Source organism: Lycorma delicatula, chromosome 7 (genome assembly GCF_047948215.1).
Source record: "Lycorma delicatula isolate Av1 chromosome 7, ASM4794821v1, whole genome shotgun sequence".
In the NCBI taxonomy this organism is placed as follows: domain Eukaryota; kingdom Metazoa; phylum Arthropoda; class Insecta; order Hemiptera; family Fulgoridae; genus Lycorma; species Lycorma delicatula.
Genome location: NC_134461.1, coordinates 65,811,507 through 65,950,715, shown reverse-complemented (window position 1 = coordinate 65,950,715; position 139,209 = coordinate 65,811,507). Strand labels below are relative to the sequence as shown.

Here is a 139,209-nt window from a genome sequence, read left to right as displayed (position 1 = left end):
GAAATCGTCTTTAAGGTATGTGACAAATTTGCTTTAATGTAATCAGTAGTCTAAAACGGCATCCTTTTATCACTGATTTTGATTTCAGAAGTAAAAAATTGCAAGGAGCCAGGTCTGTCGAGTAGGGTGGCTGAGGGAGGACAGTTATCTGATTTTTGGCACAAAGCTGTGTGCGCGGGCACATCATCATGGTGATGGAATCATGAGTTGTTTCGCTACAACTCTGGTCCCTTTTTGCGTATATTTTCATGTAACTATAGTAAAATGCCTTGATAGTACGCACAGTTCATTGTTTCACCTTGAGGCAAGAATTGAAAATGCACAATCCCATTAAAATAAAAAAAAAAAAAACAGAGAGCATCACTTTGACATTGGATCAAGACTGACGTGCTTTATTGAGGCATAGAGATCCTTTGCCAGTCCATTGTGATAATTGAATTTTCATCTCAATGTTGTAACCCTAAAACCCAGCTTTTGTCTCCAGTTATGTTCGTGTGCATGACTGTTACACTGTCATTGGCTTGTTCAAGAAGTTTCCAACAAACATCCACTTGATGTTCTTTCTGCTGTTCAGTCATCAAACAGGGAACAAACTTTGCCACATCTCGATCTACGTTAAGTTTTTCAGTTAAAATGTCATGGCATGATCCAGTCAAGATGCTAACCTATTCTGCAAATTACCTGACAGTCAATCAGCAGTTTGTTGACACCAGATCATTGCTTTTCTTAATGTGGATGTCATCAGTTAAAGTCGAAGAGTCTTCTTCAATTGACTGACAACCACTTTTAAATCGTGTAAACCATTCGTGTACATTGTGTACGACACAGCATCATCTTTGTAAGCTCGTTTCAAAATTTGAAACATTTCTGTTAAAGCTTCCCCAGTTTCACGCAAAATTTTATGTTTATTGTTGCTCTTAAAAATCGCTACTAATAGTTAAACTGGTTGCACTTAAATAACAATAACACGAAAACTAAATGAGATATCAACATTCCAAGAACATGTGGTTACAGAGGAGATTTTGTGGAACACATTGCTGCCAACCACATGTCACTACATATCTCCATTGGCATGTAATTAACCCTTCAATACTGAGTATGTTTTTAATTTTATGTCCTTAGTGGTTTTCAATTTACTTAATACATTTTGCAACATCCCATCATATGCTGCCTTTTCCCTCCCTTTCTGTTTAGCCTCCGGGAATCACCGTCGGGTATTACTTCAGAGGATGATTGAGAATGATATGTATGAGTATAAGTGAAGTGTGTAGTGTTGTTCAGTCTCAGGTCGACCACTCCTGGATGTATGGTTAATTGATAGCGGTATCCACGATCTAGTATTCAAATCCGTATAAAAGTAACTGCCTTTACTAGGATTTAAACATTGGAAATCTCGACTTCAAAATCAGTTGATTTGCGAAGACACATTCACCGCTAGACCAACCTTGTGGGTCATATATGCAGCCCTCTAGTTTAACATTCAGTTAAACTATTTGAAACTGTACTGTTTGTAGCTGCATAGGGAATTAAACAAAGAATATTTTACACCATTTTGTTTTTTTCCATGTGCCAGTTATTAAACCCGTAATATGTTCAGTATTTTCATATTCAGGTGGCGTGACAAGTGAATTGTCACACTGATTTTTACTTACTATAATATTGAAACGGCACTCTTCTAAATCAAATAAATCTAATAAAGTCCTCAATAGTATTATATTACAATACAAATTTTGAAGATTTGGACCTATGTGACTAAATGCCCCAGAGTTATCTAATAGAAAGAAAACACCAGACCAAATTGAATGTAATGTTTTTAAGAAGGTTAATAAACATAGCTGTAATTCATATATAATTTGGAAGCAAAGTTGACCATTTGTCATTTAGAATAACCCTGGTAAGTGAGCTAGTTCACAAGTTTAATACTCAGGGCAGCAAACTAGTTCATGGTCGCCCATCAACTGAGGCCTGGCCTGCAAGACTGGCTGAAACACATTTTTCACATTTAACACATTTTATTGAAAATATTCTGCCATCTAGCGAAAAGGCAAAGCCCCAAGAAAGTGTGTTGTGTGCTCCAAACAAGGTAAAAGGTGAGACAGTCTACTGGTGTCCAGATTACGAAGCTGCCCTATACCTGCAAGAATGTTTTGAAATTTACCACTCTGTTGTATTATGAAAACATTAGTAATAATTTTAGTAAGTTTCATTAACAGAATATTAGTAATAAATTATAAAAAAATTTACGAACAATAATACATACAAATAAACGAAACATTGTTTAAAAAGATAGGGGTATGAATTACGTAGAATATGTGACGCATTGAAGGGTTAAAAATGTTCAGTTATTTACTGAGCAGACCTCATATGTACATTGTTTTCCTATATGTTGATTAATATCTCTGTACTGGTTCAACATAAACTCTTCATAAATGGCTCAAAAAATTTCTATATCTGGGGCATTGATAGCATTAATTTTGAAAAAAATTTAAAAGGGGAAAGAGATAATTTTTTCATTAGCTTGAATTTTTTACTTTTTGTTTATTGATCATATTAAATTGAGGAAAGTACTTATTAAGTTACTTAAAATGTTTAAGTCAGGTAAGGGTTATTAACATTATTTCTAAAAGTGACAAATATTCCTGCAGTCTCAGTGAAGATATTAGTGCCATTTAAAATGAATATTTGTAATTTATACTTTCCTCCCAATTTCAATATCAGTGACTATGATCTATCCACTCTGTTTTCACAGATTCCTTTGTCCTGCTTAGTAATCGAAAATTTCTATACCCATCACTATTATTCATGGGGCTCATCATAATATTCTTGCCATGGCACTGTAGTTGATTGATTGAGGTAGAACTTAGATCTTCGCTTATTGAACGATTGTTCATACACATTTATGTCATCATAAGGTATACTTTCATGCATCGATATGACATTTTTAGCAACCCTACTCCCACTTTTACCTGACGCATTTCCAAAAACCTCTTTAGAAGCGGTCACAGACCGGTTATCTCTGTCAGTAATATTGCGATTTGCCTCGGAGTAAGCCATGTAGATAATAGGAAAATGGACTGGATTGGATACAAGAATTCCTTTGGCCAGTACAAGAGTGGTAGCACAGTCCAGCAACTTGTCCAGTTTACACACCTGATGCTCAGTCGCGCAAATGAATTTATCCCTTTAACATCTCTAAGTCAAGGCAGCCTGGTACCTTGGTAAGGTTAAGACTGCAGGATTGCACTAAGGGATTGGCGCAGGACTTTACCTAATCTCAATCGAAGACCTACAACTGAATTACTCTGCTCCTTTCGCAATGTGAGAGCTGTTCGCCATTGAGTATTTCAGTGTGCTAAATGGAAATTGTGGATGAATTATGTTGATACCGTTTCTCGAACAACTCCAGCACTGGCTGTTTGGAAAAAGGTTCAAGCCATGTGTGGATCAGTAGAGTCACCACAACCGATTGGACTGGGACTGGAAAGCAGCAGAACCCTCATCACCACGCCAGTTGATATGATGAATATGATTGTAAAATTGTTTAAGTCAGTTTGTCTTACATCATCATAGCTTTGTGAGGTGAAAGTTGCAGGTAGAAAATATTCTGTTTGCAACTGGAAACTCGCAAAATCAATTAAACATACCCTTTTCTTTTAGTGAGCGAAGATATGCCATGAATAATTCGTGTGACAAGACCGAAATTTAAGTAACCTGTCTAAATACAGATAAAGCTTTCGTATATGATTGCATCATAGAGGAAATCCATGTATTCAAATCAGTTGAAGGATGTTGACTAGGGTTATAAATAAAATGCTTTTTGAAGAATTTAATACTTCTCTTGTGCTCTGATGCACCTTAATTAAAAAGCTAAGCTTGTCATCAATATTAAATATTTATTATACATTATACATATATATATAAACACACAATACACAAGTACTAGTATAAAGTATAATATCTCTTTGAGCAAAGTCAGAACTAGTTTTTAAGATAATAAATGGGTTGTGAAATCTGATGCCTGTAAGTATAAATTGTGTAGATGTATATTTAGAAAATTAAATATGTAAACTTATACATGTTTATATTTATGAATGTTCTATCTTTGCTAAAAAGGTAGTTAAAAAATAATAATATTCACCTTCACCAAACCAGACTACAGAATTGTTTGCATATAATAAAACACAATACTTTGGCTTATGAGAAGAGCCTTATAATGCTTATGTTATTACCATTTGAAAAATTTTCCGATATATTTAAAAAACAATTTTAAAAAATTATTTAATTAAAACAATATAATTTTATTAATGAATTTTTAAACACTAGTAATTAAAAACAAAAAATTCACTTTATCTGCATCCTGTTCAACATGTATATAATTTTTTTTTTGTCTTCAATAATTGGACTGGTTTGATGCAACTGTTCAAGATTCCCTATCTAGTGCCAGTTGTTTCATTTCAGTGTACCCCCTACATCCTATAGCTCTAAGAATTTTATTAACATATTCCAAACAATGCCTGCCTTCACAATTTTTCCCATCTACCTGTCCCTCCAGTATCAAAGTGACTATTTAGGATGCCTTAATATGTGGCCTATAAGTCTGTCTCTTCTTTTAACTGTATCTTTCCAAATGCTTCATCTTCATCAATTTGCCACAACACTTCTTCATTTGTCACTTTATCAACCCCTCTGATTTTTAAACATTCTCCTGTAGCACCACATTTCAAAAGCTTCTAATCTTTTCTTCTGAGGTATTCTGATCATCTAAGTTTCACTTCCATATAAAGTTGCGCTCCAAACATATACGAGGTGCGACAATAAAGTAATGAGACTGATGTGAAAAAAAATGTTGCTTACCGTTTTAGTCATGTTTAATGTTGTCTCCTACAAAGTAGAGTAGTTCCCCTCTAATTGCACACACTTATTCCAGCGCTTCTGCCATTGATTGTAACATTTCTGTAATATCCTCTAAGACCCTCGTCACAGCCTTTTGGACATCTTGTGTTGTTTGAAAATGGTATCCCTTGACCGCCATTTTGACTCTTGGAAATAGAAAAAAGTCGCACAGAGCGATATCTGGTGAATAAGGTGGCTGTGGTAATACCGAAATTTATTTTGAGATTAAAAATTGCTGTACTGACAGAGCAGTATGGGATGGCGCATTATCGTGATGCAGAATGCAATTATCAGCAATGTTGGCACGGACACGAAGAACTCGTTTACGAAGTCTTTCTAAAATTTCTTTGTAGAAATATTGGTTAACTGTTTGTCCAGGAGGCACCCACTCTTTATGAGCAATTCCCTTGGAATCGAAGAAGCACACAAGCATGCATTTCACTTTTGACTTTGACATGCGAGATTTTTTTGGTCAGGGTGATCCCTTTGATCACCATTGCGAACTTTGGCGTTTTGTCTCTGGATCGTATTGAAAAAACCAACCTTCATCATCAGTGAAAACACGGCTCAACAAATCTGGATTGATTTCCGTTTGCTGTAACAGATCGGCTGCCACATGTTTCCTTGTTTCTCGCTCTTGTGTGAGATTTTTGGGGACCATTTTTGCACAAATCTTTCTCATACAAAGATCTTCAGTTAATATTAGACGAACCGTTTCTCTATTGATGTTGACTTCTGCAATCATTTTCACGGATAATCTTCGATCAGATCGTACGATTTCACGCACCCATCTATCCGTGAGGTTGATGGTCGTCCACTGCGGTCTTCATCTTCAACATTCGTTCTGCCTTCATTAAAAATTTTATGCCACAGAAAAACTTGAGCTCTTGACATAACCTCCTCTCCAAAAGCCTTCTGAAGCTTACCATAGTTGTCGCGTTTTCACCCAATTTAACGCAAAAAGAAATTGCATACCGTTGCGCAATATTTTGCGGTTTCATTTCTGTGATGAGAGACACAAACACGTGTTCAATTATTACAGCACAACTCACGACTGAGCAGTTGCATCAATGTGCCGCTTGGACTAAAAGTAGCTTATAGACCAAGGTCAAAGATGGTGTGCCTACGCAAGCTGCAGGGTTGCCACAGCTTGCAAAGAAAACTCAGTCTCATTACTTTATTGTCCCACCTCGTACTTACTTTCAAAAATGTTTTCATGACATTTAAATTAATTTTTGATATAAGAAAATTATATTTCTGACAGAAAGCTCATTTCAGTGTGCTACTAGACATTTTATATTGCTCCTGCTTCGTCCAACTTTAGTAATTCTACTTCCCAAATAACAGAAATCTTCTACCTCCGTAATCTTTTCTCTTCCTATTTTTATATTCAGTGGTCCATCTACATTATTTGTACTTCTAATTACGATTAATTTATTTATCATAATTTCATTACTTTTGTTTTGTTCTTGTTTATTTTCATGCGGTAGTTCTTGGATAGAACGTCATCCATGACATTCATTGTTTCTTCTAAATCTTTTTTTTACTATCAGCTAGAATTACTGTGTCATCAGCAAATAGTAGCATCTTTATTTTCTCCGAAGGGGAGTCTTATTCTTTAAGACTTTGGGGGTTGGCGTCCCCACGGGCCTAGCCTCTGCAGCTTTTCTTCTCACTACACTACACTAGCTGCAGAATACTTTTCACTATACACGTATGCTACACCAGGTACACTACATGAATTACAACATATACATTTACTCGACTACACAACAACATCCAACACAGTTTTCTCTTTCACTTACACTTGATGGTGTTGCGACATCGTACGAAATGCAACCGTAACCCAAGGTGGGAACTATTGCCGATGGGTGAATGGCTCTACGTAGTGAGTCTCGAACGATGTCCTCTGAGCACCAGAGCAAACCCAGTTGTATTTAGCTCTAGTTTCAGTACGCGTGCGGTCTGCTGGAGTGGTCTATTGTATCGCCGGTTCTCGTGGGACCAAAATTTCAGTTCCTACAGCCAATTCTATGATGGTTGGTGGTCCATCTGAAAAAATCACCACTAAGTCTGGTGAAAAGGCCTCGGTCAGCTTCGTCTGACGAGGATAATTTTTCTACAGCCAATGAAGATGGTGTTCGGTGCAAGAATGTCCGCTTTGTTGTTGTTAAGAGTAATCAGGAGGGTGGCTCCCTTCAAAAGGTCTCACCTTTCTTGATTAGTAAATGCAACACAGGATGTATCGGTTCTCCGAAGAACATTAAAAAATTACGTGATTGGACAATTCTGGTGGAGACATATAACGACGAGCAGAGTCGTTCTTTGTTGCGTCTGACCAATATGGGCGGCATAATCGTAAGTACGGCATGCCACAGGACCCTAAATACCAGCCGAGGAGTGATTTTTTGTCGTGACCTTCTAGAAATGAATTTGAGGAAAATTGCTGATGAACTTAGTACTCAGGGTGTTGTAGAAGTGAAACGTATGATGAGACGGCAGAACGGAACAGAAGAACCGACTCCATCCCTTATACTGACGTTCGGTCTTCCTGTTCCTCCAGAGAGGAGTAGAGTGGGTTACCTCTCCGTTCGGGTACGCCAGTTCGTTCCCAACCCACGGCGGTGTTTCAGGTGCCAAAGGTACGGTCACACTCCAACATCTTGCTCGTGGTCGGAGATCTGTGCTCGATGTGCTACCGAAGGCCACAGTGACGCTAAATGCGAGGAAAGGGAAAAATGTGCGAACTGCAATGGTTCGCATACAGCTCGCTCCCGGGATTGCCCAACCTTTAAGGAAGAGAAGGCGATTCTCAAGATCTGTACTGAGCAGAAACTATCTTTCCCGGTGGCACGCAGGGAGTATAGGAAGATAGTTAACTCACGTAATCTCGTTCAACCTGATGTGTCCTTCGCCACTGCTGCGTCAAAACAGACTGCTACACCTGTTCATGTTCCTCAGTGCGGATCCTGCACGAAACTTAAGAAGCTCGTTCAGATGCTTTCTGATCAGGTTACTTCGCTTACGGCCACTATTTCGGGGCTGACGAGGATGAGTGAAAAGTCCTGCGTCTCAATAACGGAATCCAGCAGTGTGGTCCGTACAAACGTTCCTACTCCCAAAGTGCTGCCGACAGCCACTATTTCCGGGCTGACAAGGGTGAGTGAAAAGTCCTGTGTCGCAGTAACTGAATCCAACAGTGTGGTTTATAAAACAGTTCCTGCTCCTAACATGCTACCGGTACGGGCAGAGGCTACCACAGACGGCGGTAAGCCGACTAACAAGGTCCCCACGAAAGTGACCCGCATGGTCACCCCTTCTGGGATGTCAGTAGCGACATCCCGTTCTCATAAATCTCCTCTGCCGTCACCCCATATACTGGAGGATATGGTCGAGAAACCTCCCGACCCAAAGGCGTCGGAGTTATCTAAGGTGAAGAACACAAAAAAGAAAAATAGAATCACGTACAACTGAATTCTATATGGTTTCCTGAGTATATTTATTATTATATTTATATTTTTTACTTTATTTTAATTTTATGAACATTATTCAGTGGAATGTTCGGGGTGTACGGTCCCGCATTGTAGATATTGGAGTACTGGCGCAGCTGCATGATGTGATTGTTATGTGTTTCCAGGAGACTCATCTTCTGCGACATGACTCAATCGCACTCAGGGGATACCTTTGTGAGAGATTCGACTGTGTAGTGGACGGTAGAGAGAGTGGTGGAGTGGCTATTTTCATGAGGGATGAGGTATCAGCTACAAGGATTCGACTGACCACTCTCGTTCCTGCTGTTGCAGTGAAGATCTCTGTCCCCTTCAAGTTGCATATCTGCAATCTATATCTCTCGCCGAACACTGAACTCAGTGCTCTGGATATCTCAGACCTCCTCGCACAAATACCATCTCCATCATTAATAGTGAGAGACTTCAATGCCCACCATGTTTCTTGGGGCTCGACTTTCTGCTCCACCCGGGGAAATATAGTACACGATGTGAGACAGGACTTGGACCTTTGTTTGCTGAATGATGGGTCTCATACATTCATGTCTTTATCATCTGGTACTGTGTCTAATATCGATCTCTTCATGTGCTCGCCGGCTTTACTCCCTCGTTTTGATTGGTCTGTTTGTGATGATTTTCATGGCAGCGACCATAAACCAATTGTTCTTCGTTTCGGTGTGGACCACGAGGTTCGGAGAAGGCCACGGAGGTGGATTGTCGGAAAGGCGAATTGGGATGGATATCGTATGGTCTTCCAATCGCAGTGTGACATCGGTGCGAACATCCTTGAGCAACTTTCCTCTTTTACGTCCAAAATACTTGAAACAGCCAGCAGATATGTCCCATAAACATCGGGTAATCCTAAACGTCCTTCCGTTCCGTGGTGGAATGATGATTGCAAGTGTGCTATTCGGAATCGACGGCGAGCACTACGCAAATTCAATAATAGACCTACAACTGAACATCTAGATATGTACCGCAGGGCTAGGGCAGTGTGCCGTCGGGTCTTCTTGACCGCTAAGAGGAATTCATGGACGAAGTATGTGAACTCCATCTCACGTACTACTCCCACGTCTACTGTGTGGAGAAAGATCCATGCAATTTTCAGGTCGCCAAGGCAATCTATTCTGGGTCTCGTCGATGAGGGGGAATTCCTTACGTCATCTTCGGCTGTAGCAAATACTTTAGCGAAATCTTTCTGTTCGGAATCTCTCTCCTCGTCATATAGTAACGACTTTCAGAGGTACAAAGCACGGATGGAAGTATTGGGGTTGAGTATTGGTTTCGGATGATGAATTGAACACTCCATTCTTACTTAAAGAATTGTTGCACGCACTTAGGAACTCACGTGACACTTCCCCTGGACCGGACAACGTTCGCCTTTGTATGCTTTCGCACCTTCCTGACTCAGCACTACAACATCTTTTGAATATTTACAATGGTTTATTCTCCGGACAAGTCTTTCCGCCCGACTGGTCGGAGGCATTTATTATACCAGTACTAAAGCCTGGCAAAGAGAAAACCGATCCCTTAAGCTACCGCCCTATTTCTTTAACAAGCGTGTTGTGTAAAGTAATGGAGAGAATGGTGAACCGCAGGCTTGCGTGGTAGTTAGAGAAACATTGCTTTCTTTCTTCGGAACAGTGTGGTTTCCGACATGAGAGATCTTCCATTGACCATTTGGTGTCGATGGAGACAGCCACACAAAACGCCTTCCTGAACCGCCAACACCTCGTTGCTATCTTTTTCGATATAAAAAAGGCGTACGACACGGCCTGGCGACATGGCATTCTTAACACCTTAAGGAGGTGGGGGATCACTGGCAACATGGTTGCTTTTATTCGGGGATTCTTGAATCACCGGACGTTTCGTGTTCGTGTAGACGATTCACTTTCAGACAGTGTCGTCTCAGAAAATAGGGTACCGCAAGGTAGTGTATTAAGTGCCACCTTGTTTTTTGTGGCCATAAACGGCATTACCAAATGTGTACAGGCTCCTGTCTCTTGTTGTCTGTCTTTTCGTTGATGATTTTGTTATTTACGTTGCGAGCCGCTCTACACCCACTGCGGAGCGACTGATGCAGAACACTATATTTCGCCTTGAGGCTTAGTCAGGGACTACTGGTTTCACATTTTCACTCGACAAGACGAAATGTGTAGTCTTTTCTCGGCTACGGAACCCTTCTAATCCGCGGGTTTTTCTGAACAGGGAGCTTACTGCTGTCTCTACTTACGTCAGGTTTCTGGGTTTGCTTTTTGATAGCCGTCTTGAGTCACACATATGAGGGATTTGAGGGCAAAGTGTTCCAAACTTATGAATATGATGCGGGTCCTAAGTAACACCAACTGGGGGGCCGATCGGTCGTGTATGTTACGTTTTTACTACTCCCTTGTTCGTTCCCGTTTGGATTATGGCTGTGTCGCCTATTCTTCAGCTCGTCAAACCGTACTTAAGATGCTGGACGGTGTGCATCATTCTTTTCTGCGGCTTGCCACGGGTGCGTTTAGATTGAGCCCTATCGCAAGCTTACTTGTAGACAGTGGCGAGCCATCAATTTGGGATAGATGAAACCAGCTTTTGTTATCTTATTTTGCCCGTTTCAGCGGACAGCCGAATCACCCAGCTTTTGACCCAGTTCTTAAGAATCCTAATTTGAGGAAGTATGAGGACCATCCACGTTGTACTGCGCCTGTGGGTGTCCGTACACGACGTCTGCTGCAGCGTATGAATGTTGGCACTCCCTCGTTCTTTCCGTTATGTCCGTGCTCGAATCCCCCGTGGAGAATAAACCATATAAATTTTACGTTTGACCTTACAACGTATGATAAACAATCAACGCCACCTATTGTTTACCAGCAGGTGTTCCAGTTTCTCCTCACCAAGTCGAACCCAGACGTGGTGGTATACACTGATGGGTCGAAGCATGACGGTAACGTTGGTTATGTTTTTGTTTTCAATGAACAGACTTATGTTTGGCCTACCCGGTGTTACGAGTGTGTTCACCGCGGAACTACTCGCTGTGGATTGAGCTCTAATAGCCCTAAATATAGGAACATTCTTATTTGCAGCGACTCGTACAGTGCTCTCCAGGCGTTGGAAAACCTTTATTCTGGACATCCTGTCGTCGTTAGCATTTATGATAAAATCGCTGAGTTAGAAAAACGAAGCAAGGGAGTAGGTTTTTGCTGGATCCTTAGCCACGTTGGGATTCTTGGTAATGAGAGGGCAGATTCTGCTGCGAAAGATGCGTGTATTCAGCCTCCTTTCACCACGCGAGTTACTACCTTTGATTTTATTAATCATATAAAACAATCATTGCGAGCAAGGTGGCAAAGTGGCTGGACGGCTGCCGTCGATAGTAAACTTCGACGGATTAAAGACTCAGTGTTGCCGTGGGGCTCCTCTTGCAGGAACTCTCGTCGTGAGGAAGTGGTCCTCTGCCGGTTACGGTTGGGGCATACGAGGATCACACACGAATATCTAATGTCAGGAGGAGACCCACCCCTATGCACACGATGCAACTGCCGCATGACTGTGCACCATATTCTCGTGGACTGCGTAAGTTATGCGGCGTTGCGTCGTCAGTTTAATATACCCAGCAGCATTCGTGATGTCTTGGGCAATGATGGCAGAGTTTTGGAGCGAATGTTTCTCTTTTTGCATAGTACTGGGTTACTGCAAAGTATTTATAATATACTTATATAAGTTTTCTGTAAGGAGAGTTTTTTAATAATTTTAACCTTTATTTTCGATTTGATTTTTTAGTTCTATGTGTTTAATTTTACTATCCAGGGTGGGGATTTTTGCACAACCCATCAGAGTTAGGTAAGTTTTTATACTGTCTTTATTCTATTATTTTATCTTTAATATTTTATCAACTTGGTCTGTGATATTAGTTTTGGGTTTTATTTTGCCTTCTTGGCTTGTTTTAGTAAATTTTTATTATATGATTAATATTACGTTTACACCTTATATAGTTTATTATTTTGGAGTTATATTACCCTTTTAATAATAACTACCCTTTTAATAAATTACTTAATAATAACTTTGTGGGCGATGATAACGCCCACAAACAACCAAACAAAAAAATTTTAATTTTTTTACCTTGCACTCCCACTCCGGATCTAATATCATTAACTGCTAGTTCAATGTAAGATTAAAAAGAAACAGGGATAGGAAACATATTTGTCAGATTTCCTTTTTACTACTTCCTTGTATGAAGTAAAGGAATTATTGTGATCATGAAAAATTTCGGTTATCAGATTTCAACAGAAATATCCATTTTGATGAGTTTTGGTATTACATCTGTACGTACGTATATATCTCGCATAACTTAAAAACGATTAGCTGTAGTATGTTGAAATTTTGGATTTAGAACTGTTTTACCATCTAGTTATGCACCGACCCTTTTGATAGCAATCAACTGAACGAAAAGTGTCCAAAAATCCAAAATAAAATTGGAATTTGAACCTTTTCATAACTGCAGTAATATACCCTCTTGCGAGCTTTTCCACGATATATATATCATAAGTGGTACTTATTTTCATTGGTTCCAGAGTTATAGCCAAATAAACTTTTAATTAATTAAATATTTGGCTTTTACAAGGGGAAGGCACATCGATATCTACTTTCTTTTTTTTTAACTTTTTTTTTTTAATTTAAATTTATTGATTTATTAATTACTAACCTCTGACTGTAAAAGGTTTTTTACAATAAAAAAAAATCTGTAAAAATATCAGAAGTTACTAATGAAATAAAATTTGATGTACTTTTAATTTACAGAAAAATGTGTATATCTAATTTAATAGGTGTACAAGGAATTCATGTGGTGTCCCAATCAGATTTTTCATTACGGCTTTTTTCTTATGTTCTTTGATTATTACTGTTGCAGTTTGGTTCCTGTAAATGTTAGCAATTGTTCTTCTATCTTTATACTTGAACCCAAAATTTTTTAAAATACTGAATATTTTATTCCAGTCTATGTTATTGTAGACACTGATTCTTCTGACAAATTTTTTTTAGTTTTTTAAAACCCAATTTACATTTCATTATCACTAAATTATGGTTGCTACAAATTTCTGCTTCAGGATCTGCTTTGCAATCGACGAGTTGATTTCTAAATATTTGTTTAACCGTGATATAATTTATCTGATACCTTGCAATATCACCAAGCTTTTTCCAGCGTATATTCTTCTATTATGATTTTTAAACTGGTGTTGGCAATTACTAAATTTACTTTGTGTAAAATTCAATAACTCGATCCCTTCTTTCATTCCTTTTGCCCAGCTGAATTCATCCACAATATTTCCTTCCTTGCCTGTTGTGATGCTTAATTACAATCTCCAAATATTATTAAATTTTCATCCTCTTTTATGTGTTCAATTACTTCATAAATTTCTTCGAAGAAATTGACACTACCTCGTCATCATCATGAGCACTCGTAGGCATAATATAGACGTTAACAATCGCTGTAGGTTTTGATTTTATCCTTATGACAATGATTCTATTGCTAAGCTTTTTGAAATACTTTACTCTTCCCTATCTTCTTATTCATTATGAAACCTAATCCTACTTGCCGTTTATTTAACGCCGAGTTGATTATTCTAAAATTACTGGACCAAATCGCACATTTATATATAAATATTGCACAAGTACATATATAATTATTGCTAGAATTAAACAAAACACAATATCGTTTAAAATGTATAGCTACTCTAAATATTAACATTTAATATATTTTTGGAAATTTTACAATTAGGTATACAGTTATTTATTGCCGGAATTAAACAGACAATTATTATTGTCGGAATTAGACAAACCACACTATTATTTTAAAATGTGTCAGTACTATATATTAACATCTACTAATAAATTAAACCGCTTCTAACAATAACTGTATCAACGTATTAATTCTGCAAATGTATATAACTATTACGTTTTTGGGCACATATTGTTTTAAATCGTACATATATATATTGTGCAACTACATATATAATTATTGCTGGAATTAAACAAACACAATATTATTTAAAATGCATAGCTACTCTAAATATTAACAATAAATACATTTTTTGGGAAATTTTAGAATTACGTATACAGTTATTTATTGCTGGAATTAAACAGACAAATTTTATTTAAGAACCATAATTATTATTGTCGGAATTAAACCAACCACACACTATTACTTTAAAATGTGTTAGTATAATAACGACGATGACGTCAGCGCTGACGGCTACGTTAACGGATGCGTTAGCGGATGTGCCGACGACAGCGACGAGGATGTCGTCAGCGCCGTCGGCCGCGTTAACTGCGCGCTAGCGGGTGTGTCGACGACGACGATGGCAGAAGCCCTGGCTTATATTCCGGCGCAGCCGCCCCCACCCATCGCACGAGCCCGGCCCTGTACTTTGGACTATACCTTGGACTTTAAACCTAACTATTTTTTATTATTTTTTTTTTTACTTTTTTTTATTTTTTTTTTCCCGCCACTGACGTCACAATCCATAATGGTCGACCACCGCCATCTTGGTGACGTCATCTAAGAAGGCGGGCATTGGCCTTGAACTTTGACCTCGGCCTTGACCCCCGGGGTCAAAAAGGTCAAGGTTGTCCCTGAACATACATCTCTTTACTGCTTACGAGCTCAAAATAAAATAAATAATACTAATTTTTATATTTAATTTATTTACCTTAACATTATTTCACGTGTTTGTATGTAATTAATTAATATGGACTTGAAGCATCTGTTTTTTTATCCGATTATTTGGTTTTATTTTATTATTTTATCTTATATTAACGCCATCTATGTAATGTATTTTTATGTACCAGTCAGAATAAAGATTTATTTCTCCACACATGGTGACATGATTCTTAGACGAGTTCTTCATACAGACCTCTAAAACTCTCTTGCCAACATATGAAAATTCTTTTAAAAAGATCTGTGCACATGTAAAAATGGAGAATAATTAATAGTTTAGTTGATGAATAATCAGTATGGTTTTTGCCCTGGCAAGAAGATAATATTCTTAAAGTTACGTATATTACCTCCTCTAGTATAAAAAATGGATTAGGAATCGTGGATTTTTCCTAGAACTATCAACTTAGAGATCTTGTCTAATTAGGATGCAGTAAAAAATAAAAAAGAATGAATTTTATATTGCAGCATAATATACTCGGATTAAAAAAAAGGATAGCAAATAAAGGAATATTATTAAATTCGATAATCACAGAAATTGAAGTTAACATAAATTGTTTACTGTTAAAAAATATAAACATTACACGTTTTTTACTACAATGTCGAAAATTTATCTACCAAAGATACATCTTAATTTCCAATTAGTTACTGAAAAAACGTAAACTCGATTGGCATACACGTACTTCTAGTCAAATTCATATATTAAAATTTCACGTACTAGGGAAACGAAAGTCTGAAATTATTTTCGAAATTTTATAAAGAAAATTCTCAAATTAGATAATTAGTTTTGTTATTTTACATTTGAATTGTTACAAACCGATAACCAAGTAAGACTTTATATTTAAAGCCTGATCCTTTTTTATAAACTTACTGACACTATTTATAATTCAATAGTACAGTGTTTGCGGTCTGAATGAAACATTTTCAAGGGTCGATTTCTTACCTCGCGGGATTTTTTTTTAGTAAAAACTAAATATCCCAACGTATCATTGAGTAAAAAAGGCAAAATTTATTTTTTGACATGATCTCGTGTATAGAACAGTTTCCCTTTCCACTGAATAATACAAATTAAACACCCCTATATACCGTTAGGATTTTCCGTCTTTTAAAAGAAATATATGAAATGTACTTACTATAAATTTGTAAGTTTAATGTTCAACTATAAATTTTCTACTCGAGTACTCGAGTTTTTCGTATCGAGTGCTAAAGATATCGCTGTTGTTTTTAAAACTGCATAAAAATACATTAATTTATCGCGTACCAACAGTTTCTTAATTTCAAAAAGTACAATATCAGGAGAGAAACATAAGTTTCACATACTAAACAGAAATTTTACAATATATGTATAAAGTGGAGTTGTATATACATGTACAAATATCGAATCATAAATTGATTTGGATTGGTTAAAAAATATTTTTGTTTTCCTTATCGGATATCATAATGGTGATGATAATTCTCCCTCTTTTGTTTGGTCAAAACTAATTGTTGTATGGATGATTATCAGTCATTGTGTTTGATAATATGTAAAGTTTTGTGATTGTATATGATATAGTGTTAACAGCATTCTGGGGCGGTACGTATTTTATCGGCTAAAATTAGTTGTATTCCAATTGGTAAATTTTATTCACACATTATGATTGGTTAAAAAAGGGATTATGATTGGTTGGAATTTACTGCCTAATAATTGGTCAGTTCCTTTTAGAGTTGTAATTGGTGAAAAGTGGTGATGTTTTATTGGTCAGCCATATTTGTACTTGTGATTGGTTAGGAAAATACTGTATTCTGATTAGTTAGTTATTGAAGTAATCTGTGGGAGCGGTGACACTTAAGTGTAATCTGCGATATTTTACAATGAATGTGTATTGTCATTGGTTTAATTAGAATCTTGTTTTGGTCATAATTTATTCATTTTACGCACGTTAGCTGACTGTTATGAAGGGGCTAAATTGAAAGTTCTTTGGTGGTATTCTGCTTTGTCGAGTTATCCAGAGAAGGTTTCACTAGTAGGGTCATCATCCTTTGTAATGCCAACATCAAAGTAGAAAACATCATGTTAAAAGGCTACCCTTAGAGTTATACATTGACATCTTTGTCTGGATTCTTAAATTCGATTCTTGGTTATTGCTTAGGTAAGTTACAAGTTGCTGTTGGTTGAAGGAAATTTAAATAGATTTTAGTTCAAAGAAACCCCCTTCTTTTACCTGTTTAGCCTCCGAAAATTACCGTTCAGGTATTATTTCAGAGGATGATGTGTATGAGTGTAAATGAAGTGTAGACTTGCAGTCTCAGTTTGACCATTCCTGAGATGTGTAGTTAATTGAAACCCAACCATCAAGGAACACCAATATCCCCGATCTACTATTCAAATCCGTATAAAAGTAATTACCTTTACTAGGACTTGAACGCTGGAACTCTCGACTTCCAAATCAGCTGATTTGGGAAGACGCATTCACCACTAGACCAACCCGTTGGGTTAGTTCAAAGGAAGCTAGACTTACAAAATGTTACAATTGTGTAGTCTTCATCCCAAGATTATCTTTATTCTTGAAAAGATCACCATAATGTTTCTATTCAATTAGCCAGTACTTGCCATATGTTTGATCGATGGCCTGACTTCCCATTAGAATATCTAGCTAATTTATCCTGATTTTGGTTTGAATATTTCAACCATGCATGCCAGTACAAATGTGAAGCAATCATGTTAAATAATGCACCTGTAAGGTTTCATCAAAAGCATTTTAAAAGTAATAGGGTCATTTGTTCACAGCCCAGAGTCTTTTTCTGTGTTTGGTCCTATATAGTTTCAGAATGTTTGCAAAAAGTAATAAATGTCATAGCAAGAATTGTCCTCATAAATATCATTGTCCCAGACCATCAGTAAGAGATATTCTTACCCAAGGGTGCAAGTGTGAAATCTAAGACCAGGTTTGGTGAGACAAAATTACTGACAAGTATTGCATACATGTCATCTTTTTTCATGTGGGAAATTTAATACCAGCCTGATTGATAAGCTCTAATCGATAGAGCATTTAAACTTGTAGTAGGACTTGATACTTATAGGGACAAATTAGATAGGTTTGGTTTAGTAGTTTTGGGTCTTTACCCAACAACCCACCATGTTGGTCTAGTGGTTAACGCGTCTTCCCAAATCAGCTGATTTGGAAAGTCAAGAGTTACAGCGTTCAAGTCCTAGTAAAGCCAGTTATTTTTACACAGATTTGAATACTAGATCGTGGATACCGATGTTCTTTGGTGGTTGGGTTTCAATTAACCACACATCTCAGGAATGGTCGAACTGAGAATGTACCAGACTAGCTAATTTACACTCATACATATCATATATATCATTTACACTCATACATATCATCCTCATTCATCCTCTGAAGAATTATCGAAATGGTAGTTACCGGAGGCTAAACAGGAAAAAGAGAGGGGTCTTTACCCAAGCTGTATGATGTGATGGACTGACCTGATGTGTATGTTTGCACCTGATATGAAGTTGAACACACAAAAATTGTTAGAGAATTTGAGATGGTGGAACCTGGGTCATCTGGAAGTTCCACAGTAGAAGGGTTTTTGAGGATTTTAGCTCTGCAGACAGGTTGAGATGAATTATTAACTTGATGCCCTGTTAGATCAAGTAGTTTAGTTTAGCTTAATTAGACTGTAATGAAAAAAAAAAATATAATGAATTAATAGTTATAGGTGTGTTATTTTTTAATGTTTAACTCAAGGGGACCTACCTTGGAATCCAGTGGACATTTATTGAAAGGTGCTCAACATACTCATAGTGTATAAAATATTGCATAGAAAATTATTGTTTGCTCATAGCAAGGATTGCTAGGTCAAAATCATTTTACTGTTTTGTGTAAATAATTTTTTTTATATTCTATTAATCTTGATTCTGAGTCATTTAATCTAGATCTTAAAAAATAAACTTGTCGTGTCTGATCATTTAAACTATAAGAGGAAGTTTACAAAATTAGATTTCTTTTGTGTTGAAGCCTTTAGAATTAAAAAAGGATATCTAATAGGTTCATAAGACTTGGCAAAAATTATAATTACGTGTTTAATATTTTTTTTTAAATGTTAACATATGCATTGTAACCCCTGTTATTTTAAGAGAGTGCAATCTTGAAGAACCTTTATCTTTTAAAAAGGAAAGTTGTGGTGATAAAACAAATTAAATGCTTCATTTATGAAAACAAAAATTTCTAGCCTAAGTTAGATTTCAGTAATTGAATTCAAACTAGTTATCTTAATTGATCCTATGTATATCAATATCAAATTAACAAGTACAGTCTTGGGAAAATGTGAATTACTCTAATCTCTTCAGGTGATAAAACAGTAATTTTTTATCACCCACCTTTTTTTCTTACCAATTTTTTCTTATCCTGTATCAGTTCTGTGAGTATAGATTTGACACTGGATTGGTTATTAATGCTGAGAATGCTGATACATTAAGAGTGAATGCATCTTTATTGTCTGTGAGAACGGCAGCCTATGAATTACCTGAAGAACTTCTTTTGCTATCTGCTGGCTGTACAATTGACCTAATGACTGAAATACCTGTCAGCTAAATTCAAATCATCTTGCAAAATGTTTAGTTGGTTCTTTAATTAATTAAAAAATTGAATTAAAGTAATTTTTTTAATTTAACACTAATATTCTTCAATTATCTATTTTATGAATTTTCACATTTATCCTCCCAATTTGATGTACATAAATTTTAGGATTCAAATCTAATAAATTTGTTATTTAGATTTCAACATTTCTATAAATTTATTGAAATTGCAAGAATTTAAAAATTACTACATTCTGTAAATATACTTTTCATGGTTCATGAATTTAAGCTTAAAATTTTGGGCTTTAATATTGTGCAACTTTATTAAATGTCAATGATTATAGATTCAGTAGCAGCATTATCAGTTTTTGTAGGAAATTATTCTTGCCTTCAATAAATAATATTACTCATGTATTTAACTTATTTAAATATTTATGAATATAAATTTTTTATGATGGTTATAAGAATAATCATTTTAATGTAAATCTAAAATTACATGAATTTTATATGAGCTATCTATCAGTTTTCTTGACAGAATATAATGTATGAAAAATGTATGTATATATTCCATCCATAAATCAAATTATTTTGTTACTTTAGTTGTATCATTTATTTTATCTTCATTTCTTTTATGTTAATCCTACTAGTTAGAATATTTTTTAATGCTTGTATTTGTATATATTACACGCTAATTATATTTTTAAGATTTTTGATCAATTTCAACTGATGAAATATCTTCGTATTTGTTTTCAGCAAATAAAATGCGGTTATGTTTTGGTTCTGATGATGATAATGATGATGACATATTACTTCGTATCATTAATTATTACTTTAGAGTCTGTCAGTTACTTGGTTTACTTCCATATGAATTAAGAGGAAAAAATTTTCACTTCAGTTACCTAAAGTTTTTATATTCAATAATTATTTTATTGTTTTTTACAATAATATTAATTTACATTATTTTTACCGAAGATTTTTTTAATTTTTCAGAAGATAATGTTGTAAAACATGTTATGACATTAAGTATAATTTGTGAAACTGTTATTTTTTTCAGTATTACCTTTAATAATATGATATTTGCTCTTTATAGATTCCCTTCAGAGAGTAAAATGATATTTAGTATCGATTTGTTATTAATTCATTTAGGTTGCTCTAAAGAGTTTAAAAAATATTACTTGTTAGGTAAATTTAAATTCTTTAAAACTTTAATTTCAGTTTTAATTGTTTATGTTATTGATTACGTAATAAATTTTATTTTAATTAATAATAATAAATTACGGCTAATTAAATGGTTTTATCTCATCACGATTATTATGTATAATAAAATTGTTTGTTTTGTATTTAATGATAATATAAAGATTTTCAAATTTAGATTTTTTGCCATTAATAATTTAATAGAATCATTAATTGAATCATCAGAAAAGAAGATAAAAAACAATGAAGGTATTATTAAAATAAATGTTAAACCAAAAAATTACACACCAACTGAGTTGGTAAAACTTATTATTAAATTGTATAATGACACTTACAATAAATGTAAAGATATTTCTTATTCTGTAGGATATTGTAATTTTTTTATAATATTATTTGATACTGTTGCATTAACATTGCATCTGTATATTGTAACTCAGATTTTAATTATTAATAATAAAACCTACAATGATTATTATACACTAATTAATTCATTCAGTTGGATTATTATGAGGATTTCCAATCTTATTGCACTTATAACAGCTTATGTGGCAACTAGTGTTGAGGTAAGAATTTTTTTAAGTAAAGATTAAATATTGAAAAATTTAACAAATATTTTTGTGAAGATTTCACAAAAAACTTGTAACAAATACTGATTTGATTGTTTATGGTAAAGTGAAAAGTTGAGAATAATGTCATCATTACATTCTGTAACCAGAATAACATAATATTTGTCATATCCAAAATTGGTGCAGGTGATTCAGGTAATACCATTTCCAGATGATATTAATTATGGCTAAACAGAAAATACATTAATTAAACCTTAAATACATTAAATTATACCTTAACAACATTATATTTTTGTAATCTTAATTTTTTATTCACTGCTTTAATTTCAAATTAATTGCTTTATTTTCATCATCATCAATGACATGATAAGTAAAAATCTTCATTTTTTTAAAAGAGCTTAAAACTCATGTAAGAGTTTTACCAGTGTAAGAGTTCAGCCATAGCCAAGATAAGATTCCTGACATCCCTCTATTCCCTTAACTCTTCAGCTTGCAGATCCAAATTTTAATCCCCAATATTTGTAAAAATTACATTCCAAATTTGAAGATTTTTAACCCACTAAATTCTAAGTTGTTTAATGGAATAGACATCAATCAACAGATATAAGAACAAGCAGAATTTACTGACCTTTTTTTAAATTCCTTGAAATTTTATATCTCCACTGAATTCAAAACCCAAACAAAAACAATGTGATGTTTGGCATGGTTACCATTTTTCCTTTTGTTTTAGTATATGCTGAAAGGTAAAATATTTTAAATGCATGGCCCCTCAGATGTTTTATGTGGGGTATTTTTAAGAACATTGGAAATGTTTGCACCAGTAATAAATTTTAATTCTGTATTTATTGTTTAATTTAATTTATTTATATTTTTTTACTGAATTTTTAATTTTCTTGTTTTTATATATTATTTTTATTGAACAATATTAAATGTTATTCACATTAAACAACTGAACTGATTTGAGAACATTTAGCCAATGGTGTTGTTTCCACCTGTTTTGTACGCAGAAGACTGACATGTCATTGCATGTGTTGTTCATTACTACTTGCAGAGGAACAGGATATTATTGCATCATTGTTCATGCACTTTTTCCTTGTGTTTTTATAAACAAACACAATCAGATATTGTATGTTATTATTAAAATATATATTTTTTCTGCTAAGATCGTCATAATTACTTATTTGTACAAAGTTAAGGAAGTATTGTAATTGTGAAAAATTTTGGTTTTCAAATTTCAACAGAAATATACATTTTGACCATCCCTGAATCTATTTTGACTAGTTTCGGCATGTCGTCTGTACATACATATGTATGTACGTATGTATGTACGTATGTATCTTGCATAACTCAAAAACAATTAGCCTTAGGATGTTGAAATTTTGGATTTATGACTGTTGTAACATTTAGTTGTGTACTTCCTCTTTTGACTGCAATCTACTGAACCAAAAGTGTCCAAAAAAGCCCAAAATTGGATTTTGGACTTTTACTTAATTGCAGTAATAAGCCTTACTTGGAGATTTTCAAAGATTTATCATAAGTGGTACTTATTTTTATTGGTTCCAGAGTTATAGCCAAATGAAATTTTAATTAATGAAATATTTGAATCTTATAAGGAATCTTATAACCATTTTTTTAAATATAAATATATTGATTTATTAATAATTTTTACCCTCTGATTGCAAAAAAACTTTACAACAAATAATAATTCAATAATAAAAAATAAAAAAAAAAAATATGAAAAATATCTGAAGTTATTAATGAAATAATATTTTATGTACTTTTCATTTTAAAAGAGTGTGTATATGTAATTTAATAGGCATACAAATAAGTCATGTGGTGTCCACAACAAATTTTTTTTTAATATTGAGAACATTATCTATCTTTCTTAGCTTCATCATAATTAAATCATAAACCGAGTTTTGAAATTGTAATGTATACAAAATATGTCAACATGTGATTTAATTATAATGAAGCTAAGGAAGATTGTACACAATATAAAAAAATATATTTTATATATTTATAGTAGAAAGATTTTATATCACAGAAAAATTTTACAGATAGTGAGGTTACAGATGACATTATAGATATAACTATTCAATTAAAATCATAATCTGCTGGCTCTTTCATTTGAGCTACACAAAATTTTAAGAATTTCTTCCATATTACTCATAAGATTCGGAAAAATAAACTCAAAAACTGTATATTTAGATTCCAGTGTTTCGTGTTCAATTAAAAAAGGATAATTTAATACTCATTTTTCATGAACCATTACATTATTCAGATAAAGCATAAAATGATTTGTTTATTTCTTTATAATTATACCCAATTTGTGCAAAGTAAATAAATAATAATTTTTACAAAAAAATTAATTAACAGCATCATAACCCATGCAGGATTATCACATGCGCATCCTAAATAATGGAAATTAGACACTTCTTTCAACATCATTCCACTTATAGAATACTCAGTGACACTGAAGGTAGAGCTTCAGTGTCACTGAGTATTTTCCACAGAAAGCCATTATCTCTTGTTTTCTGAGCAGATATCTTTAAGCTATACTCAATCCAGATATTTTTTTAATGAATATATTCCTTTTTGCAACTTGTCCATACGTTCTTGTGTATTGATGTTATCTGCATGTGCAAATATGTTGGGTTGTGTTTCAGGGTTTACCACAAAAATAAACTTCTCTCTACAAATAAAATTTACAATTTTAATTTAATATTGTCATTGTCCAAGTCGTTGAATGATAAAGCTTTATCATTAAACGAAGAAATGAGCTGTATAAATGAGATTCCTTAGGGACTACAGACAGTTGGACTTTGTGATAACTTTATTATCCAAAGACTTGGACAGTGCCAATATTAAATTAAAATTGTACATTTTATTTGTAGAGAGAGGTTCATTTTTTGTGCTAAACCCTGAAGCACAACTTAACATATTTGCATATGCAGATGACATCATTATACAAGAATGTAATATAAGGATAAGTTCCAGCAAGGGGTATATTCATTAAAAAATATCAGTATTGAGTAAAACATAAAGGTATTTGCTCATAAGACAAAGGTAAAGTGGATGAAGGAAAGTGGCAGAAAATACCCAGCAAGATTGAAAATAGAGATAAGTGGAATGATATTAGAAGTGTCTATTATCTAAAGTTTGCAGTATTTGTTTATGCATGACCAGGATGTGGCAAATAAACTTAATAAGTTTAAGCACATTTAGGATTCACAGAACCCTAAAATACAATACAAGGAGAGAAACTAGATTGAAATTCTATAATGTCATTGCAATACTGGTTTTGTTGTATGGAACTTGAAACACGAACATTTTATAAAAAAGAGAAAGATCAAGTAAGAGCTGCAGAAATTAGATTCCTTAGGGGCTGCTTCAGACATGATTTGAAGATTTTTAATTTGGAGAAAAATATTAAAGAAAACAAGTTAAGTTGGTGGACATCTGAGGTGTTGTAGACAGATTGATTATCTCACTTGACTTGAGAATATCTGCCAGAAGAAAACTAAGATATTTAATAAAACGATACTGCATTCACACAACTTATTGATTCTACAGTGGTAACATGGATCATCTGAGAAATCAAAGGATGTGAAATTAAAGATGAAATACCAGCAGCCGACTAGTTTGCTCAATAGTGTTAAACAACCCTGAATTAAAATTGAATGCTCTTAGGAGTTAATGGAATTTAAAATAAAAAAATATATTTTTAAATGTAGTGGCCTTTTTTTTAAGCAAGTGATCCTCGTTTTTAAAAACCGCTGGAAGTTTCTCCGCTTAAGGTTGGCGAACCTGTGTCATTCATGGCCACGTTAGTAATGCACACAGTGTACTGTTGTCTGTAAGTTGTTGCGTTGTAGTATCTTTGATTACGTGTGAGTTATTACTTTGTAAAATTAATAGGAAAATCGATGTTGACGCCGACAATGAGATACGTGATCATACGTTTTTTAAACCATCAAAATGTTAAGCCAGCTGAAATTAATAGGTAGTCGGTTGCTGTGTACGGTGATAATGTAATGAATGAAAGAAATGTGCGAAAATGATGTGAAAGGTTTAGAAATAACAGAATTAATGTGCATGATGAAGAACGTTTGGGGAGGCCCTCGATAATCACCGAGGACTTGTTGAAATGCGTCGATGATGAAATCAGAAAAGATCGTCGCTCAACGATTTCCGACCTGGCCCTTCTTTTTCCTGATCTTTCAAGAGCTGTTATTGGTCGCATTGTTCATGACCATTAGGCTTCGGAAAGGTTTGTACACGTTGGATGCCGCACGTCTTAACGGAGCGTCACAAAAAATCCGAATGGGATCTGTTTTGGAATTTTTTATGGACTAACAGAAAAAGGTGATGAATTCCTTAATTCGATTGTTACCGACGATGAAACATGGATTTCGTATTATACGCCAGAGAGAAAACGGCAATCAAGTGAATGGCGTCATCCTCAACCACCAATCAGACCAACAAAGGTCAAGCCACAGCCATTTGGACGCAAACCGATGGCCACAGTGTTTTGGGATCAGTTTGGCATACTGCTGATCGATTTCTTGCCGCGTAGAACGACTATAAATGTTGAAGCCTACTGTGAAACTCTACGTAAATTACGGCGCGCCATTCAAAATCGGCGTCGTGGGCCACTGACCGACGACGACGTCCTGCTGCACGATAATGCACGTCTACATGTTGTGGATCCGACACGTGATTTCTTAGAACAGATGGGAAATTTACGATCACCCAACATATGGTCCGGACTTAGCTCCTTCTGATTACCATTTGTTTGGGAAATTGAAAGAATTTTTGAGTGGTAAGCAATTCGCGGGTGGCAATGAACTTAAAAATGCTGTTAATCAGTGGCTAAATGGACTGGGGGCATAAGAATACGATGAGAGTATGTTGAAGCTGGTGTATCGCCACGATAAATGTCTTAATTCATGTGGCGATTACATAGAAAAGTAGTATAAGGTATGTAGTTGAAGAGAAATAAAAAATATTTATAAAGTTTTCAGAATAAATTTTTTTACAATGAAACTGTCTTTACTTTAGAGATAACCTCTCGTATTTTAAGGTTTTAGAGACTAAGTTACAAGTTAGTCATAAATCTCAACTGATGTGTGCTCTTCTCTGTCTTTTTCTAACATGTGATTGATGTAAAAAAAAAACTTAATAATTAGCCATTCTGAGAATTATTTTATCTATAAAATTTTTAACAACTAAATTAAATTTTTGAGTGTGACTATTACGAGATTGTACTGTTTTCAAATTGAAATTTCAGCTGAGGATGCACATGAAATTGTTCTTCAGAAGATAAATTGCCCTAATTTTAATAAAATTCATTACATCCTAAAACTTTTCAAGTTGCCAAAATGAAATTTTATTTAGACAATAATTTGCATAAAATAAATAAAATTATATAAATTTACTGAATTTTAAATTATTATTTTTTTTTGTAAACAAAAAGAGGGAGAAGTTAAATTTATCTTTTTATCTGTATTTGATATAATTATCATACTCATTTCAGGCCATGAGAAAATGTACTACTTACATAAGAATAATAAACTGTATTTTTCATAAATAAGCAAATCTAAACCAAGATTATAAACAACTTCTTGTTTGTAATGAAGTGGAAGTTCCTTTTATAACAGTATTTTAATTTAATTTAGAGTCACTGGGTCAAATACGTAATTTCTTAGTTTTATAGATCATATCATGTATTTAAAATTCATTAATTGGTTAATTAAATGAACTGTAATCCTGTTGTCAATTAGTAGCACATTTTTGTATTGTGTATTTGTTACCGTTAGGGTAGTATAATTTCTTTTAGGAGTCTGATCACCAAACGATAAGCTGAAACAAAGTATAAATACTTATTCATACATTAAAAAAAATTTTATCATAATTAATAATGAAATTCATACTGTTAAATCTACATAAATAAAGTCTGTGCTCTACTTTGGTGTACATTTGATATTTTTAACTGTAAATATTTTGTGATTGATTATTAACTAAATTGTGTTTATTATTCTGAAATTCAGTGATTCTATTCATACATTTTCAGGCTAATTATACTGGAGAAGTTGTCCACAAAGTTTTGAAATCAGGTCAAACATTTCACATTGCTAATGATGTAAGTATTAAAAACCTGCATAATTTACTTTTATTTACCAATAATATTAAGAGCTATTATTTTTTCAATATATTTTCTGTTTTGTATTAGTTATCAGTCAATTGATTTTCATAATCATTAAAATCTATCAATGTAAAACATAGCCTAACATGCTAACATATTGCATTTTAATTCACCCATTTTTAGGCTTACTATATAAAGTAAGAAAGATGTATTGTAATCTTAGGATTGGATAAAAAAATTTTTCTTGAAAATAGGAAAAAAGCAGTAGTTCAGGTGATCAGATTCCCTCTTGAATGCTAATTAATATGTATGTGCATATTTAACCACTTATATAGCTTGTTAATATTTATTTAATAATTATTTTTTGTAACAGATCTTTAAAATGGAAATTTAACTTCCACCAATTTGAAGACCCTCAAAATTTTAAGACAACAGTGCTAACCATATGAAGCACTTTAAACTGAAAAAATTTTCAATGTGAAGGCTAGCTGAATAATTTATTTATAGTTGAGTTGAATTGTTTCACACACCATGTAAACGTAGGTGTTTGTATGGTTTGTTAAGAATTTTGAGATTGTTAGGGATAATATTATGACCTGCAGAGTCAGTGAACCTTGATATGATCTGATGAGGATGGCTCCACATAGACCTTTCTGGAAACAGTTTCCTGTACGGAAACTTTACAATACTAGTAATTTGTCTGAAAATTCTACTGTATGAATCCTAGAATAAATTATAATACAAAATGAACTGAAAAAAGTAACTTTCCTTCAATGATTAAACAGGATTGCCCGCAAAAAGAATTGTTACATTGCATAGCAAAAAAAAAACATTTTTTCCTTGTTCTTTTCCTTTTCCAGTATTCTGTGTTGAACAATGGATCATGTATCGTCATTCCATTCTATTCCACTACCACTCCTCTATCACAGCCCTTCTACCTGTACACCCATATTTATAATATTCTCCTTAACTTTATCAAGTCATGTTTTTTTTGTTTCTTCCCATTTACCTTCCAATTCAATATTTTCAGTGCTGTACTGTCTTTGTAATTTTCTTAACAAACTCAAACAATCTTCCTACTCTGCTCAACACAATTTCAGTATTTGTGAGAGTTTTTATTTTTATACTCTTCACAAAAATCCTTTTATGTCCTGGCTATCATACTTCTACAAAAATTTAATTTGCTTAACTTGTATCTATATTTAATTCTGTACTTTTATGACCCAAGCCTCTGTTAACATATGTTGGAATTAACATAAATATATCTTGTGTAAGACTTATTAGCATTTCTTGTTTTTACTAATCCTTTTACATTCTGATAAAAAATGTCTTACACAGAGTACTTTGTTTCTTATTTCTTTACCAATCTTCCTATCCTCTGCCAGATTGTTACCAAAATATTTAATTATCTCTACAAGAACTTCATATGTAATTTCAGCTTTGCTCTTTGATTTCTCTCTCTTTCTGGTTACCACCAAAATCTAAAACTCTCTTCAGTACTTTTTTTCTTGTAAAATAAGCACCACACCTAGTTAATTGTCTTTGAGATGATTGGCTTTGAAATGTAAAATAGTATAGTAAAATGAATATATATAGCTACCATTTTGTAAAATGGTAGCTATAACTATCTTATAAAATTAATTACTTGGTTTTCAGGAATAATATTACTTACATTATATTTAATATCTAAAAAAAAATATTATAATAATAGTGTAAGTAATATTAAATAACAATTAAATATTTATCATTATCTCTTTGAATAAATTGCTTTAATACTTTATTATTCATGGGCTGAAGTTTAGAAATTTTATTTTTCTAATAATTATCCATTGTTTGATGCAAGTCATGTAAGAAGTAAATTTAACTTTCAGCTCCTTCTAAATAACAAGTTTAAAAAAATAAAAAAGTAAAAAAAAATAGTAAAATAAAATAGTTATTTTACTAAAATAACATTTCAAATATTAATATTTTTCTCTCACTTACAGTTGGAACATTTCTCTATACAGCTGTTACATAAGAAATTACTTTTCACAGCCCGTGATTTTTATGTAATTGACTGCAAATTGATTACATCAGTAAGTAAAATTTTATTTTAGATTTTATACAAATTTAATACATTATGATAGGAAAATTATTTTTAAAAAATCTACTTCTGGTCTCATACATGTGAATAGATCCTATAATATTTACCCTTTTTTTTATTTTACCCATTTTTTTTATCTAATGCTCTATGTTTTGTAACATTTTAATTACTAATAACTTGATTATGCTGATGAAGCTAGGATATGATTCATTATAAAAAACTGTTTCATGGTTAGAATAACTCTCTATAGCATACGCTACCAGGCTATTGGAAAAACATATAAATTCTTGTGTTGTTTATACCAACTTATAGTGGAAAATTTAAATATTTTTTTTTACTATTTTGTTTTAAAATGTTTTTAACATTTTTGTTTGAGATGTAAACTGATTGTTTATCATTTATCATTTCACTTATTTTTACTGTAGAGTGATTATGTCACTCACTGGCTTCAGCCATTAGTTCCCTATTCAAATACTGGTTAGGTTGTCATTTTCATGTGCTAAAATTTTCTGTATCAAAAATTACAGTAATTGTGATCAGGCATCAGCTTAATAGTTAATAATAATATAGTTCCCCTTTGGAGTATGGGATTGGTGGTCCTGAGCTGTCCAAGCTGGTTGTGGTTGTGCTTCTTCGGTTCGCTGTTTGCGGATGGGGCAAGATGCATGACTGTGACCTGTTTTGCCAACACTGGGTGGAACATGGACAGGGAGTGCTCATCCCTCTGATATGAGCTTAGCTAGCTCTATTGCGCCGTTCAATGTGGGTCAGTCACTTTGGCTCTTGGCAGGGATAGTCCCATGGGTAAGGGTATCGGAGTCCTTAATGCTACATGTGAGCCCTAGGATGTCGGCATAGTGGGTCAGGCAGTATGTGACTCCTCGACTTGGGTTAAATCTGTGGAAGGCGGCTGAATGGGGGAACCCAGGTAGGATGAATTATTTGGAGCACACCCAACCATCTTTCTGTCCACACACCTGGCGACATATTGACTGATGATTACTTTTTTATGAAACAAACAATTTCCACTCTTGTGTGGCAGAGGGTCCACATAAAAAAGCTCATCTTGGGTAAGCTTTAGCTTCAAACCTGAAGTGAAGGAAGAGTATAGAGTCCTAGTGATAAGGAAAAGTCAGACCAAACTAAGTTTCGACCGAACAGTCACACAGCGATACCAAAGTATTTGGTTGTAAGAAGAAGTGATGGAGATTTTTAAAAAATCGGTCCTTTCATGATATCGCATGGAATCATGGAAGCTGCAGGAGGGCCAGTTAAGGAAGTTGGAAAGATAGCTACTGGTTTGTTCATCAAAACTGTAATGATATACAATCTTTACGATTACTTAGTGCTAAGAAGATTGGCATTATGGATGTTGAGATTTTACCACATGGTACTTAAAAACCTCAAAAGGAGTATTTGTGTGCCAAGACCTATTAAACTGCACAGAAGAGAAAATAGTAGAAGAACGATTTGAAGAAGAAGTTGTAGTGTGTCAACAATTAAACATTCAATGCAACATAGAAGTTGTACCCTCTACATCACATGTCCTTACCTTACCAAAGTGTCCAGTAAAGATAAAGGTTGGTTTTCACAGACTGGAAGTACATCTGTTTTTTCCGACTCCACTGTGATGCTTCGAGAGTCAATGATTTGGACACAGTACGCTGTACAAGGCAACAGGTCTGAACTTGTGGATACCCACTGCATCCAGATGAACTGTGCAGCGATCCACCCATCTGTGTAAATTGTCATGGGCATCATTTAGCAAGATCACAAAATTGTCCAGTGAGAAGGTAGCCATCCATGAGGTGAAGACCATAAATAAAAGGTCAGCTACTTCGAATAATTGATCACCTAAGACATCTTATGCCCAGATTGCGCAGCAGTTCCTGAAACCTCTTTAAAATATTAAATGAATCTTTAAGTGATGGGAATCTTGTGGAAAATATAAAGCGTGTAGTTACACTTACACTTTTATCATACTTTTACACTTTTGTTATGATAAAAGAAAATACAGTTGACAATGTATTATGAAGAGTGATTATGTGTCTTTAAAAGGTTTCTAAAAAAGATCAGAAACGTAGTGTGAGAATTAAAACTGATAATGAGTTTTGTCATACATATGCAAAGAGAGATAGTGAAACAGGAAAATGTGTAGGTAATGGTCTATTGTTAGTCTTTTAACTATAAATACTGCAATATGCAATCGGTTTATTCATTAAATTATTACTTTTTAATAGTTAAATTATTCATTGATAAATGAATTTATTTTTAGTGAAAAATGTAGTAGAAAATTGATCAAATATTTTAAGATACATTTTATAATTTATTATCTGAAATGTATAATGTTAAAACTAATTAACTCGCTTATTAACACAGAATATTATAGAAGTTTAAGTACCAATATGAAAATTGATTTTGTAATTTAAGATTTTAATGGGATACGGTCCATTAAAATTACCAAGGGGGTTCTTGACCCTCAAGAATTCAAAGATGAGTACATTAAAGTAAGAAATTAAATTGGTGATTGTTAATCATATGAACTCAGAGTGGCTATTGTAAATTATGTGAATTCAAAGTGAGACATTGTATTAAGAGAGATTAAAAGTCAAAATTATTTTATGAGAATTACTTTAAAAGAATTCAAAGTCAAAAAATAAAAATTTTTCCAAATCATCACGCTTACTATTTGTGTGGTGTGTCTAATTTGACAAACATTGTTGTGATATTTAAAAGTTGAGATTTATACAAGCACAGAAAGAATAGCGACATTCATTTTCGAAGGTGACAGATTTCGCAGCAAGTGTCAGTTGGCTCGACCTATGGAAGAAACGCTACAGTATTTGTCAATTAGATATTTGTGATGAAAACTATCATCAAATTTTGAAGAAATGGAAGCATTGAAGAAAACATTTCAGGAATTAAGCGAAACTGAAAGCCTAACGGGTTATCAGATATATAATTGTGATGAGTCTGGCCTTAATTAAGAAAAATGTTACCTAGTAAGAATCTTTCAGCCAGAACTGAAGCGGCAGCCCCTAGCTGCAAGAATAGTAAGGAAAGACTGGCAATTTTAGCATGCAGTAATGCTACAGTAAAGCTTAAAATGGACCTTGTAATGATTGAAAACTCTCAAAATCCTAGAGCCTTTAAAACAGTTTAAAAAACGCTCTTCCTGTAAAATACTATAGTCAGAAAAGTGCATGAATAAGCAGTGAAAGTTTCAAAGACTGGTTCTTTCAGGAATTTATTACTTCAAGAGAGAAGTTTTTGAAAGAAAATAGTTTAGTCAGAAAAGCTGTTTTGTTGCTAGATAATGTTCCAATGCACCCTGCTGAAGAGCTTCAAGATGGTGACCTTAAGGCAATGTTTCTGCCCCCAGTGTAACCATCATATGCCAACCTATGGATCAGGGCATTTTGGAAATAATTGGAAATAATAAAAAAGAACCATCGCAGGAAGCTACTGTCCACAGTGATAGAAGAAACTGAAGGATAATATATGATTGAAAAATTGAAATGCATCAATGTAAAGGATGTTACTTATTGGATTGCACAGGCCTGGTCTTATGTAAGGGTTACAACAATTGCCAAATCATGGAAGAAGCTGCTACATGATGATGAAAATGTGAAAACATAAAACACAAGTGAAAGCGAAGAAACCATTCTACCTTTAGTCAAATGTATCCGTGGATGTGAGGATGCAACTTTGCAAAAAAATGGAAACTTGGATGAAGGATGTTAATCAGTATGAAATAACTGATGAAGAAATTGTCACTATTGTCAGTTGCAATGACAAAGAAATTGAAGATCAAGATCAAGTACCAACTGTGGAGCCTTGCAGAATTTCACATAACGATGGAGTTTAGGCTCTAGAAACTGCAGTTAAATACATTGATCAACAAGAAGAAGGGGATCTACAGGAATCGACATAATTATGATGCAAAGATTGCAAGACTTGGCAGCAAAGAAACTTTTCTTTTTCTGTTTAGCCTCCAGAACCACCGTAATGTATTACTTCAGAGGATGATGTATATGAATGTAAATGAAGTGTAGTCTTGTACAGTCTCAGATTGAACATACTTGAGATGTGTGGTTAATTGAAACTCAACAACCAAAAAACACCAGTATCCACGATCTAGTATTCAAATCTGTATAAAAGAAGAAGAAACTACACTCGTCAGGAAGGCAGACTACACACTAACATTTCTTTCATTACAACACTGAACCTTTGAGTACTGTATTAAACTTCAGAAAATTCTGAAACTGTAAGTTCATTTTTTCAGTTAATTTTTCCTGTTTTGTTGTAAAACATGATTATTATGTTCATAATGTGTAAAATTATAACGTAATTTAACCTTTAATAGACCTTTTCTTAATATCTCCCTATTGTCTGACATTTTCGCTTATCAATGTCCTGCCAGCTCATTTATGTCAAATAAGTGAGACTCTACTGTATATCATTTTTATGCAAATCACTTAAAATTCTCAAATTAATTTATGTTACAGATAGTTGGAACTGTGGCTACCTATCTTGTCATTTTAACTCAGCTAATTCACAGAAATGAATCATAGAAGATATAGTAATAATAAAAGTGTGTTTAAAAAACATACTTACAATTTTTTTAATTAATTAATTTTACTACCTTAAATTTGACTGCAACTAAGAAAGGTTAATAGTGTGAAGCAGTTGAGTTTATTTTAACAGGTTGATTGCCATGAGACATCAAATGATGTCTCAGCCAGTTATCCGTTATTGCTATGAAACATAATCTGATGTCTCGGTTTCAGAATCTAATGCTGCTATGAGACATCAAATGATGTCTAAATGCAAGTCATACTTAAGATGCAATATTATTGTTTATTTTTAATTTTTTTGTACCAGATCACATATTATTTTAAAGATAAAATGTATATTATTGTGTAGTATGTAGCACAGATGCTTTTCTTGAAAATTGAAATTAATTTTTTTTTTTTTTTGAAAATCACCAAATAAACATAATTGAAAAGTATTGTAATAAAATGTGAATTAATTGTAGTTGTTTACTGATAAAGTTTAGTTACATTCTAATACTAAGTACTCTTAAAAATATTAAATTCAAAGCATAATTATCAGTAAGATGTGAATTTATTACAGAAGAGAGTGATTTTTAGTAATTTATGTTAAAAAAAGTATAGCAGTTAATAAAAATAGTATTCAAACAATTCTGGAGTTGTAGAATTAAAAATAAATACCATCAGTTGTTAGCAAGTAAAAAATTATAATTCAGTTAAAATATATTTAATATTCTGAGACATCAATTGTTGTCTAGTTAGATACTGGATGCTATGATACACAAATTGATGTCTCAACTTTATTTTTGAATATTTCTAAAAGTAAAATTGCAAAGTGAAATTGGCATTAAAAATTATTAATAGAGTAACAGTACCTTTATTGAAATTAAAAAAAAAAAATGGCAGCACTGGTGGATATTTTTAGTAAAATAAGTGTAGCAGCCTTAGAAATGTTGCATTTTTCAGTGTGACAGTCAGCCTGTTAAGTACTGGTATGAAGATTACAATTACTAAAAATTGGCTTGCAAAAATATTAACCTTTTATGGAATAAGTAAGTGTTTTTCTGTTTACTACAAATGAAATGTAATCACTTGTAAATCAGAATAATTAATGCATTTGTTTATTAATTCATGATCTTATATTTACATCTTTTTAATAATTTTAATTAATACAGGTAGACACTGAATTAAGATAGTAAATGAAAACATATAATTTCTACTATTATGCACAGATTTAGGTGAACATTGAAAATATATTTAAAAAGAAAAGTTTTTCTATTGAAAATGGTAAAGACATTTTTTTTTTAATTTTCTGGAAATGTTTTGAATTAACTAGTTTTATATTTTATCATTTTCTGACTAAATTGAATTAAATTTTTTTTTGCTGCAAAAGAATATGTAATTATAGTAAAATATTTGAATGAATCTAAAATACAATTATAAAATCTAGAATGCATATTGATAGTACTTCATAATCTATTTATTTTTATTAGTTAAATTTATATTTTTTTTTTACATTAGGTTTATCTTATAGCCTTGCTGGTGCCATGTAAATGTTAACCAGCTATCCTGCTTACATGTAGCTTTTATGCTTGAAATAGAACATTTATTATTATTCTCTGAAGTGTAGCTCATTTCTGAGTGTAGTTGCTCATTTAATCTTCTTAAAAGTAAAATGATATCTCCATAACATCTAATTACAGTTCATTTGGTAGCTATTTGTTTCTGATGAAGAGAAAAAATAAGGTATGGTGTGTTGTATCATTCAAAATAAATTTTTCTCTTAATAAACTGTAGTCACTTGCACCATTTACTTTAAATTAAAATTCATGTTTCAAATACTTATAAAACAAACTAAATTTATTAAATTTTCAAATAAATTTTTAAAATATTCATTGGAAATTTGTTAAATTAAAATTTCATTGTTAATTCAAAATGATTTATACAGAAGTAAGAAGGCATAACCAGTTCAGCTGTAACAAATGGACTAAGAAACTTTACAGAAACCACATAAAGTATTAGTTTTAATTCTGGGTGATGATCCAAATTTGCAAAGCATACTTAGTATTTCCATCTTCATTGTTTCAAGAATTTTAGTAATAAATGCATCAATGATATTTTATTTCATCACCAATATCCCATATTCACTGGTGGTGAAATACCTTCAACAAAAGCTGAAACATAAATATATACTTAATAAAAATAATCTAATTATTTTATAGTAAAGCTTACTTTTTTTGATACACTTTTCGTTTGGTTAAATTCTCAGTATGGGTACAAGTTTGGGTACACTCTCAGTATGGTTCTTAATTAAGTTCAGTGTAATGTGTACATTCGTTTGCATATCATCACCAATAAATTGCTTATGGTAGCTTGTTAATCATACTTATTTTTTTAAGGTTGTTATAAGTTAATAGTATGCTTAGCTTCTTATAAAAGTTTTTAATTGATTAATAATTATATCAGAATTATGTATGTTAGTTTTTTATTAGTATATATTTTATATTTACTAACATTTATTGAAATGTATGTACATGAGATTAAAATAACATGAATTGAGAAAAGATTGGTTAGCACCTATTTTCATTGTGTTTGTGTATGTCTTCACCATTAAGATTTTATAAGAATTTTTGATTGCTTTAGTAACATTCAAATAAAATGCTTGTATAAAAAAACTGCTAAAAGTATAAATTAAATTCCAACTGGTTTATTGTAAATAAATTAAATTTATACAACTTGTAATAATTCCTTACCATTTACAGTACAGTTTTATTACCAATGAATTGTGCATAGTTATAATTTGTTATTATTACTTGTTTACAAATTTGTCACGACGTTCTAGTGTTGTTTACTTGAAACTATGTCTACCTGAACAAGAGAACTGCTCGTACCACATGTTTTTTTTAAATTTATAAAGTAATTTCAAATCTACAGCCTTCAAATTTCCATAATTTTTCCAGTTGTTGTAATCAAATTACACTCATGATTCTAAAAATACCAAATTTATTACAAAACTCCCATCAGATACTACAGTATGCTTCTTTTGTAAAGATATCTTTGGGGTTTTGAAAATCATTTAATCAAACTGGTATTTAACAACTGATAATTAAGGTAAATTAACAATATGTTATAATAATACATTTTTATCTCTGTCAGTTACGTTTTAAAGGTGTTTTACTTTTCTGAAAATTTCCAGAAAAACTGTGCTTTATTCTACTTTTAATGCCAATAAAAAAAAAAAAAAAACAAAACAGAAAGCAATGTGTAAGTATTTGTTTTATATGTTTCACTCAGGAAAGATTGGCGATTCTAATGGTATAATTAAATATTTTCTACATTTTTTTTTATGAAACAATAACATGGTGAAGTCATCTGTCAAGTTTTGGACATTTGGTATATATGGGTAGACCACATTATCTTGATCCTATTCTGAGAAGTAATATTATTTATTGTACCAAACTTATTTATAATGATTGGAAATAATGAAATGTAGAAAATTCTTTAAATCATAATAATGTATGTTTCATTTAGTTTAGTAGTATTTGGTAACACCTACCAGAGCTAATCATCAGAAATCTTGACCTCAGGATAAGATGTGTAATTTTGCATTGTAAATCATTATTCTCAATTTAGTAAAACATGGCATGAAAGATTTTTTTTTATAAAATTACATTGGATATCAATTGTTTTATTTAATTTTTTTTTCTTCGGTAATTGAAGTGATTAGTATCATTTAACTTATTATTCCTAGTATTTACTATAAAATATTGCAAATGTAATAAAAATTCAATTAAATTTATAGGAAATGATTGGACATAATAATTAATCATATAAAGTCTTGTTTAATTCATCCGTTTGAGATTTTCTTTGTTTTTGTATTTGATACAAGAACTGCCAACACATTTCCTATATTTCTGAAATTTTGCTAGGAAGTTCCTTGATATTATGTGGAATGATGAAATTGTAACAATTTTTCATAAACATTTTCAATATCAGGGTAATCGGTATTTTCCTTCTTAGAAAGATAGGATTGATTGGTACAGTAGACAAGTTTTTATTGCAGTCACCACTGCTACAGACTGAACATGTGGGATTTTCTGCAGTTCTAATGCCAGCTGCTCTTGATGTCAACCACAATTTCTAGTCTGCTTCTCAGGGGTTTTGCGTAGGCTGCTACACTTTTCTCTTTTTCTCCATCTAATGTTTTGTTTGTCTCTAAGACCGTTCTCTTAGAACAAATACTTTCTCAGTATACTGTTAAATAAAATACTGGTAAATATACACTTGGATTGCATTTTGTGAATTAATTTTTTTTATAGTTTTCTCCTGGACATCTTATTTACAAAAAAAATTAAAGTAAAAAGAAAATAGAAACATAGTGAAGTACTATAGTTATCAATATTCATTACCATACTTGGAAATGTTGTTTACAATATTCCAGACCTTTTTTTGAACTTGTTAAACTTTTTATAGTAAATTAATCACGATCGATGTATTTTAATCTTCACTTCACTAATCCAGTTTTGAAACTAAGATCAGTTTATTTACTTCGTATAAAATAAGAGAGGTCTATTATTCTTAGAACTTCTGGAATACAATTAATTAATAATCTATACTATTATATAAAGAGGAAGAGAGTTTCTGTTTGTTCAGAATAAACTTGTCGATGAATTTCAGTAGCATTACACTCCTCAGCCTGAAGAAATCAAATTACCGCACGCACTTCACACTTGGCGGGAGATGCTATTGTTGTAGACATGTTTACGTGTTACTGCGTGTTCAGAACTAAACAAAGTGACCCGGCGTGATTTAATGCCATACTAGAGACGCTGCGCAACACATATGCGCAAAGGTTCATCCGATTTTTGCGCGGGTTTTTATTTCGCGACCGATCGGACCTTGAAAAAAAATAACCCTTGTATATTGCCGCGTGTTCGCGGCTCGACCAGGATATTGAGAGTGTAAAAAACTAAAAATTACCTATAATTACAATTTATTACCCTAAAAGCATAGAAAATAAAATAAATAAATAATAACAAACACAACAATAATAATAGTGAATATATGTCATACAAAATAGTAATTCAAATAAGGACAATATTTGTTTAAAGAAAATTAAATTATAAAAACCAGAATACAGTATAATTGACTAAAAACATAATGACCGCTAATATTGCATTAACAACGCATTGCTAATATTGCATTAATGACCTAATATTGCATTAACAACGAGTTAAGATTAGAAAAGTCTAAAATTCATACAATTCAATTCTCTGCAAATATTATTGCTTTTACTGTTAAAAATGTAACTATTCTAGAGTTTATGAATGAGTATAATACTCTCACTTTCACTGCTGTTTACCAATAATTCACCGAACAACTTCCTGCATTCAACTACCGTCCACACTGGAATGCTTGTGACGCACTTTTCTCTAGTTATTATTACACGCTTACTGATAACGCTGTCACACATCGCGTCGAACACGGCCTCGCAGAACTACTCGCTTAGTTACTCACTTAACTACTAACTATTCCCACTGGTCCTGGCAGTATTTGTATCCCCCCCCGGCCTGCAAAACCAGTATCCCGCCTGATTCTTTAACTTTTGAAGGGTAATAATTTCATCGTCCGCGCCCTTAAGTTTTCCCATAGATTCCTATTACGGTCCGGTAACCCTTCTCGTCGAACAAGAATTTTTGGGGGTGCCCTTGTTTATTACAAACTACAGATTGTTAAATGGACCTGTTAGCCTGAGAAAAGGGATCCCTTTTAGTTCCTTCTGGATTCCTTTCAGTATTATTTTTTTATACTTGCTTAGTTTGAAGTAATCTGTTACCCTGGTCCGTTATACTGTAATCAGTATAACGGACCAGGGTAACCAGGGGTGTTGTCTCATATATACGTCTCCCTGTACAAAATTTTATAAAAATCGGTTTATCCAGTCAAAAGTTATTGAGCTACAAATACGCTAACACACATATATACGTAAGAACATTACCACCCCTCTTTTGTTTTTTGGAGTCTCTTGGTCGTAAAACGTCGAGAAATGCCAAAAAAAACCATACCTCATTTTTTGACTGATTACTATACTTTCCTTCTTGCAGCATAGCTCCTAGAGCTATGATGCCAGGAAAGTAAAACCCAAAAAAGTGGAAATATTTTTAGCATGTACTTTTCCTAATTAAAGTCTACCGAAAAAAATTGAAATTGTATAATTTGTAGTAATTTATTGACTATAATTAATAATGTATAAAAGTAATTGTTTTATATAAAATAGGAATCAGTTTTCATTCAAAGTACTTAAGTCGAAGTCAGAAAAAATAAATCATAAAATGTAAAAACATATATTTTGACTTCGACTTCGAATATATTGAAATGTTACACTTCGTAAATCGATCATATTTCTTTAGTCTTATTTATTGCATGTATTATATGTCAACAACCACCGTTCTGTAAACGTTGAAATTTAAATAAGAACTAAACAAAATATGAATTGAAAAATGTATTGCTTTTCAATCCTTAGGTTATTTTATTATTTTTTTAAAGTCAGTTTTACTTGTTATTATCATATTTTATAAAAAAAATAACTTAATTAACTGTAAAAATATTTAAAATTATATAAATGGTTTATTAAACCATCTACTCCGTATAATAAGTAACTGGAAAATTCGAGATAAACCGTAACTTGTATAATAATGAGTTGTTTTAGATGTGTCAGTGTCAGCTGTGGTGGTTGACCTTGGGTTGACCACATGACGTCATACGACTCCCTGACTCCCCATTGACTCCGATTTACTGATATATTTGAAACCAGCTTTTTGACGAGTTGCACTGTCAGTGCTGAATTTACCTCTGTTGTGGGATTACCTTGTAATACGAGGAGTCGTCCCTCATCGTTTCTTTCTCCTGTTGAGTTTAGATTTGAGTGTTACAAGCGAGTATCGGCCTGTCTAGTGCTTTAATGTAAGTTGTTTTACATATTCGTTTATACTCTTCTTTTTTTCCCATCTCATCTTTTTATATTTAACTTATCTATTAATAAAACATTTTAATTTTATTTAAATATATTAATATACTATTAATAGTTTTTTTATACATAATTATTACGAATATCACCTCGTTATCTGTAGAATAACTTATTTTGTTAACAGGGTAAGTCAAGCATTTTTATTTTATTTTTTCATTTTTTAAATAATCTTTACTGAATAAATTTTCATGTTATAAAATGTTTATTTTAATAACTTCACAAAGATTAAAGCTTTGAAAATTTTTTTTAATGGTCTAATGTTATAATATTTATGTAGTTTACAACAAAATTAAAATAAAATTAGTTCTTGAATTAAGTTGGAAATAATATTCTCTTATTTTGTATAAATTCATTTTAAATTTCATGTAATTATAATTAATATTAAATTAAAATAATTTGTATTACTTATCTTTATTGTGCGATATACCAAGGCTTCTTTGCTGTTCGATTGTAAAAAATAAACAAATAGATAAATAAATTAAAAAAAAAAATAAGTAAACTAAATATTGTATTCATGTTCGATATTATAGATGTATGGTTGTAGTCTTAGAAAAACGGCATATTCATTCCCAGTAATAATAATAAGCATGTCATACCAGGTTTATTAAGGAAAGAGGAGATTGAAGTAAATGAATCATTGTCTTCTTTTCGAAGCTGAATAAAGTTTTGTGTATAAGTATTTATCTACAGGTAATAAATATTTAGACTTAAAAAATGACACTTTTGTTATGTTCACCATTGGAAATGCTTACATAATCATTACTCTGAAAAAAAGCAACACTATCTAGTATCTCCTGTAACCTAAGCATCAAGCTATAGAAAATGGTGAAAACCAAAAAAATTAATTAAACCAATTAAAAAATTAATTAACCATTTTTATTTGGGAAATAATGCATATATATATATATATATATATATATATATATATATATATATATATATAGCAGGGGATTCATTCAGCAGGGGATTGTAATTTACAGAGATCAGATATTGTGGTGTTTGTAAGATTTTTGTGATGTTTTTTCTATTTTTTATTATGAATGCCCCCATCTACTGAAGAATGCCAAGTGTTTTTGATGGAAACTGCTTTTATTTGTTCATTTCAAATGTGGTTTTTTGCTGTGGTCATTAGCCACGAATAAATACTATTGATAGGTAGTGAAACTGTGGCTATGTTAATCACAATAGTGAATGTTTAACTTTGTTAATCTATAAAAACTGATTTATTAAACTTGGTTTCATGCTTTAATTGCTAGGTAGGTTCACTCAAAAATACTAGTAAAAAAAACTTGATGCATCAAGTTTTTTTACACTGATTTTTTAATAACGAAGGTATTATATAATATTAAACTGCAGATAGTCTATTACTAATTATATTACATTAGACTTTATTATAGCTTCAGGTATTCTGTTCAATCACTGACTGTGGGTACTAATTCACAAAACAAAAAAAAAAATTTCTAATTTTAATTTTAAATGGCTTAGCTCTTACCAAACTTTTCCAAGTCGCGGCGTCCTTTTTAAATTAAAAATTTTCCATGGCGTCCTACCCTAAATAAAATATGACTACTCGTAAGAGATAAAAATAAATAAAACTCGTGTATCTTCATTATCTTTTTACTTTATTAACTTTAAATTAATAATTATAAATGGCTTGGTTTAATTAATTATGCAACTTTTACAATATTTCGCGGCGCCCCTGTGAAGAGGCCGCTGCTCCCCGGGAGGCCGCACAGTTTGGAAATCACTGATCTAGCCTATTATATTATTTTTTCAAAACATCTAATTTTAGTTCTCTATAAATATTCTTCAATCAGTTCTAAAACTAGCAAAAATTTAATGTATGTTTTTATCTCGAAGAAAATATTTGTAGAAATTTTATCTATTTATTATTATAATCTTTTTTGCATTCCAAAATTTGAAAACGCACAACACTTTCTTCCAAAAAAACTTAATTAATCTAGTCTAACAAAATATTTTTTACCTACACAATTTTTTTTTTTTTTACTTGTGGGACCACCGTTCAGGTATTGCTTCATAGGATGAGATAGATGACAATTTTTGAAGCGTGTGAAAAATGCCATGCCATGCCTGACCGGGTTGTACAATTTACGAATCAAATATTCACTTAATTTAATAAAAAGAAAAAAATTAACTTATTATTATTACAACGGGAACTGAATGTTTATTTTAAAAGTGATTTTAGTAAACAACTACGTAATAACGTAAACAACGTAGTCTTAACTGTTAACCACAATTTGTTAAACAATCCTCCAGTAAATCTTGTCTTGCAATAATTTCTTAACATTGTTCACCTTGCTCGAAATAATTTATTATAATTTTATTTCAAAACTTCAATTAATCTACGTCGTTGTTATGTCGTATGTTACCAAATCCACGAAACATATGGTTTTTTGTTATTTTTCTTCTTTTTTTTTTTTTAATTCCTACATACATTTTCTAATTCAGCTTATTAAAATTAACGTAAAGTTTTATTTAATATACCATCCCTGTCTAAAAAACTTCTTAAAAAAAATAATAAATAACCTATAACTGAAAAACTGTTGCGAAAGAAAAGAAAAAAAAACATTTGTGCAAGAATAATGAAAAAGAATAATAATAAAAAGACTGGTATTTATTAGAAAATTAATAGGAAACACTTTTGCACTTGTTCTGCCAGTTTTACACGATTGTGAATTCAAGTAAAATTAAAAAGTGGTCAATTTTCTTTTTTTTTTCATTTATTTGGAGAAACTTTTAAGTAATGAAATGAAAAAATCCGATGTGGACACCGCATGACTTCCTTGTACGCCTATTATTACATATACACATTTTTTTAGAATGTTAAGTACATAAAATTTTATTTCATTAATAACTTCAAATATTTTTCATATATTTTTTTTATTATTATTATTGAATTATTATTTATCGTAAACATTTTTTACAATCAGAGGTTAATAATTATTAATAAATCAATATAATTAAATTTAATAAAGCTTCAAAAAGGCGATAAAATTTTATTCAAACCGATGTGCCTTCCCCTGTAAGATCCAAATATTTCATTAATTAAAATTTTATTTGACTATAACTCTGGAACCAATGAAAATAAGTACCACTTATTATTTATCGTTGAAAAGCACTCAATGAGGGCGTATTACTGCAGCTAAGAAAAAGTCCAAAATACAATTTTATTTTGGATTTTTGACTTTTTGGACACTTTCGTTCAGTCGATTGCAATCAAAAGGGGAGGTGCACAGCTAGTTGTTACAAGAGTTCTAAATCCAAAACTTCAACATCCTATGACTATTCGTTTTTGAGTTATGTGAGGTACGTACAGACGTCACGCCGAAACTAGTCAAAATGGATTCAGGGATGGTCAAAATGGATATTTCCGTCGAAACTGAAAACAGAAATTTTTCGCGATCGTAATACTTTCTTTACTTCCCACAAGGAAATAAAAATGGTATATATTTAAAAAAGATATTGGTGAGTAAAATAACGCTATTATCAATTTTTTACTCGTTATCAGCATCAAACTATCGGCAAAAATGTAGTGCGATTAAAGTAATAAAACGTGGAATATTTTACGAATTGGCAAAAACGAAATTCTTTTTAATTTTCTAATTACTTTTGTTATTTATTTATTTTTTAAAAGGTTATCAAATTTCGTGTATAGTTTTTATAACATTTGTGTCGTCAACCGATGAACTATGCACGCCAATTTTTTTATATTGAAGGACGACGTCCCGTTTAGAGTGGTTGGTGTACTTTTCCTTCCGAGGTCAACTGAATTTATCAACTATAATATCTTATTATTTCTATTTTAGATAAATTTATTTATTTCTTATTATTTCAATAAAAATATTAATTTTATAACACCATAACTTTTGTTTATTTTTAAAATAAAAACAATAAACAATCAGGACTTACGAGAGTCTAGTTGTATGATCTACTAGCAAATGTAACCTATAAATGTTTTTAAAAATCAAGTCCTGAGAAATATTAATCTCTATAGTTTTCGAGGAAAAATGAGATATATTAATAATATTTCCTATACTTATTAAAAACAAATCTTAGTGATATACTGTGATTCAGGAGGAAAGGGGAATAATTTGGGAACTGATTTTAGAGCTTTAAATAAGGAAAAAGTTCATAAGAATATAAGTCCGAAAGCGTTTTGTTATCGAATTACAGCTAACAAAAACTTTTACCCGAATTTCAGTTCCCCCTGTGAAAAAAGATCATACTGAAACTTTTACGGCGTTGTATAAGGAGTAAACTTAATGGTTTCATAAGTTTTTTGACCTGAAAAATGGAATAAAAATGTTCCAAAACTGTACCTTCCGTAGTTATTATCACATAAAACGGTGAAATCCAATGACGAAAAACACGTTTTTTTATGTTTGAAGTACATCATTGTTAAATGATTAATAAATGCGTAAATTCTATTATCAAAACTTGTAGAAAATTTTAAATCAGTTCAACATTGAAAAGTTTGTAGAAAATTAAAAACAGCTGTTTAGTGCAATAGATTTAGACCTTTGAAAAACTAAATTGGCAGCACAAACTGTATGCTTTGTAATTGATTTTAATACTGCCATTGTTGTCATAAAATTGTGGTTTCGTGATAAAAAAAATTGTTCCCTTTCATTACCATGTGTCGGTTGAATCAGATGAAACATGAGCGCTGGGAAATGTACCATTCTCACAAATATTATTAAAAATTCTACAAAATACTTTACGACTTGGAACTACTTCTCCAAGATATCTACGTCGTTATGCTTCCACCGCAGCTGGAACACTTTCATCGCAAAAGCTGAAAACAAACATTATATCACCATATTCTGTACGAGTAAAGAGACGCGGTATTTTTCGAAAGAAAGAATTCAAAAGAGAATTTCACCTTTTACTTCCTTGTACGAAGCAAAGGAAGTATTGTGATCGCGAAAAATTTATATATACATACATACGTATGTCCGTATGTATGTTGCATAACTCAAAAACGATTAGCCGTAGGATGATGAAATTTTTGATTTAGGACTGTTGCAACATCTAGTTGTGCACCTCCCGTTTTGATTGCAATCGACCGAACCAAAAGTGATAAAAAAAAACCCAAAATCCAAAACATCTGGATTTTGGACTTTTTTTTAACAGCAGTAATAAGACCTTATAAGAGATTTTCAACGATATATCATAAGTGGTACTTGTTTTCGTTGGTTCCAGAGTTATAACCAAATAAAATTTTAGTTAATGAAATATTTGGATCTTACAAGGGGAAGGCACATCGGTTCAAATTCAACATCTTTTTTTTTAATTTAAATATAATGATTTATTAATAATTATTAACCATATTTTTGTAAAAAAAAATTAATAACAAAAAAAAAGAAAAAAATATCAGAAGTGATTAATGAAATAAAATTTTATGTACTTTTCATTTAAAAAAATGTATGTATGTAATTTAATATGAGTACAAAGAAGTCACGTGGTATCCACATAAGTTTCTTTTTTTTTGTTAAGTTTTGTTCTGTTTTTTTTTATAAACTTTAGTTTATCTTTTTGTCATTATCAGTTTACCGTAGTTTACGTTATAAGTTATGCTGTATCTACTTTTGATAGTATTGAAAAATCGCTCAAGAATTAATAATTTGGAACAATAATATGAAATATTATATTTATTTAATATATAAATTTAATTAATCATTAATATAAATATGAAATTTACACAATTTTGTTCCATACAGTATTATTTTTAGTTTATATATATATATATATATATATATATATATATACGTAAATTTTATAAGTATAATCACGGCTACCCAAAAAACAATTTCATTGTAAATTTATTTTTTAGTGAAATACCTTCCTACAAAAACAGAATGATATAAAAAAAAATGGTGAATTAAACAAACACCCGAAAAACACTTACAAAAATTGATATACAACGAAACTGAATACTATTTATACTCTCAAACTTCTTTAAAATATAATTCGTTGCTTCAAACGCAGAAAAAATATTTAATAAATTAAATCGTACAAAATTTTGAAAAAATTACATAAATTCAGAGAATGTTAAAAATCAGATGGGTGGATAAAGTGACAAATGAGGAGGTATTGCGGCAAATAGATGAAGAAAGAAGCATTTTGAAAAATATAGTTAGAAGAAGAGACAGACTTATAGGCCACATACTAAGGCATCCTGGAATAGTCGCTTTAATTTTGGAAGGACAGATAGAAGGGAAAAATTGTGTAGGCAGGCCACGTTTGGAATATGTAAAACAAATTGTTAGGGATGTAGGATGTAGAGGGTATACTGAAATGAAACGACTAGCACTAGATAGGGAATCTTGGAGAGCTGCATCAAACCAGTCAAAGGACTGAAGACAAAAAAAAAAACATAAATTCACTGGCCATTGGGCTATTTCAAAGTATAACAAACAACTAGTTCATAAAAACCCCCAAGTAAGCTACTCAACCGATAAGAACAACATCTATTTAGAGTAACATTATTTTGCTATTTATTATTTTGTAATTGAAACAGCCCCGTGGCTTTCTTTAATTTCAGTAATTTGTTTTCATGTTTTTTCACGACTTAATTTATTAAATATTTTTTCTCTGTCTTTGAAGCAAAGAATTGTGTTTTAGAGATGTCTGAGAATAGCAAATTGTATTCAGTTTGTGTATTAATTTTTTTCGGATCCGGGGTTTATATTGTTAATTTCATTTTATACCATTCTGTTTTTATGACAAGGAGCTTCACTAACATTTTTTAAACCGAAATTGTTTTTTTGTGGTTTTGATATCTGTTATTTTTGTTATAACTTGTTAAAGTGTATTATTGATTATTTATTTTTCTCTAAAAAAAATATATAGGCATATGTTGAATTTCTTGGCCATCTTTTTTTTTGAATGCTTAAATCGTCTACTGAATTCAATTCATATTTTATTGTACTTATGTGTATAATTTATTAAGCAGTTTTTTTGATAATTATCTTTTGATTCATATTGTATTTTCTGAACCCTGATAGTTTACACAATCTGCCGAAATATAGACGAAACGTACGCATGCTTGTTGTCGAAGAATAATAAAATAGCGGATTCATTTTGGGTGATTATAAAATAGTAAGAACATGTGAACCTGTCAATAAATGGATATTTAATAGCGAAAATAACTTTATATAGTGCATAACTAAGCCTTATTACCGGTTATCATGTTAATGGGTTTTTAGATAATGAAAAGTTGCGATAAGAAAATAAACCATTTCTGTAAATACTCCCCGTTTGTCATTTTCTTGCGTTTATTTTTCTTACGTTTTTGCGTTTTTCTCTTTTTTTCAGTTTTTGGCGAAGATTAACTCGACTATCAAACGGGAGTTTGATAGTAATTTATATTAATTTTTAGTTGAAATTATTAGTCAGTACTTCTAAAAACATTTTTTTTTTTTTTAATTAAAACTAATTTTAGAAATAGATATATAAATATTTTTTGAAGGTTATTTATTGATAATATTACTATATTTTTAGTACTTTGTACCCTGATTATAGATTATTTATGGTTTGTTTTTATCATTATTTTTTCTTTTTCCCTAATGATAACACATTTTTTTTAATATAATGACTTCTAAATATTGTTTTTTGTGATAACGATTTTTAAGTGTTAATACTCGTACGTAGGGATCAGAGCCATTAAATTGGTTCCACCTTTTCAACTTTTGCCCTCCGAAAAAGTCCCATTCTGCTTATAACTTAAAGGATGCGGATTAACAAGAAAATAGCTTAATTTAATGGATATTAACCGTTTTTATATTGATTAACAAAGATATGTTACTTTTTAATACAAATAATCCCGTTATTCAGGTTGTTTGTCGAAACGCATTAAAAAAAATAAAATTCTTTTTTTTTTACATCAGATGAATGTTTGCAGTTTTATATGTAGAATAATACATTAAAGTAGCAAGTAATTTAAAAAAAAAGATTCCCACACATTTATTTAAATTATATTTATAACATTTAAATGTAGTCTCTAATATCTTAATTTAATTTTTATTTACTAACAACAAAAACGAAAATTCACAAAGACAATCATTTTAAAAGGAGTAAATCGACTCGTTGATAATAAAAATGATTATGTAAAGTTTGTCATTTCTTTATATATTCCAAGAATGATATACAAAGAATTTTAAATCAGTTTTAAAAATTTTGGAAAAGATTTAATGTAGGAATAGCATGCTCTAATTGGAAAGCAAAATAATATATTTCTAAAACAAATTTAAAGCACACAATTTCATTTATACTGAGTTTTGTGTAGAATTTATTTAAAGAAAACCTATACCTGAACAAAGCATTATCTGAAATTTTAGCTTTCGACTTGTACATTAGTTTTTTCTTTTTTAGGGATCGATTATCAGTTGGCTCGGATTTTGTCAATTTAATTTCGGAAGATAACAGTGTAACAAAACAATACTTACGGAAATATATCTAGACTAATTGAAACAAGGGGGACAAGAAAACAAGTTCTAATTATTCCCACATTCACTAACACGGTACTTGTAATTAATTAACCTAATTATTAACTGTATTGATGTAATTTCATTTATTACTTCATACCCTAAAATAATTTTTTTTTACCTTCCATTTCCTCAACAACTCTTACGTCCAGCTTTAAAAAAAAATTATATTTTTCAAAATTATTGTTATTATTGGTCAAAATTATATATATATTTTTTAAATTAATAGTTTCTTCAGACTGAAATGTTGTTTTTTTTTTTTGTAAATAGAAATATGTATAACAATTAATTAATTAGCTTATCAACTTAATATTTTTATATGATTTTTCAAATTTAAAAAAAATAATAATCTTTGACTGAAATAGTAATTGTTCGATAATGGAAGCATGTGTTATTTCTTATGATTTAATTGTTATAAATTGCTTCTTAACTATAACTTTTAAATTAAGAACATATTGTCTTGTTATTTCAGATTTGTATTCTTTTAACATAAAGGTTCATGAACATTAAGCTAGATTATATTTGTTACTAGCCGTCTAACAGAACCTGGACCCCTCGGGGCCAGGTCAACCAGGCGAATCCCGAAGCCAACTCACGGCTCCTCCGGGACTCCCAAGGCCAAGAGGTCTACTCCATGTAGGCCCTTTGCAGAGCTGCTTGATTTGTCATTCCCAATTTTCCAGGGGGAACTGATGCCCTGGACACCCGCAGAGCTTGCTTCGGTCACCATTCCCATCTACCCAGAGGGCTCCACCTTCTGGACCCCCTGCACTGTACATTATCCTTATGGTTGTGTGAATAATACTAGTAAATAATAATTATAGTATTCAGGCTTTAAAGAAACTTGAAAAAGGAAGGTACTTTTTCGGATTCTGGCAACCAATTTTTTTAACTTTTTTTGACTTAATACTTGTAAAATAGCTTGTTTTTGAATGCTTAATTAAAAATATGTCTCTCTTAACAATATATCTATAGCCCTTTAGAAATAAACCATTAATAAAACAGAATTTTAGAATGAAAACTTTGCAATTATCTCACCAAACTTAACCTACGCTTGCTTTGCTCTTTTGTCAACATAGCAAGCAAAGTGAGTGTAGGTTAAGTTTGATTAGATTATATTTACAATTTATATTTATAATTATAAGAAATAATGCTTATGTTGGACCTCTATCAGATAGATTTGGAGGACCCATGTTTGAATAAAACACAAGTAGAAGTAAAAAAATATTAACATACATATTTTCTCTGAATTTATCATTTTACCTCTATTTCTCCATCATATTTTTTTTTAAATTAAGCATTCAAAAACAAGCTATTTTATAAGTATTAAGTTTAAAAAAAAAATTTTAAATTGACCGTCTGATTCCAAAAAGTACAGAAACTAAATTACAGAATACAGAATAATCTAGTGGTGAATCTAGTGGTCTTCCCAAATCAGCTGATTTGGAAGCCGAGAGTTCCAGCGTTCAAGTCCTAGTAAAGCCAGTTATTTTTACATGGATTTGAATGCTAGATCGTGGATACCGGCGGTGTTCTTTGGTGGTTGGGTTTCAACTAACCACACATCTCAGGATTGGTCAAACTGAGAATGTACAAGACTACACTTCATTTACACTCATACATATCATCCTCATTCATCCTCTGAAGTATTATGTAGTTACCAGAGGCTAAACAGCAAAAAGAAAGAAAGAATACAGAATAATAGTAACTAAAGTACACAGTTGATGACGACAAGTTCATAATTTCTTTGCCATGGTGGCAGAAATTTAATAATGAACTAAAAGGATTAATTTATATTTTCTAAATGAATATCTTTGATTCACAACTTCACCCTCCTTGGGGGTGAAGAAATAATGAATATTTTGAACTGATTGATTCGAATCAATCGGTTCAAACCCAGCTCACACAGTGATAAAGACTCATAGTTCATTAAAGTTGTGATTCAACCAGCAATCTCCACTACATCGTCCATATATATATTTTCGAAATGAAATAAATCTAAAAACCTTCTCAGTTATGCCAAGAAACATGGGCTTGTGATTGATAGAGTAGTTTTTTATATGCGAACAAACAAAAACCCTCTTCCTCTTTACAATAGTATAGATGTAGATTTATAGATCTGTTATTAAATACTTATATTAAATATATTTAGAATAATAAAATAAATCATTAACTAATTATATGAATCTTTCTACAATTATTTGAAAATTCGGCACCTCTATGGTGTGATTAATTACCCTTTCAATATACAGAGAAGCAAGATTTGTATATGAACATAGTCCTTCTGGTTAATTATTGATGTAATATTTGCATTTAATTTTAGACATATTACACAAATAATTTAGTTTAATGTTCAAGAACTTTTATGTTAATTTAAAGGAGTTCAAATCTGAAATAAGTAATATGTTCTTAATTTAAAAGTAACAGAAGAAGCAATTTATAATAATTAAACAAAAAGAAATAACATATGCTTTCATGATCGAGCAGTAATTATTCTAAAGATTACCAATAAATGTTAAATTATTGAAATATAATCTTTTTTTTTAAACCTCCAGTCCACCATTAGGTACTGCTTCAGAGGATCGAAAGATGATTTGTAGTGTGTTTGTAAATGCCATGCCTGATCTGGATTCAAACCTGAGACCTCCTGATGAATGGCTGAGACGCTACCACTCGTGCCATGGAGGCCAGCGAATTATAATCTTTTGCCTGTTATTAAAGCATGTAAAGTCAAATAAGGTTAAGATTATAAAAAAAATTAAAACATGAGAACTTTTCTATTTATTTTCCTTAAGATTTTTAAAAGTTAAATTTCAGAAATGAACTTCTGATGTGTTAATAAAAGGATTAAAAAATCACATTTCATTTCATGTTATTGGGGAATAAAATAAAAGTTTTTAATGTTAATGAGAGCATACAAATAAATAGTTTTATAAAGCTCATAATTAACATTAAACTCATCAGTAAATATATAGATCAACCAGTATCATTCATGATAATTTTATTGTTCAGACCATAATAAAAAATGATTTAGCTAAATTATGAAGTATTCACATAAATCATTAACCAGAAATTGAAATTTATTACAATTATCAATTATAGCTGTTATTTTAAAATTTTGTACATCAATAATACTTTTTATCAGCTGATTAACAAAAAGGTCATGTAATTAACTGCATGCCAAATAAATTCTTTATTTTACACAAATATTCTACAAACTTGTTTTCTTTTGATATTTTTTATAATACATATTTAGAATTCCAATATTATCTTCAGATTTTTTTTTTTACATTTTGCTATAAATAGATGGTTAAATAAATCTGTGTTGTAATTAATGTGTGAAAACTATTTACAAGTATATGTGTATACCAATTTTTTAAATTATCAACTACAGTCTTTTTGTCTCTAACAAGTATTTTTTCAGAGCTCTTTACTTCTGTAGGACAGTTTTTTAATATGATAAATTAATACAAAAAACAAGTCATTTTTTAAATTGTAAACTCAATTGTTTATTATCTCAAACATTGAAATACAATTTATTTAACCCTAGTGCACTAACTGAATTAATGCATACCTAATTACTAACTACACATAAAATTTACGTTCATGCTAAAGAAGTGGATTTCTCAGGAGAATAACTTTTTAATTTTACTGTAATGTGTATTAATTAATAATATTTATTCAATAATATAAGAAAACCTTAAAAGAAACAATCAGGTGTCTAAATTAAAAACTAGAACCACATTTTAATATAACACATATATTTTTATATAACACACTTTTTATACAAAACATTTTACTTCTCATTGTTAAACTTTCTTCAACATTGCCAATTTTATAAAACTTTTACAATATATTAAATAATTAGTAAACATTTGATATTATTTACAGACAGTTTATGCTTGACTTATTTTGATACTTCCCAGATACAGGTTTTTTATGTAATACACAGTATGTCTGTCTCATTCTTCTCTTCTCATAAAAGAAAATTGAGCAATAAGTTCTTTTCCCTTTTTGTTCAATACTCATCGATTCTGTGATGTTTTCATTGGCTGATTTTACTTACTGACGTTTGTAATTCTCTAGAAAGATGTGAATAACTAAGCCAATGTTTCTGCCATGCAGTAGTTCGTTGTTCGTGCAATTCCAGCATGAATTTTAAACTGCTAAGTGGTTTTCTTTGGTTCTTGTATTGATTATGACAATAAATCAACATGTTATAATAAACATAGAGAGGCCATCTTTTTGTTTTTCTATTACAACCCAAGTTCTTGCACATCTGGTCTAACGAGTCGACACTTCCTTTAGTACTATTATAACTGATTATTATGTTTGGTTTTTTCTAGTTGCTGTCAATGATTCCTTATCATGAGCCAATGAAATTCAGGTCATGAGCTTTCCCTCTTTTGGTTTATAAGAGAACTCTGTGAGGTTTTTGTCAAAAAGAAACATTGTACTTCTGACTTTTCTGTGACTATATGTTGGATTGATAATTTCATTGAGCAGCTCCTTGTTCTGTTTTATGGTGCCAATTATTGTAAATTGATGTTACTGCAAAAGTTTGTGGGCAAGCGGCACACTTGTGAACCAATTGCCAAGAGTTATATGCAATGACTCCCCCTTACAGATTCTATCAGCTTTTTGACAAAGAAATCTGCCGCTGGAATTCCAGAAGGTTCTGTATCTTTACCAAGATATGGCATTACATCAATGATGTACTTTGTTGAATTGTCACACATATAATGAGTTTAATGTCATTTTTGTTTGGTTTTGACGGGATATACATTCAAAAGGGACAACACCCTCAGAATCCCACCAACTGTTCATCTATTTTTAGATACAGCCCTATGTGTATCACTTGCGACAATTATTTGTAAAAATATTTCATATATGTGAAATAGGTGCGGGTTTTGTAAGTGTTTGTTTCTCTGGTATCGATCTCTTGTCATCGAATCGAACAGATTATCAAAAGGTTGAACCTCATTTTGGACGTTGTTTATTTACAGCGCCCTGAACCATAAGAATCATGAAACAATGTATCTGTTGTCAGGTGATTGTCTTTCAAAGCCGCCGATAAAGTGAGGAGTCTGATTAGTGCATGTATTTCTTACAGGTTCGTGTCCATCAAAATGGAATTATTTTGGTTCGCATAGTTATTTCTTTGTAAACTAATTTCTTCTTTTGTATGGAGAACAATCGTATCCATTATTTTATCATCTAAAAAAGGCTTGAAGCATTCTTTTGGTCCCACAGCATTTTTACCTAGAGAGGTTGGTCCTGGTCGTCTATAAATAATATTTTGTTTCTTGGTTTTGCTCCTCCAAGGGGCACTGGTTGTCTTCCATATGTAGCTGTTTTTCCAATAAGTTCATCATCGTTCAGAGTCACCAATAAATCATTTGAAGCATTCTGTAATTCTGGTTCAATTTTGGATTTTTTTTTTCTTTTTTGAACAGGCTCACATTCAATGTTTTTAATTTCCATCTCAACTTGATCTTCTAATTCCTCCTTGTTCGGTAGGTAGTCAGGATCCTCATCTGTCTCATCAGGCTCCAATTCTTCTACTTCAAGGATATCTTCTGCGTCTTCCTCCTCCTCATCAGATAGTTCTTTTATTAACTAAAGAACTTCTTCCAGCTCATAATAAGTTTTTTCCATTCTGACTGGAATAAAAACAGAAAAACTTTTAGTAAATTATATGTTAGTGCCAACTCTATATAAAATTTATGTACAACCAATGCAGCACTTATTGCTAACTCTACATAAATAATGCATACACTACAACACCTTAATTACTACACATAAGTTTTACATACCTTCTTTCAGGACAAAATGATGAAAAAATACAAATAGTAGTGTCAGGCACTTGAAACATGGAAACACTACAAAACATTAACCTGCCAAAGCATAGCTGGGAGGGTGGGGAGATCTATAAATTACAGTACTCCCCACCCTCCTAGCTAGTAAATTCGCAGTGCCTCCCAGCACGTAAATTTTATGTAATTAGTGGTCTAGGTTTAAGTGGCCAAGGTACAGAACAACTGTTTTATTCTTGTTAATTTATATAAAAAAAAAGAAAAAAGTCATGAAGAAAGATTTCTTCAAAAGGACTCATATGAGATAAAAAAGAAAACACTGTAAATTACAGAGTTTTTAATTAATTTAATAGATTATTACAATATATATATATATATATATATTCCATAAAAAATATAATTAAAATATTACTTGTTACATATTTTTTTTAAATTCCTCTAAATTAGCACTTTCTTGGTGCGCACCACTTCATCAGATACAAAAAAACTATTTAAAAAAGAATAACACTACTTCTTTTTAGTCAGATTTTTAAAATAAAAGTTAGTTGTTTTTATATAGATTTAGGACTAGACAGTCTATATCAGTGTACTTTTATAGTTGGAGTTCAAAAACCACAAGTTTCAGGAATGATCAACTTGAGAAGTTGTGGTTCTACATGTTATATATATCATTCTCATCTTATTGGGCCATGGTGGAGGAGTCACTTATTGTTCACTAGTTGAACAGATTACATGCAAGTTACTCATTACAAAATTAAATAGTTAGAAATAACTTACAAATTTTAACAATAACAAACAATAATTTCAACATAAACAATAACAATTGAAATATAATTTTTAATTAGAAATCAAAATTGAGGCATGACTATTCAATTAGGGAAATTATGCATTTAACTTAAACTATCCAACATTTTATAATTTATTTTTATATGTTAAAAACTCAGTAATTTTTCATTGTTTGATAACAGATAATAAAAGCAGCATAATAATTCATTATATTTTAAAGACAGATAAGAAAACTTATATCTCTATAACTGTAATAAACAAAACTTTTTTATCGTATTTTATAAAAATAAAAAAGATTTCAGTGAAATATAATGTTTTATTATATTATTAAGTTCTTTCATATGAAAGTACTTTAACAAAGATAAATAAAAACAGAGTGATAAAAAAAGTAATTTTTATTAAAATAGATAAACATTCATTATACATATTTTTTAGCCTAATTAGCTTTATAAATTAAAAGAGAAGCCTTTATTTATTTATTTATTATTAGCCAAGTGTATTCTTATTAAGGTTTTATTTCTTTACTCAACTTTCCCATATTATAGATATAATATGATACAAGAAATACACAACACTTAGCCGCTTACATATTTTCTTTGTTTAACATACTGAAAAAAGCTCATTAAATGTTACTACATGTACACATAAATTAAATTAAAATGGGATCAATAGATTATTTTTAGTCTATGGAAATGTAAAGACTGCAACAATTAGTTTATTACAAAATTTATATAATTTAAAGATAGAATAATTTTTATTATTGCTATTTAGCTCACTTGACTGGGCTAGTGGTTAATTTGACATCGCAAATCAGCTTTTAACAGGTGATTTTTTTAAGCCAAAGGTTCCTGAGGTTCAAATCCTAGTAAAAATTAGTTGCTTTTATATGAATTTAAATACTGGATAGTAGATACCACTTTACATTGGTGATTGAGGTTTAATTAACCACAGAATGGTCGGCCTAGTCTGTACAAGATTAAACCTCATTTACATGTCATCATCCTCATTCATTGGGCCATTTGGGGGGGGGGGGGGGTTTTGCTTATTGTTCACTAGTTGAACAGTTTGCAATGCATACATTAGTTAAGAAAGAGAGAAAATATCCATTTCTGATGATTGAAATATCAATTACTTGAAAAATAATTGATTACACTGAAAGCATAAATTTTTTTCCTAACATAAGATATATGATTTTAATCTGTTTTTTATGCTAAAAACGAACATGAACTCGAAATCTTTCTATCACCCACCATTTTTGAAAAATGTTTAAATTTTAATTAAAGGATTTTTTCAATTATAATTAGCATTTTAAGCTCCTACACACACACACACACATATATATATATATATATATATATAATATACACACACATATATATATATATAAATTGACGCATGACTATTCAATTAGGGAAATTATGCATTTAACTTAAACTATCCAACATTTTATAATTTATTTTTATATGTTAAAAACTAAGTAATTTTTCATTGTTTGATAACAGATAGTAAAAGCAGCATAATAATTCATTATATTTTAAAGACAGATAAGAAAACTTATATCTCTATAACTGTAATAAACAAAACTTTTTTATCGTATTTTATAAAAATAAAAAAGATTTCAGTGAAATATAATGTTTTATTATATTATTAAGTTCTTTCATATGAAAGTACTTTAACAAAGATAAATAAAAACAGAGTGATAAAAAAAGTAATTTTTATTAAAATAGATAAACATTCATTATACATATTTTTTAGCCTAATTAGCTTTATAAATTAAAAGAGAAGCCTTTATTTATTTATTTATTATTAGCCAAATTATATATATATATATATACACAGAGAGAGAGAGAGAGAGTGCGAGACATATTTACTTATTTGGTGTTTGTAATAAAATTTCTTAGTGGATTATAATCAGAACAAAGAGAGATCATGCTAGGCTCTCACAAGAATAAAAATTGGGTCATATAGGGTAGACAGAACAAGGCTGAGATAGTTTTGACATGTTAAAAAATTGAAAGAAAAAAGAACAACATTAAAAATATTGAACTAGAAGATAAATAGAAAGAACTTAAGAGGTAGAGAAGTGGGAGGTGACTAGATTAAGAGAATATTGTAAGAGTGTAGAAATGGAAAGGATTATTAAGAAGGTGGAGGAAAAGAATGAGATGGTGGCCTATGTTATTGTTTGACCCAAATACTGGATAAGGAGAAGAAGTAACTAATATCCCAAGACATTTTTAAATACAAACAACATTAAGGCCTTTCCAAAAATACTATTTTTTCTTTTTACCCTAGTTTCTGTGAGAATCATTACGTACTAGTACTGTCAGATGTTTTATACTTTAGATGCTTTCTTTGTATACTTCAAGCTTACAATTTCATTGTAAAAAATTTGGTTTAGTTTTATTTTATGTAAAAAATAAAGGAAAGATTTGATTTCCGGATTAGGAAGCTCATCACAGTGACTTCATATTATATAAACTTGCACAGCTTTATGTTCTTAACTTTTTATTACATTGTTCTTTGAAATCAAATTAATTTATAATCAATATTCAATTGCCTATTTGTATCAAGAAAGAAATTTTACTAGTAATATGTTTTCTCCAGTCAGAGGTGAAACCAGCACAGATTGTTAACAGAGTGGACCAGCAATTCGATGATAGTTATTTGAATTCAAACATGATTTAAGAGTTCATCAAATTACCTTAAAAATGATGGAATTTCTGTCTGGTCTGTGTACTTATTATAAGTCCATTACTTTCAGAATCAAAATTCAACACCAAAATTTTAGACTGAATAATTGTGCTGATTTATGAATCAAATTGATAAAAACTCAAATGAGTTTAATATAGATCATTGTGTTTTCAATCATATACGAGTCATTCAGTTTTCAAACTCTTTGTGTTAGTTGGGTATCACATGAACTAACAGACATGTACAAACAGTCATTTGGAGATTTTACAAATGTACAATTAGAATGATACAAAAATGAATGAGATTAATTTCTGATGTGAATAAATAACTGACATAATTCTGAGATATACAAGATTCATTTTTGGTTTACTTCGTACCTTAATGTTAACCTATTGAATTATCAAGTTTAAATTATTGATCTGCCTCCAACCAATTTTCACTTTTTTGATCCAGTGAAAGATGAGTTGGGAGTATGAAAAAAATTGATAAGTTTCTACCAGGATAGAATTCAAAATCTTGATGAGGAATGGTTAAAAATCTAAAAAAATTAGGGGAAAATTATGCTGAAAAATAACAACCGTACATGTAATTTTGAAAGTACATACAAAAGAGTAATAATATCCTTAAATGTTTTTTTACATTTTTAGTGTCCTTTGTAAATATGTCTCTAATATTAACTGTTCATAATTTGTTTGGAAATATCATCTATTTTAAATTGTTTTAAATAATTGTAGCCACTTGACTTGACGTAAATTTTAAGATGATAGCATACCTTCAAATGTGCTGCATGTCGTCACTAACATCATCTGGAATTCTATAAAATTGTACCTCCCTTATATCACCATTACTCCCAAGGACAATTCTTCAAAGCTTTATTCTTCGTTTGCTTGTATCCTTTATGGTTACTTGATATCTTCTTTTTTTTATCTTTTTCGTGGTATTTTCTGTAACTGTCTCATTATTCTTTCCCTCTAACAACATCTAATTCTTAGTTTTGTTTCCTGTTCTAAATAGCATAGTGGGATTTTCTATTCTCCTTAACTTCATGAATAGTATATGTTTATATATTATGGAAGGAATATCTTGATAGCTTTTAAAAATATCTACTTTAAAATAAAGGTTTTGTTGATAGACTGTTAAGAATATATATAATTTCTAGGTTATATTTGATTTTATTACAAAAAAAAAAAATGTTATCTAAATTTATATTCATGTCTGTTTTCATCTATTATGTAAAATATTCTACTTATATATTTGCTCAGGATACCTCTTAACAAATAGAATTAAAATTGAATGATATTTATACTCATAGTTTTGGTTTGTTTACTCTAAGATCAATTTTATAAAAAGATTTACATTGAAAAATTGATGCAAAAGATTTGAATTTGATTTGAAAATTTCATGCAATGAATAAAATTTGAGGTATATCTTAAAAATAGTAGAAGTAGAGAAAAATTTGTGTAAGAATTTTTTTAAAGAGATGAATCAGATTGGTGAACCGTGCATATTTAATATCTTCATTTAATGTTAGAGTGTGTTGAAGATAAAAACTGTAGATTAACAAAGATTAGAATATACAAAACCATTAATTGAGGATATACAAAGTATGTTGAGGTTAAAATATTATCATTGTACAGAAAGCAATGAAGAATATCATCGCATCAGTCAACTCCAGAAAAAATAAAATTTACAATATTAATGTAATATTGTAAAAATATTATTTTATTTTGGTCTTAATTTTTCTTATATTATAATTAACTGATTTTATTATGAAATAACTGGGAGGACCACAGAGCAAACATTTTTAAAGTTCAGAATGCTAATAACAAATTCTGTATAATGAATGTATATTTTTTATTGGAATAATGTATCAATAAATAATTACTTATAAAATATTAAGTTTTGTTGTTAAATTCTGGACCAAACTCTTTTCTATAATTTTATCACCTTGTAATACCAGTGGTACCAGTTACTGGAATTTGTCTGGAAATTAATTTTAAAAAAATATATATTTCAAGTGGATGTCATTGAGTTTAACTTGAAATTTATATATATATATATATATATATATATATATACCCTACTTGCAGTACCCCCTACATTATAGTATAATTGAACCCACCTGTTATTAAATAATTATTTAATCGCCATAATAATTATTAAACCTAATAAAAAAAATAATTCCAGTCAGAATACACATCTAATTATATTTGAGCTAAAATTTTATGTAACATTTTTTTTTGTCTGAGCATGAAGAAAAAAAAGAATAGATTAAAAAATTAGGATACTCTTAAGCTAAACAAGTATTTATTTGCCATTTATTATTTTAAAAATAATTTTTTTTATATATTTTATTTTTTTAATCGGTTAAATTTTGTAGTTTAAATAAACAAAAAAATTGTATATATACACAATACCATTTTAACCTATTTTACCACCCAATAACCTTGTTTCTTTTTACCATCTAGTCAGTCTTTGTATAACTGTAAATAAGGTCCCTGAAACATATTACAAATATAATGTTATAAATGAATGACCTTTATAAATCATATCGATTTAATTCAACTTTAATAAGTTTTACTAGTAATAATGGAATTTTTATAGCAGTAAGATCATTTGTATTGCATGAAGTTATGTTTTAATTCTCTCTCACTGTTTGCGTGCTTGCGCGTGTGAGTGCATGTGTGTGTGTGGACAATTTATGTTTGAATCAATGCAAAATCATTTCGTCAGTTTTGTAACTGGCTATATATTACTAACAATCAGTTCAATCTGACCTATTTTCTTTTCTTATATATAACTTTTAAATGATAAATTAAACTTGTTAAACTAGACTTATATATTCTGCTGATAAAATAACCTTTTTAACTTTTGACACTAATATGTTATTTTTCCAGTTACAACTATAAGTATTATTCAATGCATTTATCTTAGTATATGTTTATTAAATTGATAAAAATGATAAGTATCTCCTCATCAAAGACTGTATACAATTTATAAACTCTACAACTGTATGAATAAAGCTAACATTTTATGATTATGTTTATAATAATTAATATTAATATATAAAATAATAACGTAATTGACACATAAAAAATAAAATTCATTTATTGAACAAGCATCATGAGTATTTGTATCTAAAATTTACTCTAAAAATTAATATGACTAAACCAACATTTAAGAGGCAATTTAAAAAATTTACGTGTATTTTTAAAATATAAAAACTGATAACCAAAAAAATAATACAACTCCCTGTGAACAGTGCAAGTGAAAAGTAAATAGTTTGTTAATTTTTTCACTAACCATAATGACTGTAGATGGCCCTGACATAAATTTCTACAAAACAAAATCACCTTCTCAAAAATAACCAACATCCTATGACAGGCTTTAGAGGCAATATCGCATGCATTATATTATAATGAAAATGAAGTGTAATGAGCTCTATAAGTGAAAATTACTCACTCATCCTTCAATATCTTCTTATTATTGGGGCAACTTTTTAGTAAATCATTATTTTTGAAGAAAACAATTCTAATTAATATCTTTTGTTCATTAGATGCTTCAAACTCATAAGAAAATTGGGGCTAATTAAAAACTTAACATTTTCCTTAACATTCATCTGCGTATGAGAACTAATGTCATTAAAATAAAAGCAATACATAAATATTTTTGGAGGGAAAATGTTTTTTTTTTTTTGAGCATTGTAGATAACTGTTGGTATTTCTGAAAATCTCCAGTTACTTTACCTTTTTAACTGTAAATCTCATCACTGAATTTAAAACATAAAATTAACCTTTCAGAAAGAATTCACTAATTTCTTTTTTTATCTCTTAATTAAATGAAAAATAAGAGCTCTTTTGTTCCAGGTTGAGGACAAGAAGTACTATTTAGGATTACATTTAAAAATTAATGTAGTACCCAAATGCATGTTTATTAAGAAGGTGTATATATTTTTATTTATTTTGTGTTATAATTAATTTTTTTGTCCTGCTATAATTTTTTTTATGTACCTATTTTAACAATGGTTATCCCATATTTGGTATTCATTTCAGTCGCCTAATTTTTATCACATTTATATAATTTGAATTACTTCATTTTTTTGTTTTATATAATATTAAAGTTTTTATTTCAGTTACTCTATTTTTCAAAGACTTAGGTACATTTTGAGTTTTAATTTAACAATTTTTGATTTTGACTATATATTTGTTGTTGGAGATGAAAATTAGTTACTTATTTGTTAAACCTACCTAATACCAAATTAGTGTTTCATCATATATTGTTTTTTAATTGGTTAGTTTGCAGACCACCTTGAATGGGCACCTAAAATGGAGCAATTAACACTAAAGGAATAAGTGGTACCACAATATACAGTATTTTCATATCTCATTATAAAAGGTAACTAAATGAGGTAATACAAGTTACTTAAATCAATGAGTAATTAAACACAGCCTCCATATTTTGTAAAATATGTTGGGATATTGTCATGCTTTTGGATTATATATTTCCCAATTTCTTTCAAGTAAGTTTTTAAAAGACATGTGTATGTACTTTTAAATCACTAATTGTGAAACTCAAGAGCCAGACTAAAAACATTTTATAATGGATGAACAGTGAAATCCTACTTGTTTGATAAGTGTGATTAATCCATTTAATTTGATTATTTATGTTGCTGGATGATCCAGATTCAAATTCAGTTAATGGCACTGTTCTATTAAAATGGAATTTTTGAATTTTAAATCATGTACTTCATTAATTGGAGTACAATTAACAGTACCTTCTTAGAATGGTTGGCCTGATACTGGATAAAATAACAACCAAACCCAAATTAGTATATTTCAGTCTATTTTAAATAAGTATAAATTGGAAATAAAATTGTATTAATATTTTTTTAATCTTAATATGATGAAAATAGATTTTTAAATTTATTCTAACTTCTTTTATAACTTAAATTTCATTATGCGAGTGCAATTTTGCTGTGGAAGTTTTCTTAAGTAAGTTCTTTTTTTTTATTAAATTTAGAAATCTTGTACAAAACCTTTACTAAAAAATTTTTATAATTTTTTTTTTTACAATAAAAATTAATTTATAAAATAAAATGTCTAAAGAATTTATAAATTTTAAAGCAGATATATTTTTTATCACTGTACTATATACTTGGTGAGTGATTCTTATGAAATTCCAGAATTTATAAAGTTCCCAGATATTTTACACAGCTTTGCTGAATTGAAACCTATGACAGCCGCATTACTTATTCATTTAGTTTTTAGTCATTACATAGTCAACCCAAAATGTGCTGTTAATTAAAACCTAACAATAAAATATCAGCAGAAAGATAGTTAAAGGAGCAAATACTTTTTATTTAAATATAAATACTTCTTTATTAAGAGTATTGAAATGCTTATTTTGGCTTGACCTCAAACCTGTAAACCTTTCACGTTAAAAAGCAAGTTTTACCCTGAAAAACTGCAGTTAATGCAAGATATATAAGTGAAATATGATAGATTATAATATTTTATAGAATTGATTTTATTGAATTAAATCTATATTCCAATGTATTCTTATTTTCTTTGGATATTTTTCCTTTCCTATGCTCTTTGTTTTAGATATAAAAATTTATTGCGTACTTAAGTTGATACAATGATACATTCAATGATACATATCATATCAATGATACATATGTATATCAATGATACATTGATATACAATGTAATTTTTAATAAGTTTTTATATTTATTTTTTTTTTTTTAATTTTGGCTATCTGGTTTGATATTTTATTTTCATAATTAATTCTATATTTGGATAACTAACAATTAATTTCTTTGTTGAATTAACTGGATTTTGTTAAATTAAGATAAAACATTAAATTAGTAGTTATAAATAAATTATTTATTTAAAAATAGAAAAGTAACATTAGGACATCAAAGAGTTTGTTTTCATTTAACCTTGAGTTAAGAAGCTGTTTTCACTTCATTCTCCTTCAACATTAACTTGTGCATATATGTGGGTGTAAGTAAGTATTCATGTATGTCTTTCAATCGTGTGCAACCTATTTTTATATAAATGTAAGTCTCTCTCTCTTTTTCCCTCTCTTTCTCTTTATATATATATGTAATACCTGAAATTATTTAAAGGTCATCGTCAGTAGTTTGTGGATTTCTTTTTTATTGTAATTTTATACCAAAACTGGAAAGATTTATCTATGTTATTTACAATCGGTTTCTTTTTTTTTTATTATTAAATTTTATTAATCTTACTTTTTATTAATTTACCAAACTAGGTAATTTAATTTTAAAAATGCGGCTCATATTTTGTTGAGTGTATAATTATCTTTTCTTTTTTTTTGTAATAAAAATATTAATTTGTCTTAATTTTAACAAACATTACGTATGTTAATTACATTCTTTATTATCATTTAGTTTGAATCAAAATATAGTTGGTAGTTAAGTTAATTCAAATGACGGTCTTTTTTACCTTTTTTTGTTGTATGTATTTACTCAGGAAGGGGATAATTGTTTGCAACAGTAACTAATTGTAAAACTTAGCAATGTATTTTTAATTTATAGGCTATTTAAATTCTTATGAATATACACTATTAACTAATTTATTTTTTATTATTTAACAGAGATAATTTATTATAACATTACTTTAAATATAAATGTATCATTATTTTCTTATCAAAATAATTTTAAGTGATTAATAAATAGGAATTTTACTGAAGGATTATTATAAAAATATTTTAAAGCTTTTCAACAAACCTTATCATTTATCTAAATTTTATATTGTACATTCATTTTCAATAACACTGTTAGTTTCATTAATATTTAATGAGGTTTGTGTTTTAATCAACAAAGAAGTAATGAAGGAAATTGAAATATTATATAATTTTCCGTAATTTATTTTTAACTAATTTCTAAAAACAGGGAGGTCCCTGTTTTTAGAAATTAGTTAATTTTTCTTTTTATGTTTATACATAAAAGTTTTATGTTTATACATAAGAGTTGAACTTATGTTCAGCTCTTATTTAACCAAATTAAACAATTTCAATAATGCATTTTTACTTTTTTAAGATCTTTTCTGGTAGTCCTGTTATAAGTTTTCTAGATAACTTAAATAAAATTTTTTTGAATGAAAAATTACGATGTCTAGTAGATTAGATTGATAGATTTTACGAATTATTTTTATCCTGATCCTTGAGTAATATTGGATTGTCATAATAAAAAATAATTAGCTTGTTGTTATTCAATAGAAAATTCAGAAAAGTTAAGGTAAAAAGTATTATATATTTCTGTATTCCAATAAAATTTTATATCAGTTAAACATAAGTAGTCACCAATCATCAATTAAAAAATTCAGTTGCATTAAAGCACTACAGATGAGCAATCTGTTTATGAAATATTTCTTGCTAGATTTTTCTTTTTATCAAGATGCAGTTTAAAAAAAAATGTAAATTTCAAAGATCACTCATTCTTCATAGTATTCTCTTTATATCATTTCTGAGCATTACTTTTCTTATTTTTATCAAAATGCAGATTTCTTACATTTGTATTTCTGGGAAACTGATTTTTTCATAAAGCCAGTTTGTAAACCCATAAATATTTTAAATAAAAAATAGTAATTTTTTATAAATAGAACTAATATCAAAAACAACTTTTGGTTTGGCCAAATTAAGGGTTTAGTAGGTTGTTATTATTTTTTTTTATTTTAATTTGGTAACGGCTTATGAATCAAAATTTAATGATTTGAAAAATGTATAATATATATATAAATATATATATATATATATTTACTTTCCTGGTATCATAGCTCTAGAACTATGCTGAAGAAGGAAAATATGGTAAACAGTTAAAAAATGGGTAATGGTTTTATCTATTTCTATTAAATTTATTTCTAATTATAATTATTTATTTATAATTTACTTATTTCTATTTAATGGTTTTTCATTTCTAGACATTTCATGACCCAGGAGCCCCAAAAAGCAAAAAAATTGGGGTGAGTAATGTTCTTACGTATGTATGTATGCGTGTTTAAAACTTAATAACCTTTGATTAGATAAACTGATTTTGATGAAGTTTAGCACAGAGACTTGTGTATACAAGGCAATTTTTTGGTGAAGTTTGACCTCAATATCTCCAAGGAGTGGAGAAGATAATATTTCTAGGTCAGTTTTCTCAAAATTTTGCAAGCATAATCCGACTTTACGAGTATATTAAGCTCAGTACATGCATACATGATTATCTTCCCATTAAAAAAAAAATATTGTCCCCCCAAATTCTCCAAAAATTGAAAAAAGCTGTCTTTTTATTTATTGCATGTTTTTTTAACCGAATCTTTCTTTTATGTTTTTCTAAGCATAGTAGTAGCGCAAATGTCTCAAAAAATTCTTTAGAGGCAATACTTGGAGTGAGGGAGGCAATCAAAGATTAAAAATATCGATTTTTTTTTTTTTTCTTATAAATTTTTTTTAACCTACTTAAACTTTTAATAACAATATTACAATAAAATTTAATTATAATTCACCTCATCCCTAAAAAATCTTAGGTAACGTTTTATTGATTGTATATTTTTCAGTGAAAGTCTCTTTAGTTTCTTCCATTTCACATAGTAAATGTAGACAAATCAAAGAATTTCCTTAGGAGTTGATTTTAGGGGTGGAGGAGCAGAAAAAGTAAAAAATATCGATTTTCTGGATTTTTAAAAGTTTTTTAACGTAGGCCTATCATTACTTTTCCACTATATAGCAATAAATAACCTACACCAGGAAAGCCTGGCGTTGCCGTATAACTTTGTTGTCGCCTTTTTTTTTTAGTTTTTTCAATATTTTTTGCCATCAGATTAATTATATTAATTTTTAAATATATTTTCATTATTGATTGAATATCTGGATCAATCAATAATGAAATATATTCTGGATATATACCAATATGTCTTTGTGACAGATTGGTAGAGCATTTTTTTTTTCATCTAGATGGTTCCGAGATCAAATCTCAATCAGGCTTGCCATTTTTCATACTTTACATCTTTCATTTTTTATCCTTATCATAAATAAAAAACTGCGAATGTAATTGAGTAATCAGCAATACTTAAAAAGTATTTTTTTATGATTTTCACAAATAATTGGTAAATTAGCTGCAGTGGTTTGCACATCTTCAGGTTGATTCTCGGCAAGATCTAACATTTTTTCACGTATAATTACATCATTTCATCTATCTCGTTAAAATATTCCATGTGAGTATCATATCTGAGGTGTTAATATTAAAATATTTAAAATAAATTAATAAAAATTGATTTTAAAAATATATATTTTTGCCTGCGAATTTTTTATTTATTGTTAATTCTATACCGTAGCTTTTAAACCTTAGTAAATCATAAATATTTTAGTGTATATAAAACTGAAGATATTTAATTTTCTCTCAGTCTTATTTTATTTAAATAAAATGGCTTCCGTCTAATATTCTGGCGTACATTTATTTATTATCTTAAGATAAAACAAATAAAAAGCGTATAATTAATTCTTAATGAGTTCATCGAAGTTTTATTAATTTGTCAAACATTATGAACTTTCATAAAAGTATACGCTGTTACTTTTCTGAAGACATTACTATTTACCTGTCTATGATAGGAAGTAATGATAGTAACACTAGTGCACAGAGGATAAACTAGTTTGTTTTTTAATTAGTTTAAATATTTTTCTTATTTATCTAAATGGCACAGGATAAATGTCAATTAGAAGAAAGTAAAAGTTTAGTACGGTTGACGCAATTTTATCAAGCGGAATATCAAATAAAAGTCTATGAAATACGGATTTCATTGCTGTACATTTAATTATATATAAAATATATATAACTATAATTTGAAGTGGCTATTATTAGGCTACAGTAGTAACCAGTTGTTTATTATTTACTTAATATAATTCTTCTTTTTTATAACACGTACTGCTTACGTATAATCCTAACCTGTTTTAATTTTTGGACGAATTTCTTTTTTATTATTCTTTTCAAGGTCAAGCATATGTACGAATACATTAGGGTAAGTTTACGTTTTCTGTTCTTATTTACGTAAATTTATTTTATGTAAATGTTTTTATTGCGTTTTAAAATTTTTACTATATTTCTTAAAGAGCTATTTAAATTAGATGGGAAATGTTACTCTTACTAAAAAAAAACAAAACAATTTTTAATTTATTTGAGATGTAAGTAAAAAAAATATGTTTTCCATGAAAATTTTTTATCAACTTTTATATCAAATTAAATTTTCAAAATAAAAATTTCTCTTTTATTTTAGGAAATTTTTTTAGTGTTTTAATCAATTTTCTAATTTTAATACAAAAAGTTCAGGATTTATATCAGTTAAAAAAAAGAAGTTATAGCCATTCCATTGGCCAGCAGTTCAGAGGGTACCTTAACATTATATAATTTAAATAAACGATCCGTCCAGTTAATATTTACGGTCGATTTATTTAACATTCTTGAACTAACTAAAACCGGTGCATATGTCGGTTAAGGACGGTGACTTTTGGGTTGAATTTTAAACCTACGTATTATTACGAAGTTGAAGGTTGGACGAATTTTATTTACGCTATTGTATTTTCTTACAATTTAATGTTATACGCGTGGGGGAAATACTTGTTGTAACTAATCGTTGTGGTTGCTTTAATGAAACATAATACATAAATCTTTCTTTTATTTTTATAGTAAACTGCATTAATAACGCATTGATAAATCATATTTGCTTCACCTTGTTGAATGTACGTATGGGTATAAGAAATTTGTGAATACACATTACATACAAGGTTCATTATAGATTCAATGAGCGCGCGCAAGAGCACCCGCGCGCCCACACACACTATTATTATTATTTAAAAAATTGTTTTATTTTGAGGGTTTAAGTAACTCTGATCTCTTGACATAATTTTTTACTCCATTATAAATTATCATACAGAATATTCAATTATTTATAATTATTAATTTTTACCTTTCCCGTCTAGCGCTATAGATAGCACTAGACGGGAAAGGTAAAAATTTATAAAAAATTAAAATATGGTGATAAAAACCATGGAATAAAAATAGAAAATTTTTACATTGTTAATTGTATCTCGAACAGAAATTTTACAAGTATAATACTGATTTATAGGCTACTGTTTAGAATAAATAACAAAAAGAAATACATTACAGCCACATTCCAAGTGATAAAGATTACCAATTCTTAGACATGGAATCTGAAAATGTACCTTTTTTGTATTTCTTAATTAGACTCTTAAATAACAATTTTTTTGCATTCTTTAGATTTCTGTTTTTGACCAAGCATCTTATCGTCATGATTAAAAAAAAAAAACGCTTTAAAAATATGATTAAAATACAAAAATAAAAGTAATTAGCATTTTTATCCTGTAAATGCTTATTTAAATTTAAATGTTAAGATAATATTAACGGTCCCATGCTGTTTCTCAAAGGTAGCATGTTGGATTGTAAGCCAGTTGGTTTTGGGTTTGATTCCTGGAATGTGTTTTTAGGGGGATGATTTTTACAGATTGTTTTTATCAATTTATACATATTTTTCTGTAGAATAATACAAAAGCATGTCCAAGATCATAATATAAATATAATAAAAAAGGAAATAATTACATTGTGATACAGTAACAATATGAGGATATTGAACCATTGACCATAGAAGAGTATAGCTTACGTTCTCTACAACTTGGCTTTCAGAGCAGCTGTGTATAGTAGGAATAATAAGGGTGGATGATACAACACAAAAAAATTAAACTGCATAGATTTATAAAAAATATTTTAGCAAAGAGGTATAAATTTCATACTGAATACATTAGCTGACCAATAACATATATAACATAATTAAAGGAATGAAAAAGGTAATGATGTGTAATTTCATTATGTGTGGTGTTTATCATTGTATTTTATAATATACAGCACTAACTGAAGCAGGAGTTATCGACAGTTTATTACAGTCATGACCAGCCAACTTATATCATTTCAGCTATACCATGTAATATTTTATTTATTTTTCTTTATGAATGAAATAAAGTAATCATGATTACATTTATATTATATATTAAAAAAAAAATAATAATAATTATGTTTCAGTCATTTGATTTTCACACAAAAGTTTTTTACTATAATTATTTTTAGCTGAGGCATTTAAAAATAGTTTTTCTTCTATTTTTAAGCAGAAATTTACAAAAGGAATGGAAGTTACACTTTATTTTTTCTGGAAAAACATTTCATTACCAACTTCAATCAATTCAACACCGCCTGATCATTAGTCATAATACCATCAATAAACAGATTTTGCCTTATTATAATTATTTTATTATTATCTAAGCGGTTTTCTGTATATTCCGTATAGCAAGATAACAAATCCTGTAGTTATCATCTATTATTAAGCTGTAATTAGAATATAGTAATACACAATTCATCATTTACAAGTTATTTATTTTAGTTCCGTTGAAAGACTCATTATTTTTCATTTCATTTATTGTGCATTCAAATTTTTACCTTGGAGTTAAAATTCTGGATCTTAATATCTTTTAAAGAATACCAGCATTTTAACTAATAATATCTTTTTAGTTTGTACTTAGTTCATTAGTTCTTACTTTTATTTCGTTCATAATCCAAACTCCTATCCTATAATTGAATATATGATTTTTTTTATTTAAAAAATAAAAATATTTATTTCAATTCTTTTGTTTTTTGTAATATTCTTCTATTTTTAACTCTCGTAAATGTTTGTATGGAAGTTTTATTTAATAAATTATTTTAGTACCAAAATAATTATATTTATATCGGATTAAAATAATTAATTACTTTTATACTAATATTTAAAACAGTTATTAGTTATTAATGTTAAATGATTAAATAGTTAATTAACTCGTTTATGAATAAATTATTTTTGTCCTTATGAAATCTTACATTTAACTAAATTTAGTATCGTTTCATAACTAATTATTTTGTTAATGTTTTTTTTTTTTTTTGTGGTGAAGTTTTCCTTATAAATAAGAATCAAATTAAATTATAAGAAAAAAAATTCTTTGCAAATCAATAATAGGAATTAATTTTGTTTTTTTTTTAATTTTATAAGGAAAATATAATTATTTTTTCCTTATAAATAAAATTAATCGTCTATTCTATCCGATTTATTAATTAAATGAGCTATTAATTATATTTTAAATAAACTGGTAGAAGTTAATCAACCTTTTACACTACTAAGTCATAACTTTTAATTTGTTCCACTACTAAGTCATAACTCTTTAATTTGTTCCACTATTATTCTCTTTCTAAAATCTATTTTAATCATTTGCACTTAAGTTGTAGAAAATGATGGCAGAGCATTCTGGTAAGATAAATTTATTGAAAATTCAGATTATGTTTTATATTGTTTTTTTTTTAAATTTTTTATTGTCTTCTTTTTACATCATATTTGGCATACTTTATTGGTTTTATAGGTTGGAAAAATAGCTTACACCTCTCTCATCTTGTATTTTTTTATTATCATATTTTAAAACTAAAATGAATCATTTAATACCTGTTTCATCTAAATATCATTGTTACCATTTTGGAATCACAAATAAACCATCTTCACTTACTATGTACAAGTAAAACTAATATTTCGATGTATTATTTTTTATAGAATAAGAGAGGGATAAATAAATAAAAATCCAGAGGGATAACCTTCTGATTTTGATTCCTAATTGAATAGAATCAATTAACTCAAGCTAATGTAAAATTATTGATAAAATTCCTCCTCCACAGATTTTGTGGTGATCAAAAATTTTAGTTTAACAAATATGAAATTATGTATTAAAAATTAAAATGAAGTATTTAGAATTATATAAATAAAGATTTATGAAGTTTATTTCTATATTTTCCTGGGAAACCATCCTTTGCCCAAGGATAAACAATAATAACTACAAAATCTGATTCAGCAAGGAACTCTTCATGCACTGTGAAAAACTTATCGATATTATCAGATAACACAAGATCCAATTCACAAAATGTATCCTTATGTATATCAAAACTTAATATTAAAACAGATGGATTGACAATATGTGCAAAGATGTACAAGAAATAAATCTCACCGATGAAGAAACTCAAGACCAGAACACATATCAAGACAAAATTGAGAATTTCAGTGGGTCTCAAGAACTAACAAAATAACATAACAAGAACTTGGTATGATCTCAGGAGAGAAAACAGCATCATTTACAACAAAAATGAAAAATTACTGGAGTAAACAGTTTAAGAGTATTCATAGGATCAGTATCATTTATGTCCAGTTGTTTAATACCAACTGATGGATTGATGATTTCTTCTATTACTCGTATGTATAAAATTTTAATCAATGTGATTGCAATGAAAGTGATTGCTGGGTTGTGGTTCAGATTGTTTCTATTATTTGTCTTTCTGTTAATATATTATTTTATATTTTAATATTATTGTTATGATAGTTGCTTCTATTGTTGAGATTGATAACAAAATTATTATTGTGTGATCATGAAATATTAATAAAATTGTTCTATAATTGGTCTTGCTCTATTTATTCTATTAAATTTTATTCATGAAGATATTTCATGTAAAAGTAAAGTTTAAAAGATATTTTAAGTAAAAGTAAAGTTGTTCACTCTATCCAAAAATGACCTAAATAGAGAAAAAATATATATTTATGAATACTGCCCTTAACTGATAAATTCAGATAGAGTAATGGGTCTGGATGATATTTATTTTTTCTATTGTTTGATGTATTTGGGCATCTGTATTTGTAGAATGAATGTACTGATTTATATAAAAATAGTTATCAAAATAATTCGTTTTAATTATGAAAATTGAGTATATAGTGACTTTTTCCATTTTATTGTACCTAAATTATTTAAAAACGGATTAATTCTCTTTTAAGGGTGAGTCATCAGTCATTTTACTGCTTTGGTGGTGTTCTGTATTCCTTTCTATCAATAATAATAGTTAATCTTAGTAGTAGGATATCAAATTGATTAATTAGTTTGACATCCTACATCCTCAGTTATCTGTTTTATAAATTCCAAACTTTGTATTCTTCTACAGATTTTACTTTCAAAATGTTTCTCTTTCACCAAATTAACTAAATCTAGATATCTAATACATTCACTTCCACACTAACCTGCTTTTTTACAAAATGACAATCCACTCCTGTTCATTTTAACATCTCGTTATTTTGAACTTTATCAAATCACCTAACTTTCAAAATCCTTCTTGAAAACCACATTTCTAAGGCTATAATTCTGTTTTTCTCATTTTTACATATTTTCCTTATCAAAAATTGTTGTACACCACAAAAATATTTTTTTAGAAAATCTGATGAAATTTCTGAAATTTGATGTAAGAAAGTTCTAATTCTTAAATGTATACTATCAGACTTCTTTTCTATGAATTTTTTTCATTCATATACCAGTTTGTTTTTAACTCTATATTACTTCATTCATCCTTTACAATTTTACTTTGTACATAAAAAGAAATTCTTTAATACCTGGTATATTTTGTTTATCTACCTTAATATACATTTCCTCATTATCCTCTTTGCTGTCTAATTTCATTTTGTTTGTTTTACTGTATTTTTTCTTTCAAATTATGCTTTTCTCCAATAAATCAAATTAAATTTTAGAAAATATAGGATAAACAATATTAACTGATTAAATGGATAATTTTTTTTTCTTTATAAAGCAGTAATCAAAAATATATTTATAAATTAAGTATATTGTTTGTACTTTCTTTTTGTTTTTAATTCTAAACAAACTTCTAAAAGTTGAGATTTAAAGGAAAATCGAAACAAAAATTACTTAATTTCTATTGGCTTTATTTTTACTTTTATTATTATTAATTTTTAGTTTTATTTTATTGCTACATAGAATTTTACTTTAAAAATGTCTTCTGTTAAAGGTCTTTTCACCTTTTCTCCTGATCTTGTGAAGCAGTTCACCTTTTTTCTAACTGGAGAATAGGTTATCTATCATATTTCTGATGATATATTAAATTTATAATTATGTTTTTTATTTAACTGTATTTTTCACTTCCGACTATCCACAATGAAATTGTTTCATTAATAATATATTTTTAATAGAAAATAATTGTTTTCAATGCTTTTAACATATTTCTTTATGTACAGTATACATTTTAATTTGTGTTTATATTTATTTTTAATTAATTCCTTAACATCTCATCTCCCTACTACATAAAGAGATTATTTTTTTCGTTTGTTCCCAAAAACTGCAAAAATTATTAAACTAATCATTACAAAATTTTAACAATAGCTTTCTTAAGAACCTCGGACTGTTTACCACAATTCAAACCTCACCAATCTAACTATTATGTAAAACATAAGTAAAAAAAAAAATGTATAAATAAATAATGTAAAACTTCTATTAATAAATTTATGTTATTATCTATATTGATCATTAGTCTATGTCAATATCGATTTCTTCAGTCAGTTATGTGATTGTGATTTACTGCAATTTAATGTCATTAACTAATCTGATGGCTCCCTTTTTTTTCCATAGTAATTGGGAAAATTTGCCTGAACCAAACACCCAGCAGCTCGCACATACTGGATGTGTAAGGTTCACTGCCTATGCGATGGGACCCACTAAAAACCCACTCCCTCATGCAAGGTGGAGCTGGAATTGATGTAAAGACGTAACATCAGCACCACCCACGTCACAGGCACACTTCTCATTCACACCAATATTTACATAACACATTCAGACTCTGTTTACACAAAATATTACAATTAATAATATATACAGCTCAGAATTTACACTACAGCTAAACCGGCCTCAGACAACAGGAACGCGTCCTGCGGGAGCCATTGGTGATGACAATCCTGAAGCACCCCTGCCACTTGGCCCTTAAGGCTGGCGCCCATTGCCATCCTCAACTGATCGCTCCTTTGCCTCCTCACAGTTCTCCTCCATTATTTTCTGCTGTAGCAACCTTATAAAATACCAGGCACACGCAGTCCATCCCTCACTGGGAGAGAGCATCAACCACATGACTTCTCCCAGGTGAGTTCAATCACCACATAGTATCTCCTGCCATCCTCTGGGGCACACAAAGAAGGCGCACTTTACCACGTCATATCCACGTCATCGCAGTACTGGCAAGATCTATGCTCCTGTTTCCAATCCTATAGAGGATTTACATAACACATTCAGTCATTATTTACAATCGATATTTACAACTAACAATATTTACGATATTTACAGCACCGAATTTACACTATAGCTATGCCGGTCTCAGAGAGTAGGAACGCGTCCCGCGGGAGCCACCGGCGACGACAATAGCTAGGCACCCCCGCCACCTGCCCCCGAAGGCTGGAGCCCATCGTTGTCCTCAACCGACATCTCCGTTGTCCGCCACACGGTCTTCCTCCATTAGTTTCTGCTGTAGCACCCTTTTAAACCACTGGGCAGACGCAGTCCATCCCTCACCGGAAGAGAGCATCAACCGCATGACTCCACCCCGCGAGTTCAAATTGTCGCGTGATATCTCCTGCCTCCATCTGGGGTACACAAAGAAGGTGTGCTCCACCGTATCACATCATCACATACTAGCACAGTTCTGTACATCTCTTTCCGATCCTACAGAGGTAGACCCGAATGACCCATGACTCTACAACCACTGAGCCGTCCAGAAGTCCACCTCTGCATGCAGTCTATTGACCCAGGTAGCCACCTTCGGGATCAAGGTGCCGGAGAAGTGTCCAGTGCATCTCCTTCGCACTCCACCTCCTCTCCTGCCAGTCGGCCAGACCCTCGCCTCTTCTCTATCATCTGTGGCTCTATCTCTTCTCTCTTTGGCCAGCAGGTCCAACGGCAGCATACCAGCCACACCAGCGAGGCATCCAATGATACCGCCCGGTAGAGCTGCGCCACCCTTATCGCCAGCCTCCTAATATGCCACTCAATCTCCGGGCATTTCTCATCACTCCAAAGACCTCCCACCATACCGGTGCCGCATATAATATCATCGGTACCACGGTAGACGCCAGCATTCTGCTCTTGAATATTCTAGGACCCCCGACATTGGCCATTAGCCTCAGCAATGCCGAGTACATCCTTCATGGTCAATGCTGCACATGAAGTGAAAAACCCCTTGACCTACAGAGCCACACCCAAGTATTTTGCCGCTTCCTTCGGCAACCTGCGAGAACTCATCCTCATCTGTAAAGTAGTTTTCTGTAGATTTTTATATCTTGAACAAAGAAGTTTCATCAGGCTAAGTCATATACATTATTGCATAAATTCGACTTTAAATTTGGTATTAATATTTTCATAATGCCTAGATCGGCGAGGTCACTCACTGATAGTAAGAACTTTTTGGGCTATTAGAATTTATGATCGTAGACGACATGAATCTACATCAGAGTGTTCTCAAAGACTTGAAGTGCAACGTTTAATATTTCTCGTATTGCGATATAATTACGTACGAGTAAATTTAATAATTAAAATTAGGATTTATGGTTGAATGAGATTCATAAGAACTGAATTTTTTTATACTTTTTCTGTAACAACAATTCTCGTAATAATAACTGTAAACTGAGTACTTTTAAGGAATAGAATTTACAGATTTGATGTTCAACACGCTTTTAGTATGTATATATGTAAGTTCATGACAACGAGAATTATAATATTTATTTATTAATCTAGGTATAAATTTTAAATATGAATTTAATAATATTTATTTTAACTTCTTTTTTTTTACTCCAAATTTCCTTATCATTTATTTATTATAACTTTTTTTATTAATTTTTACTTCCTTGTACGTAAAGGAAGGTATCGTTGAGGAAGTATTGTGATCACGAAAAATTTAGATTTTCAGATTTCAACGGAAATATCCATTTTGACCATCTCTGAATCCATTTTGACTAGTTCCGGCGTGACGTTTGTACGTACGTATCTGTATATCCCATATAAGTACGTATATCCCATAACTAAATAACGGCTAGTCCTAGGATGTTAAAATTTTGGATTTAGGACTGTTGTAACATCTTGTTGTGCACCTCCCATTTTGATTGCAATCGACTGGACAAAAAGTGTCCAAACAAACCCAAAATGCAAAAAATAAGATTTTTTCTTATTTTCTCATAAGTGTTACTTATTTTCATTGGTTCCAGAGTTATAACCAAATAAAATTTTAATTAATGAAATATTTGGATCTTGTAAGGGGAAGACACATCGGTTTGAATCAGACCTCATCTTCTTTTTTTAACTTTTTTTTAATTTAAGTATAATGATTTATTAATAATTATAAACCTTTGATTGAAAAAAAGTTTTACGATAAATAATAATTCAATAATAACAATAAAAAAAAATATAAAAAAATATCAACAGTTATTAATGAAATAAAATTTTATGTGATTTTCATTTTTTCTAAATGTGTATATGTAATTTAATAAGCGAACAAGGAAGTCATGTGGTGTCCACATCAGATTTTTTTGAATTTTTACACGTTTATTGAAAATATTTTATTAATTGGCATAAATTTTAGAATTATTACTGTTGAATAAATTTGTATTGTAAATTATAGGTATAATTTAAAACTTCATTTTTTTTGCAAGATGCACGTTCTTGCCTGCGCATATAAAATGTACTATTTATTAAATTATCTTATTCTATTAAATAATCTGTTGTTTTGATAGTTTAAATTTAAACATTTTTTAAATATTTTTAATTCATAATGCGTAAACTTAATTAGTTGTTTTAAATATAAATAAATCTGCAAAAAATAATATAAAACTTAAGTTTAGCTAGATTTCCTTGAGATATCCAGTTTAATTAATATGATTTATATAAATACGTAAACAGTGAAACTTTAGTAAAACAAAAATCGCTTGCATTATTATACTAGCACATAAGATTCTACTACTTAGGTCAGTTTTGTATTATTTTAACATTAAATTTTTATTATATAGCATGTAACATTTTTTAGAGTTTTTTTATCACTTGGTTTATATACGAATTTTTACAAATTTCCTTTTGATTTGTACATTTATAAATAATAGTAATTTAAAGGATAATTAAGTATAAAACGTGTTAATAAGTTAAGTATCATAAAACAAGAAAAAAGATACGGATGTGTATTCTATCTTAAACCTTGCATCCACAAGAGGTGAATATTCACCAAATATGGAATATATTTTGATATACCAGTCGTTATTATACAGTTTTTTTTTTTTTTTTATCGTACTTGTACTAAAACTTGTTTTACTACATTTATATATCCTTTATTTTAAAGTAATAAATCAGTTTCAACAATTATTTTTATTTTATTTTTTTATAAAACCTGAAAAGCAAGGTTCAAATAATAGGTTATCATTATGAAATTGTTTGTCTGATAATAACTTTGGAATTAATTTTTAAAAAAAATTGTTAAATTTAAAAAGAAGTTTTTTTAGTTTGGAGTGAGTTTGTTAAGAATAAAGAAATTTTTTTACATATTTTTTATTTATACTTCCTAAGTAACTAAGTTTCGAAACAAATTGTAAAATTAAATATTTATTTTTTAGAAATTAATAAGGTGGAATGAATTCTGCTTATTTCTTTACAAATCCAAATAGTTTTTAATGCGACTTTTATTAATTTTATATAACAATTTAATTACTACCGAGCATTTTTTTCTTTAATGATCAAATAAAATCTTAAATTATTTTATTGAAAAATACCTAATAAAAATATATATATGTAAGGTTTAGACGTAACGTAATCATGTACATGAAAAAAGTGTCATTGTTAATAATTTTCTAGCTTGCTGTAACTTAACATACAGTTTTAAAAGGTAAAATTATCATAAAGTAAATTAATTAGGTAAAATTGTCATTAATTATCCTATTATACAGTTGATACAAGTTGTGTTTTTGTAATCAATTTTACGTTCTTTAAATATTTCTTACATGTTTATTACTTAAATTATATCTGTAGTAATAACAATTTTTTTGGGGGGGAGGTGGACATGCATTACCGCACGGAGTTTCGTGTTCCCCCTGATGGTATTATTCAGTCACCATCAACAGACTACGACTAAAACCAACCCCCTTTCTACCATGACTCGACCCGAAACTGTTTTACACATTGCTTCAGGCCGAGTCCTCCTATCCTAGCCGGAGAAGACCGCTACCTAATTTTCAGGACTATCCAGATCACCCTTCTTGGTCCTGAGAATGCTGCCGAAGAATCGGGCCACAATCTCCCAGGTGCTCAGGTTACGGAGCATCATCGCAACCACGTTGTGGGGGCTGAGTAATCCGAGATCTGCCTCTAGTGTCCCTCGATCTGCCGCCGAGCACATTTGAAAAATGTGCTCGGCGTCGTCCCCTACACCGGAGCAATAAAGGCAGTCGGAGGACAGCGCTTTACCTATGACATAAGCACGGAAGTACCCGTGACCCGTTAAAAACTGAGTCAACGTTGTACTCCGCCTCTCCATGCCGCCGCTCCGTCCACGGTCTGACCAGAAGGATAAGCCTTGTAGTCCATCGTCCTCTGGTCTCAAGATTCCAAGTCATGCGAGAAACGTGCGAGTCCGTTCCTCTTTGGCGATGTTTTCCCGGTCTTTGCCTGCCCTTCGCATCCTGTAGGTCGCCTGACGCTTCCTTGCCAAAACAGTAATGGGTATGACACCGGCGGTCACCAGTACTGCAGGCTCGGAAACCGTTCGATACTGGAAGCGGCTCGCACATATGCAACGCACCGCGGCCTTGCGAGTCGCTTCCAGTTTCTTTCGAATCTTAATGCTTCGGCCCACCCTTCCGACCTTGTATTGCAAGACGGAATGGATCGTGGAAATTAGCAGTCGCTGTCTGCTGGCCTTCGATCCGCCGATATTCGCCATGAGTCGGCTGAAAACAGTTATGGCTCCCGCAGCAATAATAATAATAAATAAACAGTTGTTAGTTGCCTTATTAGTAACTACACGTTAATTATACATATTTATATAAAATCCAATAAAACAAAGTTGAATTTATTTCAATTAAACAATAAGTTTAAATTGTAGTAGATTAGTTTATAAAACAAAAGATAAAATTCGCTTGTCGTGTAGTGCAGTTGATTTAACTTATTAAAATTTTATTATTCAAATTTCCTCCTTTTTTACCAAATATGGTAAGTTTTTTAAGTGGGTTTCTTGATTTTTTGGTTGCATTTGTTTCACATCCATTACAAATATAAAATATGCCCGTATTAATTACAGTAAAATTTAATTTCAAAAATATTTAAAATGTTATGTCTACCTTGCCAATGCAATCATTACGAACTTTATTTCTAAGAGACCATTAATAAAACAAGATTTTGGTAAGTTTTTCTTTGTCTTATATTTTTGGTTATAACAGTGATGAATTACAGTAAATTTAAATAGTCTATAAAATCTTTTTCCGTCAATAAGTTAAAAAACAAATGACACAACTTGTTCGCTTTTCACTCATTTAAAAAAAAAAACATTAATATGATTTTGTAGAGTGCGCGCGCGCGCGAATTTGTATGTCACTGTATTTTATTCGTGTTACAGATAGTGATAGGATAATTATTACTTAATTTAACATACTGGTATATGTATATATATATCACGATTTCTAAACAGGTATTTATAATTAAAGTTATTTGCACTTTACGGTATATAAAACTTTGTGCTTGTCTGTAAATTTTTCAAATTCCCCTTTTTTATGTTTTACATTTTTTTTTAAACATAAAAAATATCTTTTTAAATCTTCAAGAAAAATGAAAAATTTCGGTTCTCAGATTGAGTTTGTTTATGCTTTTTAATCTACTTATCTTCTCATTACGTAAAAAAGAATGAACTAGACAGGAATTTTCAGGAATGAACTAGACAGGAATATAAAAATTTATTTTATATTGAACTTCACTGGGAAGAATTTAACTCCAGGTTGGGCTTTTTAATCATCTGATTTAAAATAGACTATAGGAGACCCCCCTCCAAGCTACTAAAACAAACAAATATCACCGACCTTTAAAGATCCCTACATCTTTTGTATAGATCTAGTAGGGTTAAGTCAAAACTCACCAAAGTACACTGAAAAGTACTATCCAAAATGGTTGGTTGTGATATGGGGCGATCTATTTATATGAAGCAGCAAAATGAAATTAATCGCTATCCAATGAAGTACAGTAGTTTAAAATATTATAGCGCCTTTTTACGCAGGTACAAGGAGTGGTCAATGGAAAATGATCACATAGTTAAAGATGTGGGTTACGGTTATACCACTGAAATAAAGAAATACTGGAATGGGCACTAGCGTTAGAAATCCGTGCCAACAAAGATAGCTGATTTAGATGTATACCTCTCTTTGTCTACAGTCCGTTCAAAAGGTTTGTGACGATCTCTCTCATCACAAATCACAAGTTATCTTTCATAATTCAAGTTTTTGTAGAAAGTTTTTATGAAAACATTTATATGATACAATGATTAACTCAACATTTATTTAATATTCATAACCATTGAAATTTTTCTATTAATTAAATAGAATTATGTGATAAAAATAAAAATTATTAAAATCGTGAACAATACAATTAAGTTTTATGGAATCACTTTCTGAAGGGACATGTTAAGTACAATGCGCATGCGCTGCACGGTGCGACAATGAAAACTACACCTCTAAATCTATCTGTCTCACGTTCGTTTTCCGCTCCCGTTGGACATAGGCAGTGCCCATTCCAGTATTTCTATATTTCAGTGGGTTATACCGAGTTAGTAAATTTGAGGGGATTACGAAATCTGTTTGTGACCTTGCTGTATTTTCAGTTCTCTCTTTTCTTCTTCAACATTATAAGCTATGATTGTACCGGCTAGATATCAACAAATACAAAAGCATCGGAAACTGACTTCTGTGAAAGAATTCTAGTACAATTCAAATAAAATTATTCTATACCCATAGGTAGTGGATATCATCCCATCCATAATCTCTCAAGAGATCAGTATATCTTTTACACAAAGTGGGTGAATCACATTACGGATGAATGATGTATTGAGTTATTCATCTCAAATACATGCTACAAGAAATTTTACATCGTGAAAAATGTCATACTAAACTTTAAAAAAAATTCAAATCAAGAATAGGTGTGCATAAAAAGGGTTAATCAACTTTTGACGGAAGTATTTTCAGAATATATTCCTCTAGTTTTTTTCTTGGAAAATTAATAATATAAATAAGAAATAGCAGTTCTGATACTTATAAAGTTATAATATCAATGCGTAGTAATATCAAAGTCCATATTTAGAGAATAGAAAATAAACTTTTATAGCAGCTATATTAACTTCACTTTTAACGATTATGTCAATTAAGGAATAAATTATAAACTTTTAACTACTTTACATGGATTTTATATTTATGAAACCATACAGCATTTATCTCTCTTTTATTCAGTTTCCTTCAAACATATATGCAAGCTAGCGCCCGCGCACAACATGCGCTCACACACACATACATATATATTTTATATATACAGTTCAGTAAAATTACATTATTATCGGAAAATTTTAATACAACTTATTCGGTTAATTTTAAATTGTTCTTGTAAAATTGTGTAATTTATTACAATATTGTAATATGTTACTACGTAACAAACTTATTGCAATCAAAATAAAATACAGAAAGTAGGTTTACTGTTCTAGAATAACACATGTTACTCCACGTAATCTATATATTTATTTTTTGTAAGTTTATTTAAAATAGTGAAAGTGGTTTTACTAGTTTTGATGTGACGTAAACACTACCTTACTGTTCTTGTGGGTAATAATGAGTTAGTCAATTTACAATACTAAATATTGTGGGAGATAATTCGTATTTATTTATAAATTGTATTTTGTAGGCTTTTGTATAATTTATCATTATGATATTAGAAATAATTTAATTTAATTTTAATTTTGTATAAAATGAAAATTATACTGTATTTTTTGGCTAAATATTTACAAAATAGCTGGAACTTTGAAGTATTATGTAATTATAACAAAAGAGTTACAATTTTTATTTTTTATATTTTACAGATTGAGGTTATAAACTAACTTACCCTACATTTTAAATTACGTATTTTTTTATTGTTTCTTTTTTTGTACAAGGCCTTCATTTGTTTATATTTAAAGAATTACGTGTATATTCAACATGGCTAAATAACATGCAATTTTGTTTGTGTTTGAACCGGATTATAATATAATTTACGGTATTGTCTATTAATAAACCCCAAAACTTCCTGAGTGCTGTGCAAGGTTTCATTTCATAATTTGTGGGCTATACAATTTGAGTTATTACATTTAGATCTTTTTTTTTTTACACTAATTAATACGGTTTTGTTAAAATATCTTATTTAAAAAGACTAACAGGAAGTTGGAAAAATTAGTATACCGATATTGTAAATATTTTTTTCAAAAATTAAATAAGTTAGATTACAATTTTTTTGTTTTCCAAACTTCAGTTTTTTCTTTTTTTTAAGAGTTTGGATAGTTTTTAATTTTTTCATGGACAAACTGATTAGACTTAGGATGTAGTATTTTTTCGATTAGATCTAAACATTCTCATTTTTATTAATAATATTTTTTTGTTCTACTAATAAGGATTAATTTTACAAAAGGTTTTAAATGGAAATGTAAGAGATTTGAAACAATTTTCGTAAAAATATATAATTTTTTTCTTCAAACGGAGAAATCTGCTGAAGAAACTGCTTTTATCTTTTACTCTATGGAAACGCACTTAAATAAAATTTGAAAACATTAAAAAAAAAGCTGACAACAGAATTGTTTCTGATGCACGGCTTATAGAGACGTACACACACAACTTAATTTAAAATACAGGGTTATCATAAAAGAATGGTGCGGTTTTGAACATGGTTTAAATTAAAACAGAATTACTTACAGTTTATGTTTTTTTTATTTTTCAAATTTGTCGTCTCAAACATTTTTTTACATAATTAATAAATTTCAATATGTGCGCCCTTAGTCGCTCGACAAACTTCTCTCCAAACATTAGTTAACATTTCTTCGTTAATGGTTGTCATTGCTTCATTAATCCTGTTTTTTAAGCGGTTTAGGTCGCGAATTTTTTGTGTATAAACAACGCTTTTGATGTACCCCCACAAGAAAAAATCGCAAGGTGTCAGGTCTGGACTCCTTGGAGGCCAAAGTACGGGTCCTTGCCGGCCTATCCATCGATTTCCAAATTTTTCGTTCAAAACGTTCGTGACCGATGCATTGAAGTGCGGGGTAGCACCATCTTGTTGGAAATGAAGTCGATGAATGTTTTCGAGTTCATCCAGCTGAGGAAAGCAATAATCGGTTAACATGTCAAGATATACAACTCCATTAATTGTTTTTTCAGCAAAGAAGAAAGGCCCTATTATACGATTTTTCATCCCACCACACCAAACATTAACTTTAGGCGAATCGCGTTGTTTCTCAATAATTGCCTGTGGGTTTTCAGAGCCCCATATTCGTGAATTGTGTCTGTTAACACATCCATTCACATGGAATAGCTTCATCTGTAAAAATTATATCATCTAAAAATGATTTGTTTTCACTTATTCTGTCCGACATTTCAACAACGAAATTGTAACGTTTTACACCATCATCGGGTTTCAATTCCTGTAGTATCTGGATTTTATAAGCGTGTAATTTCAGTTTTTTATGTAAAACTTTGTGAACTGTTGATTTTGGAATACCCAATTCGACGCTTCGACGGGGGATGGACTTCCCAGGACTTCTAATGTCCGATTGTCTAATTAGTTCAACCGTTTCGTCTGGTACACTTGGTCTGCCGGTTGATTTCTGTTTCTTAACCGATCCGGTTTCTTCGAATCGTTTGAACCAACGTGTTATGTTATTTTTGTGTGGCGGATCTCTTTCGAATTCACGTCGAAACGCACGTTGAACTAAAATTACGGATTTTAATTCAGCCATCAATAAAACAACTTTGCTTTGTCTTTATCCGAGAACATAGTAACTCACTAAACTCACCGCAACAACAATACAAGAACTGACGTTGTGGTTACAACTGCTGATAAACAAACTTTTGGGTTGGAGGCTTTCAGGGATACCACTATAATATCTAGAAATTTCCCTACAATCTTCCTATGAATTACTGAAACCGCACAATTCTTTTATGATAACCCTGTATTTATCATTTTATTTAAATATAATATTTTTTCATTAATTCAATGATTATAACTAAAGTACGCGCGCATACCGTGTTTAATTCGCGCGAGTGTGGCGATACTAGCGGCGACGGTCGGCACTAACTAAACTAATGTAATTTCACAACTTACGTAGAACAAATTTCGCTTCTACAGTCGGTATACTGGTGTAGCCGCGAGGTTTAACACACCAGGTACCGAGTCAACCGGGCGATCGAATTCGAGACCCAGACAGAACGAGTTAACTTTTTTACACTTTAAATATTATTCATTTATTCAGTTCTACCGCTCACCTGTGATGTTACAACATAGCAGACGACTACAAACAGCATTTTTTGGAGTGGGGTATGATTTTGGAAAACTTTTTTTGTAAATATTGTTATTTTTTAATTGTTAACAAATGTGCCTAAGGAAAATATTACCTTAATTAGGCGAAATCTCGAGATACTGAGGGTGACCTTGCTCTACAGCCTCAATCCCTTGACCTTTTAAATTGAAAATTTAATGGCATCAGTGCCCGACATATAGAAGTAATTTGACCAAGGTTGGTCAAAATCGATTAAGTAGTTCTGTAGATATAAGGTGATTTAGAGGCCAACACCAAACACACACATACATACGAACATTAACATCCGGAAAATTTCCATCCGGTTTTTTGGGTTCCTTAGGTGTCAAAACATCAAGATCCGATGAAAACCGCATATGTCCAAATTGGACCGATTACAGTACTTTCCCTTCTAGAGCTATAACTCTGCTATAGCTTTATCTAGACGGGAAGATAAAAATTTTAATAATATATTGGAAGCATTATTTCTTTTTTTATTAGATCATTCGTTTTCCTTCAAAAAATCATATTAAATCTGATATATTGAAAAATACTGAGTAATTCAGTTCGCCATGACTTTCATCATGAAATAATACAATTCAGTGGTTGAAGTAATTTTTTCTTCTTACTGTTAAAACCTTTAAATAAATTATAAATCGAAAAATCTTCCTTGGGACCATTTTCGACCTGGCTTTTGTTTTTATGAATTACTTTTTGTAATATAAATGAGAATAAAAATATTGGTGAAAGAGTTAAATCACCAGTTTTCAATACGAACAGTTTTCTTTTCTTCCACTTTCCTCCCTCCCATTAAAAGGATTTTTTTAAACTTCAAGGAGATATTTTAATAAATTTCTTAAAAATCTATTTACCAAATAAGAAGTTTCACTTGATGTATATATATATATATATATATATATATATATATATATACAAATAAATGTGAATTGCCATTACGAATAAGGTATCACTGAGACCTCGAATCGCTTGGTCAACAACATTGGATTATTTTTATTATCAGTTATTAAATTAAAAGTAATTAATAAAATTAAAAATTGCAATTTATATAGCTTTTTGAATCTAGTTCATTTGAAGGTTTTTTTTTAAACCAAGGTCAGTTGCTTGTTAAATAAATATTGTAGAAAGCAATGAGAAAGTTTGTGATATATTTATATGTTAATCATTTATTCGACGTGAAATTCAATGTTTTTCCCTTTGTGGTTTTTATTTTATTTTATTTTAACATTACATGTAATATTCATAAATCAAACCAATAATCTTTAATAAATGTTTAAATATTTGTTGAAAATTTTATAAATAGATTTCAAATTTATTACTTATTATTAATAAAAATAATTATAATTATACTCGTATTGTTATTTCATTAAACTTTATTTATTTTATTAATTAGTTATCAAATTATAATTATTTTTTAAGATAATGTTTGTTATTATTTATTTATAGATTTTTGTTTTAATAAACATGATTTTGATAACCTTTTTTTTTAAAAAAATATATTATCAATAGTTCTCATTTTGTACTTTGTTCTCGTGGCATTAATTAATTAAAAAAAAAGTAACTATTTTACTAAATTGATTAGTCTTGTGATGACTGGTACTTCCTTTTTTGTTTTCTAATTTTATAATTTTTACTATTATTTTACTTTTTTGAGTTTAACTGGCTGGAGCTCAAGATATAAATGAGCTGTTGCGCGTTGTCGATGTCTTGTTTAAGGTTAATGCGCTTTATAAATACGGCTATTAAAATTAAAACATTTAAGCAAAGATAAAAAAAACTCTAAAAATAGTGAAAAATAAAAAAACTTTGAAAAAAAAAAAATATATAATTCAAAATAACAGGTAAATAACTCCTTTAAAAAATCTTATATTTTATATTTTTTCTATTAAACTACTCGATTTCAATTCATTGGTAGTTTTCCCAAAAACCCTAAAGAAAAAATATAAAGAAACTGGTCGGTTTTTACTAATTTATCATCTAACTTGATATTATGCTAAACTAATTTAAAAATATGAACTTCTGACTAGCTAATAATTAAATTTTTATCATTGTCCAGTTGCTCACTTTTGGGCATTTTTGAAGTTCTAGTTTTCCAGTTATCGATTATTAAGTTAACAGCTACTTCAGTCAGGAGTTAAAAAAAACTGTAATAGTTACAGAACATTCTTTTTTGAATAGTGTTTAAGAAGCATTTACATAACATTTTTTACTGAATTACTTTCGGTCGCATGATATGTGTGGGAGATGAAAATTAATTCTCTTTACGTTTTGATATATGAGAAGTATCTAAATACCATTCATAAAAACTGATGAACTCAAAAAACAACCTATTTAAATAGCACCAAATGAACATGAATACTTGAAGAAATTTGACTTTTATTAAAAAGTAAAGAGAAAAATAGTGAGTTATAATTTTGAACAAACCTCTAAACGTAACACTTTGCAAGATGTTTCCTCAGGTCTTACCTGCATGTTACATATAGTTTTTTTTATCCTCCGGGAGCACCGTTAGATATTGCTTCAGAGGATGAGATAAATGACAATGTTTGTAGCGTGTGAAAATGCCGCCGAGACGCTTTGTTACTACATAACTTTTTTTTAAAATGCTTCCTTAGCCACTTCTTTTTTTTATTTTGTTTTCAGTCTTCTAATTAACATGATATCTAATCACCTGCGCTTATTTAATTCTTCTTTCTCTTGTGCAGATATTCATTGGCTTATTGCTTCCTATACTCATAACTTTCGTGTTTTTTTATCAGTTATTTTAATTCCATTTTCTATTACTGTTTTCTAATATTGAAATTGTTAATAACAGCTACAAAACACTGAAAAATAGCAAGGAAATGATGTGTTTTCACTAAGTGTGCCTTCACTTAATAGTGAATAGTAATCTTAAAAAATAATTATCAGATTGCATCTTTTTTTTAATAGTAGTGTTAAATTATTAGGATCTGAAAGTTGTGCAGTGTGTGTGATTTTGTATTTTTACCATTATACTTAAGCATCTTGTACAAAATAAATTATTAATCAAATTTAATTAATGTACGAAATCTCCTTTTCATGCACAGATAAAATAAGATTATATTAATGTTTTTACGTCACAAAACAAGTTTATGTACAATAATTCAAAAAAAAAAAATTGTTAAATGGATTAACAATTAATACTATTTACGTATTACAAAGTTTAAATTTAAAATTAACATCTATTTTAGGAATTTTCCTTTTATAATTTATACTGTTTTACTTGATCTTAGCAATGTCATTTGCTTTCTTTTTTTTTTAATTCTAAATAAATATTACATCCTGTTTCCATCTTGATTTTAATATTTTGTTTTGATTTAAAGTATATACATATTATATTTGTTAAATATTTTTACATTGACCTGAATGTATTCCTAGAATTTATATACTAATCAGTTGTAAAAAAATAAGGTTGAATTTCATGTTTTATCTCGGATTACATTTTTTTATCTAGGATTACACGATTTATTGAATTATATTATTTAAATTAATCATTTTGATACTAAGAAAATTAAATTCTTGAAAATTTAATTATAGTTTTGTCTTTTATGAAATATTTTTAGTGCTATTTTAGAAAGTTCTGGAAGCTGGGTTTTATTCAATAGAATTTAAACGACCCGATACGTTTCTACTCTAATATATCCATCGGGCAGGACACAGTTTTTACGTATCGGTTCAGAGACAGTCTCCCTCTTACACACCAAAGAGGGACTAGTGCAGGTTCAGGTATCATCAATATAAACCACCGGGTTGGTCTAGTGGTGAACGCGTCTTCCTAAATCAGCTGATTTGGCAGTTGAGAGTTCCAGCGTTCAAGTCCTAGTAAAGGCAGTTACTTCTATACGGATTTGAATACTAGATCGTGGATAACGGTGTTCTTTTGTGGTTGGGTTTCAATTAACCACACATCTCAGAAATGGTCGACCTGGGATTGTACAAGACTACACTTCACTTACACTAATACATATCATCCTCATTCATCCTCTGAAGCAATACCTGAACTAATTCCGGACGCTAAACAGAAAAAAGAAAGAAAAGGTATCATCAGAAAGATTTACACTTATATCCACAACCAAAAATAGAGGAAAAGGTAACAAAAATATAAAAAAATTCCTTTCGGCACGCCGGAAGGCGGAGGTAGATTTTACCGGTACTAAGTAAGGGATAAAAAAGATTTCCACCTTAAAGTTAAGAAATTTCAAATTTACTCAATACGACAATGGTTGCATGTGAAAAAATGTTCACATCTTTAGCATACGACAAGCCCTATCTTCTTACAATTCCAGCAAACCTTTGGTCATCCCTTGCCGTAAGGGTTGGTCATATCAAAAATTGTTTCAGATAAAAGTTTTAGTTAATGTTTAGAGGAATAATGACCACTTTAAATCGATTCGATACTGTATCTATTAAGGGAGGTATGAATTTTTTTGTCTTCGAAACCCCATTTTTTCCACCCCCATTGGTGATATCAAAAAACGTTTACTTAGATAAGTTTTAGGCCCTTATCAAAAAAATAGTAGGCACTTTAAACAAATTCGATATTTTACGTAATAAGAAAGTTGTAGCGATATTTTGTTTTTTTCTGAAAAAGACCTCCTATTTCCACCCCCATGGTTCGATTTTTTCCATTAACGAACACCACCGAGATTTTGGGTCGAGTTATTTTTAAGGAACAATTTCAAAGTGATTGACGCAAAATTACGGCAGTTATCGTGTCCATAAGAAAGTAATATATATATATATATATATAATGTACATAAAAACTTTTGAAGTGGTTTTGGGGTCTGGAGGATGTGAAACGCGAAGCTATGTTATATTTTCCGGAAGTTGAATCATGGTATCCATTACAATAGGTAACTTTCTTATGAAATTACCTAAAAGGATGATCTACTCTTTAGATATCGTTGTACAATTCAACCAATTCCAACCTCAGAATATTTCATGGCATCCTTCAGGAACGGGGTTCTCCCCCACCAATCATCTCTTAAGAATACGAGCAAATTTTTACCCAGATGTAAGAAAAACATACTAGTCAAGAAATTTTCTTTTGGTTAGATTAGATACACATTTTTTGTAGAAATTAAATAAGTCAGGATTCTTAAAGGAGAAACTTCATTCATCTTCAAAGTTGTGTGCAAACCGAATGAGCTACCAATCCGTGTAGGCAAATATGGACTGGAGATGATCTATAATTCATAAAAACATACAAAAATACATGTGTATGTTTATTATTTTTCAAAAAATATATATATAAATATATAAAGCTGTTTTATGGAATTTATAAAATGATTGTTAAGTTTTTACTTAATATCAATAGAAAAAGTTTAAGAAAAAAATTTGAAATAAAATTTCACAGGATTTTTTTTGTTTTTAAACTTTTATGTCGTCTTACTGGTGAGATTTATTTTTTAAGTATTCTTTAATTTGTTTTTTTCACAGCAAAAATATTAATATAAATGAGATTTGAAAAGACTAAAGAGGAAATTTTTTTATAGATTTTTCTCTGGGTTTCTCCACTTCCCCACTCCGTAAAGATAATAATTATTTACAAGATTCTGTAAGATAAAACTTATGAATTATATTTCATAATTTTGAATTAAAAATTTTGATTCCATTTTCCTTATTTTGATTCTCTTAGTCCAACTGTTTTGCTTGAATCAAAAAGCGATTTATCTATAATTTTAAAAAAATCTTTATTCTTTGAGGAAGTTCAAACATTTTTAGAACTGTAATTTTTAAATGTATTATATACATGATTCTGGTAATACAAATATGTTTTTCAGTGAAAAATAAATGAACAGCTCCAACATCAACTCTTGGCTGAGGATAATTTTACAGTTATTTAAGTTTTATACGGCAGTTGATGTTTCATTCAGCTCTTACTTTTTTTTAAATTTATTTTAAAACTTTTGTAAAGGGAACGGTTTTATCTGGAAGCAGTTTCAGGTCACAAATGCATCATTGAAGAAATATAATACTAAAAAAAAAAGGAGATACATCTCTAAATTACGTAGTACAAATATGTACGCTTAGTTACTGTCATGAGTTTCAACTAAACAATAAGTGAAAGTTAATGAAGCTGAAAAACCTTGAAATTAATGTGATCTATGTTAAGCGAAAAAGATTCTCATTGGATTAAATATTACTTCTCCATTCATTTCTACAGTTAAATTAAGTTTAATTAGATAAAAAGTAAAACGTGTAACACTTTTTATGATTTCAATATTTACAAGTAATTAATAAAAGTCTAATATCCTTTCACTTTTTTGTTAATTATTTGATTTGACATTAATATCTATTTTTATTTATTTATTTTTTTAATGTTTCAACTTTTTTCTTTACCAAATGCACTTACTGATTTCGAAGATTATTATCACTATTTTTAATTATTTATTTTTCGTAGAAGAAGTTACTTTCAGGTGGTCGTGAAACTGTGGAATTTTGTTCTAAATAGTTTAACTGAAAGCTATAAAGAAAGCTGTAAACAATTTTGAAACGAAAAAACTTTTAAAAATGTATATAATACTCTATATTATTGTATACGTCTATAGATGATTTGAAGAAAGTTTTCGTTTTCAATTATGAGTATAAAGCTTTGTATTATATAAAAAGTTCATTAGAAAGTATAGATTGTCGTTAAAAAGCATATTCATAAAAAATAAAGTACTATTGGTAACGAAGTATTTAACATTCAATTGGCCAGCGATTATTTATTCGTCAAATGTTTTGTTTCCGTTCTCCAATAATTATGGTTCATTGTAACACTCAATCAGTGATAAATGTTATTCATAAGATTCGCTTGATTAGATTGAAACAGTCATGTATTAGATTTAGTTGATGAGAATGTTATTCAGTGATATCTCATAAACGATCAAGTATTCATACTTGATCGTTTACTTTTTTTGTTTTTTTTTTTTACATATTTGTAGTTAGGCTAGAATTATTCCTACATTTTACAGGATCTTAGCTCATGGTTTACAGAAGATACTGTATATCTTCTGAAAGCTATAAATAAAGTTGTAAACAATTCTTTGCATTCCATTTTTTTCTTTTATCAACATCACTTTGTTTTTGCTAACGCCACTTTTATCACATAAAAAAGCCTACAAAAGGCCTACTGCTATTTATTTTTTAAATTAAAACTAAAATAATAATAATAATAGTCAGATGTCTGATCTTTGGGGATGACCTGGCTATGCTTTCTTTTTCCTGTTTAGCCTTCGGTAACTACCGTTTAGATAATACTTCAGAGGATGAATGAGGATGATATGTATGAGTGTGAATGAAGTGTAGTCTTGTACATTCTCAGTTCGACCATACTTGAGATGTGTGGTTAATTGAAACCCAACCACCAAAGAACACCGTTATCCACGATCTAGTATTCAAGTCCGTGTAAAAATAGCTGGCTTTACTAGGACTTGAACGCTGTAACTCTCGACTTCCAAATCAGCTGATTTGGGAAGACGCGTTAACCACTAGACCAACCTGGTGGGTTGACCTGGCTATGCTACCAAAAACAAAGGAAACGATTCAACAAGGAGAGGATCTAAGAGAGGTGGTTGAAAGATCAAGCCTATTAGTATACTTCAAAAATCAGAAATAATCCCAGCATCAAAATTTTTAATAAGAAAATGGCATTCTGTCAAAGCACAGAATATAGAAATTTACAGTTGTATCTAGTTTCTAAGTTGCTAATTGATTAGCAACAGTAATAATTGAAGAACATAAGAAAGAAGCCGTAATAAGAAAGGGAGTCCGACAAGGATGTTCCCTATCTCCGTTACTTTTTAATCTTTACATGGAACTAGCAGTTAATGATGTTAAAGAACAATTTAGATTTGGAGTAACATTACAAGGTGAAAAGATAAAGATGCTACGATTTGCTGATGATATAGTAATTCTAGCCGAGAGTAAAAAGGATTTAGAAGAAACAATGAACGGCATAAATGAAGTCCTACGCAAGAACTATCGCATGAAAATAAACAAGAACAAACAAAAGTAATGAAATGTAGTAGAAATAACAAAGATGGACCATCGAATGTGAAAATAGGAGGAGAAAAGATTATGGAGGTAGAAGAATTTTGTTATTTGGGAAGTAGAATTACTAAAGATGGACGAAGCAGGAGCGATATAAAATGCCGAATAGCACAAGCGAAACGAGCCTTCAGTAAGAAATATAATTTGTTTACATCAAAAATTAATTTAAATGTCAGGAAAAGATTTTTGAAAGTGTATGTTTGGAGCGTCGCTTTATATGGAAGTGAAGCTTGGACAATCGGAGTATCTGAGAAGAAAAGATTAGAAGCTTTTGAAATGTGGTGCTATAGGAGAATGTTAAAAATCAGATGGGTGGATAAAGTGACAAATGAAGAGGTATTGCGGCAAATAGATGAAGAAAGAAGCATTTGGAAAAATATAGTTAAAAGAAGAGACAGACTTATAGGCCACATATTAAGGCATCCTGGAATAGTCGCTTTAATATTGGAAGGACAAGTAGAAGGAAACAATTGTGTAGGCAGGCCACGTTTGGAATATGTAAAACAAATTGTTAGGGATGTAGGATGTAGAGGGTATACTGAAATGAAACGACTAGCAGTAGATAGGGAATCTTGGAGAGCTGCATCAAACCAGTCAAATGACTGAAGACAAAAAAAAAAAAAAAATATAGTTTCAAATATCTAACGAAACCAATAAAGTACAGAAGTAAGGATAAAATAGCAGTAGAAAAGAGAAAGGTAAGAGGTAAGAGTCTCGCAGCTATCATTTCTTCCTCTCAAAAAACAAAAATTTCTGTAATATAAATAAAACTGTTTTAACAAAATGATACTGATATCAAAAAAAGTAAGACACATTTCTAATATCGAAATCTGTGTTATTAATTTAGAAATTTGTTTAAAAAAATTACATGTAATAGTCAATAGATATACAATAATAAATAATAAATAATTTTTAAGCTTTCCATATAATAAGCAAAAAAGAAAAATTTGTTACACAACTCTTACCGGCCCGATTTCATTTATTAAACAACGAATAATCATAAGAATTGTATTATTTCTGTAAATATGATATGTATTATATATAAATAAAATCGGTAAAGGTTTTGTAACAAATGTTTCTATTTTTTGCTTATTATATGTTACGCTTAAACAATGTTTATTATTTATTATTGTATATCTATTGCCTATTACATATGTTTAACATGTATTTTTTTAACAATTTTGATAATAGAGATGTAGTGTCTTACCTTATTTGTTATCAATATATCAATATCATTTTGTTAAAAACAGTTTTATTTATATTACAAAAACTTTTGTTTTTTGAGCGGAAGGAATATCTGCGAGACTCTTACCGTACGGTTTGCAATTTCATTGTAATTTTTTTTGGATGTCACAGCGTTTTGTTAGATTATTTTTTTTAACTTTTTTTTATGAGTTACTGATTAAAATTTATTGCCTTTCTAAAAATAACAAATTTACATTTTTTTTAATTTCTGGACCAGTTTTTTTGTTGATAGTCATATGATTCACTTCATACCATATTTTTCTTTTTTAATAAAACTAGTATAATAACCTTAGAAGATCCGTGATTAATATTGCACTTATTACTTTGTAAGTGTAACCCTCGATTTTTATCGTATCTATGGACACACTTTTTATATTATTACTAAATGACCTTTTTTTATTTCTCCATTAATTAGTTCAAATAGTTCTAATTGTAGAATAAAAAATTTACCAACCGAATTTATTTCTGTTTTATGCAACAAATCTTTGTTGCCACATTTGCAACACTCCTACTGTTGCACTGTGTTTTTTTTGTTTTATTAGCAGCTATAATCTCTTATAAACGAATATTTTCACTTTTTAATAAAGTGATAGGAATTAAAAAAATTGTTTCATCTTTAGTATTTTCATTTATATAAGAGCATTTACTATTAAAACAAGCTGTAGTATATTTTCCTTTAAATTTTATTACTTCAAATTTTTGTACGAGGTCATTCGTAAATTCAAAGGCGCCTTTAAGTACTGCTACCTAGCGGCGCGATTCGTAGACCCATTTTATGAAGAAAAAGTGACATATTCGGGTCATCAAATGTAAGAAAATAACGTTGTCTAACAAAATTCGAGGTATTTTTTGAAAGTATTCTTTATTACAAATTTAATTGAACTGAAATATTAAGTTTTTTGTTTATTTTTTCCCATTTTCATTTCACTTTTAAGTTAGGTCATGTTTAGAACTGTAAACATAGTTCGTTACTTAGCCGTGCCGTCCAATTCTGCGGGCTCTTACCGGCGAAGTTCTAACGAACTTCGAGACAGGGAAGTTATAGTAAAGCTACACTTTACCAACCTGGAGCTGTTAAAGAAAACGGAAAGAAGAACAACCCCAAGAAATCCAATCCAACTGAGAAAAGAAATCCAAAAGAAATCCAACTGAGAACTGTATGAAGAAATAGAGAATATCGAAGAAGCTCTAAGGAGACAGGTTCTTGGACTATGTGTAATGAATGAACAAAAAGAGCCTACGAATAAACAAATACTCATTAAACTCTGGGAACAAAAGAGCAATCATGGGTACCTACAACAAATGAAAAAAGGATTACAGAACCTAGGGATCGAAGAACAGAAAGTGAAAGAGAGAAAACTCTTCAAACAAAAAATACACAACGTTGAGTTTGAAATGGTGAGCAAGGTAAAGAATCATATCAAGTGAAATGGGCGTAGGAGAAACAGATCAAACACACAAAGAATGAAACAATATTATTGGGAAAAAATAAAAAGAAACAGGAAGAAATAACATTTGCGTGGTCCATAGTTAGCCTAACCGAAAAATAAAATTATAATAATAGGGTAATTATTGAAATTTTCAGATTTTGAAACTGGCACGAAAATAATAAACAAGAACTGCAGTTGAAGTAGTTGTTAATTTCTACCAAAAATTTTAAACTGAAAGAATTAAAAAAAGTTTTTTTGTTTACTTTTTCCTTTGTTTCATTTTTCTTAAGTAGGTTCGTTTTTTTAAATTTTCCCACATGTTACTGGCTTTTAGGCGGGAAGGATTTGGCGGGAGCTTTATAGCCGGATGCCCTTCCTGATGTTAATTTGTTAAGGATGCCTACTTCATATTTCTTTATGCTAAATAAGCTGTAAGCAATAATTATAATATTTTATATTTATTTAATGTCATACAGATATTCAGAATCCAGTTTCCATTACTATAATTTATAGTTAAGTTCAATTTATTTAAAATTATTACTAATTTACTTTATTTTTTTCCTGAGTACAACAAACATAATTATATCATTATTTCTTCATAATAAATTATTCTCTTGAAGGAAGTTATCGTATATTAACTTACTGTAACGAGAATATCTCGTGGGAATCTTAGCAATTTAATATTATATTTTTTATTTTAGTTTTTTCTCTATTAAATTCTGTTTATTTTAAAATAAACATTTATAACGATAAAATTATGTATTCATAAGTTATTATTGTTTTTTTTTCTTTTTTAAGTAGTATTGTTATTTTAACAAACAAAAAAAAATTTTTTTATTATTTTTTAATGTTAGTTTGGTACATTCACATAATTAAAAAATATGCATATTTGTTGCTTATTAAAATAATTCCTTATGTCCTTTGTTTTTTTAATGATATTTGCGTTTCCGGTAAAGATTACTTTACAGCATCTTAATTCTACTTATATTACTATTCAACAATTTTATTTTGTATTGTCATTTATTATCATTTACTCTTTGTACTCATTAATGTTATATTATAAATCTACAAAATGGATATAAAAATCATCTATACTTTTTTCTTGAATTTTGTTTTTTTAATTTTCTGTGGTTGTTGATATTTTTTATTGTAGACCATTTTCAACTACAATAATTTTATATTTTTATAAAATTAGTTTTATATCCCCACCCTAAGTCTAACTGACTTAAAATTTCAGCACAATAAAGACTGATATAATAGATCTGTTCTTATAACTATATAAAAATTTAAAAATCAATCAGAACTGGGGTACATGATAAAATTAGAGTCCTACTTATTACAAGTGGGAGATGGACTACTATCCATCTCAGTTATAACTGTAGGAAAGGAATCATTAGTAGAGATGACTAATTACATTATAACTATTATTATTTGATTAAATATAATTGTATGTGATTTTGTTTTTAATAAAACAGCAAGTGACAGATTTTTCTACTAAATATCTTTCTCTGACCAACAGAAGGAATTTTTGTAATTAATCTTTATTCAAACACATGTGGATCTGTGTCTGTTCAGCTTGTATTACCAATAACAAAACCTACCGGAGTCTGTCTCCTTATATAGTAACACAGTGGTTTCCAAACTTTTCCGAGTCACGGCGCCCTTTTTCAATTAAAACTTTTCCATGGTGCCCTACCCTAAGTAAAAGTATGATTACTCATAAGTGAGATAAAAATAAATAAAATAAAACTCGTGTATCTTCATTATTTTTTTGAACATTAAATTAATAATTAAATAAAATAATTATAACATTAAAAATTAAATAATAACATTAAATTAATAATTATAAATCTCTTGGTTCAATTAATTATGAAATTTTTACAATATTTCATGGTATCCCTGTAAAGAGGCCGTGGCTCCCCAGGGTCCCACAGCGCACAGTTTGGGAATCACTGTAGTAACAAATTATTATTAATTATTTGCAATCCAATTTTCATTTTATTTACCAGTATATGAGTTGTTTTGTTTTTAATTTAATTAGATTGAATTAATTGATGCAGTAGTTATGAGGGGTTGGTGGGAGTGAGATCAAAAGTTGATGATCATGAAAAATAGTCAATACATGTAAATAAACAACTCATAATACATAAATAAGAACAATTTTTTTTGCCAGTGCTCTAAAATTTTCTCAAATTAGTTTACAAATTTGTCCGACAGTCGACTGCTCATCATAAGCAATATTAATTACAAATAAATTGAGATAAAATTTATTTAAATCAATTAATAAAATAAAAGTCAATAAAACAAATTTTATTAATCAATCAAAATGAATTCAATATTCTATGAATAAACCTTGCCCCAACCAATAATAACAGTTGAAATTAAAGTTTAATGTTTATCTTCTCTGATGATAATTATTTAATGTTAATAATTTCACTCTTTTTCTTTTAAAAAAAATCTGTTGTTTCATTTCAAAATAAAAATTAACAAAAAAAATTTTGTTTAAATATGTTATACAAAACACAATAAACTAGCTATTAAGATTTCCTTTAATGGTACCCAGAATTTGTAAAAAGAAAACTTTTTAACAAATGGAACACCCATAAATAAAACCAATCAGTAATATTTTCTAACCCCGCCCCAATCCATCTCATCTTACTTGTGCATAGCACACAAAATATGATTAATATGTTTTAAGGTCATAATAATCTTTTTCCTTGTTTACTATTTCTCCATGACGAATCCCACCAACAAAATTCATATGATTTTTCTTGCTTTTCTTTCATTATAAAACTTCATTTTAAGTTAGGTAATTTAGTAACTAACTCAAATATGGAACTTCAACCATTTCAGGATTTTCAATTTTATTTTTCAATTAATTTTAATTTAATTAAAATTAATATATAATGTGACACAATTATTAATAATGCTTGACTCTTTTAAAAGTCACAATCAAATTCTAGATTTTCATTTTTTCAAGTCTTGTGTTACAACATTACACTTCAACATATGGTAATATACAATGTCAATAATTGTCACGTCAGAGGGCGACTTTAAGATAGTTAACTTTAATTGTAGAGCTTGTTTGCCTTGTTTTTTTTTCTCTTTTATAAATCAATCTTTATCATACAGTAAAAGAATTCTCATTATTTTATATGGAATTTCCTTTTTAACCTTTTCTCATTTTTTTCTTTAATTATTTTATGTAATCAATCGTATGATTTTTTTCATAACAATGAATGAGAACACTTCAGTAATTGATTTCATGGACTAGTATCATTTAATAATGAATAAGTTTTATTATTATATTTTTGTTTATTATTTTTAATTCAAATTATCTTTTTTGTGTAATAAATTGTTTTTATTTATGTAACAGTTAATTCATTCTATTATAAAAAACAAAGTTCGATGAAGTACAACAAAGAAATTGCTTCTGCAGTCCACACGTTCATAAATGTCACCCTGTTTAGGGTACAATTTTTTTTTTATAAATTAGCTATAGAAGAAGTAAAAATATGATAACAAACAAAGTGGTGATCCAAACTGAAATGGTCACAATAATTGCTTTGATTATAAATGAAACTTAAAGCTACATTATCAAATATTTAGCTTGTCTCAATTGTATTAAATTTCTTTTTACATTTGAATTAAGTTCTATCCATGTGAACTCCTGGGTGTAGAAAAATAGGGTGTACAAATAATGATATCAGGGTATTAAAGCTATTTAATATCTCTTAACTTTGACTTACAGTAATGAATCATAAATATAAAAAAAAATAACTGTTAAGATTTTCCCTACTAGTGTTCAATATCAGCAGCTTCCATCACATGGCACACATCCAAACAATAGAAGAGTTTGTCCCATACTTTAATCAGTATGACATCACTAGAAATGGAAGCTACTTCAATCCTGTACCTCAAATTGGGTGTATGTTATATACAGATCAGATAGATAGCAGAGGCACATACATAGATCCCTTACAAAATCCCAAAGGAAAAAATCATATAGGATCAGATTGGGTGACCTTGAAAGCCACTGCAAGCAAATTCTGTCATCAATTCTATGCCGACCAATCCAGAGGTCGGGGTAAACATCATGCAATCATTTCCATAGAGAGTTAAGCCAGAAAGGAGGTGAATTAACTTGTTGCCAAATAAAATTCTCTGGACCATCTTGCAGTTGAAGAAAGAACATGTTAGAGCATATCTGAAAAACAGTTCCTGTTGTGCTTGCTTCAGTAAAAATGGACATCCCATAAACTTTCTGTCAGGATATCGCACAGAAAACATTTAATTTTGGGGAATCCCTTTTGCATTTTAAGAGTTCATGGTGATTTTATGTCCCCATATACAGGCATTATATGTGTTAACTTTTCCACTAAGATGAAATTTTGACTATCACTAAACACAATACCATCAGGAAAGTTGTTATCTTTATGCTGCAACAATTAAATTATGAAATAGGTAGGCTTCAAAGCCTTTAACAACTGTAAACGGTATGGATACATAAGAATTTCCTTAAAACATTCCACACTGGCATTTTATCCTTTCATACAGAAATCTTTGGTTTGAGCTCCAGTCAGATATGAGATTTTTCACATTCTATAAAAATTCATTATCACTCACCATATTAACTGTTATTGGACACTAGCCCATTGCTGAATAAATAGTACACACATATATATATATATATATATATATATATATATATATATATATATATATGCATGAAAATAATTCATGTACTACTACTCTTTGTAAGTGAGAAATATTTGATTTATTAGTTCTACTAGAATTTAATTAATGTGCCACTGACCTTTTATCTTCATTGTAATTCATTTATTGTTATTATTACATTACTTCATTATTATTATTATTATTATTGTTTTTATTATTATTATTGTTTATCAAAATTATTCCAAGTAATTTACTTTATATTATAAAAAAGATAATTACATGTATATGAATAAATGAATATTCATTTATGTATACTAGAGTTTACCCTAATTTTAATTTATTTTAAGTCATTTTTCATACTTTATAATTTGATGTACTTTTTATAGTTTGTCATGTGGTAAAAGAAAAACGTTTTCACAACAGGTCATGAAATATTAGCATTTTTCCCAAAGTTCATTATTTCAGTCATGTAGAAAAAAATGTGAAGAAATTTATAATAAATATAAATTTCACACTTGCTAATTTTGTTTTAGATGATGAAGCATTTGCTTTTGATTGTTTCAGACAACTTAATGTACCATATAATTACTTTATAATTAATTGATATTTGAAAGGGCAAATGTGTAATATTACTCTTTGTGCGACTGAAATTGTTTTTCATCATCTGAAGACACTAGATGTTTTCATTTTATGTTAGTGACTAAAAAATAATCTATGCTTATAAGTTATGCTTTTATAGAATGTGTAGAGCAAATATAATGCTACTGCTCTTCTTCTTCTTCAACTAATGGACTAGATAACTCTATTTTATACTTTAATTCCATCTGCTTGCTTATTATTATTATAAAACCTGTTCTGCTAACTGGTTCTATAATTTCTATTATGTTAATTGATTAAAAAAAAAGTATTGCACTTTTTTTACAATTGGCAATTCACTAGAACATTATCAAATTATTCCATTTTCCTAACCATTTCTAAATATTTTTGTCCATTTCTTTGAAAATTATGTACTATGTTCTGGATATTATTTATATTGTAACAAGATCGGTATAGCGGGCCTGAGTAACGGATTCCTACCAATTATTATGAAAGTAGTAGAAAATATAATAATTGGAGAATCCAGAAAAGGAATAAAAAGAACAATTTTTGTAAAGGTAACAGGTCCGCTTAACAATCGTCTTTTGTAATACTGCCGTTTAACACAATGAGCAAATGGTTATACCGTGAGAAGAATTACCGGACCGGGTTAAGGAATAAATGAGAACAGACTCGATCGATCATTTTCACGCTTCGAGTTGGGTCCGGTCCGACAGGTAAAGAAGATAGAAGTATAAATACTACGGGTGGTAAGCCATTTAAACATCAGTTATGCGAAGTCTGTGATCAGTTCTGCTAACCAGTCCAGCGAGTCGTTACGACGTTAGTTCTGCAAGGAGAGGCTGCGAGATGTGAGTTCTGCGAACCCGTCCAGCGAGACGTTACGTCGTCAGTCCAACGAGGAGAGTCTGTGCTGTGAGTCTACGAAACGTCAGTCAGCGAGAGAATTCAGCGGAGCGGACAGTGAAGGAGCGAATTTCCAGTGTGAATTAAGTTTGATACGATTAGGTGACTCCACGAGTAATTCCAGTCACAAGAAATACTATCGGTGAGTTACTGTAAAACTATAAGTGAAAAAAATAATGTGCTAAATTTCATTCATAAACTGTTAGGGTAGTTTTATTTGTGGACAGCAAAGGTATTTGCAGTAAACTTTATATTTGTCTTATCTAGTGTACTATTGTTTGTTAATACAAGATTAGTGGTAAAAACTGTTAAGTATTATGGTTATGCTATATCTTTTGTTAATGGGTTGGAATTCTGGTTTTCTATTTATCTACCGGGAATAAATTCTGACGATTATTTTAAACTCTGTCTTGTATGTAATCTCTGTTTATATTATGATTAACATTCGTGATTATTTGTTTGTTTTGTCATTGACATCTAATATTGTGATTGTTTTCTGTTTTGATTATATATGTATTACGTTATGTATTAATTGTTTGATTATTATTTTATGTTATTAAACCAATAAATTGTAATTATTTAAACATTCTAAACTGTCAATCTCTCAATATCCTGATCGAGCCGCGAACACAAAAATATGCAGAAATGTAAAACAAGAAAATTCAAAATCTGTTTACAAAAACATTTATTCCAAATCTAAAACTAGATAACAATTTTGAATGTTTAAGTCGTAATCAATAGATACTGAAGAGATAATGTATATAAAATTAAATAATTAAAGAAAACAGTAATGAAGAACTAATAACACTCATAATGTTACTTAAAAATAAACAACACTTATTAAACACTACAAGTATCTCTGACAGTTTTTTTTTTAGTAAAAAATATAATCAACATAAGATTACAAATTTTGCTAAAGTGATAAGTTTATATATTTTTTTACTCTTATTCTAAAAGCACTGTTAGAAATAACTCATTTATTTTTCAATATGTATTTGTATTATTTTTTTCATATTATTTAATAATTCTAGTAGACCCTCTAGTTTTAAAGTTTTAAATTGTAAGTAAAATCTTTGCATTATACTTGTTTGCATTTATATTTTTATTATATGAAATTCAGGTTTTGTAACAGAAGCTTATAATTTTGAGTTTGTGGTTTATATTGTGAATAAACTGGATAAGTTTGTAATCCAACAGTGAATCCCTTTATTACTCAGATATAATTGATATGACAATTAAATATACTTAAATTTGATACTCTTAAAATTACTTCTATATATAATATTAATTGTGTAATACTGTTGTAATTACCTCACTTTGATATCATTTCATAGCGTACACTGAAAATTTTAAATGGGTTCATGTAGGAGTTCTCCAGAATCATAAATAAATTTCATAACACTTGATGGTAAACCATTTATTCAGTTGATAGATTATAAAATTTACAAGATGATTACAGATTTCACTGTAAAATCTAAAGATATATTTTTCAAATTTTAATTATACTATATTTCTAATTATTTTTTTATATTGGGAGAAATAGATTTCTTTTATTTATATATCTCATAAAAATTCTTTCACCTTAGTAGAATTAACAATTATTTATGTAATTCATGGTGTTAATATTTGCATTACTATAAAAATTAAACTTTAGAAAATAATAAAATTGTTTTCAAAAAATTGATGCTAAAAAATAAGATATTTATTATAGTTATCCAATTTTCTTTAAATTTTAACTTGTGAAAATTAGTACCAAATTATGTATAATTACCAGCAATAACCTACTAACCTTAAGGAACTTTACAAAATCAATTTCAGGAAGTTAAAATTAAAAAAAAAAAAAATTATTTTAATTAAAGTATGGATTGGCCAATATTAAATATTGCCTATATGGTGAAAAAGCTGTTAGTAAAAGACAAAAAGATAATAAATTTATATCTTAATAAAAATAAGTAACAGGAATGTAGAGAAACTATTTAAATATTCTACTATTGAGCATATACTCTACTTTCTGGAACACTGGAATGTCTATTATTATTTTTTATCTTAATCTTTTGTGTAATTTTTATTAATATTTATACAAAAATTCTTTTAATATCAAAAAGACATCAGCCTATTTATTTTTATGCTATAAAAATCCAATACCAAGCAATTAATTATTTATTCAAATAATATCAACAACTGACTGATGCCCAATAATAGTTACTGTTAATGGACGATAATGAGTTTCTATAGTGTGTGAAAAATGTCATACCTGATCAGGTCTCAAATATAGAACACCTGGATGAAAGACAGAAACATGACTACTCTGCCATGAATATTGGGTTAATTACTGCTTTTACTCATAAGTAAATACCATGGAATTAATATATAACAAAATAAAATAATAAATTAAAATATGTTAATGAAAAAATAGTAATAAAATTCATATGTGTATTAAGCATTTTGGTTCATTTTTTTAAACAATTTTATGTATTTTCTAGTTTTCAAATTTATTTCTAATCATGAATACTTTAAAAATTTTTATAAAATTCAGTTTTAATGTATATATTAAGTATTTTAGCTTAGTATCATGATATTGCATTAAAATAAATTTTACACGTCAGCGCAATGACATAAAAGTACAACATAAACCTGTTTTTTTCTTACAAGCATTACAATAGTTATTATTGCAATAGTTATTATTTAATATATTATATTAATAGCATTATTTATCTGGGAATGCATTAGCATTCTGTTCATTCAATTCTCATAGGTTGTCTCCTGTGATTAAAATCATCTTCGTAATAAAAGTGAAAAATATATTTTAAAATCATGTTTTTATTTATCTTAATGAGAATTTCCTCACTCAAAATCTTAATGGTTTGAGATTTGTATAAGTAATTGTTTTACACACTTTTATCAGAATAAGATCTTATATAGTACACCCTATTTCATTTTGGTTTTAAACAATTTTTTTCTGCATCGAGTTGATTTTGAAATTATTGAATTCATATTAATCAAATTAAAAGTAAAATAATAAAAAAACTGGATAAATAAAAACAATGCATTCTGTATTTTTGCCGTATATCCAGAAAAATCTGGGTTCAAATTACATTCATGTAGATCATTTTTTATATTCTACAAAATTCAGATATCATAAAGCGACTGTAATTGTGCACAAGCCTAATGTTGCTAGGAAAATAAATAAATATATTATGTTAGTAAGTAGTATGAATGGTTATTAAAACACAATGCAGTTTTTTATTTGTTTTACGCTTACTATTTAATTGATTACTAAATAATTGTTATTAGATTTCAAAGAAAGAAATTTACTATTTTATTCAATGAAATAACACAGTGGGTTTTGATGTTTTTATTCTGTTATCAAAAAAAAAAAGAGGCTATTATAATAAGTTTAATTACTTGACAAAAAATAAGTTTTTGACGAGATATAAATATATTATATATAAAAGAGATTGTTATTTCTTTTATATGAAGAGCAGTTTATAAATTCATAAAAGGAAATTCTGATTGCTGTATCTGGTGACTTTAGGTACTTTACATGCATCATAGCCTTAGGAAAGACTTTAATTGATAATATAATATAAAAAATTAATGTGCCCATTTCTATCAAGAAATAATATATATAAACACGTTCTCAATTCAATAGAAGAAATTTTTAACTTATTAAAAATTTGTTAGGTATTCTTTTCTAGAATTTTGATAATGAACCCATGATCTGTAATATTTTTTATGCAAGCTCAAAAACTACAAAAAATTTCTGACTTAAAGAGATGGTGTTCCTGAATTTTTTTTTTAAAGTTACATAAGTAAGCTGTAATTTTTTAGCACATGTTTATATCAAGCCAATGTCAAATAAAGAGTTTGTCAGTTCAATTAAAAGTAAATAAACTGTAGAAGTGGTAAATAGACAGATACGCTGATAGAAAAATTGACAAGTATAGTGTACGTATATATATATATATATATATATATATATATTTGTGAGAAGAAAATCAACAAACTAAAAAAAAATTATATATATATATATATATATATATATATATATATGCACACACATGTGTTTGTGTGTGTGCGTGTGTGCATGCATGTGTAGCAGTTGCAAAATATCTCTATCCAGATTTTAAATTTTTGTGTAAGGTGGTATGTATGTATGTGTTGACCTGATTGCTAAAGCTAAAGGTCCCAATTATGATCAGGCAAAAATTTAGTTTTCTATGACAAGATAGAACAGCCTTTGATGGGCTACATATCAGTAAAAGTCATATGGTTAAAATAAATAAAAATGTGTTGGCTCAACCTCAGGAATAGTTCCCTAGAATCATGAAGTCTGGTGTAATTAAAATTGTGAATTATGTAACTGATTCATAAACTTCTGAAAAAGCTAGATGAAGAGTTGGAGGAATAGAATTGTATTAAATCATAAGAAGAATTTATTTAATTGAAATTTTATGCGATCATGTTTTTTAACTTATAAAAAATATAAATTATCAGATTTCTAGATAATATCCACCTTGATGTAGTACCTTGATTACGGCAGTTTCAGTAATTGTATTTACCGCTGGTTCAAATAATAAATAAATATAGACATTTATCACTCTTAATAATTAGATATGATCCTTTAATATTTGAATGAATAATACAAGATCATATATATATATATAAATGCTTTTAATGATTCCATAAATGATACGTTGTAAAGAATGTACTTTGAATCCATGAAGATTGATAGAAGAAGGCTGGAAGAAGACTAACAAAATGTAATGCGGAGCTGTTTTATGTAGTGTGTATGAAGCCGCTGAATCGTCAGGAGCCGAGTGCATCTGAAAGGAGCTGTGTGAATTGTATGGAGCCAGGTGTAAACTGATAGAAAGAACTTTAAACTTTAAAGTCCTTAAATAGATTTTTAATAACATGCAGAGTCTGAAAATACTGCCTGCCAAAAGATATGATGATTTCTTTTTTATAGCATTAAAATGAAATGTTACAGTAAAAATATGAAATGATAATAATGCTTGATTTGTAATCCATGATTATATAATGTAGTTAATGAATAAATAATATAGTATACATGAATATAATGTTAATCTAAATGTGAATTACAAGAATGTAAACTAAATTATAAATGCTAATACAATTTTTATGAGTATGTTAGCAATTTTAATTTATGTAGATCTTGCCTGCCATGCCATAATTGGATTAAAAAGAATGTGTTTGCGGTAGTGGTATTACATCACTATAACCGATGTAACTTTGTTCTTAGTTTGAATGTTTTGAGTGTGACCTTAAATCTTAATAAGGATACGTTTATTGTTACTATCAATATTATTATAGTTTGTATTAATGTTATGATTCGTTTTCCTTCAATTCCTTAAGAATCGTTAACCTTCAATTTACAACAAAGGAATTGAGTTTCTGACTTTTTTGTTTTGAATTGAAGGTTTTCATTGGCATCCGTAGGTTTCTGTAAAATCAAATCGTTCTTTTTTAGGGGTTATAAAGGAGTTTTCACCTTTCAGATACCGTATATGTTTATACTTCGATTGAGGAATATTATCTTATGTAACTTACGCGATCTATTTTGATAAACATCGCCATCTCGTTGTGACAGATAGATAAAATTATCTTCGATATTTGAATGATTTAGTTTATTCTTAGAATACTGTGAATATTGTTTATTGTTATTGTAAAATTGTTTGATCAATACCTTAGGTTGTGGTTTCTCAGTAATAAAATGTCATTCGACGTTCAACCCTTGTTGTCTCATCTGGATTTGTTGATACCCAGAATAGCATGAATCATGTTCTTTTAACTTTCCTTTGATTACTTTTTTTCTTGATTACATTGCCAACACATGATATGCATGATTGAACTCTTATCAATTTTACTCTGTGACTGATTCTTAGATAAAATATAAGTATTAATTTCAGAGTAATTACTTTCTAATTTAGAATCATTAATTTGTCCATATGGATGAGTGTATTTTTTCTTAGCACAAATCTACATCGATTTTTTGAATAACATTGATTAGTGGAATGGCCTTTACGCAAACAATTAGTATAATTATTATTTTCCAAAAAGGCCCTTGCAATCATCAATAGAAAAGTTTAAAAATTCCTCATACTGATATAAGTAATTGATTTGAATTACAGAATGAACAGTGTGATTAAAGTTACATTTTGAATAAAAACTGGCATTTTTTCTTTTATATTGTTTGTTATGATTTCAAGTAAAGCATTTGGTAAAAGTTTTAGTTGAATTATTGTAGCAATTTACTTTGACATTGTTTCCTGTATTCACTTGCGTATTTGAAATAACTACGTTAACGTTTTATAGAAGTTGTCCTCTCGTGTTGAGAAATTCTATACGATGCAATTAGTGTTACAAGATGTGATTAAATATTTGTTGTCAAACTGTACCTTTAATAATTTTAGAGCAGTAATATAATTTTTGTTAGTTACTGGCCGATCTTTAATGATGGCTAATGCTACATCTTTTAACGAAGCATGGAAATAATGTAGTTTTTATATGTTAAATTAGTATTATTTATTATGTATTAAGTCAATAAATATGTTATAAAAATGCTGCCACTCTAACACAGTACCTCTAAATACAGGTATTGGTTGTAATTGTGTTTGTTTAAATATTATATTTTAATTAATTTCTTTATTAGATGATTTTCGATTATTATTAGAATCATTTATTAAATGATACAATTTGTGTTCTGAAATGCACAAGTCTTGTATGATTTGTTCACAATCCAAAAATAAATCAACATCATCAAATTCCATTTCAGTTTTTGATTGAATGACATTATATTTGTCTTGCAAATCAAGAAAATTCTTTAACTTAATTTGTAAGTCAATTTTGTCATCTTGTAAGGAATGAAATTCATAAGTAAAATTACAAATTCTCATTTTAGAGACCTTTACTTACCTACCACCCTCTTTGTCTTATTAATTGTTCCAATTCCATAATGATATTAACTTAAATTAATAATATGAAATATTAACAAAGTAAATTAAATATGAAATGAATCAATGATATTAGAAATAGTAAATTAAATATAATAATAAATTAAGAAAGATGTTAAATAAATGATGTAGATCTAGATGCTGTGAGACCCTTTACGCAGTAGATTGTTGAATATGAAGATTCTTGAATGATGTTTCTTCAAATTGTAGATTTCATTCGCAGTCCTAGTATATTAAATGATGAATTCTTCAAAAATGTAGATTATATATATATCTGTGATCAGAGGACCAAAAAATATGCGATAGTATCTACGTTGGTGTAGCACCTTGGTTAGGGTAATTACTCTATGAATTTACCGCTGGTTCAAATAGTAAATTAATATAGACACTTATCACTTTGTAATTAGATATGATCCTTTAATATTTGAATGAATAATACAAGACTATGTACAAGTGTATATAAATGATTTTAATGATTCCATAAATGACACATTGTTAAATAATGTACGTTGAGTCTATGAAGATTGATAGAAGAAGACTGCCAGAATGTAGTGCAGAGCCAATTTATATAGTGTGTACAGAGGCGCTGAATCATCAGGAGCCAAGTGCAGCCAACAGAAGCCAAATGTGAACTGATAGAAAGACCTTTAAATTTTAAAGTCCTTAAATAAATTTTTAATAACATACACCAAGTCTGAACACCAGAGATATTATTGGAAATAAAACACCACACTACTAAAAATTCTATTTTTTTCAATTGTTTAAATCTTTTTTTTTTACTATTTTAACTTATGATCTAATTTTTTCCTCTGAGTGATGATTCAGTTTGGAACAGATTTTTTTTTTTACTTGATAATATCGCCACATAAGCTTGAAGCTTATAAAGAAGAAAGCTTAAGCTTTATATAAAAAAAAATTATAAAGTAATAAACTCCCTTTCCTAAATGTAAAAATGTCATAGATTTTTGTGTTTTACTGTTTCAATCTCTTCATTTGTAACACTGTTATCAATATTATTACTTTCTAAAGTTCGTTTTAATAGGGTAGAAATCATTTTCAACTTTCACAGAAGTATCATATAATTTTTATTTGATATTTCATTAAAATACTGAAAAATATTGTCATTTAATGTGCATTTAAATATATTTTTTCATGTTTTAAAACACTGATATGTTAGTATAAAATTGATTTGTTTTTTTAACATTTTATTCATCATCTTACATTTTACATTAGAACATATCCTCCTTTTCATTAGAAAATGAGTTAATGAATAACAGAATAATTAAGTTTCTTAGAATAATAATAATATTTTGCTTTATCATTGGAGGAAGCATAAAATTTGTAATTTTTAGTAAATAGCAGGAAAGTTGAAATTTTAACCAGCTTTTTTAATAAAAGTAATTTAACAAATAAAAACGATACTTAGCTTTCAAGATTGGGCTCAGTGAAAGATACAGAATCTTTCATTATTAATATGATATTAATGATAATATGAATCATTATTAATATGATATTTTAAAATCATAGGTGACTGTTCATTTAAACACAAACTAAGATTTAAGTTATTTTATCAAATTATATACATTTAGTTTATGTCTCAAGAAAATTTGAGTAATTTTAAATTTATTATTGTTATAACTAACTATTCAACAGCTTCTTTGCCATTTTACTTGTTGAAACCAGTTTATTCCAGTTTATCCTGCCTTAGCTATTCCTTTCGTTTGAAAGAAGGTCTTACTGTTAAAATAGTGGTTTATACTTCAGTTAAAAAAGTTTTGTGGTTTTTTTTTTCTTAAACAAAAGTAAGTTTGTAAACATATCATATAGCAAGATCCATCCTTTCTTTTGCTTTTAAATAGAAAATTGTTGACTGGGGTCATTGACTTATGACTTAGTTACACATTATCCATGACATTTATCTTTCCAACATTCTGGTAGACATAGTAACAAATTAAAAATTGATTAGAAATTAAATAATTTTTGAATTAAACAAGCTAAGTTATATATACATATGTGTGTGTGTTTATTTATGCAGTATTTATTTAGTTTCTTCATTTTCCCATTTTTTATATTTTATAATTTACTATTCTCTTCTTGAGATTTGATAATGTGATTATTACTTATACAGATTTTATTGTTTATGTGCTAACAGTTTTTCTCTAAATCTATTTTCCTTTAATCTGAACAAAAAAAAAAATTTAAGTACCAAAAAGTAAAAAATAATTAACGCAAAAAATAAAATCTGTCCAAGTAAAGAAATAATGTTTTTTTTTTAATTTTGACTTTAATATATTAACACCAAATTAAAAACAACCATTAACAACCTACTAGCACTTAAATTGATATTGAATAAAAATATTAAAAATGTAAAGAACTGAAAAAAATATTTTGTAACTTTTACAGCATTTTTTTAAAGACTGATTCTATTATAATTAAAATATATTTATTTTTTAAATTTAAATATTCATGAGCCTACAAATATTGCTACTAATGTGAAAAAAATTCATTTGAAAAAAATCATAAATTCTCGAGAAAATAAATGCAGAGAAATGGCATTAAGATCACATTTGAGCTGATACTTTCTGGAACGTAGAATACTTGTTATTCTTTAGTGCTAATTTTCTCGAATTCTTACCTGAAAATATTATTGTCATCAGACTGTACATCATTATGCTGAACTATAACAATCCATACTCAGCAATGATGAAAAAAATGTTGAAAATATCTTAAAATCATCTACACAGACAATGTTATTTTTTATTTAAAATAATACAATAGTGTTTAAGCAAGGAGTAATAATGATAATTGTTCAAGTATTTCTGAACAGAAGAATTTTTTAATTAATTAACATATTATGAACACTTGACTGTGACAACTGCTGGTGTGAATTTATATTTAACTTTACTTGAGCTTCTGTATAATGCAGTTACTTTTGTATAAAATTACACAATAAAATAATTCTAACTCAAATATACAAAAAATTTCAAACATTAAAAATAAATAATGATTATTTAAATAACTGAATGTTAATTTTAAAATGCTTTGTATTATTAAGTGTACTCCATGACCAAAAGAAAAACAAAAATGAGTCTGGTTTCTTTATCATTTTTTTTTTTTTTTTTTTTTTTTTTTATACATACTTTTGCTTTTAATTTATGGATGGTTATTTTTAAGTAATAAATAACTTCTAAACATTTAGTTTATGTTTCATTTGAAATTTTTTACTTGTTTATTCGTGAAACTATATGTTGATATCCAGTAGTGGTCACCCTAGTCAATTTTTATATGAAAAGAATTTTGTATCATATAAAAAATTCAGACCTGAAACTTTATAGATAAAAGACTAAAGAATATTATTTTATTACTAACGTACAATTTTCTTTCCAGATGATTAATTTTTCATTGTTATTACATTGTGCTGTTAAATTATATTTCTAATAGGTCTACTAAAAGCAAAACTTTGTAAAAATCTGTTCATCCTGTTCCATCCTCTTTTGTGGAATGACCTCTACCAATTAAGTATCCCTATCCTTCTCTATCCCTGTTAATTAATCTTCATTTGTTCCTGCTTCTTCTTCAACTTTATCCCTCCAGTAATGACTTAGATTACTACAATTTCTTATTCTTTCTACTGGAATAAAGTTCATATAAATAAGTATTTATTTATTACTTAATTTTGCTGCTCTTTAATAGATCTAATTGTCGCTTCTGAGCTTGTTATATGTTACATGTTTAACTTTGGTTTGATTCCTTATCTGTTCATTATGCTTTCTTATTTCCAGTGCAATTTCAAATATATTTTATTTCACTGAATAATTCCACAGTTAAAAAGTTTGATTGCTTTATATATTATGCTTATAATAACCAAGCTAGAAAAGTAGAGGACGTTACAGGAAGGAAACACAAATTGAAAACAAGTTTATTTTAGCTTTAATGGAATATTTAGGTTGAAAATTAAAACTAAACAGTTAAATATAATTAAACTCAATATTATCTGTCTTGCGTTCTTTTTTTAAATTCCAATCATTCTAATTTAATCTAAATTTAATTTAATTTAATTTCCAAAGTAAACAGGGTAGGTAAAAAGTCACTCCCTAATTTTAGAAAGTTACTTCTCACTATAAACATATGAATTAGTACACAGACATTCTTATCACATGTATATCAATTGCCATTAATTCTCCCAAAATTATAAATTTATACCCTCAGCATTTTCTACACATTTTCAATTGCCTTCCATAAGAACTGAATAAGAATACTGGGTATGATTTGATGGATTCTGTTTTCAAGTGTCTGAGGTTCACTTGATCACTTTCTTCTTGACTGCTCCTATAAAAAGTAACCACAGAGAGGTCAGGTCTGAACTGCATACAGTCCTATAGGCCTCTGATGGACTATCCAATGTATCTGATGATTATTCATTGACAAATTGAATTGTTTAGAAACAGCTTGACTATTTTAAATTTGTTGTTTACATATGATTACCTTATTTTAGAATGTGCTCAATTACATCCTATAGTAAAAGTTCATTATAGGCTATTAATCAAATAGGCGTTCTGTGAAAATGCTGGTAAAAATGAGCAATTAAATTTTAAATACTGCTCCAATAAAATTATAAAGTTCTAACAGTCAATACAGAATGCAGGATACTAGATTAATATTAGCTTGTGTAACTGTTCCCATGCTGAAATCAGAGGCCACCACAAAAGTTTGTACCATTTGTAGATAACATTCTGAATTCACTTTGTCTCAGATACAGTAGGGTTCAAAAATATGAAAATACATTACAACACTCCCTTCTACTGCTTTTAATTTGTTCTGCATGCTTTCAATTATATTTTGAGGATATAGATAGACTTATAATAAATGTTATAGTGGTTAATGAAGTCTTCAACATTAAAGAAAACCTCATTATTCTAAAGAATGTTTTCTAACAGCTCTGTATAATTGTTACGCCAAGCAAGCATTCCAAAAAAAGACAAGAATTTTCTATTCCTGGAGTGGCATAGAGTTACAATAGCAAGCAATAAAATAAATTAAACTTCAAAACAATAAAGTTCATTGTATTATCTATACACTTACATTTCAAAGATGTACAGATTTAATTGTAGGGAGTTACTTTTTATCATCCTGCTACTTCTACTTCTTTTAATTCTTTAATCTTTACGTTTTATGTAAGAGGAATTGATTCTAATTTGTGAAATTACAATGATGGCATTTACATGTATATTTATAGTTGGAGAACAAATTTCTGATATTCATAGTGTTGTGTGCATCACAGAAGGAACTTTCAGTATTGCAATAAAAATTATATTTCAGATAATCTGTATTCAGCCAAAGAAACAAGAACCATATGCTTAATTTTTACACATGAATTGTTGTTACATTGTAGCAGCTAAAAAAAATTCAAGATTTTCTTATAAATAAAACAAAAAGAAGCTCCTTGTAATTTTAAAATGAAAAGGCCAAATTTTTATACCCATGATACTTTTTAAAATTGAATGTATTTAAAAAATAGGGTATATTTTAGTAAATCTTTCATAAATGTTAAATTTCATAAAATGAAGCTTCTCAATGATCTATTTATTGTTATTCTGTAACTCAACTTAATAGTAATGTAAAACTGCTGAAACATACTTGTAAAATAAGCTTTGTGAAACAGCTCTGCAAAGAAGTTTACTAGCACAATAAAGTATAGAATGACTAGAATGTTGAAAGAGTTTTTTATTACAGTTAGTATTAACGGATTGTAAGACATAATTGTTTATTAATTATTATTATTATTATTATTATTTTTATTTTTTTTCTTTATTATAATGATTGATAGAAAAAAGATGTAAAACTTGTTATAAAAAAAACTATAATTTACTACACTGGTTTTAAATAACTGTAAATATTTATTCACATTGAATAAAGAAACCAGTTTTATTGTATGAAATCTTTTTAATTTACTGTAAAAAAATCATTTTAAATTAAAATCATTTTAAAATCATTTTTCATTTACTGTACAGTAGTATTTAAATTAGATATGAAATGTATTTTTTTTCTTCAAATTATGAAATTAATATTATGAATGAGTTGCTTACTTTTACATTGCACATACAAGTTGATATTTTTCAGTTGCTAGTAAATATATTATACCAATATTAATTTAAAAATTTAAAATCTCTTATCTTATCTATCAGTAGGATACAGTTGTTAAATTTTTATTATTACTTTTCATTAAGTATGTTATCTGTGTATTAAATTTTTTAGAATTATTATGATATTACGGGTATTAGGTTAAATGAATGTTATCTAAATATAGTAGAGAATTTAATTACTATTCTTTAGTTCACACATACACACAGGCACACACAATCACAGTGTTAACTAATAATTTATATCTTATTGTGTTCATTTACAAACTTACCAAAGCATAGCAAAGAAGAAAAGTTAAAAGTGAGGGGGAAAAAATAATAAAAAAAAAAAATATTACGTAAGTTTGGGATTATTTGGGGACTTCTATAACCAACAGTAATATTATTAATACGTAATCAAGTTCTAAAGAGGCATTATGTATACTTAAATATAAATATATATATATATATATATAAAGTACGTTTTTCTTTTCTTATACTTCTTTGTACGAAGTAAAGGAAATATTGTGACTGCGAAACATTTTGGTTTTCAGATTTCAGTGTTAATATCCATTTTGACCATCTCTGAATCCATTTTGACTAATTTCAGTGTGATGCCTGTATATATATATGTATGTATCTTGCATAATTCAAACATGATTAGCCGTAGAATGTTGAAATTTTTGATTTAGGGCTGTTGTAACATCTAGTTGTGCACCTTCCCTTTTGAATGCAATCGACTAGACAGAAGTGTTTAAAAATGCCCAAAATGTAAAAAATTAGGATTTTGGAATTTTTCTTAACTGCAGTAATCAGTCCTCATTGAGAGCTTTTCAACAATACATCATAAGTGTTACTTATTTTTATTGGTTCTAGAGTTATGGCCAAATAAATTTTTAATTAATGAAATATTTGGATCATATAAGGGGAAGGCATCGTAGGGAATCGGCAACTAGGGAATCATAGGGAAGGCAACGAAGGGATCGTATAAGGCATATTGGTTTGAATCCGACTTCATTTTGTTTTTTGTTTTTTGAACTTTTTTTAAAATTTAAATAAACTGATTTATTAATAATTATTAATATCTGATTGTAAACAGTGTTTTTAAGTTTTCTAAGTAATTATTTTTTAAGTTTTTTTTTTTAATTTAAGTATATTGATTTATTAATAATTATTAACCTCTGATTGTAAAAGAAATGTATGTGTATAATTTAATAGGCATATAAGGAAGTCATGTGGGGGTCCAAATCAGATTTTTTTTTTAATTTTATTAATATAAACCACCTAGCACAGAATATTGAGATGGAACGTATCTTACCTTAATTTTACAAAGAAATAACTTTCACAGGATCCCACATCCTCAGTTTTGATTGAAATATTTAATTAAATTGCATATTATAAATTAAAAATACTAAAATAATAAAAATTGCGTTTTAATTTATCATATGAGTTTTGCTATCTGTTGCAGTTTGTGTAAGACTGTCTCTCTCAAATGGCTGTCTGATGGTTTAACAAATAGAAATTTTGTTTTTATTTATTTATATAATATTTTTCTAATGTATTTAATTTTTTTTCATGTTTATTTATTACTAAATTTGTTTTAATATCAAAAATAGAATGTTTATTGTTTATTAGATACTGCCATATTAGATAAACCTAATTTATTGTCTTTTTATTACTTTTTTATCTTATTTTATTTTTTTATTTTTCTGTTTATCTAATATGGCAGACTATCAAATAAACAATAAAAATTGTATTTCTGATATTAAAACAAATTTAGAAATAGTAGAAATTAATAAAGATGACAAAAAATTAAATATATTAGAAAAATAATATATATATATCTAAAACCATAAGACAGTGTTTGAGAGAGACAAACTGCAACAGATACCAGAACTCATATGACAAATTAATACACAATTTTCATTAATTTAGTATTTTAGAATTTTTAATTTGCAGTTTAATTAAATATTTCAATGAAAACTGGGGATTTGGGATTCTGCAAAAGTACTTCCATGGTAAAATTAGAGTAAGATATGTCTTATCTCAATATTCTGTACTAGGTGTAAATCAATTAATTTAACAGTACAGAGGAATAATTTAAATCTTAAAAATATTGATTTCATAAAATTATATATATGAGTACAATTTATTAACCAAACTCAAGAAGAAATGTTAAAATGGGTAAATATTAGTTGCTAAAATCACAATCTGGTGAATACAGAAAACTCAGGAAATCTCTGACAGCTTCTTAATTAAATTGAAATATATTTTTAACTCATATAATTCTAATATACAATTCCTCATAAATTGTATAATCTTCTTTGAATATGCTGTAAGTCTTCACAATTAGGATCCATTTTCTATATCTTATTTCTAATATTATAACTCAGATATATATTTTAACTAGGAAGATAAGACTGATAAAATTACAGGAAACAGGAACAAACCTTTCCTGGCCATTTACAAGACCAGATTATTTAAAAGCTAGAATTCATAAGTTTTTGTCAAAATTCATCAAAATAATTTGGTTATTAAGCTTGTGAAGTTAGGTTGTAAAGGCTTGAAAAAAAAACTGAGAACTTTCATTTTTTATGTCAGTTAAAAATGTAGACTTATTAATTATTGATCTTTCTTTTTTTAGTAAAATGAAATGAATGACGTTATACATAAAATGATAAGAAACTCTTCCCAGGAATTGAATCCATTGCCAATTGATCTTGAAGTCTTCTTCTTAAGATCACTCTTCTTTTGAAGGTTGACAATCAGTATAACTATCTGCAACCTGTTAGCTGTAGCTCTAAATAGGTTCCTTGATGACCAGTTAAATCATTCCCACAAGTTATGAAGCCACAATATATGTCTTCTGCCTTTACTTCTTTATCCCACTCTTTTGCTTTGAATATATGTAATAATTGGTATCTTTGAACTCTCATAGGATGACCTAATATGACAATCTTCTTGCATTTAATTCAATGACATTCAGTTAGTTAAGGTAACAGCATCTACACCATACAGGAAAACAGTGAAAACATAGCATATTTACATACGCAGTTTAAGGTTGATGTTTAACTACTTATTATAAAAAAACTATCAAGACAGTTGTAAAAACTATTCAAGAAAAAATTATGAGCATTTCTACTCTTGTTTTCAATTCTTATATACCCTTGAAGTCACAATTATTTAATTACAGATTAATAAATAAATAGTTCACATTAAACTGGAAATTAATACAAGGTTTTTAATACTGAAAGCTTTAATCATCATTCAGAATTTTTATTAATAATTTAAATATTTATTTATCATAATTTTTTTTCAGATGTCTGTAAAAGTAGAAAAAATCACACCTCCAATAACATTAGCAGAAGGTCCACATTGGGATGCTTCATCGGAAACTCTTTTTTTCATTGATTATAAAGGATATACGGTTCACAGTTATCAACCTAAGGGAAATAAATATTACAAAGCTAATATAGCTAATGGTAAGTAATTAATTTATAATTTGTATAGACATAAAATTCTTATTTGTATACTGTTCAACTGACTGCTTTCAATGAAACTTGAGAAATTTATTTATCACCACAATTGAAATTAAATAAAATAAGATTTAAAACAGCTTTCATGAAAACACGATTTCATTTAAAATTTTGATTCTCTTTGTAAACTATTTGTTTTTTTGATCTGCCTGCTCAAAATGTATTTTAGCAACAATAAAAAACATTTAGAATAATTATTTTTTTTTATTACAAATAAATTTAGATCTACAGATCTTTAAAAATTGCAAATACGCTAATAATTTATGAAAATGTTAATGAGAAAAATGTGTGCAGTGAACAGTGTTACAAAACTGTCACAGAACCCAGCAGACTCAACAAATACACAGTTGTTTTTGTAAATATATGAGTAGGTTTGAGATACAGCACCTTATAATTTTTATTAACTCTTCTCAGAAAATTTCTGTTTCATGTTGGTTTAGCTGTCTTACAGAATTGTTGCAGAGTACCGAGTTAGACTAATAATAAACTAGTGGGTGAGGTTGATTTATCAATCCCTTTTTAAATCATCTGTATAATTTGACTGTACAAATCATCTGTATAGCATTTACTTAAAAAAAAGAGAAACTAACACAATGTAAATAGTTTTATTTCAGACATATTATGTTGGTGAATTTATCAGTAATAATAGGTTCTTTAATGAAATAGCTGAGGGTTTTAACAACTTTATATTCGACCTGAGTCATTCCAAATAGATCAAAAAGATATTAATTTTTAGGTTGCTGTTAGTCTAGGTAAAACTGACTCAACTATTTGAACCTTTTATCAGGTGTGCACGTTTAAAAAGTAAATATTTGTTTCATGTTAATTGTTTGTAAAAGTACTAAGTATTCATATCGCATTTAAGTTAAATTTATCAATTTGATTGATAAATTTGTAACAAGTATTACACAGAAGTACATCGCTACAAAAAACCATTGAATAAAAAAACAAATTGAGATAATCATTTTCAGAGTGTAAATGTAATGTAATACATTTTGGTTAGATTAACTTTATACACAACTTCTTTAAATCAGATTATTATTGGAATGATTTATTGTTGAAGAGAATGTAAGGCCAAAGTTGAGCTTCAAGAACTTAAAAGAATAATGTGTTTTCAGCAAATGAATCAAGAAATAAAGTGTTAGTGGATTCCACTCAACTTAGATGTATGAAAAATTGCTAACCACAGAGAAAAGACAGAAGAATTAGAAAATAATCTGATGAAAGGAAATACATCTGAAGGATGCAATCATGTTACTCATATTAGATGCTTATGCAACACTTAAAAAGACACCAATGTCATAATCTTTTTGTTTAAAAGACTGTTACGAAATAATCTGCAACACAGTATAATAGATGAATTGTTGAATGTTTTGACCTGAAACCAGACTGATAAATGGGTAAATATAAAATGTTAAAGAACATTAATTTAAAGTTTTTCATTAAATATGAATAACACCTTTTATGTGTACATGTGTTCAGTTGTGTTATGATTAATTTTGTCTTTCATGAAGCACTTTAGCAAAAACTTTCAAAAGGAGAAATTATATTATAATTTTATCTGTGGTTATAGTTTATTCATGGTAATAGATAAACACGGGCTTGAATGAGAATTTCTTTTAGTATGAATTATTATCAATTTCATTTTATTTTACATTAATTTTTTTATAGAAAAAGTTAGCCTATTTCTATTTTTTTTATGAGTTTACAATTTTTTCCCAGATTACTTTATTAGCTTAACACTGAATTACTCTTACAATTAATGATAAATCCATGAATTATTTGTAGTTTATAATTATTAATTAGTTTTCAAAACGTAACATTATGTTTTGTTAATATCTTTGTCTCCCGCTATGAATTTTGAAACCTTGCTGTTGGTGAGGGAGCTTGAGTGCTCAGTAATACAGAGTAGCTGGACCGAAGGTGCAACCATTTCACAGAGGTATCTGTTGAGAGCCAGACTTAGGAATGATTCCTGAAAGAGGACAGCAGCAGCTCTTTCAGTAGTTGTTAAGGGTATAGGTCAGGACGACTTAAACAGCCATATCAACATCACTCAGTCCTCTGAGTACTGTGTAGCTGAAAGCAATGGAAAACAACAGCCACTTTTTTTACAAGAAAATGTAGCTCTCAGCATTTTAATATAGCAATGATGGAGGCGCCTTCCTTGGTAAAATATTCAGAAGGTAAACTAGTCCCCCGTTCGAATCTCCGGATGAGGACTACTAAGGAAGGGGTCACCAGAAAATTACAAAATACCATTCTACGAGTCGGAGAGTAGAATGTTAGAAGTCTAAAAAAGGTTGGTAGGTTAGAAAATTTAAAGACGGAAATGGATAGGATAAATGTAGATGTAGTAGGAATTAGCGAGGTTCGGTGGGAAGAGGAAAACAACTTTTGGTCAGGTGAATTTAGAATAATTAACTCAGCTTCAAACAATGGGCAGGCAGTAGTGATGCTAGTGATGAAGAAAGTAAAAGGAACTATAGACAATTAAGAAATACTACAAACAGGAAGTGCAAACTAGCAAAAGAAGAGTGGATTAAAGAAAGGTGTTCGGAAGTGGAAAGAGAAATGAACATTGGTAAAATAGATGGAGCATATAGGAAAGTTAAGGAAAATTTTAGGGTACATAAATTAAAATCTAATGATGAGTTAGACAAATATGGTACACCAATTTATAATATGAAAGGCAAAGTTGATAGCTGGGTGGAATATAATGAAGAGTTATACGGAGGAAATGAATTACAAAATGGTGTTATAGAGGAAGAAGAGGAAGTCGAAGAGGATGAAAGGAGAGAAACAATACTGAGATCTGAATTTAAGAGAGCATTAAAAGATTTGAATGGCAGAAAGCCATTCCTGGAATAGATGGAATACCTGTAGAATTATTGCGCACTGCAGGTAAGGAAGCGACTGATATATTATACAAACTGGTGTGTAATATTTTTGGAAAAGGAGAAGGTCTGTCAGACTTCAAAAAGAGTGTTATAGTCATGATACCAAAGAAAGCAGGAGCAGATAAATGTGAAGAATACAGAACAATTAGCTTAACTAGCTATGCATCAAAAATCTTAACTAGAATTCTGTACAGAAGAATTGAGAGGAGAGTGGAAGAAGTGTTAAGAGAAGAACAATTTGGTTTTAGAAAAAGTATAGGGACAAGGGAAGTAATTTCAGGCCTCAGATTAATAGTATAAGGAAGATTAAAGAAAAACAAACCAACATACTTGACATTTATAGACTTAGAAAAGGCATTCAATAAAGCAGGAGTGATATAAAATATCGAATAGCACAGGCGAAACAAGCTTTCAGTCAGAAATATAATTTGTTTACAAAAAAATTAATTTAAATGTCAGGAAAAGATTTTTGAAAGTATATGTTTGGAGCGTTGCTTTATATGTAAGTGAAACTTGGACAATCAGAGTACCTGAGAAGAAAAGATTAGAAGCTTTTGAAATGTGGTGCTATAGGAGAATGTTAAAAATCAGATGGATGGATTAAGTGACAAATGAAGAGGTGTTGCGGCAAATCGACGAAGAAAGAAGCATTTGGAAAAATATAGTTAAAAGAAGAGACAGACTTATAGGCCACATATTAAGGCATCCTGAAATAGTCGCTTTAATATTAGAGGGTCAGTTAGAAGGAAAAAATTGTGCAGGCAGGCAACATTTGGAATATGTAAAACAAATTGTTATGGATGTAGGATGTAGGGGTATACCAAAATGAAATGACTAGCACTAGATAGGGAATCTTGGAGAGCTGCATCAATCGAATCAAATGACTGAAGACAAAACAAAATATCTTTGTAATTAATTTATGTAAAAATTAATTTTCCCCAGAACTATTAGAATTATTCCAATAACAATAACTGTACAGTTAATTTTAGTAATTTTATTGAACTAGTGATTCAACAATACTGTTTTTAATTGAAATAATAATAGGCATGAAATAACTAAGGGTTTTGCACAACTTTCTATTCGACTTGAGTCATTCCAAATAGGTTAAAAAAATACCTATTATTATTCTTTAAGTTACTAGAAACTCAGATTGACTAGAGATTTAGCTGTTTGAATCTTTTATTAAGTTTCAAAAAACAACACTAACATTTTGTAATGTCATTTTCCCACATCTTTAATCTGAAAAATCATCCTTGAATCAATCAAAATAGGAAAAAACAAAGTAGAATTGTATTTTAAAAGAACCATACTTTAATAATTTAATATTTTGAACTAACTTATTCACTTTCCCATCAAAATTTTTATCATGAAAGATATTTATATTAATTTTTCTATCCAGATAGGAAAATTATTAAGTAAAGAAATTTTAATTTATTACTCTTTATATGGGAAATACCATGATGAAAAATTTCAAGAATCATTTGAAAATTAAATATATTATTTAATAATAATTATTTTACTGAAATTAATCTTTTTAAGATTCATATTACTCCTGTGAACTATTAAATTATGTTTTAAATTCTATCAATATAAATCACCAAGTACAGAATATTGGTGTAAAAATATAACAGTTATTTAATAAAAACAGTTTGATTCACGTTAATTATATCAGATGAAAAGAATGGTCTTAAATAAGTAATGAAATAATGTAGAAACAATGTAGATATAGATTATACTTACATTTTTTTATGTTGCAGGAGAATTTTCACCAACATTTATAATTCCCGTTGAAGGACAAAAAAATAAATTTGTAATCAGTGGTAAAAATAATATATATACCATTAACTGGGATGGAAAAAATCCTACAATTACTGATCCTCAATTTATTGCAAGTTTGGAACCAAAAGATAGTCCTACAAGACTTAATGATGGCAAAGCAGATCCAGCTGGTCGTTTATGGACAGGTATGTATAATTTAATAATAAAGAATTTAATTTTTACTTGAGATTTGATTTTATTATAAGAGGCTGGGTAAATTTTTGGCTTATACTTTCTTATCAGTTACTGCTTCCCTCAACACCCAAATGGAAGCAAAAACGTATGTAAGAATTACTGATTAAAAGCAAGTAGAAGAAATTTCTGATTTAGTAAAGTAAGCTCCAGCTGTAAGCCAACTTTTTAGCTCCAAGTTTTTTGCATGTTTTTAACACAGATTCACAAAATTACTTTGTAACACACAGTTATAAACAAATGTGTTTTCCATTTATAAAATTTCAATTTTTCAATTTATGAAATTTTTCAGTAAAATTCTTTTCACAGTTAACAATTTTTTATTAAATTTTTTTATTAAAATGGCAGCTTAAAAATATTTCATAGAGCTGCCATTTCTCTCTTGCAAGATTAAAGAAAAGTGCAATAGAGGTGAAATTTCTGTCACTAACCTACTTCTGTAAACAGATTGAATTCATGAATAGTTGAGGGAGAGGTTAGTGAAGCAGAAATTTCCATTCCTAATTCATGGTATCCTCTCCACAACCAATGTAACATATTCCTGACATCACTAATCCTTTACTAATCTTTCTCCCAGTAGATATATGTTCTAAGTACTTCATGCTTTCACATTTTACTCCACCTTTTACTCCATTTTACTTCACCAAGTCTCTGAGACTTGTACAGAATCCATGCCTTCCTTAGTACATTATTAAATACTTAATCATTCATTGGTTTCAATCATTTTTTATGATTAATCATTTCACTTACAAAAAAAGAATTGAATAATATAATAAAATAGATAAATAATATCTTAAAAAAAAAAAATCTTTTTTTAAAAAGTTTATAAAAATACGTTTTAAAAAATACTATAAAATAATAACAGATACTACAACCCATAGATATATGGAAGTATCTTCTCAACTGTTATCAGCAGATATCTGAATTTCCATAGAAACAGTGCTTGTGGTATTTCTAAGACAGTTAGAATATTTTTGGGATTGATCACTTATATAATTAACTAAGATTGATTTTATTTCAATTTAATTGTAGAGCTCAATTTCATGAACTCAGTTCAAAATGGTCTACTAGTAGGATTTAAAACGGGAATAATAAATTTTAAATCCATCCAATTAACAGTATTTAGCTTTATAATTCTATCGTAGACTGAATATTTTTTGAAGTTTTTATAATCAGCTGTGAAAATTAATTGAAAATGTACTGACAAATTTTTAAAATATAATGGGATATTTTATTTTTACTTTGTCAAAACACAGATAAATAAATACATTAATATTTTAATTTAAAAAACATGTACATGTTTCATTTCAAACAAGTTTACAGTGTTATATAATAATAATTCAATAGTAATATGTATAAGGGTTTGCAGCTTGATCAGGATGTTGAGAGATTGGCAATTGAAAATTTTTATGTAATTTCAATTTATTAGCTTAAGAACATACATAAAATAAAATAAAATAAAACAAATCAATAATAGCAACGATAATAATAAGCAACTCACAATAATAATCAGAATAATAACAATAATGACAACAGCAAACAATAATAAACTACAATAATAAACAAAAAATAATAATAATAGTGATCACAACCGCAACAATAATAATAATATGTCAATAATAATAAACAGTGATTGCATACAAAACAGAATTTAAAGTAATCATCAGGATTTATTCACAGATAATTAAAAGGATTAATCTATATCTAGTTAAATATTGAAAACCAGGATTCAGTCCCATTGACAAGACATTAGCATGACTACTAATCTTAACACTTTTAACCACTAGTCTTTTATTAACAACAACAGTACAATAGTACAATAAGACAAGACATAGATTAGACATTTCACTGCAAATATCTTTGCTATTCACAAATAAAACTACACTAACAATATATGAATGAAATTTAGTACATTATCTCTTTCATTTATAGTCTAACAGTAACTCATCGAACCACTTCTTGTTTTCATCTACTGGAATTACTTGTGACATCACCTTAATCATGTCGAACTTATACACACTAGAAATTCACTCTTCACTGACTGACCTCCTTTGAAAACACAAATTTACCAAACAAAAAAAAGATTTTGATAATATAATAATGATGTATGTATAATGTAAGTTTGTAGGTATTATGTAGGTACTACTTGTAAATTGGAAACAAGATTATGTACCAAAAAGCATTTACAAGGTATTCTATTTAAAATTAACTTAGATGGTAATTTTTACTGTTAAACAGTCATCATAGACACTACAGAAAAACAAATATGTTAAAATAGATTTGTTTGGATTGAAAATTATAATGGTTTAGATATTTTGAAAATACATTATTTTATGGCTTCTCTTGGGATTGCCTAAAACGAAGAGTTATGTTTTTTTATTTTTTTATTCTATTCTTAAATCTCAGCTTACATATCTGTTTATAGTAGTTTATTAGAATAGTTTATTTGTCAGTTAGTATTGTTTATTACCTCTTTGTTTTTATTTTAATTTTATATAAAAAAATCTTCTTTTTTTATAGCATTTTTTCATAAACACTTGTTTTGTAATGTCAACAGATAACTGTTTAACAATTGAAATGGGAGTCAAGATTTAGATTTTTTTTACATCGTTAGTTAATCTTTTTTCTGGTTTATTACAATAACCATTTAACATTGCTGTTTATTTGTATATAAGCTATTAATTTTTTTTTACAATAATAACTAAAATCTGGATAAAAAGGATTTGAATGTTATAAAATTCTATTTTTTTATTATTTTTATTATTATTATACTAGAGCTAAAAAAAATTACTTTCCAATTGAATAAATAAATAAATAAATTTTATTAGAAAAGTGGCTATATTTTCAGAATTGTTGGCATTTAAAATGTTTTTGTAATATTTTGTATCATAATCAAACTCTTTGTCAACAACTTAACACGAATCCCAACTCATTACTGAAAATTCATTTAAAGAATAAGAAATCCCTTTTAAACTTACTAGGAAAATTGGAGGATGAGCTAGTTTCCTGATTATTTCTTCGCTGTAACTGAAGGATGTTGTCAATCCCACTAAAGTGCAGGTATTACTCAGCCTTGCAAGAGACACTCATTCATCACAAGGACTGCTGTAGATCAAAAGTCATTACTCTTAAATAAAAAAACTCTGATGATGCCTCTTATCCTTTGAGTGCATTACCAGGTTTCAGAAAAACTGGTAAAAGTAATGTAAAATAATAAATCATCTAGTTATTGTGAAACAATAGATTATTTCTACTACCTTAGTTCAGTTTGAGATGTATTTCAATCATCATTACGTAAGTTTTTACCACCTGTGCAAGTAACACCAAAAGATTTATATAACTTTTTTTTAAACCTCATCCTGGTATGTAACTAATTTTAACCTTGTGTGTACACCACCCTCTACAAAGATATATTTGCTTTATGGATTTTATCTTACTGCAGAGGTTGTATAACATAAACATGAAATATTTGTCACATCTACAATGCCAGTAGTAGTGATTTCTACTATCTGTAAAATATTAATTTCACAAAAAACAGTTTTATAATTTTATTAAATTCAAGTTAACTTTTATGCAAGTTAAAACAAACATATAGAAAATAAATACAATTTTTATTACTTTTTCTGTTTATTTTGCCAAGTAGATTCTTTAAAATTATTATCGATTCCCTCTTCAGCTAGTTTTTTTTAGCAATTTATAAGAGTGGTTGTAGCAAGGTGTAAATGCAAGGTGTAAAAAACTGATTTATTTTTATCATAGATTAGTTATGAAGTATAATAAATATGTCATATATGATTCTGAAACGTTTTTTCAAATCTTGTAACTTATTACAAAATTTTATTTTCATGCAATTATTAATAAATCTTTTACATTGCAGGTACCATGGGTAAAGAAATTTCTGGTCAACCAGGAGAATTTGAACTGGAAAAAGGAGGTTTATATTCCCTTTCTGATGGCAAAGTAACAAAACATTTGGAAAAAGTCTCTCTTTCTAATGGCCTTGCATGGAGTTTAGATAAAAAAAAGTTTTTTTATATTGATTCATTAAAGTATAGAGTAAATGTGTTTGATTATGATATAACTAGTGGACAAATATGTAAGTCTATATATATAAATAATTTTAACAATTACTTTCATGATTTTCTCGCATCTTCAGTTGATTCAATCTTTTAATTGTTCATGTAAAATTACATATTATAAACACACAACATTAACAAAATAAAATCTTGATAAATGCAAGAAAAAAAAATTGTTTAAACTTTGGATATAAACTTCAAAATCAATTCAAATCAAAATGGAATTAAATTTTTTTTTCCTTTTTTATATTCAAAATTTAGGATTTAAAATCAAAATTAAAAGTTAAAAATTTCATTTATAAAAATGTCATCAAATAATAAAAATATTAATTAAAAGTTAAAATGATAAAATATGTTAAAAAAGAATTAATATGTAGGTGTATGGTTTGACTAGCCAATATTACATTACTGTGTAGGATTTTAAACAATTACACTAAAAATTAACAATATTTTATAAAGTGCTGCTATCTATTGCAGCGTTTATAATCCTGCCATCCTCATACTATGTTTGTTGTTTGATTAAACTGAATTCATTTACATACATATATATATATCTAAAATGCATAATGCATATATATATATATATATATATATATATATATATATATGTAATTGTGTATATATATATATATAATTTTTTCTTCTTTTTTTTAAAGCATTTTAAAAAATTGGTAATTTTTGTTATTTTAGTGTATAATATTCATAATATTTGTACATCTGAATGAGACTAAATATTTAACCAATTTAAATAAAACTGGTGTAAATATGCCGAAAGAAGGCTTATGTACCACTGGTAAAAATATACCAAAGATTAAGAAAGACAAACTCTGATTCCGAAAGAAGTGAGAAAATTATGTAGTCTGTAAGAAAAAATTTGGGAGTGAAGTAACTATCCAAGGGAAAAGTGTCAAAAATGTCAAAGATTAGACACACTGTTCTTTAGGCAGAAATCAAAAATAAGTTAAAAGAAATTCTGAGTATCATAAATTTATTTCTTGGAGAGAAATTCAATTTGAAAATAAATTAGACTAAAACAAAGATCAAAAATGTAAAAGTAAGAAGAATAATAAATAATTAAATACTGAACTGAATAAACTATTATTAACTAGAAGTTATAGAATTTTGCTATTTAGGAACTATAATGACAAGGGGTGGAAAAATTAATACATCAAAAGCAGACTAACATAAACAAGAAAAGCTTTTATGTAAAAATATTAGTCACATAGTACCAAGGTTTAGAAGAAATTTTTGAAAATATTTATGTGAAGTATAATGCTTTACACTAATGAAAGCTAAAGTGTAAGAAAATAAGAAAGGAAAAAATAGTTTTCTCAAATGTGATGTTAGTGGAGGATTTTGAAAATTAGGCGAGTCAATAAAATTAAGATTAAAGAGGTCTTAGACAAGTAGTAGAGAAATTTATGGCAGAATCTTGCAAAGAGACACCTAGGTTCGATTAATTGGTGTTAGAGAAATGTGTAACAAAGACTGAAATACATATAAATAAAACTGTTATTTCTGATGTTGAAGTTAAAGATCAGCACACAACAGAAAAAAATGGAAAATAGCATTAAACCAGACAACTCCCTAATGACCCAAAGAAAGAACTTTGTAGTATAATACAAAAGGCACTAGGAAAGTTTTGCAGTATAACACAATGGATCATCACAGGCTGTTACAAGTTAGTGCGTGTTTAGATAGTTCCCAATCTGCACTGCAGCCGCTCTAGTAACTGACTGTGTTATTTGCTTTATACAGCTGTGTTACTGAAAAGAGGTAGTGATGTTGTGATAAAAACATTAATTTTCCATGTGGATTAAGTATTGATCAGTGTTTAGAGGAAATGACTCCTATGCTTGGAGAGGATTGACCTCATCATACAATAATATTTAGGTGATACTGAGAATTTGAAAAAGGAAATTTTGACTTTGAGATGCTCCAAGGTCAGATTGATTGTCTTTGTCTTTGACTGAGGTAAACATTTCTGTAATATGAAAAATGCTTGAGACAGACAGGTGTGCGACCTACCACCAAAGGGAGAAGTGTACTTGGACATAATGCACCAGCAGTTCATGTTATTCTGTGTGATCACCTTCAAGTTAGAAAGCTTTGTACCCTTTGAGTATTGCCTAATTTGACAGATGATCACTTGGCACATTGTGTTTCACAGTTCTGTGAAACTGAAAAAGTTTGAAAATTGTAAATCTCCCTATGTGAATGTGGCAGGTGACAAAACTTGTGACTATTATAATGTCCTGACCAAGGCTTAGAACAATGTATGGATGTTTAAAGATGAGGAGAACTCTGTGGTTGTTTGAAAATCCATATCAGTGAAGAAGAGAATGGTGGCCATATTTTTTTAGTGTGAAAGGAGTTTTAGAGTGAGTGTTTGAAACTCCAAGACAGTTACAGGAAAGTAGTATACCAAGGAATGCTTGCCGGCCTAAAGTTGATGAAGATCTCAAGAAGCTGTGCCCAAACTCAAGGATGGACATGTGGTTTCTTCACCAGAATAATGCTCTAGCACACTGCTCCAAAGTTTGCTTCGAATGTTTGACCAGCACTGGAATAAAAATTAGCACCCTTCCTACAACCTGACCTTGCTTCATGTGACCTTCATGCTGTTCTCCCAGGTGAAGAACATAATAAAAGAGAGAAATTTTATGAGCAACGATAATCTCCTAAGAGCTTGGGACTAAGAGGGTGCCCAGATCTCCTATGAAATAGCAGGGTTTCTTTGAAAACTTATTTCAAAGAATGGAGAAGTGTATAATGTGTGGTGAAAATTTTTTTAAAAATGAAAAAAATAAAATGTTATTGCAAAATTTTCCTAATATATGACTATACACATTATTTTAGTTAGTAAAATATACAGTAGATCAGAATAATAAAAATAATTTGAGTCAATTTATACTTTTATACACCTCCTCCACAATGCCACACTCACCTGTACTTCTCAACACTAATCTAGCACAACTTCTATTAATTATTCTTTTAATTTTATCGCAACTTCATTCAACTTCTATTCCCTGTATTTTTTCACTAGTTTGCTGTTACTTTTTTATTCTGTTTCATTCATAACTTCTCAATTATGATAAAATTTATGTATTAATTCCTTGTAGTTATTATATTGACTCACTAATAAGATTTTTAAATTATCTTAATTTTACAGTAAAAATTATCAGGTAGCTTTGGAAATTATCCTTTCTCTCTGTTTTATTATATATTTTGAAAATCAGTAATAAATTAATTTAAAAGTGATTTATTATATATCTGTATACAAAGGTTTTTCTGAGATCTAATACTTAGGTATGTGTTTAGTAGTACAAAGATATTTGACCATTACAAAATTTACAAGTTTTTCTAATCCACTTAAATCTGTGGCTTTCAGTGGTTTGATTTTATCTTATGCTATCCAATGTGTAGTAACTATAAAGACACCATTCTTATCTGGGCTTCAATTTGAATGACACGAAATAAGCTTTTGGGTAAGATAATAAACCGACCCAATATAATTTGATGAATTCTCAACACTTCTATCATCTCAAGGAGTAACATCCCAGAAAACAAAGGGTATGTATGAGGTTTGGTGAAATACCAACATCCCAAGCCTACATTTAATCAATCACTCTCCGTAGACCACCATAATTAAATAATGATCTATTTCATGATGTGCTGTCGGAATTTTTAACTGCTAAAAACCATAACAATCAATTTTATTAAAATAATTTTTTTTTTAAATTGCTATATATAAATGAGTCAATCAAAGTTTGCATTGAGTGAAGCAGTTTTTAAGTCATGAAAAGTTGGCTTTACTGAAATCTTCAGGTTGTTTTCACTTATAACACCACATTTTCTATAATATATTATATAAAATATTTTGAGGAGTGAGATTAAAACAACCTGGAGTTATAGAACTTTCTCAATGGCGAGTCTATTCATCACAATTTAAAAAAAAATTCAGTATAAATACTTTTTACTTTATTACAACATGGATTACATTTCCAAATAATGCACTAAAATTAAGCATAATAATACACATGTTTTACATATATGTGTTGACGAATTTACATAAAAATTATTCTAGAATTTTGCAATATTTAATTTTAAATTCATATAATTTAATGAAACAATGCCTCTCAAATGAGTTTTGAACAATGAAATCACAATTTTTTGCTAAAATATTTTTTATATAAGTTTCTGATGCCATATGTTCACTAACAGCTGTTTAAAACTTTTTTCTACTTAAAGATTTTTTTATCAACCTATTTCAATGGAAAGCTAAGGAAAGCTACATAAAAATAAAATATCTTAAATGTTTGAAAATGAGTGATAACGATTTATAATGAAAATTATAAAGTTTTCTTATATCTACAACTGCCTTGATATATATATATGCAAAGATGGTCTACATTTTTCTCCTTCTCACATATGTCTTCCAGTCCATATCTCACTAATCTTTTCTTTCATTTCTTTTTCCTTATTTCTTATTATTTTGGTGCTCTTTAACACACTTTTCACTCTGCAATGTTCTGCCTGTCGCACTTTTTTGTAAGTTCTTTAATTTCAATTATTGTATTCTTGCTAGGTTTCAGTCCTACCTATTTCAGCGTATCATATTTCACTCTATTATCATTAATTCATTTTTCATTAGCTTCAAAAACTCTAATCTCAGTGTTTTCAGAGCCACAGATTTTTTTCTTTGTAATGAGAATTCAGATGAAATTCTTTAACCTTTCATTAGGATTTTATGTTTATTTCCCATAGGCTTTTCTAAAAGGTTGGTGTCAGTAAGATATTTGTAGGCTTCCTTTAACTTTATATAACCACTACAGATAATTTTAAGAGTTCAGAAAATTTGTAAAATTACTCTTTTTCACTTTATTCTTGTACAAATTTGAACAAGTGGTTGTTGGATCTTGCTCAAAACCATCTATTGTTTAAAAAAAAAATATATATATATATTTTTAAATATTAAGTTACATAACTGCAATAAAATTAACCACTTTTAAAAGGTGATTTCAAAGAATATTATAATTCAAGAAAGATTGAAAATTAATTTTTTGAGATTTTTTTCACCTAATACTCTTTGAATTCTTAAAGACAGAATATGAGTAATAAATAAGATCTATTGCAATAAGAAACAACTGAACCACATTGAAAGAGATAAATGTGTGTATTTTCTGATATTTTTATATTTTCAGTCTTAGATTTTATTTACAGGTTTATGTTAAAAATTTAAAAAAATAATAGTGTACTAACATTGTTTGTTTAATGTTAATTACTTCTGAAAAAAAAACTAAAATATTAAAATAACATCTTATTTTTCAGCAAACCAGCAGGTATTATTTGACTTTAAAGAGAAAAATTTGCCTGGTATCCCTGACGGCATGACTGTAGATGCAGAGGGTAAACTTATTGTTGCTGTTTTTGGGGGTGCAGCGGTATGTATAATTGCTGTTAAATCATTATATTTTAAGAAATATCCTTAATAGTTATTATTTTTGTGATAAAATCCAGTCCACAGAGAAGAAGTAGTTGATATATAATTAGCACTTCATAATACAGTCACAGCGTATGCAGTAAACATTATCATAAATTGTTGTAAAAAACAGAAAAGACTGTCAAGAAAAGTATATTGTATATACTTTTATACAATAAAAGTATATATATATATATACTCTTGTATATATATATATATATATATACATACAAGAAATTTGTTAAAATGTTTTAACTTCAACTTATAGATAGAATTTGCTCCTTCAGCACTACCCAACTTGCAAGCCTTGTTAATAGATTCAGTACTTTTTCCTTCCGAGACCTCAATTCTCTTGACACCAGAAATTCCAATGTTCTTATTTCATGATTTTAATCATGGAACTTTAATTTTTAATTGTAAGAAACTTATTGTTAAAAGCTTCTGTGAAAGAATGTAGAAAAGCTTAACATAAAATATTTCCGTCTTTCATTAAATTATTATTATTATTTAATTTTTTGTTTAAAGGGTATAAAATCATAAAAAATTAGCTTTCTGATTAGTCTATATTTTTGTTGATGTTAAGGCATGTTTTATTCTCTTCTGCTTACCATTATATATCCTTTTTTCATTATATTTTTTTTTCAAGATAGGTTTTTTATTATTTTTATAACTACTAACATGATAAGGAATAAATTATATTAAATGAAAGATGAAATGAAAAAGTTCTAGGCCCTTGCCAGGATCAAACTGTCAGTAGAACTGATCTAAAACCTTGATTATCGTAAAGAATTTCAGGAATTTAAGTACACAACTAGAAACATTATTTCAGTTATTCAAATAATGTAGCAAAAATTGTATCATTATAAAAGAAGAAAGATTGCAAACAAAAATGAAATCATTGTAAAAATTCACTGTTAAGTATTCTTAATATTTTATTCATCCCTCTTACATCTTATGATGTTAACCATAAACATATTGAAATCATAAAGTAGTTGCTACCAGGTTGTATATTATATTAGCATGCAATAATAGATGGCAAAGCCGACTAGGAAATTGGCTGTTGGATGAAAAAACTTTATATGAATCTGAAACTTAGTTCAATATCTCCTTTTGATTAAGTGTACATCTACAAATTTTTTTATAACTTTCAGTACAATTCCTCATTTTGAATTAAAATATTACGCAATAGTTATATTTTTTTTTTTGGAAAATGCTACATATTGTTTTACATATCTGATCCGTTTTCTTCTTATAATTTATACACTATTAATGTATTATTTTTAATTTATTTGGTTACTTACAGCATGTACTATTATGATTATCAAACAAGATGCAATATATTAATCTTCATTTTATAAAAATAAACATAGACAATAATGGTTTAATATTTATTTTATTTGTAAAAAATTAAACATTCTGGAAAATATTCTTCCTTTTACCTTGTTTCAAATTATATTCCATATATTTTGACTGATTGTTTTTACACTTCGATGATTCAGAAAATGCAAAAGTACTAAAATATTTTAATTTTGCTTGCCAGAAATATATGCCAGTTTAAAATTTTGTAAATAAAATAATTCTCAACATTGATTAACTAATTTCATGACCATTGTCCTTACTGATTAATTAGATAACTTAGCAGTAGAAAGTAAAGCCCCTTATTGGATACTAGGAAGCAAAACACCATATCACATCATGAAATGTTTTACCTGATCACAAGCCACTCCAAAATTCATATCATTCTTTATAATAATCAAAATAAATATTATGTGATAAAATGTCATAAAATTTACTGTAACGAACAATTCTACTTAAATTACTATATTTCAACGTTGCACAGCATCATAATGGAATGTTTTGTTCTAATTAAAACAAATCTACACACACAGTGATTGCAGCTTCATACTAATTAGTCCATCATCTACATTAGCTGACCTCTATCAGCAAAATGTTCTGTTTATTATTTAAACACAAGGTTTAAAAATGTTGGATTACTTCAAAATAGTTAAAATAGTTTCAAAATATAAAAATATTCAACTGAGTATTGATTTAATTCATTCCAATTATTTATCCTTTTGAGAACAATTTCTAAAATGCAATACCAAAAATATCTTTTATATATATATATATATATATATATATATAGGTATGTGTTATTTAGATAAATTTGAAAATGTTTACTAAAATTGCTATTTCTAAATTTAGGTGATATTTTTCTACAACTCCTTTATCTTCCTACCATTTTGAGGTTCTTACTCTAGTTTAATAGCATAATTTTCCCATATATAGAATCACCACGATTAAGAGGAGTTACTAATCCAAATAGAGGTAAAAAGAAACTCAAACAGAATTTATCACCTTTCTGTATTCATTAATGTATCATGAGTGCCTGAGAGTCCTAAAAACCAAAAAGTGGAAAATTGATATTTGGAGAGTATAAAACTGATTTTACAGGTTTACCCAATTTTTTTTTTAAACAAAGCAGTCAACCTACAATGTGAAAAGTTAACCTACAAATGTTAATAAAAAAGTCTTATATATATGCGTCTTCCCAAATCAACTGATTTGGAAGTTAAGAGTTCCAGCGTTCAAGTCCTAGTAAAGGCAGTTGTGCTTTTATACAGATTTGAATACTATATCATGGATACCAGTGTTCTTTGGTGGTTGGGTTTCAATTAACCACACATCTTGAGAATGGTAGAACTGAGACTATACAAAACTACACTTCATTTACACTCATACATGTCCTCATTCATCCTCTTAAGTAATACCTGAACGGTAATTCCCGGAGGCTAAACAGGAAAAAAAGGGAGAATGGTTAGGTTCAATGTAAAATGAAAAAAATGCATACTTACTGAGGGCGATATTATTGATGAAATACAGATGGCAACATTAATTATAAGTAGTGATTTGGTACAGTACATAGATTCACTACACAAAAAATATTTAACAAAATATGGTATATTTCCTAATTTACTAGTAAGCACTTGCCAAACTGTTTGATTTAAAAATTCACTATAGTATGTATAGTATGTACCGTATTAGAAAACGATATTACATGTTCAAATCATTCACGGTAATTGTCTTAAAAAGTCAAGAAAACAGCACTGCAGTACTACGTACACTAAAACTAAAATTACAGTAAAGGAAATTTACAAAACTAACCTACAATATTTTGGATTGCATTTACAAAAATTTGAGATTTTTCCTTGTCTCACTCTTGTTTTTAATTCCTTATAAAGTTCTGTGTATTCTTGCATGACATCTTCAATATTGAGCTTAAAGATTAAGCTTCTATTCAATGATGGATCAGCATCTATAAAAAACTGGGTAAGATCATGCAATATAATACCTTAATCTAGTTAAGGTGACGTTAAGGTATAGGTGATAGTTAAATCACCTATCGTGGTGAATGTCTTGACATTTAATTGTTTCCCAGGGATTGTATCTTCTACCTCTTATGTTCATACTCTACCTGCACCATTAAATCTTTTAATATTTTTATTTTTTAATATCACTACATAATAAAATGTAAGCGAATACGGAAAACTTTAGTTGCGAATATAGAAACGACATCGCAAAATATTGCACTGTGAATACGAGAACCACGAATGAGACTTTATTGTACTGACAGAAGGGGATAATAGATATCTTGAATATTACTGTTTAATACTATTGGCTTGTGAGGGCTATTTAGTTAGTTGAAATGTGCTGGATGTAGTAAGCAGGCATCCACCTTAATCTGAAAAGACTCATTTTACATATGAGCTCCCAAAACTGACAATTGCTGGACCAGAATCCTGAACACCTTTGTCAAAATAACTAGTCTCCCAATTTGGTTAATTCATACCAGACTGATTGAACTAACTCAATTTTGGTAACGGTGACTGTACTAAGCATATAAAACTACCTGATATCAAAGATTAAATTAATATTTCTAATGTACTAAATAACTGAATGTTTTAACTTTCAGATCCTACGAATTGATCCTGCTACAGGAGACTTGATTTCAAAAATTCAAATTCCTGTACCACAGGTAACGTCGGTAGCATTTGGTGGAAATAATTTCGACGAATTATATGTTACAACTGCAAATATATATGCAACTCCAGAGAGTCTAAAACTTTATCCTGATGCAGGAAGTGTTTACAGATTAACAAACTTAGGATTTAAAGGACTACCTCCAACAAATGTTAAACTATGACTTTAATTTATAACTCTCGTCTTTCTGTCTTTCTATTATCTTAATGTATAAATGTGTTTTTTTATTTTTTATTTTATTTTATTTTTTTTGTAAAAATGCTTAAAAATAATATTATTGTTTTAATTATAGAAAAACTTATTAAATTATAGTATATTTTAATATACTGTATTAAAGAATCAACAAGAATATGTTTATATAAACATTTTTATTTTACTTTTGTGCAATAAATTTCATTCTATTTTTTTTAATGTGAAATTTTAATAGTTCTATATCTGAACCTAATTAAATTAGATTATCCCAATTTAATTCATCAGTCTTTATTATTCATGTATATTCTTTTAACAAATTTTTAAAAATGCACTACTCTTCAAAAATTATGAAATTTTTTCAAATAATTTAACTATTGTGTTTCTTGCTCATTTTTTTGATGAGGGGTTTCTCTTCAATGTCCAAAG

The 139,209-nt window shown here is 29.0% G+C and overlaps 2 protein-coding genes across 4 annotated transcripts; both read left to right on the top strand.

Moving 5' to 3' along the window:
- Nucleotides 1–21,338: 21,338 nt before the first annotated feature.
- On the top strand, nucleotides 21,339–34,270 carry LOC142327451 (putative gustatory receptor 28a). Its single transcript, XM_075370544.1, has 4 exons — nucleotides 21,339–21,414; nucleotides 27,491–27,559; nucleotides 29,548–29,637; nucleotides 34,154–34,270. The coding sequence occupies exons 1-4, from the start codon at nucleotides 21,358–21,360 to the stop codon at nucleotides 34,217–34,219; spliced, it is 282 nt and encodes a 93-aa protein (XP_075226659.1). The 5' UTR covers nucleotides 21,339–21,357; the 3' UTR covers nucleotides 34,220–34,270.
- Nucleotides 34,271–41,001: 6,731 nt separating this feature from the next.
- LOC142327829 (regucalcin-like) lies at nucleotides 41,002–139,002 on the top strand. Of its 3 annotated transcripts, XM_075371167.1 has the most exons (7): nucleotides 41,004–41,161; nucleotides 66,976–67,017; nucleotides 119,866–120,028; nucleotides 124,740–124,946; nucleotides 128,870–129,088; nucleotides 134,400–134,512; nucleotides 138,524–139,002. In XM_075371167.1, exons 3-7 carry the CDS (start codon nucleotides 119,866–119,868, stop codon nucleotides 138,752–138,754), a joined length of 933 nt encoding a protein of 310 aa, XP_075227282.1. In that variant the 5' UTR covers nucleotides 41,004–41,161; nucleotides 66,976–67,017; the 3' UTR covers nucleotides 138,755–139,002. The 3 variants fall into 3 exon arrangements, with proteins under 3 accessions (XP_075227281.1, XP_075227282.1, XP_075227283.1); XM_075371166.1 differs by lacking the exon at nucleotides 66,976–67,017 and having other exon boundaries at nucleotides 41,002–41,161; XM_075371168.1 differs by lacking the exons at nucleotides 41,004–41,161; nucleotides 66,976–67,017 and adding an exon at nucleotides 103,569–103,592.
- The last annotated feature ends 207 nt before the right edge of the window (nucleotides 139,003–139,209 follow it).

Coding starts and splice junctions, on each gene's coding strand:
- LOC142327829 (XM_075371166.1), top strand. CDS start 119,866: ATGTCTGTAAAAGTAGAAAAAATCACACCTCCAATAACATTAGCAGAA. Junction 120,029..124,739: donor CAAAGCTAATATAGCTAATG/GTAAGTAATTAA, acceptor TTTATGTTGCAG/GAGAATTTTCACCAACATTT. Junction 129,089..134,399: donor TATAACTAGTGGACAAATAT/GTAAGTCTATAT, acceptor CTTATTTTTCAG/CAAACCAGCAGGTATTATTT.
- LOC142327451 (XM_075370544.1), top strand. CDS start 21,358: ATGAGGATTTCCAATCTTATTGCACTTATAACAGCTTATGTGGCAACT. Junction 21,415..27,490: donor ATGTGGCAACTAGTGTTGAG/GTAAGAATTTTT, acceptor ATACATTTTCAG/GCTAATTATACTGGAGAAGT. Junction 27,560..29,547: donor CATTTCACATTGCTAATGAT/GTAAGTATTAAA, acceptor TCTCACTTACAG/TTGGAACATTTCTCTATACA.